The following is a 144179-nucleotide window of genomic DNA, read 5'->3' as shown; positions in this document are numbered from 1 at the left end:
AGAGTGAATAAGAGGGACACCAAGATACTTGCCTAAATCAGCTGTTATACCAATTCCCAGAGAGTAACTCATCTTAACAGCCCTATTAAAGTGAACATTCTTGGAAAAGAATGCTTTAGACTTTGATAAATTGATTTTATGCCCTGAAGCAAAACAAAATCTTTTTATAACTTCCCGCATGACCTTTATTTGAGTTTGAGAGGCTTCCCTAAATAAAATGAGATCGTTCATAGAGAAAAGATATGAGATTGACAGACCATTAACATGAAAATACAATGGTTTCCAGTTCTTTAATTCACATTCTTTCTGGATAACTTGCCCAAGTCTTTTCATGCACAAGACAAATAGATAAGGACTAAGGGGATCCCCTTGTCCAACTCCACGAGAGGGCTTGAATTCTTGGCTATGCTCTCCAATCCAAAGAACTTTCATGGTGGCTATAGTCACGCAAGACATAATAACATTAATGAAATGATCTTTTAAGCCAATATCTAAGAGAGTTTACTTCAAAAAAGTCCACTCTAAATGATCATATGCTTTCTCTATATCTACCTTCACCGTAACAAAACCATTCAAGCCTTTCTTTACTCTCATAGTGTGAATAGCTTCCTGTGCTATAATAATGTTATCATAGCTAGATCTCCCCTAAATGAAACTACATTGTACAAAGATTGGTCTCAAATCTTTGAGGGAGGAAGGATTCTCAATCTTTGGTATTAGCACAATATTTGTGTGGTTCACCTCTTTGATGATACTTGGATTACTGAAGGCTTGTTTCACAAAGTCATGCACTTTGGGACCAACAATATCCCATTAGCTTTGGAAGAAGTGTGCCTGTAACCTATTAAGACTTGAGGATTTGAAAGTGCCCATAGCAAAGGCTATATTTTTTATCTCTATATCAGTTACTATACGATGAATCCATACTAGTTCTGACTCGAGTAAAGAGGGGAACATGTTCGGCCACTGCCGTGTTGATATAACTGAGAGGTCTCTAGTATAGAGGTCTTGAAAGAAATTACACGTCATTTGCTTTAACACTAAAGGATCAGAAATCCAAGACCCACTATCATCTTTAAGGGAGTTCAGCCTTTGTTGTCTTTTTTTGATAGAAGCCGAGGCATGTAAATATCTTGTATTTGTATCCCCCCATTTAAGCCAGTTACACCTAAACTTCTGGAACCATAATAATTCTTTTTGGGAAGCCAGTTTGGAGTAATCCTGCCAAAGCTTCTTCTCCAATACGAAGAGACCACTTCTTGTAAATCCCCCTGTTTTAGCACGTTTCCATTCAATCCCTTCAATTTTATGAATGAGCTCCTTTTTCTGTTTAGGAATACTTCCCACAACCTCTTCATTCCCTTATAAGTTTAGGGTTCCACAGTAGGCATTTCATCCTCCTCCATATATGCAAGGGTTGAAAAGTGAGAATTTGATGTAAAAGAGACAGCTTTATGTTCAGCTTTTCCACCTCTTTGGTAAGCTCTCTACTAGAACTACTCTTCTCTTTTTGATACTCGAGCAAGGTTTGACCTTGGAGAAAGCATCCAAGTGCCAAAAATATTACCTTTTGGAGGTATCTTCTTCTCCAATGAGATTATCACAGGTGTTGGAGTTACTGTATTAATGCCACCGTCTCCCTTACTAGAACTTGAACAGCTTCTCCAGGGGCAATGCTCACGCTTATGTCCATACCAGCCACATTCGAAACAGATAATGTTTAACCTCGTGCTCCACATTAAACAAACTGCTGGCTGCAATGATCTGAGGAACCAATTTTTTTTTGCAAGTCCAACTCCACACATACTCGAGCATATCTACCTCTCTCCACTTTAGTTTCTCTAACCATAAAGTTAGCTAGCGTTCTCATATCCACTTTTAAAGTTCTTCCAATCCGGTCTCCCAACCTCGATATGAAACTGCTATTATAACAATGCATAGGTACATTAAGAATACGCACCCATGAAGCGATTCGACCTAGGGGAGTCAAGAAGGGATCAAAGTAAGGCGTCCATTTTTGAACCAAGAGATAATGCTATCTTATCATCCATGGCCCCTCATATAAAACCTTTTTATAATGTAGCTTTCAGTTATTTGCATCGGTAAATTGCACTGCAAAATAATTATTAGGCAAATCCACAATCTCAAAGCTGCTCAATCCCCATAAACGAGTTAAGCAGTCTTTAAGCGAGTAGATGTTGAAACGCATGCCCAAAACAGTAACTACCAAAGCATAGTTCCAAGGTTTGCACCACTTGTTAAACTCCTCCTGTGAAATAGGAACCTCATGATATTCATATCTCAAGTTTTGAATCTCCTCCGTTATTTTTGGGAGCTTCCAAACTATTTCTTCATCTTCCATCAGTATGTCGTTATCTTCCTTAAAGAAATAGCTACTGTTGGCTACCCCATTAAGCCCCATTAAAGAGTCTTTGTATGAGAGGGTCTTCAGGCCATCATTATTCTCTGAGTTGTCAGCTTGTTGTGCATCTACTATGTCTTCATGTTGATGTTTCTCATCTGTGCAGTCATTCATAATTTCTTGGGGGACTTCTTCTATCTTCGTCTTCTTGTTTCGCCCATCCTCCCCGATATCTGAAGGATGATCAGGCGATGTTTTACGTTAGCCTATGTCGACCAGAATGGCAGAGTGAGTGACATAGTTCCCAATAGAGAGAAAGTCTAAACCCGCACAGAGCATACAAGTCTGTTGTGCCCAAAGTCTATCACATTCGGTCTGATTTTAAAAATTTTGATTCAACTCGTGAGACGGGTTGAAAAACATTCTAATCCGCCTTAAAATAGGCCCTTTTCAACCTGCACCTGTCAACTCACAGCCGGGTCACGGGTCACCATGTTTGACATTTCCAGCCTTGCTTCCGGAATGCAAAACAAAAAAAGTAAAAACTTCAAACCTATTTTTTTTAAAAAAATAAACATTAAAAAAATACATTTTTGGCAAATTGGAGTTCCAGGATGTCGACTAATTTTCCATACAGCACAGTGAGCTCAAACATGCCGTCCGGTGCACACAGTCATTGCAGTTCTTATATGCATACTGCCTCATCAAAAGTTTGAAGCTAATCTTCACTGCGCAGTTGGATCGCAACTACGACCCGACGTTACTGTTGATGGCAATCCTTCTCAAGTGCTTTGGCGGCTCTGCTTCTTCTTCTACGAACCAACCTCGCACAACTGTGGAAGATCTATGCCATCGCTTTTCTCTTGCCCAACTTCAAAATCGACGGACGACTTTGACAAGAGCCGAAAAATCGGCGGAGGGGACTTCGGTGAAGCGTACAGGGGTTCCATCTCTATCAATGGCGAGCCCAAATATATTGCGGTGAAGCGGCTCCGACTAGAATCACCCCATTCCTTGTATGGGCTCTCTCTGTACGAGAACGAAATCCTCTTCATGTGCCAGCTACACCACCCGAATCTAGTGTCTCTTGTAGGTTTTTGCGATGACAAAAAAGAAATGATTTTGGTGTATGAGTACCTCCCAAACAGAACCCTCTATTATCAACTTTACGAACAGGATAGCAAGTCATCACCAGTTGAGCCATGGAAGAAAAGGCTAGAAATCAGTATCGGGGTAGCGCGTGCGTTACACTATCTTCACTCGGGAACCAAACGCACCGTCATTCATCGCAGTGTAGAACCGGGTAACATTCTTTTGGACGAGAATTTTGTTCCCAAAAACGGGCATTTTTGGGGCTTTCTTTGAAAGGACCAAAGTTTTCAGCAAAGGATGCAAAGCCCATACGATTAGATGCCGTTGAAGGTGTGTGGGGATACATAGCTCCTGAGTGCTGGGCGCTTACTAATGTCACATATAAATGTCACGTCTATTCCTTTGGAGTGATTTTGTTGGAACTGATATGCGGAAAGACTTTGTTCCAAATTTGTGAGTACGAGGGGCGTTTTAGTAAGAGTGAAGGTGCTACTTTATTTGCATGTAGTGTGCTCAAGAAAGTACGAAATTCAGGGCGAATGGGAATAATGAGGAGGGAATTATTGATCCGAGATTGGAGGGAGAAATAGCGCCACAATGTTGGAGACTGTATGTGGACATCATAGAGAGTTGCTTGATCGCAGATCCGAACGAGAGGCCAGACATGGGCCAAGTTGAAGTCGACCTTGAACGCATATTGCAACTGCAACAAGAAGCAGATCATTCAAACCCTGGTTTTCATGCTTTACTCATTTAATTTTCTCTCGTCTTATCTTTCAGAGTCGGATATTTGCACGGTCAGCTTCATAACACGAGATTCCAGTACTATCTGTTTGACTGTAATATAATATTTATGAAGCAATCATGCAAAAGATAGACGTCTTAGTGCCTCCTGAATGTTGGTGTCCTAGATGGTGAAGTCATATGAACAACAAGTAACTTAAGCTTTCTTAAAGCTTTTGAAATTGGTCTTGTTTCCAATTGAAATTGAAGATTAGCAGATACATAGCCCGAGTGCTGGGGACGTACTAATATCACATATAAATGTGAAGGAGTTGATAATGGGGACCATGTCACGTACGCATAGTGTGCCTAAGTACGAAATTTGGCAGAAAATGGGAGTGCTCTAGGAATTATTGATTCCAGTTTGGTGGGAGAAATAGCACCAAAGTGTTGGAAGTTGTGTATGGACATTAATCGCAGTTGTTTGAGTGAAGATCCCAATCAAGGGCCAGATATGGGTGAAGTTGAAGTCCAACTAGAACGCAGATGCCAACCATAGTTTCATGCTTTCTTCATTTAGTTTTCTTTCCGGCTTCCAAAATTCCATCTTGCGCTATGACTAGACAAGATGATTGTCTATGTATATTAAATAAAAAATTGTTTACAGCTGTTTAATATTTTTTTCACAAAAAACTACCATGGTTGAGGAATAACATATCAAATTACAGTGGAAAGAGAGTACAAGTAGATTTTCCTTTACCATACTCTATTTCCACCTATAACACACTTGGGGCAAGTTAAATTTCTGCTGAAAGACCTTCCTAGCTTCTTCCTTCCCAGAAATAGTGATATATAGCATCAGGCATCAGACCTTACTCTGTTTTTCACCATTACAAACACTTCCTCCTTCATCCTACACAGTTTGGACTCAAGATTTCTCCCCTTTCCGTATCTCAAGATATCAGCTAATTCTCCTCCATATATGTATCCTGGCAGAAGGAACAGGATTAGTCACGCAACTCAATACTTTTAAGATAATGGGAAAATGTAAATCAACATGACTGATACTGAAAAATAAATAATTCCTCAAGTTTTCACTACTATAAAATTCTTGTTATAAGATACAATTAAAAATTATGGTTGCAAGAAACTTTGTCATTAATAATTACGAGTGTTGAAAAAGATTTTTATTTGAAATGAAAACAAAAACACCATGGATCACAATGGAATCACATGAAGCAGATTTTATTTTAGCTCGCTCTAGTTACTTCTGCAATACACGAGGCAAAATCCTCTGAAAGACCTTCCTCATTCCTTTACAGAAACAGTGCTCTAACATCAGGCATCAAATCTCTATTATACGCTATTCCTCCTTGATCCTACACAACTTGGTCTCTACATACCTCCTCTTCCCTGTATGAGTGTGTATGCGTAGATTAATCCTCTTTCTATTCATATACTACCAGAAATAACAAGATTTGTGCAATTTAAGACTTATGAGATAATGAGAACATGTAAATCAACATGACTGGTACCGAACAACTATGAGCTATTGCACAAGCCAATCTGTCACCCAGGTACAGAGGCATCCGCATATTTGATATACAAGACACTACATCGTTCACAGTAACAACTGATAACCTTTAATTCATAATTCATGCAAAAATTGTTAGTGACACCCACAATTCTTCAGGTGAAACACCAGCATTGCTTAAGAAAAGCAGCAGCGCGTGGTATCAGTTTTAGATGATATCATAATGGTAGGTTTCAGCTGCTGCAGAAACAGAAATTTACTTGGGAGCATACCAGCGTGATGTTTAACCATACTTCATGGAAGGACTGGTAGCGAATCTGCCCCAACAAAAATACATAGCTTGTTAAGTTGTTAAAACATCAGATCACAGCTTTTACTGCATATAGAATAAATATTTTCTACTCTTTAATTAATACAAGTTATTTGCTGGTCACAGAAAGGAGTTCCCCTCTCTAGGTTGTCGTACAGCAAAAATTGAAAGATTATCGATAATAGAAGACAACCTAACATGCAATCTGGGATAACATCCCAACATCAACAAACTATCTATTTATATTGCAGGTTTTTACGTGACTGTGAACTGCTATTGCCAAGTCTAACTACAATTAGAAATCATACAGCCTTAAAGTTCAAGCAATAGTTAGAGTAAAATGGCCCAATGGCTATGAAAAATATATTAACTAGAAATTATGGAAGAAATTTTTGATAAATTTGGAATGTAGCCCATTTACAATTTGGGGTGCGATTTTCCCTTTTTATCCCCAAAACAAATAAAAAAAACTTGTGTAATAAAATAATAAACTTCCTATAACTGAATTATTATATTTGTGGCCCATTTGCAACCATATATTACTTCAATATTTGAACACTTTTGAATACTCCACCATTATCTGACAAAGTGAGGACTGATTAAAGAGAAGTCCAATAAAGTTAGGGTTTCTTCATAAGGTCTACGCAGTGCGTTTAGATTTTTTTTTTTTTAAAAAGAAAGAAACAGGCTTGGAGGGCCTCTTAACCCAAGCTCATTTTTTCAAGGCTTATCAGAGCTGGGCTCTGAAGCCCAATGTTTCTAAAAGTTGTCAATTTTTTAAATCCAAACTTATAAAGTAAAAGGCTTAAACAGGAGGTCCTCCAAACCTAACTTTTATTTCTAACTCTAAACTTGAATGCTTTCCTCATTTAATTTTTCTCCTTTTTTCATTCTTCTACTTTATCTTTCAGTTCGCCAAATTTGGCTCTACCACTACAAATCCTAAAATATGTAGTCATGTGAAATAAATTTGTGAAAGATATCATCAAAATATCCTTAGTTGAGGTTGCTGTAGGATGGTAAAACTGTTAGATGACTTTTAATATTTTAACAAGTGTCGCACCCGTATCATGGGAGAAAGGAAAATTAATAAATTTAAGAGTTGCCACCAAAATTTTAAAAGGATAATTTTTAAAATATTTTAAAAAATAAAATGGTTTATAATAATTAGAATAGGATTTGAGAGTTGATTATGCATGAGAAAGGTATTAGGCATCCCATATTATCTATTGGATTTAATTTCCCTTAATTAATAAAAAATAAAAAGAAAATGAGAAGAAAATTATAATAAAAAATTATTTATTTACAAGTTGGACTTGCCTTTCCTAAAGCATGCGTACCTTTTAGAAGAATTAAAATCCACATAGTTTAAGGGTAAAAATGCAAGATAATTTGTTAGTAACTTTTAGAAGAAATATTTTTTTTAAAAAGGTTTTTTAATTGGATTTATATCTTTTAATTTATCAAAAAAAGACTTATTCTCTTATTTGAGAAAGGATTTTTTTTTTGAAAAAAATTAGATTGGAATTTCTGCAGAGATTTCAAAAAATCTCACACAAAAATTAATTTATTTTATACCTACTAAAATCTGAAAATCTCACACAGAAATTATTTTTCAACTTATTTATTTATAAAAAAATCTTTTTTAAAAAAAATTTAAACAAATCAATTAAGCACCATGATTAATGTGTCTGTAATAGCCTGTTGCCACATATGAATGACATACCAATTGATGACATACTTGTAAAGATTTTAAAAATCTCACACGATAAAAGTAGAAGGAGGAGGAGGAGGAGGAAAGCTATGTCTAAAAAAAAAACACGCACATGAAATGAAAAGGGTGGGATGAATTAGATGGGTATCATGTAATCTTGAAAAAGTAACAAACCATGATAAGGCAAACATTTGGCAAAGAACTTGATGGGATGACTATAAACACTCTCAGGAAAAATAAAAATAATAAAAGCATCTAAACACCTGATGGACAACCCAATGGATGCCCCAACCAAATTTTTTATTTCCTTTTCTATCTTACATCCTCTTCATTTTCGTGTATTCCTCTCACCTTTTCTCTCTCCTTCCCGCCTCTTCCTCCCTTTTCTTTTACAGATGAAATTAGTGCTTGTATTTTTAATGGTTGAAACTCCGCCTATGTTTATAGCCGGTCCCAAGCCTGGGTAAAGGAGGAGGGTTGTGTTAGGCCATCAACAGCCAATGTAAAACTTTGTTGAATCTATCATGAACATGGACAATAGACGTTATAATGTTAATGCTAAGTCGTTGCCCGTAAGTAATGCGCTGCATGGCTCGAGTACAGTGATAAGTGAGTTAGAGCCGCTGCATCGGCACCCGGATGTAGTGTTAAATGAGCAAGGGCTACTGCGTCATTCTGGACGCACGCGGCTAAAGAAGTTAGTCCATGAGAGCAAAATTAGATTTGGTACTTAGAATGTTGAGACATTGAATTGTAAATCTGTAGAGGTTGTAGGGGTTATGATTCAAAGGAAAATCAATATCTTTTGCCTACAAGAAACAAAATGGCATGGAGAAGAAGCTAAGGATATTCAAGGTTTCAAACTTTGGTATACAGGAAAAGTAAGTGCACGCAATGGAGTAGGCATCATTATAGATAAGGAATGGAAGAAGAACGTTGTAGAAGTTAGCAGAATTGAAGACAGAATTATTTCCTTAAAAATGATAATTGGACGTGAGACTGTTAATATTGTTAGCACTTATGTGCCGCAAGCCGGGACAGAAGCCAGTCTTATGGAATTATTTTGGGAGGATCTGGAGGGGTTGATTCGAACACATACCACAGAGTGAAAAGATTTTTATTGGAGGAGACTTTAATGGGCATGTCGGGAGGGAAGCTGGTCGGTATGCGAGGATGCATGGTGGTTTTAGTTTTGGAGAGCTAAACAATAAAGGACAAACTCTTTTTGATTTCTCATTGGCGTATGATTTTAAGATTGCCAACACTTGTTTCAAGAAGAGAGATGAGCATCTCATCACTTACAAAAGTGGAGCCTTAAGGTCACAGATTGATTTTCTTTTGGTTAGGAACACAGATAGAAGACTTTGTAAAAATTACAAGGAGATCCCCGGAGATGCTGTAACGACACAACTTAGGGTCCTAGTCCTTGATGTGTGTATTATGAGTAAAATCTAAAAACGTCGACAAGTAGTAGCACTAAGGATTAGGTGGTGGCAATTAAAAGCTGAGAAGCAAGATATTTTCAAGCAAAATCTTTTGGATAAAGGAATTTGAGAATCTCAGGGAAATGCTAACATCATGTGGGAGGATATGGCTAAAAAAGATACGGGAGGTTGCAAAAGTAGTTTTGGAAGAATCAAAAGGTTCTGGTCCGAGAGATAAAGAGTCTTGGTGGTGGAATAATAGTATACAGGACAAAATCAAGTATAAGAAGAACTGTTTTAAAGCCATACATTTGTGTAACAATGAGAAAAACTGGGAGAGGTACCGTATGGTTAAGAAGGAAACTAAGAGAGCTGTGGGTGAAGCTCGTTCTAAAGCTTTTGAAGAATTTTATAAGAGCCTTAAGACGAAGGAAGGAGAGCGAAATATTTATAAGATTGCCAAGAGTAGGGAAAGAAAATTAAGAGATCTATAACAGGTCAGGTGTATTAAGGATGAAAAAGGAAGAACTTTAGTTACAGATGATAAAATTAAAAATAGATGGGAGACTTACTTTTCTAAACTTTTCAATGATGGAGAGGGTTCATCTAGTAACTTGGAGAATTTAGTAACTGGTGAAGGAGAACAAAATTTGTCATTCTATCGAATAATACGTGATAAGGAGGTAAAGGAAGCTCTTAAGAAAATGGCAAATGGTAGAGCCAACGGACCTCATTGTATATCTATCGAAGCGTGGAAATGTTTAGGTGAAGAAGGGGTGAGATAGTTAACTAAGTTATTTAATGTGATTTTACAGTCCAAGAAAATGCCTGATGAGTGGAGGAGAAGTACATTAATTTCTATTTATAAAAATAAAGGAGATATTCAGAATTGTATTAACTATAAAGGGATTAAACTCATGAGCCACATAATGAAATTGTGGGAGAAAGTAATTGAGCATAGGTTAAGATTGGAGACAAGTATTTCTGAGAATCAATTTGGTTTTATGCCAGGTAGATCAACTACAGAGGCGATTTATCTACTAAGGGGATTAATGGAAAAGTATCGTTGTAAAGATAAAAATCTACAAATAGTTTTTATTGATTTGAAAAAAGCTTATGACCGTATACCAAGAGAAGTGTTTTGAAAAGCGTTAGAAAAAAAAGGAGTACGGATTGCTTATATTAAAGCCATACAAGATATGTATGAGGGGGTAAAAACTAGTATAAGAACGCCTAGTGGTCAAACAAAGGATTTTCCTATAAAGATTGGACTACATCAGGGATCATCTCTGAGTCCTTATTTGTTCAACTTGATTTTAAATGTTTTGACGAAACATATTCAAGAGAAAATCCTGAAATTTATGCTCTTCGCGGATGATATAGTTCTTATAGCAGAGACAAGAAAAGAGATTAATTGCAAACTTAAGTTATGGAAGAGGACATTGGAGTCGAAAGGTTTTCGTTTGAGTAGAAGTAAGACGAAATATTTATATTGTAAATTTGGTAAAGGACTATTCGATAATAATTTGGAAGTGAAATCGGGAGATCAAATTATATCTCAAGTGGAAAAGTTTAGATATTTGGGAGCCATTATTCAAAATGATGGCAAAATAGTGGAGATATTTCACATAGAATTCAAGCTGGGTGTTTAATTGGAGAAAAGTTAAAGGAGTTATTTGCGACCGTAAGGTGCCTAATAAACTTAAAGGAAAGTTTTATCGCACTGCTATCAGACCGGCAATGTTTATATAGTAGTGAATGCTGGGCTCTAACAAGACAACAAGAGCATAAATTTGGAGTAGCAGAGATGAGAATGTTACGATGGATGTGCGGACATACACGTAAAGATAAAATTTGAAATGAGCACGTACGCGAAAAAGTGAGGGTGGCACCTATTGAGGAAAAAATGGTAGAAAATCAGTTGAGATGGTTTGGGCATGTACAAAGAAGACCAAGAGAGGCACCAGTGAGATGAGTGGAACATATAACTTTGAGTCCGATTAAGAGAGGTAGAGGAAGGCCTAAGAGAACACTCTTGGAAGTTATTGAACGCGATCTCTTAATTAATAATATTCCTAAAAGCTTGATAAATGATAGAGTACAATGACGTCTTGCAATCCATGTAGCCGACTCCACCTAGTGGGATAAAGGCTTGTTGTTGTTGTTGTTGTTGTTGTTGTATTTTTAATGGTTGAATCTCATCAAATTATAATTTAATTTTATTTAACTTTTATCATTTCTAATTAAGGCACAAATTTAATTTAGGAATTGAATTTTTATTTAATTTTAAAGCACAAATTAAAGATTTTATCGTTCAAGTTTTATTTATTAATTTCATTTTTATTATTTTAGTAAAAAAGACTTTTCAACTTTTTATTTATTCATTTATTTTTTTTGTGGGGCCCCGGATAAAATGGATGTTCACACCAAGGACGTTGGTTATTTTGGCACTCGGTTGGGAGCAAAAAACTAGGGATTGCCTTCTGACTCAAGCAACGAACGTGTACATCTGTGGTTGAATTTGTCGGCAGTGATTGGTGTTGACTCAGAGGAGGCCTTAAAGTTAATGTTGGAGCCTACAAAGCGCGTGATTAGTCAAAATGGATGAAACAGTAGCGTTGACATCAAGAAGCTAAGCTGCCTATATGTATCTGCCTGTTACTCTGTTTCTCCCTCACCATACACAGCACCTTCATTTCAATCCCTAAACTATGTAGTTTAGTTTGCATCTACAACACTGCCACTACAATGGATTTTCTTACCAAGTGCCTTGGGGGATCTGCTTCTGCTAAACAACCTTCCGCGACCATACAAGAGTTTTGCCAACGCTTCTCTCTTTCCCAACTTCGGCAAGCAACCGACAACTTCCACGAGAGCCAAATGATAGGTCAAGGAAGTTTGGTATGGTATACAGAGGTGTCATCTCTGTTGATGGTAAACCAAAAGAAATTGCAGTGAAGCGTAAATCTCACCTTATTTGGGCTCTCTGAAAGCTGGTGTCCCTCGTTGGGTTCTGCGACCAAAAAAATGAAATGATTATGGTCTATGAGTACATGCCTAACGCATCCCTCTACGATAAACTTCATAGAAGGGATAGCAACTCACCGTCACTCTCGTGGAAGAAAAGGCTAGAAATCAGCATAGGAGTGGCGCGTGTATTGCACTACCTCCATGTAGGAACCAAGCGCACCGTTATCCATCTTGCTATAAAATCAAGTAACATTCTTTTAGATGAGAATTGGATTCCCAAACTCACCGATTTCAGGCTCTCTTTAAAAGGACCAAAATATTCATCAAATGAAAAAGCCAAGGAGGTGAATATAATCAAAAGCACCTGTGGATACATAGCTCTTGAAGTATGCCTTGCAGGGTATGGTGTCAGATAAATGCGACGTCTATAATTTTGGAGTGATTTTGTTAGAACTAATATGCGGAAAAGGACAAAACTATATGATGGAGATTATTCATCTAGCGAAAAGCACGGATGAGGGAAGTGAGGACCAAAAGGGTGGGAATAAGGATGAGGATGAACCTTACTGGTCCTTGGAAAAAGCAGTAAGGAGATTGGTGGAAAAGGGAAGTCTAGAAAAGATTATTGACGCAAATATAGGAGGAGAAATAGCAACAGAGTGTTGCAAATTGTACATGGAAATTGTACTCAGTTGCATGAGTGAAGATCCTGACGAAAGGCCACACATGGGCCAAGTGGAGGTGGAACTGAGCTAGAACTACAGCATGAAGCAGATGCCAATCCCCACTTTCATTCTTTCTTCTATCTGTAACCTCCCTTTTGGTTGTCATTATTGCATTTCTTAAGAAAATAGCTTCTTTAATTTCTTAACCATGTATATTTGATACTTACCTTGTTAAAATTAATGAATCACCTTGGCAGATAAAGGCCTCAGAGAATATCTTCTTTATTAGCTTAACCATCGAGAATTCTTTCTTTGATAACAAACTTATCATTCTTCTGTTGTGAAGTATTGATATGCGTCCCAGAAATTGTTTTCGCATTCAAGGAATTAGATTTATATAAAAACATTCACATGGAAGAGAAAAACTATTTAATTATTTCGTGAGGCATAGCTTCTGTACTTTGAGGCCTGCATTAGGATTGAGAAAATTAACCTTCTAAAAAGAGTGTGTGTGGAAACAAGAGGAAAAGAGAGGTATAAGTTTGTCGTAGTGGCTCTAGTCTCAACCTTTTTAATTTGCATCATATCTGCTAATCTGCTTCTTAATAAAGATTCTTGGCTGGACAAGATTAACCCATCATCTTGGGCATAACGTGTATACATGAAGTCAAGGAAAATGGCCCAAGGACTGCAATTATGCTGGAAACCAAAAGAACAGAGTCCATCATGTGATATCCCTGGTGAGCTACAATCAATCAATAGTTGCCTGTGTAATTCACTCCTTGGATATTTAGAAAAACAAAAATGGTTTGAATTTGACATATAATTTTTATGGTCGTGGTAACGGTGCAAGAGGTAAAGAAATATGATTATCAGATACTACAAATCAAATTACCTCAGTGACGCTGTTAACGCAGGCTAAAATAATACAGTAATATTGACTTCGATAGACAAAAATCGGAACACTTACTTGTGCCAATACATCCAAATTCTTTTGCTCTATACTTGGGAACAGAAGAGTGATAAGTTTGTTGATAAAGAAAGAATTCTCGATGGTGAAGAAAGAAGATATATTTCTGAGGCCTTTTAATTTCATTAGTTATTGGTTAAGAAAGAAAATATTTTCTTAATATATGACATTGGAACTAACAACCGGAAATTATTCACAAATATCAGCGCAATAGTGATAATCAAAAGGAAAATTGCAGCTAGAAGAAAGCATGAAATCTGGGACTGGCACTTGCTTCATGCTGCAGTTCTAGCACACGCTCTAGTTCCACCTCCGGCCGCTTGGCCCCTATGTGGCCTCTTATTAGGATATTCACTGATGCAACTGAATGCAATGTCCATGTACAATTTCCAACACTTTGTAGCTATATTTGGATCTATAATCTTTTCTGCATTTCCCTTTTACACCCAAATCCTTACTTCTTCTGCCATGATTAACTACAATCTACAATAGGCGGGTTGAATAGTAATAGTGGGAGATTGGAGCTTCCTATAACCTGGGGATTGATGACCTCTATTCCTCAGCTCGGGGAGTAACACCCTAGATTAATATTTTAGAATACTTAATTAGATTAATTGTAATCATTTTAAATTCATTAGAGTCTCATGATCATGGAGTAGGGATTATAGGAGAATTTTTCGTGGAATTTAATTTCACTTGCTCCCAACTCATAAGACTAGTGTAATGTTTGAATAGCAGCAAAGAGTTCACGCTCTTTTTACACACACACACACCACACACACATATGTTAGCACAAAAAAGGACAGGAAAAGAAAAAGGATGTTACACGTTTGAATAACTGTAAACAAGTAAAACTTAATATTTGAAGAAGACAATTATTATATAGTGGGAGAGAATGATAGAGTTGGGATTGCAGAGAGATGAAAACAAAAGAAAATTAAATGTAGAAGAAAGCATGGAAACTATGATCCATCAGCATCTGCTTCCTGCTGCAGTTGCAATGCACGTTCAAGTTGGACTTCAACTTCACCCATATCTGACCTCTCATCAGGATCACCACTCAAGTCTGCAATATCCATGTACAATCTCCAAAACACTCTGTTCTATCTCTCCTGTCAAACTGGGGTCAAATATAATTTTCCCAATATTTCCCTTTTCCTCGAGATTCCTTACTCCTTTAGCTATATTTATGAGAGATGGCGAAGCATAGTCCTCAGAAATTATATTGTGAATAAGGATCGGCCGTACATTGCATATTAGTTCTAACAAAAGCATTCCAAAACCATAGACGTTGGAATTACTTGAGATCCTACATGTAATAAGTAACTCGGGGGCTGTGTGGTAAAGGTTGCGGCGGATTTGATGCACCTTCTTGGGTTTCTCCTTTGATGAATATTTTGGTCCTTTTAAAGAAAACTTAAAATTGGTGAGTTTGGGAATCCAATTCTAATCCAGCAGAATGCTACTTGAATTTAAATCATGATGGGTGATGCGTACGCCGGGCAACACTCATGCCATATCTGTGCATTGCTTCATCCATCCATTGAATTGCGTGTTTTCTAGACTCCTTCTAACACTTAAATTTACTTCATCACAGTCTTCATCATCATGAAGCTGCTCCTTCATCTTTGCATAACATCCAGATTATTTAAATTTACTTTAAATAGTTTAAATTTAAAATTTTATATTTATAAGTTTTTGAAATTGTTTTTTTAATTCTGTATCTATTAAAATAATTTTTTAAAAAAATAGAAAAACAGTAAAATATATATATATATATATATGTCTACTGTTGATTCATTAAAAATGTCCATTTCTAGTTATGTGTTTCATTTAAAAAAAAAAAAATTGAATACTTCCATCTCATGAAGGGAGAACATTTCTATAACTTTTGTGCTCTGAACGGGCATGGTGTGAGCATTTTTGATAGCAATGCTTGGCCTTATTTCTGCCTCATGGTAACTCAATCACAATGACGGATATGGGTGTTTGACACAATAGATCCACTAAAACTTCCTTGAAAGAGAAAGAGAGGAGGGAGAGAAGGAGAAGAGAGAGCACTCTTGTTCTCTCAACGTCAGTTTTCATAGAGGGTAAAAACTGAATGTAAGTGTAGTCATGCTCCATATCACGCATTGACAATGGGTAGTACTCCCTCCGGTAACCACCCGTACTATAATAAAAATAATTATTAATATAAATTAATTATTTAACTCAATTTGGGCTCCCTACTCACTTGACCCAATTTATCAAGGGTGCAGCCCAACAATTAGGATTCACAAAATTTATGAAAAACGTGACTTGATCATGTTGAAAACATGCATTTAAAATATTTTTTTTTTTTTTTTAACTTTTATTTTGTTTTGAATTAATATAATCCAACAAACTTTTCCTTTCTTCCATTTTAAAAACAAAATACAACTATTGATTCCTATGCTTTTAGGTGTTTTGGTACTAGACTTATAATTTTATTTTATTATTCCAAGTCCTTTAAATTTCATATGTTTGTAATGTTAATCCTTATAATCATAACCAAAGTTAAATCTGCTAATGCATATATAAATGTATTCAGTTTTGTTGGTGGGTTGGTAAAATTATGATGAGTTGAATATTATGTAAATAAAATGGCTATTAATCTTCCCGTCTATCTATCTTAGTTTTTTTTTTTTTTGTCTTTCTTTCTGAACCTTCATCCATTGGATGTTTATGGAATCTAATTTAATGTCTCGCTTGTTTTTTTTTCTTTCTGATGACTAATTTTACATACGGTACAGTGAGATCAAACATGCCGTCCCGTGCACATTGTCATTGCAATTCTTATATACATACTGGCTCATCAGAAGTATGAAGCTAATCTTCACTGTGCAGTTGGATCGCAACTACGACCCGACGTTACTGTTGATGGCAATCCTTCTCAAGTGCTTTGGCGGCTCTGCTTCTTCTTCTACGAACCAACCTCGCACAACTGTGGAAGATCTATGCCATCGCTTTTCTCTTGCCCAACTTCGAAAATCGACGGACGACTTTGACAAGAGCCGAAAAATCGGCGGAGGGGACTTCGGTGAAGCGTACAGGGGTTCCATCTCTATCAATGGCGAGCCCAAATATTGCGGTGAAGCGGCTCCGACTAGAATCACCCCATTCCTCGTATGGGCTCTCTCTGTACAAGAACGAAATCCTCTTCATGTGCCAGCTACACCACCCGAATCTAATGTCTCTTGTAGGTTTTTGCGATGACAAAAAAGAAATGATTTTGGTGTATGAGTACCTCCCAAACAGAACCCTCTATTATCAACTTTACGAACAGGATAGCACGTCATCACCAGTTGAGCCATGGAAGAAAAGGCTAGAAATCAGTATCGGGGTAGCGCGTGCGTTACACTATCTTCACTCGGGAACCAAACGCACCGTCATTCATCGCAGTGTAGAACCGGTAACATTCTTTTGGACGAGAATTTTGTTCCCAAAAATGGGCATTTTTGGGGCTTTCTTTGAAAGGACCAAAGTTTTCAGCAAAGGATGCAAAGCCCATACGGTTAGATGCCGTTGAAGGTGTGTGGGGATACATAGCTCCTGAGTGCTGGGCGCTTACTAATGTCACATATAAATGTGACGTCTATTCCTTTGGAGTGATTTTGTTGGAACTGATATGCGGAAAGACGTTGTGCCAAATTTGTGAGTATGAGGGCGTTTGAGTAAGAGTGAAGGTGCTACTTTATTTGCATGTAGTGTGCTCAAGAAAGTACGAAATTCAGGGGAGAATGGGAATAATGAGGAGGGAATTATTGATCCGAGATTTGAGGGAGAAATAGCGCCAGTGTTGGAGAGACTGTATATGGACATCATAGAGAGTTGCTTGAGCGCAGATCCGAACGAGATGCCAGACATGGGCCAAGTTGAAGTCGACCTTGAACGCATATTGCAACTGCAACAAGAAGCAGATCATGCAAACCCTGGTTTTCATGGTTTACTCATTTAATTTTCTTTTGTCATTGCAAAAATAGTTTTGGGAGAATTGAAAGGTTCTGGTCCGAGAGATAAGGAACTTGGTGGTGGAATAATAGTGTACAAGACAAAATCAAGTATAAGAAGAACTGTTTTAAAGCCATACTTTTGTATAACAATGAGGAAAATTGAGAAAAGTACCGTATAGCTAAGAAGGAAACTAAGAGAGCTGTGGGTGAAGTTCGTTCTAAAACTTTTGAAGAATTTTATAAGAACCTTGAGACGAAGGAAGGAGAGCAAAATATTTATAAGATTGCCAAGAGTAGGGAAAGAAAATCCAGAGATCTAGAACAGGTAAGGTGTATTAAGGATGAAGAGGGAAGAATTTTAGTTACAGATATGAAATTAAAAATAGATGGGAGACTTACTTTTCTAAACTTTTCAATGATGGAGAGGATTCATCTAGTAACTTTGGAGGATTTAGTAACTGGTGAAGGAGAACAAAATTTGTCATTCTATCGAATAATACGTGATAAGGAGTAAAGTAAGCTCTTAAGAAAATGGCAAATGGTAAAGCCAACGAACCTGATTGTATATCTATCAAAGCGTGGAAATGTTTAGGTGAAGAAGGGGTGAGATGGTTAACTAAGTTATTTAATGTGATTTTACGGTCCAAGAAAATGCCTGATGAGTGGAGGAGAAGTACATTAATTCCTATTTATAAAAATAAAGAGATATTCAGAATTGTACTAACTATAGAGGGATTAAACTCATGAGCCACACAATAAAATTGTGGGAGAAAGTAATTGAGCACAGGTTGAGATTGGAGACAAGTATTTCTGAGAATCAATTTGGTTTTATGCCAGGTAGATCAACTACAGAGACGATTTATCTACTAAGGGGATTAATGGAAAAGTATCATTGTAAAGATAAAGATCTACACATGGTTTTTATTGATTTGGAAAAAGCTTATGACCGTATACCAAGAGAAGTGCTTTGAAAAGCGTTGGAAAAAAAAGGGAGTACGGATTGCTTATATTAAAGCCATACAAGATATGTATGAGGGGGTAAAAACTAGTATAAGAACGCCTAGTGGTCAAACAAAGGATTTTTCTATAAAGATTGGACTACATCAGGGATCATCTCTGAGTCCTTATTTGTTCAACTTGATTTTAAATGTTTTGACGGAACATATTCAAGAGGAAATCCCGAAATTTATGCTCTTCCCGGATGATATAGTTCTTATAGCAGAGACAAGAGAAGATGTTAATTGCAAACTTAAGTTATGGAGGAGGACATTGGAGTCAAAAGGTTTTCGTCTGAGTAGAAGTAAGACGGAATATTTATATTGTAAATTTGGTAAAGGACTATTCGATAATAATTTGGAAGTGAAATCGGAGATCAAATTATACCTCAAGTGAAAAGTTTAGATATTTGGGAGCCATTATTCAAAATGATGGCGAAATCAGTGGAGATATTTCACATAGAATTCAAGCTGGGTGGTTTAATTGGAGAAAAGTTAAAGGAGTTATTTGCGACCGTAAGGTGCCTAATAAACTTAAAGGAAAGTTTTATCGCACTGCTATCAGACCGGCAATGTTATATAGTAGTGAATGCTGGGCTCTAACGGGACAGCAAGAACATAAAGTTGGAAATGTTACAATGGATGTGCGGACATACACATAAAGATAAAATTCGAAATGAGCACGTACGCAAAAAGTGAGGGTGGCACCTATTGAGGAAAAAATGGTAGAAAATCGGTTGAGATGGTTTGGACATGTACAAAGAAGATCAAAGGGAGGCACCAGTGAGAAGAGTGGAACATATAACTTTGAGTCCGATTAAGAGAGGTAGAGGAAGGCCTAAGAGAACACTCTTGGAAGTTGTTGAGCGCGATCTCTTAATTAATAATATTCCTAAAAACTTGATAAATGATAGAGCACAATGACATCTTGCAATCCATGTAGCCGACCCCACCTAGTGGGATAAAGGCTTGTTGTTGTTGTTGTTGTTGTTTATCTTTCGGAGTCTGATATTGGCACGGTCAGCTTCATAACATGAGATTCCAGTATTATCTGTTTGACTGGAATCTAATATTATGAAGCAATCATGCAAAAGATAGACGTCTTAGTGCCTCGTGAATGTTGGTGTCCTAGATAGTGAAGTCATATGAGCAACAAGTAATTTAAACTTTCTTAAAGCTTTTGAAATTGGTATTGTTTCCAATTGAAATTGAAGATTGGCAGATACATAGCCCGAGTGCTGGGGACGTACTAATATCACATATAAATGTGAAGGGGTTAATAATGAGAACCCTGTCATGTACGCATAGCGTGCCTAAGAAAGTACGAAATTTGGCAGAAAATGGGAGTGCTCTAGGAATTATTGATTCCAGTTTAGCGGGAGAAGTAGCACCTAAGCGTTGGCAGTTGTATATGGACATTACTCGCAGTTGTTTGAGTGAAGATCCCAATCAAGGGCCAGATATGGGTGAAGTTGAAGTCCAACTAGAACGCGCACTAAAACTGTAGGAGTATGCGGATGCCAACCATAGTTTTCATGCTTTCTTCTTCATTTAATTTTCTTTCTGGTTTCCAAAATTCCATCTTACGCTATGACTAGACAAGATGATTGTCTATCTATATTAAATAAAAAATTGCTTACAGCAGTTTAATATTTTTTTCACAAAAAACTACCATGGTTGAGCAATAACATATCAAATTACAGTGGAAACAGAGTGCAAGTAGATTTTCTTGTACCATACTCGATTTCCTCCTATAACACACTTGGGGCAAATTAAATTTCTGCTGAAAGACCTTCCTAGCTTCTTCCTTCCCAGAAATAGTGATATATAGCATCAGGCATCAGACCTTACTCTGTTTTTCACCATTATAAACACTTCCTCCTTCATCCTGCACAGTTTGGATTCAACATTTCTCCCCCTTCCATATCTTAGGATATCAGCTAATTCTACTCCATATACGTATCCTAGCAGAAGGAACAGGATTAATCACGCAACTCAATACTTTTAAGATAATGAGAAAATGCAAATCAACATTAGTGATACTGACAAATAATAATTCCTCAAGTTTTCACTACTACAAAATTCTCGTTATAAGATACCATTAAAAATTATGGTTGCAAGAAACTTTGTCATTAATAATTACGAGTGTTGAAAAAGATTTTTATTTGAAACGAAAACAAAAACACCATGGATCACAATGGAATCAAATGCAAGCAGACTTTATTTTAGCTCGCTCTATTTACTTCTGCAATACATGAGGCCAAATCCTCTGAAAGACCTTCCTCATTCCTTCACAGAAACAGTGCTCTAACATCAGGCATCAAATCTCTATTATACGCTATTCCTCCTTGATCCTACACAACTTGGTCTATACATACCTCCTCTTCCCTGTATGAGTGTGTATGCATAGACTAATCCTCTTTCTATTCATATACTACCAGAAATAACAAGATTTGTGCAATTTAAGACTTATGAGATAATGAGAACATGTAAATCAACATGACTGGTACCGAACAACTATGAGCTATTACACAAGCCAATCTGTCACCCAGGTACAGAGGCATCCGCATATTTGATATACAAGACACTACATCGTTCACAGTAACAACTGATAACCTTTAATTCATAATTCATGCAAAAATTGTTAGTGACACCCACAATTCTTCAGGTGAAACACCAGCATTGCTTAAGAAAAGCAGCAGCGCGTGGTATCAGTTTTAGATGATATCATAATGGTAGGTTTCAGCTGCTGCAGAAACAGAAATTTACTTGGGAGCATACCAGCGTGATGTTTAACCATACTTCATGGAAGGACTGGTAGCGAATCTGCCCCAAGAAAAATTCATAGTTTGTTAAGTTGTTAAACTTCAGATCACAGCTTTTACTGCATATAGAATAAATATTTTCTACTCTTTAATTAATACAAGTTATTTGCTGGTCACAGAAAGCAGTTCCCTTCTCTAGGTTGTCGTGCAGCAAAAAATGAAAGATTATCAATAATAGAAGACGACCTAACATGCAATCTGGGATAACATCCCAACATCAACAAACTATCTATTTATACTGCAGGTTTTTACGAGACTGTGAACTGCTATTGCCAAGTCTAACTACAATTAGAAATTGAACAGCCTTAAAGTTCAAGCAATAGTTAGAGTAAAATGGCCCAATGTCCATGAAAAATATATTAACCAGAAATTATGGAAGAAATTTTTGATAAATTTGGAATGTAGCCCATTTACAATCAGTTGGGGTGCGATTTTCTCTTTTTATCCCTAAAACAAATAAAAATAAAAAACTTTTGTAATAGAATAGCAAACTTCTTGTAACTGAACGATCATAATTGTGGCCCATTTACAACCATATATCACTTCAATATTTAAACACTTTTGAATACTTCACCATTAGCTTAGAGGGCATAATATATTTCAAATTTGAGAAGGGGTTTTTTTGTTATTTCAATTTACTCCCTCCATCAAAAAATGTAAGGCATTTTTTAAAAAATTGAATGTTCAAAAATATAAGGCATTTTTTGTCTTTCAAGATGTAATTATTGCCTTTTTTTTCAAAAATGACCCAATTGATAATGGCTTTATATTTATTGTAGGATGTCTAATAGGGGTAAATATGAAAAGATAGGATTAGTTTGAAAGTAGGTAACTACTTTATTGAGGGGTGAGATATGGTTAAAAATGCTTTACATTTTTTAATGGAGAGAATAAATATTAATTCAACCACATTGCAAAATATTTAAAATGTTAGGCCATTATCTTTGTTTGATCTTATCAAAGGGACTATATGTGCAAAAGTCCCCAATAGTTATGAAATGCCTACATCTTGAAACTAGAGGTATATGTTTTGAAAAATGAAAAAACAAAAAAGTCTCTACTATGAAGATTAGTAATGTAGAATTTGATGTTGTCTTGGTTGAGAAACTTATGGATTATTTAAAGTAAGTCTAATAGGTTACATGGTTAGGATTTTTACAATTTTCTAGGAGTCTGTTATTTATCTTTTATCATCATCAGCCACCAGCCACTACATGAGTCTGCACGCATGTCTTCTCATTCATTACATCCAGTTTTAACCCTTAATTTCAGCAATATTAAGTCAATAGTTCATGCTAGTGCCAATATCTAATATCAAGATTTTCATTACAAACTTAACACGTTTCATCCATAACCACAGCACCCAGTGGATGAATAGCTAATATAGTTCACAAAACTAATAACTTATCCGATACACACAGAATACAAAAAGTCCTGACAGTAAAAAGGCTTGAAAGCAGACAAATCATTTTTCATCTTTCCTGAATAGACATGTAAGTTTTGTATTTATTCAAATTATTTAGATCCTCCATCTTCTTTGCCATAAATTGCCAAAACATAATCTTGATTTCATAGTATATAAAATACCCCAAGCATATAGTACCTAATCTTCTATGAATCAGAACTTGAACACAGTAACAATAGCCGCACAAATCATAATAATTCAGATCTAAATGTTCAGAATTGCAGGCTTTAGATGTGAAAATAATACATCCAAACTCAAGGTCAAGTTTTGAAAGATTCAATTATTGGCATAAATAACTTATGGGCATCAATAAACAAAAAGACCCAATACAGGATATATCTATATTTTCCACTTAAGTCACTCCGACTAAGTGAAATTAGAGTCCTCCTACAGTCCAACCATGAACCGCACAACGCTGTTGGGAAGACTCAGCCATGATGATGACAATTGGCAAACCATTTAATGTTGTGGCCGAATTCCCAACTAACTACCAGGATACAGAAAAGAGATCTTTTCAGGGCTGTTTGAATCAGCTTATGTCAAAAAGATCTGTACTTTTTGCAGACGTCTCAGATGAGAGATCATATAAAAAATAAAAAGAGTTGCTGAAGATATAGAAGACTTTATGTCCTAGTGGCTTTTTATGCTGAGAAACATTCCACTTAAGTAAGCACTGTACATTGAGCATGACTCTGAAAAATGTTCAATAAAAGAAGGGAAGAAAACTTGTACATTTCTCTAAGAGAACTGCCAACTAAAAACAATAGCAAACACTTTATGCCCTTAATTTTTCATTTCTTTTAAAAGAAATTAGAAGAGAAAAATGAAAAACAGGCCAAAACTCATGGTATTTTTGGCTACAGGCTAGTACCTGAGAATCAAGCAGATATTACTCCAACTCAGACGTCTCTTCCGAATCAGACAATGGCAAGAGGGTGCAGATACCAAGCACGTGTCCATTAAGACACACATAATACTCAATGCAATCTTCATAGGCACCCAACCTGCAGCTAGCACTTTGAGGAATCATCTTGGCCTGCAGCATGCTCCACAACTTTGCCTTACAATAAGGGCAAACTTCTGTTGGATGGAGCTTGGCACCTTTTTTTATAAGCATCTTCCTGACCTTTGAAGTAGAGAATGACTTAAAAATTCCGCGGAAGAATCCTATATCCCCATCTTCACCTTGGTCAAGATGCTCACAAGGATCAGATACATATAAAACATCAGTTCTGCATTGTGGCAAAAGAAAGCTCTTGCCTGATGTTCTAGAAAATCGAGTCCGATAAACAAAGTGACCAGGGATATGAATGCTATTGAACAAACCACCTTTGTTGCATCCTGAACAGTAGATTAGCAGCTTCCCTAGAGCCCTCCAGTTTCCATCAACACTGTGGCTTCCACTAGATTGTAGATCAAGCATCATCTTTGGTGCTCTGGTTCGGCAAAACTCCTTCCATAATAATCGCTTAGCAAGATCATCAAACCACTTGCATACACATGACAGAGCGGCAATTAACTTGGGATTCCAATTTAGTTGTTGGAATACCAAGAATATCACATCTTCACTTAAATGCCCCTTGGTGCATTGACAGCTAGCGGAGTGTACGCAACGGTATTGCTTTGTAAGAATCATTTTAGTCACCTGGTAAAACCGTGTGGAACAAAATCATTAATCGTTTCCATACCTTTGAATGCCAGTATATAGCATTAGATTGTCCATATTAGTCAGGAAACAACGAGAAGACCAGGTGACAGAAATACTATTTCATCCAAATAATAGCTTATAATGGAGGTGATGATTCAATTTCATGGATTCTATTAAACCAGCAAGACACGTGTGAAGTTAATACAACATAATTCAAGATGAAGAAATAGAAATATTTCTAATTTCTTCTTTTCCGAAATTCTGGATATGCGTTGAATTTCTGTTTATTGTTGCTTCAGTTACTCAATAGTCTTTTTTATTTAGATCACAATAGCCAACTAGTTCTAATGTCTGACAATCTATTAAGTACCACATCTCTTTTCATATTCAAAAGGCTTCAATCTTATGTAGATGCTAGTATCAAACTTTTAGCAGGAATTAAAAAAAAGATGGAGAGATGCAGATGCATTTAAACATAATATATGTAACCAAGGCTAAATTTAATTGCTTCAAATTTCACGCATCTACGAATTCTGATTACCCCAAAATCCCCTGCTCAACCGTAAAGTGGTAACCTTTGAATCCACTAACAGCTTTAATATAAAGGACATTTTTACATATATTAAAGAAAGCACGTCAATCAAACCAATTGCAAATAACAAGGTTTACTTCCTCTACCACATTCTCTTAATGCATGTTGACCACTTCCAAAAGTCCAGGTGTACAAGTTCCTCTAGGTAAAATTATGAGACATTCCCATGAATTGCCCGGTAAGTTAGCGCCATTCGTCAATACAGAGTGTATCCGAATTGGCCTTTCTAGATTTCACAGAATCGGGAGCTAAAACGAAGAATTTACGAGAACCCTCGACACAGACGAAGAAATTCAAAGAAAACAGAAGCAACGCGAAACTGAAAGTAGACTGGATCACGGAGGAAGCCAAATCAGAAAACCCGATTGTACCTCAACTCAGCTTACGGAACCCAGTTTCGGCATAGCCTCCAAACTCTAGAAAACCCGATTCTGCATGTAATTGAAAATCACCGTTAAGGATTGGCCAAACAAAAGAGAAGGCCAGATTAATAAAACAGAAAATATAAAAATCGATGAAGACAGAGAAAAAAGCAACTTGCTCACAAGCACCCATCTGTAATTTCAACTATCTAGAGGAGCAATTCGATCCAGAACAGCAAACAATGCACTCGGAACAGCACCGGCAGGGAATGCAGAAGGAGAAGAGGACAGTGCGAGAGAGAGAGATGGTAGGCTAGGCTCGGGGTTCCATCAATCCATCGCAGAAGCAAGGGAAAGTATTTTAGACAAATAACATAACGACACGTATGATGTAAGCTGACGTTGGTCTAGCTGGCAGAGCTGAGGACGCTCAGTGGGCCCGCATTTTCAGACGTGGCATTCGAAGAACGGAAGGTCATTTTGGTAAATTGAGTGATTACAAGCAGCCTCTCAAATAATATCCTGTTTGGACCCCAAAGGAGGATCATCAGGGGGCCTGTACTTTGCTCCAAGTGATTCTTTTCGCCCCTTGGAGTGCCACGTGTCAGGCTGACAAATTTTGTGGTGTCATTTTCATGGCTCTTTTTTGGTGAAATTCTTCGGCTTCAAAAATCGTTTTTATTTGTGTCCACGACTCTCCTATTCCGCAACTTGCTGCCTTCTTCTCTACAGCTTGTTTGATCGTTGAACCAAATTGTTGCTTTATTTGTTGTCCATTCTTCTTGACTTATTCGGGCCAGTCAAGTTACTAATTGAAAGAATCACTTTTAAGAGCTAATAATATTTAGATATCTGATAAATTTTTTAAGAAATACTATAAATTATAAATATTAATTTAAATAATTATAAATTTAAAAGATATAATTACAAATAAGATATTTAGATTATACTCTCTCTCTGTTCAATAGTATAAGGAATTTTTAACACAATTGTACTCTCAATAAATTAATTAATGGTCTTAAAAATTATATTTTCTTTTCATATTTATCCCTTCTAAATAGAGTATCTCAATTAAATAATCTTATTAATTACATCATATTAAATATATTCTTAAAAAAATTTCATTAATTATACTTTAAAATGTCTAAATATTTTATATTTTTTAATATCATTCCTCAAAAAAATTTCCCTTTTTTTTAATGAAGGAGTAAATGTAACTTTCAGTTTACAATTGAGATATCTCCCAGCAACTATTTCAATCAATATTAATATTTATAATTTATTTTTAAAAATTTTTATTAAAGACTCAATTGTCATTAATTCTCTCTTTAAGTTTTTTTCATCATTATCCATTATTAATTTGATTTTAGCTTTAATCAAATGGCTTATCGGATAAGATATAACTTTCTGAAAAAAAAATTGTAAAAGTTGCTAACCCATGTTAAAAATGTTCAAATCTTACCCAAGAGGGAAAACTAATTTTAATTATATTTGTTTATATTTATTTTTATCTTTTCACTCTTATTAAATATTAAAAAAATTAAAAATAATTCTTTTTTAATTATTAGAGGTAGGGTAAAAATATAATAAACTTTAAAATAGAATTAATAAAATTTAAAGTTTTAAAATTCTGATAAAATATATTGAAAGTAATTTATAAATAAAATTAATGGGATAATCCAAAAGAGAAATTTTTACTTTTACACGACAGTACCTGATTTCAACTTACATGAGTTGGAGCGTGAAAAATTATTTTTAAGCGAAACATTAAATTCAAAAAATTAAATAAAATATTAAAATGAGATAATTAATTCATGATACCATTGATTAACAGGACTTGATGAATGAACAAGGTGATGTCACATTGTCACCATAATAATATATCAATTTTTTGAAGTTTCTATAGCAATACCTTACTTTTTTTACGTGCAGAAAAATTATATTTCCTTCGATTAAAAATATAAAATATTTTTTAAAGAGTTAATTATTTAAAAATGTAAGATATTTTTAACCTTTTAAAATATAATTATTATCTTTTTTTAAAAAATATCCCCATTAATAATGACTTTATATTTATTGTAAGATATTTAATAAGGGTAAATATAAAAAAATAGGATTAATTAAAAAGTAGGTAACTACTTTATTAAGGAGTAAAATTTAATTAAAAATACCTTATATTTTTTAACGGAGAGAGTATAATTTAAGAGAAACAAGAGCTAGCTTGGATAGAACCACAAAAGTATCTCCATCAACAATATATGATAGGTTAAAAGATAATTTTATCTTTAAATTGTAAGTAATGTTTGAAATTTTAAATTTATTTTTTATATAATATTTTCTTTTAATTTTTAAAAATTTTTAATATCGCATTTATCATTAAAAAAATTAACTTTAACTATTAATTGATTAAAAATTTATAAAAAATAATTTCAAAAATTAAAAAAGTCCAAAAAATAAAAAAAATAATCCAAAAATGACAGAAAACAATTCCAAAAAATACAGAAAATGATTAAGAAAATTTTCTTAGTCATTTTTTATAATTTTTTGTCAACCAATGATTATAATTATTTTTCATTAACTGTAAGGGCAATGTTACATCATTTTAAAATGATAAAGGAGAACATTACAGTTAAGTCGAATTTAGGATCCTAACCTTCCTGAATTCATAATTCGCATGTCAATTTGCCATCTAACCCAATATTATCTTATATATTTTATTTCGAGTCGAGGACTGTGAATAAAAACAACGACATGCTTTGTCGGACTGCATAGAATAACAAAATCGGAATTCAGGTAGAGGTACGAAGAAAATATCCTTCTCTTTGGGGACAATGTTACAAGACATCGAATGCAAATCATAAGAGAAGAAACTAGAAACCTCCACGTCAAAGATTTTAGGATAAGTAGATTTTATACCTGATCCACGAGAATATTAATTTATATTGTTTAAGAGAAATGAAAGAGAAGAGTGAAAGTTAAATTTTATTAATTTTTTTAAAAATACATAAAAAAACAACTATCGTTTTTATTTCTTGAATAACTTCTATTAATTATATTTTTTATTCCCAGTATAATATTTAAATTTTTCTATTTATTAGAATATATAAATATAAATAATAATTTGTTTTATTTTCCGATAATATAACAAAAAATATTAGTAACATTTTCTTTTAAAAATATAAAATATTTTTAATTAAATCTTACCCCGTAATAAAGTAATTAATTATCTTTAAATTAATGCTATATTTTCATATTTATCTTTATTTAATAAAATATTTTTATTTTAAAATAAATATAAAATAATTTATTTATTATAAATATTTTAAAAAATATATATATTAGTTACACCTCGAAATAATAAAAAAGTTTTACATTTTTTAAACATTCAACTTTTAATCCCTTAAAAAATATTTTATATTTTTAAATAGAGGTGTATAATTTAAATTTTAAAAAGCTAAAACATAAAATTTAATTTTAATTTTAATTTATGTTACTAAAAATTATTTTTTAAAAAAATTTAATTTTAAAAATAAAAAACACATTTGCATCGGAACTACAGTGCCAATCCAACGCAAGTTGAGGGAGACACTATAATTCTATGCTTCTTTTTAATTCAAGGCCCGAAAAATCGTGCAGGAAAAAAAAGCAGGAAAATCTTTTTAAAATATACAAATAACAATGAAGTTTCATGAAATATCATGATTTTTCTTAAATTTTAAAAGACTTTTTTAACATTAATAATTCTTGATGACCGACTAAAATATCCTTAATTTAAACTAAATTAGTAATTTCTTATTTTGTTTTAGTCATTATTAAAAAAAAGTATTTATTGCTTAGACTAAATAATCAAGAATTTTCACAATACTTGAATTTTAATAAATAAAAAACTTGCACCAAAGAAGTTGTAATTGGTTTTTCTGTTTTAGTAATTGTCAAAAAAAAAGTACTTATTATTTAAATTAAAGTGATCACAGATATTTATAATACTTAAACTTTTACAAATAAAAATTTTACACAAGGAAAATTATAATTTCTTATTTTATTTTAGTTATTACCAAAAAAATAGTCTTGACTTAAATTAAAGCTAGCAGTGAGGAATATTTATAACACTTGAATTTTAGTGAATAAAAAATTTACACAAGGAAAATTATAATTGCTTATTCAATTCTAATCATTATCAAAAAAAAAAGTTGTCATTATTTAAATTAAAAAATCACTGATGTTTACTTTTTTTAGGCTAAAGTTGTTACTTTTATTTTAAATTGAAGGTATTTTAGTTACTTTATCAAAAATCATTAATGTTATAAAAGTCTTCAGAGATTTTAAAAGAATTGTGACATTTGACAAGATATCATTATCATTTGTATATTTTAAAAAAAATTCTTTAATTTTTCCAAAACAGTTGGTCTATGTCAAAAAAAAAAAATGAAGTTCCTACATCTTAAGGATAGATATACAAAATTCATAGTGTCTAAATTGTCATTTAATGTATGGTAAAAAAAGAAAAACTGTCATGTAATGTATGGTGAGCAAGTAAATTCACGCATATATTCACTCCTCTAAAAATATGATTGGAAGTTGCAATCTAGCTCTCATAACTAAATCCTTGATCTTATTTATAGTATTTGAGATAAGATTGTTTTAACTGTAGTCATGTTGAATCAATATAAAAATTTCAATTAGGTTAGAGTAAATGTTGATTTTAGAAACTGTCATTCTAATAAAAGTTAAGGTCTTCTAAGATACTCACGAGTTATGGAGTAATGCTAAAATAGTAACAAAGTGTCTACAAAAATTGTTAATCCAATTTTTCTTATCATCAAGAACAAAACCTCTGTCACTATAAGTGACAGTTGTTGATATCACTGGAGCTATCGATGCTAGTGGACACCACTTTACTTGAAAAAATGTAATTATTTTCTATTTCATTTTTAATTAGTATCTCAATCAAAGTAATCATTCCCCAACATATAAAAGTCTTAAAGCAAATATATAATATCATCAAAAATTAAAATGTCTGACAATTTTCATAAGACTAAATAATAATTATCATATTTTATACTGCTTAATTATCATTCACATATTGTAAGGATATTATTATCATTTTTTTAAATTAAAATTTAAAAATTAAATTGATAATTAAGACAAATTTAAAATATTTAAAATTTCATTATTTTTGATTTAAAATAAAGAGAAAAGGAAAGAGCTACTATGGTTTCATAAAGAAAAGATGATAACTCTTGTAGCTGTAGACTCGACTGTCCTCAAGGGTTTTTTTTAACAAAAAAAAATTCCCAGACAACGTATGGATGGATTTTGAAAATAGAATCACTCTTTCATTCCCAAAAAAAAAAAAAAACGGAAAAACGAAAATCGCATTATGTGTGGATTTTAAAAACGAAGTATATGACGTTTTCATGTTTCAAAACGAACACAACGTGACTGTCAGCTCTATCCAAAGCTCCTAAGAAAAACTCAAGGCAATCATTTTTCTATCCACAAGCTTAGATTTATTTTTCTACCAGTTCTTTACAAAAACAAATGCAGAAAAACCAGAAATGGGATCCCCAGATGATCAAATGCCAGTGCTTGCAGAAAGCTTTTTCTCTTGGAGAGAGATGACGGTTTCAAAGGCACCCACCAATGCCTTGACCTTGCTCTTCCTAGTTTCAGCCAATTTACTTGCTGTTTCTTCAATCACATTATTAAACAATCCTTGCTCATCTTTCTTTCCCTGCACATCTTGGTGTCTCAAAACCACCTTCCCAGAACCAGTTGTAGCATCATTGCTTTCACCAACATCTCCATCTCTTCTTTTATAACATTTTCTTTGGGCGTCACCTTTCCTATTTTCAGTCTCCCCCAACACTCTTCCTCTCCTAAATTTAAGCCTGCTCGGACTTGATCTCTCGGATTTAATTTCCACCCATTTTCCCTTTATACACTTCAATTTCGTTATCTGAGAGCCGTCTTTGTATTCAAGATTTACAGCCCCTTCTTTATCGGGCTTGCCGTTCTGATCCACTTCCAAATCATCTACATTTTCTATGTGCTCCTTTTCATCCTTTACTGAAACTGAATCCTCCTCAACTTCACTAGTCGTATATTCAGACTCCTCGTGGTCATCTTGGGATGAGGATTGAGAAGATGACGAGCGTGAAAACTTGGGCGATGACACCAACTGAGGGAGGGATGATTCAGCATCATGACTTGCATTTTGATTAGATTGCCAAATTTTTTCTTCTCCAGCCATCTTGATGACATTCAGACTCTTCTCCTCAACCTCAACATCACAATGTTGCTCAGGTCTGTCTTTTCTGGTCTTCTCCTCAACTTCAATATCACTATGTTGCTCGGGTCTGTCTTTTCTGGTCTTCTCCTCAGCCTCAACATCACTGTGTTGCTTGGTGTTGTTTTTTCTAGTCTTCTGCTCAACCTCGACATCACTGTGTTGCTTGGGGTTGTTTTTTCTAGTCTTCTGCTCAACCTCAACGTAAATGTGCTGATTAGGGTTGTCTTTTCCTTTTTCAGAATGATCCTTAAGATGAGGCACAATTTTCAGGCTCTTGTGCTTTCTTGTATTAATACTTGCAACTCTATGAAAAGAAGCTTTGAGGGACAACGAAGTTCTTGAAGGTGTAATCGATTTTCTTGTAGCTACTTTGGAGGCGGCTACTCTCTTTTCCATCCTGGGCTCACTATTTCTTTGGCCACTGAAACCTTCAGAGGGATTCTTAGAAAGCATTGTCTTCCCTGTAACAGAGTTTGGCTTCAAAGACAACTTCATTTCCTTAGCTTTGAGAGCATTAGTTGATTTTGGTGAAGTTTCCACTTTCTTTGACGCTGATGACATTTCTTTTGTCCTGGTTTTGGAAAGATCAGATGTATGAGATTTCGGACTGCTTAATGGTTTGACCTTGACCAATGCTGCCTTCTTGTTTCCTGAAACTTCAGTCTCTACTCGTTTTGAGTTTTCAATAGATTTTGTTAGCATTTCGTGCTTGTGCTCGTGGATGCCAAGTGTCTCACAAATTTGGAGTGCAGAGTCAACAGATGCTGTGAGCTTGACTGAAGATATCTTCTTTGTTGACTTGGAACTAGTTGATGCTCTGAGCTCATCCACTAATATCTTCGTCCCACCTACCCTCTTTTCTGATCGTTGATGAACTGGTTTTCTTGCAACTCTCTCCAGTAGAGATCGATTTTCATTAGCTTCAAATGCATGCTTCCCCCCATATTTGCAAAAATCATGACATGAACCAGTAGAAGCTCTGAGATAACGAGGAAGAACATTTTCTTCATTATTTTCAGAACTTGCTTTTCCAGTGGAGTGCCTTCTCAATTCAATCCCACTTGTCTTAGTTATTTCTGGGGTCATCGGTGAAGATTCACTGTTGTCAGCCATAAAATGAGAGATGAGATATGCAGAGCAGGACTCTGGACAAATAGACAATCCTGAAATAAGAAGAGAGCAATAATTTTAAATGAAGCAAAAATACAAAGTCTCATTTAAACTTACAGTAGTATTAGACAGGTTAGAGCAAAACAATTAATCTTCTCAATGTTGGGATGGAAATAAATGCAAATATGAGACATTCACACATACTTTTTTATTAGAACCCTGGCCCTGGCAATAATGACGATGACAATTCACAATCTTTAGAAGCAGAACGTGGCAAGAAAAATGTTTAATGAACTTCTCTCAATCAGGGAAAGAAATTTTAAAAAACATTAAAAATGATTTCATGCTCTCTTCTGATGTGAATCTCAGAGTTGATGTCTTCAACTGGAAATTTTAAAGCATCTTGACTGCAATGCCAAGGCAACAACTATAAGAAAGGCCTAGGCCATCAATCATACAAAATAAGAAAGCATCAAATCTGCCTGCCTGTTCTTACTTGTTTTGCACATTCTTTTTTCCCCTTATAACTGTTTTACATATCATTCTTTTCCAATCAATCAAAATTGATAAAATCTCTTGGTTGTTACGAAAAATAAGATACCTGAAAGATTGCAAAGTAACTTTAGTGAAAGAGGAACTAGTCGTAAAGCCTTAAGGAAAGAAAAAGACGTAAATCAAAGGACAAAGCATGCATCCTGATTAAGAGAAATCTCTAGTTTCCCAAACATTCTCAGTAAACAGCATTCTAATGTCTTGCGAACCATGAATCACCTACTATTATATGCACCATAATCGCCCTCAGACATTTCCAATCTTTAAATGTCCCTAATACATAAAGGTAATTATCAAATACAACAACCAGGTAACCTATCAGAGGCGAAGAAAAGTGACAAATTAGATTTGGAATATGGGAAGAAAAAGCAGGACTCTTTGGTTATTGCAAACTAAATTCATGGTTTTATCCGAATGAAACCGAGATGTACAAAACCTTCGTTCTTCGTTATAGTAGAGTCACCGAAGAAAACTCATACGACAAAAGGATGAACTGAAAATTACCAGTTATCGATCATTCAGCAAAAGGCCACATCACAAACCCCTCGCAAGCGTAATGGTTAAGCTACCTTCACCGACCACTGTATACAATCATGTTGGAAGACATTTCGATATATGAACCAAAAGCAAACAAACCCAATTAAAACCAAACTAACACAAGAGAAATAGAACTCGGAGAGAGTCCTGAAAACCAATCTCAATTGCTAAAATCATAATTTTCCGCAAACCCATTTGGGCAGGGGAAAAAGAAATGGAACACAGATAAAGATCTCAGTAAAAGCAAGAAAGAAGAAAAAGCTTTTGGGATTTCATCTTGCTGGGCAACACGTACAAATAGCATACCTTTACTTACATACGATTCCGAGCTCTGGAAAAAGCTGCTTAGCCAGAAAGCGAAGAAAAAGCAACGGAATCACACGCCGGCTCGATGAGACTTGCAGAGAGAGAGACCACTCTGTTTTACTCTTTATATATCTGAAAGAGATTTGCCGCTAGAGAACGTGCAAGCAATTCCGGTGTGCTTGGCTCTTCGCGTTGGTTTCAGAATCCAAAGTGAGAGATGATGGAGGGGGCGCAAATGCGTAAAGCGTGAGGCTTGAGCATTCAGTTCCGGGTCCCACTGAAAAACTGACCAAGGAATTCTGAATTTATATTTGAATGAAAAACAAAAAAAAAAAAAAAGCCCAAAAGGTAAAATTGAGTAACTTTCTAATGTAGATTGAGACAAATATCAATACAATTAGTTATGATTGAAACAGAATATTTAGGTATTTGGATTAGTTAGTCAAAAATATGAATTACTTTCCAAATTTGTTCCAGGAAATAATTTGTATGCTATGAACCTAGTTTTAATGTTTGAAGGATTGTGTCATATTAAATAAATTATATATTTTAAATTTTTCATTATTTTCATACTTAATTACTAGATATATTTTTTATATTAGCTGCTATTAAATTCTTTGATAAATTATAAACCTAACATTTTTAGTGACATTATTGTTTATTTTAATGAATTTGTTTGACACAAAGAATTCAAGGAATTTTATCCTTAAGCCAAAAAAAAAAAGTGACTTTTTATGGATAAAGGCCTGGGTTTAAAATATTCTACCAAGTGGTTTTAAAACTAAACAAAGGTTTTGAAAAAGAGTGGTGAGATTAATGTCAATAGTAATTACTACTTAAAATATTCACTTCAACAATAATATTTTTGAAAAAATCATTGTAAGGTTTCGTGTAAATAATCTAACTATTCAAAAGTTTTACTAAATGTATAAAAAATTGTGAAGTCTACTAGAGGGCTTATTTGTAAATAAGTTTTTTATTTAATTTACTGAAGTGCCTATAATTAAAAAAAAAGAAAGAAAGTCACTTAAAAACATTATTTCTTCTTCTTTTTTTCTTTCCCTTTTTTTCTTTGAATCCTTCTTCTCGCTTTTTTCATTCTCAATATAGACGAAATCAAGACACACAATTTCTTTTTTTCACAATTTTTGCACAATCTTCTACCCTTACTGCCACCACCACTTGTATCGTCCTCATCCTTATCCTTCACCATAATGCATCTAGCCACTATCATGCGCCAACACCCATCTTAAAATATGCCGTCGTCATTGTCGTTGTCGATGTCTGCATCGACAACGGCATGTGTAGGGTTGTCCTTGACTTGGGTTGGTACTTGTTCAAGGTTTGTGTAGAGGGTAATGCTAGGGGCTTCATTGGTCTATGTCAAATCTTGCTATGTTTGGTTTTCAACAAGTTGATACCTGCTTGTGAATCCTTCAAGAAGAAGAAAGAAGATGCGAAGAAAGAGGGAGTGAGGGAGAAATGAAAAGAGAGAGAAGTGTTTAAGAGTTTTTTATTTTTTATCTTCAATCATGGACATTTTAATCAATTGACAAAAAAAATTATTTATACTCAAGTCCCATAAGACCTTACAAATTATTTGTGTATTTGAGGGGACTTTTGAAAAATTAAAATTCTTGCATGGAACTTCATAGTAACTTTCTCTATATTTTAAATTGATTATGATTGGAAACACAACCTCCTTATGACAGCGAACTTGATAATAAAACGGATAAACCATTGTTTTTAAATTCAACCATTCTTAATAATTACTTGATCATGATTGGAATTTGGAAGTTCATAGATTCCTAACATCGTAAATTTTTTCCTTACATCCTGTTGATACAGATTTTCAAATTCATTATCACTTGTTTTGAATATAACAACAAAATTACGAAATAAATAGCATGTTCATATGGTAGTTAATTTGCAATTTAGTATTAGAAGATATTTTAATATATAATTAATGAATTAGCAGAGATTAGAAGATAGGTGTTGAAAATTCAAAAAGAATGGTAAGGTGTTTGATTTCGTTGGAAAAATGGAATCATTATTATGAGACAATTCAATTTCAGATTCGTTTTCTCAAAACGTTGAACACATTTTTTTTTTAATAAAGGTTTTCATTATTTCCCAATCAATGCATTGAAAGTAAATCACTTATGGTTTGCACATTCAAATGAATCTTCACGCCATACCAAAATCCTCAAAAGCACATCTCTTAATTCCACATAATAATTCATCAAGGCATTCTCCATTCTTAAGATTATCACCTTATAATTGAAAGTTTGATCTCTCTTGATAACTTTATAGTTTATTGGGAAAATATAACCAAGGAAAAAATTATGTCACGTGATATTGATCATTTCCATGAATATTATAAAAAAAATTTACTCCCATTGCTTTTACTTAAAAGTCATTCCAAACATATTTCGTTAGAAACAAGTAAATTTTTAATTTTATTTCTATTAAATTACATACACTTCATCCAGACTATAATATAGCGCATTTTTAAAAAACCTCGCTTAGCGTAAAATATAGGTCATTTGATAGGTTTTATTTATTTATTACAATTACACCCTTATTTCATTATATTCCACTCCAGTAATTAATGAAGATGTTTTAAATGAGTTAAATATTATATTTATTTCATTCAAAGGTAAGATTGGAAATATATAAAAAAATTTAGACAATTAAGATCTTAACAAATTGTTTTAAAAATCATAAGTCTGTTAACAATGACTTATATTATGATTCATATGAGGGTGAAAAGAAAAAATTGTAATAAAAAATTAATGTGGCTTATAAATATTATAAAAAAAAAAATCTCTCCCTACCTATAAATCATACCCGGGGAGTATATATAAAGTTTTTTTAATAAAAGCATATTATAGACGAATTATTCAGTGTTAAGTGTATTTACTAGATATACATTTTATGGCCAGGGTCGTTTCAACATTTAAAACAATTAAAATATATGATTTTTGATTTGGTTGAATACTTGAATGGTTTGCATGTATAATGAAAGTTTAGTTTAATTGGTTAAGTACCGAAAATGAGGTTGTAAAATTTGCCTACCACAATTGAAAAACGAAACAAAAAAAGAAGTACAATATAATTATTAATTATATGTGCATGCATGTTGACGTTGAGGTCGTATTATATTGTTTATTAGCTAATTAATAAACAAATTATTGGTAAGTAATCATTAAATTAAAATTGTGTGGGTCACATGGGTTTGCCATTCTTTCTTAATCGATTACGGTTAATGAATGTACATGTTTCTTGTCATCAATCATAATTGTCTTCAATATCAAGGCTATCTTTTAACCCCTCCAGACAAAACTCAGCATATGCTATGTATTGTTTTTCCTCTTTTGACATCATTTAATTTTGTAATTCTATTTCGACTAATGTAGATCGAGTCAAATTAGATCACATGAATATGAAATTTCTTTCTTAACATTTTTTTCTATGTACAAAATTTAAACCCAAGACCTTATTTAAAGAAAACCAGTGCCAATCCACTTGAACTTACTGGTGTGGGCTGTGCACAATATTTTGTGAAAAAGAAAACAAAAATTTTCATATTTCACAAAATTTATATTTTTTATTTTTAAATCAAACAAGAAAAAGAACCAGGTCATAGAAAACAATAGAAAAGAACATGATAAAAATGAAGCTTGTGGTGGTATACTTTAGAATGTTTCTTTTTGAAAGAAGTCAGTTAATTAAATTAGAAATTGTGACAAAATGTCTAGCTAGCAAATCTCTTGAATTTATTTTATGTGTATATATATATATATATATATGAATAGAAAGACTTTAAAGCTATTTAATTAATATCTTCTTTAATAGAAATGCGTGCTCACCACTCAAAGTATGAGTAACATTGGAGAAATTAATAGGATTTTATTTTGCAAAAGTCAGCTCCTTTCAGTTTTTGTCATTTATTTATTATTTGAAAATGATAAACATATTCTAAGGCTTGCTTTGCAGAGTTTTATCTATTTCCCATCTTTTACTGAAAGAGTACAACTGTGTACCCATGAAATCAAGTAAGCTGTGCAATATTCACATGCCTATTTTTAGAGCCTTTAAATGTGAGCTTATAAACAAGTATTTTCAAAGCTTTTAAATGTGACATTACTCTCCTTCAAAGTAATGAAATTATATCTTTTCACAAATCTATTGCCTAAACTTTGAACTTTGAAGTTCTACTCTTTTCCAATAAAAAAAAAAAACAATGATGAACTCAAGTAGTAGTGTCAAGTGGCAACATTGTTGAAGCCATATACAAAGCCTGAGTAAAAAAGTTTGTGTTCAAAGAGACAAGGTTTAATTAAAATTTAGCAAATAAGAAGAGACAATTTAAAAATTAATGAACAAGGTAAAGCTAAGGTCAAATTAAATTAGAATACTTCTTTTGGCCCTAAGTAACTTCTTTCATTGGAACTAAGAAAAATTTTAAAAATAAAAAACTGTATCTAAAAATTCACTAACCAAAATAATGTATTCTCAAAGTTAGATTTTCTCCCCTACAAAGGAGAGAAAAGAAGAAATCAGTATAAATCTGGATTGTTAAATTAAATTTGAATATTTTTAAAAAGACAAATTTAATTTAAACAGTTCAGACTTATAGTTAAGAGACAATGGAGAAAGAAAGTAGAGAAAAGAAATTCACCTCCTAATTTTTCATACCCACATTTAAAGAGAACAAAAGAAAAAATTTATTATAAACATTTAATAACATGATTTATATAAAAAAATTAAAAAAAATTTATCTTATAAATAAAACCTGAGGGTGTATAGTGTAAAATAGAAAGTAGAAAAAAGGAGGAGGAGGAGAAAAAGGAAACGACAGAATTGCAAAAGCTAGCTGTGACAAGTGTAGAGAGAGGGGGCCATTTGAATGAAAGCATTCAATGTAAGAGGGAAAGCACGGAGTCACGGAGATGGTTCCATCTCAACCATTTACATCCCCCACCAAAAAGTGACCCTTATTTTATATGTCAAACTTGTGGCCACAGAGGAAGGGGAAAAAGAAGTTGAATGCATCAATACAGGGAAGCATGCATGCACGTCTTTAAGCATTGGCAAAGCTGTGGTTCACACAACAGATTCACACATAGCCAACAGAAGGACAGGCCTTAAAAATGAAAAGGAAAAGAAGACGACATAATCCAATAATTCATCAAGTCTCCTTGGATTCTGGTCTCAATTTAGCATGATGAATGAGTTTTATGTACAAATAAGATTACAAAGGGCAGCCTCTCTCTCTCTCTCTCTCTTTTCTAGATTCCATACTTGCTAGTTAAGATAATTACTAGTAGTGATAATTACCATTGTAGAACATGGCATATAGAGTGGTTTTAATCATGAATGAGACATGTGAATACAAGTAGGTCGCAGAACTTAGTCAAGTAAGGTGACCTTCCAACGAGGAAGCTTCCAGTTTATCTCCTCCTCAACAAAACCATCACTCCAGGTCCTTCTCTTTTTGGTGTTGAAAAGGTCAAATTGGGTGTGCAAAATAGGATGAATTTCAGTTAGGTTGAGCATATTCGAGAACAGAAATTTTAACCAAATAAGTTCGATCAAAATCAATCGGTTTGATGGATATAATGAGATTTGATTGAATTCATTTTCTAGTAAGAATTTTTTGCCACATTATTGGATGAATTCACTTATTCAAGATAACCAAACCAAATGAATCTAATCCGTTGCTGACTCTTAACTACCAACTCAGTAGCTTCATTATTAGATAATACAAAAGAAGAAGAATCATTGGTGTGAAGCAGAACAAAGCAATAAGCGTAAAAGCCAACCTGTCTATGCCAAAGCAGGCAAACTCCCAACGATCTTATCCCAAATTCTACAGGTGGGAGCCAGTCAGTTGAGAATTAAGTTAAAACCACTTCTACCAGAGATTTTTGTTTACCAAAAAAAAAAAAAAGAAAGGAAAGAAAGAAAGAAAGAAAGAAAAAAAGAAGAAGAACACTTAAAGAAACTTCAAGCTTAAGTTTTGTCCTTTTTGAAGCTCACATATCATACAGATATTGGAATCATTTTTTCCCGGATTTCACAACATTTTCCTATGTAAGGCATCAAAATCTTGCTGAGAAAGCTCTTACTATTACAAATATGTACATACTTTAAAGTGTGAGCAGGACAAGTTGTTAAATTCTGGCCTCACTGCTTCCTGCCTGAGACAGTTTTCTTTACAGCTCCGACTGAAACCAAGAACTGGTCTAGAGATGATAATGTCCTCATGTCATCGGGAGGAAAATAGCTTGCAGCTTTTCCCATGATTGATGAAAATACAAGAGAGAGTGAAAGCTGACTAACATATCGCTCGCCCAGAAGCTCATCCAGAAATGCGAATGCTGCCCGGAAATCAGAACTACTCGCATTTATTGGAGCAGCAAAATGAGCAGGGATTATTCTCTTGAATCTCCAATCCCGAGAAATGCTATAAACCCATTCTCTCACCTGGATGGTAAATTCATATTTCATAAGAAGACCAACAAGATGAGATTCAAGAAAATGATTACTATCACTCTAGTTTCACCGACACATGCAACCTTCCAGTTATTTATTATCTGGATTTGTGAACATCTCAGTAGCAATGTCAAAACAGCCCACATGCCTGTAAGCCAGCTTGTTTAATCAGTCCATTGGTGGGCATCTTTTAGGCCCATTTATCTGGTCCAGTCAGCTAATGCGTTAACTTGTTTAGGTTTAACAGTTGGATGATCCCAGAGCTTCCCTTGAAGGATACTTCTCTCTCTCTCTCTCTCTCTCTCTCTCTCTGTTTCTTCTGGATGGAGTTCCTTCTCTCTCTCTCTCTCTCTCTCTCTCTCTCTCTCTCTCTGTGTTTCCTTTAGGATGGGGTCTAAACATTTTGCGCATACACAACCACGACCAGTGTAAATATAAGAGTAAAGCAATAATACAAATAAGAATAGCTGCTCCATGATTAAATAACAATCAGCATCTCAGTCAAAATCTCAGAACATAACAGAAATTATGCAAAAGAAAAAGGATTACCTTTTCAGGAACTTTACTGAAGACCAGTGTCTTCACAATAGGTGAAACAATCAACTTCTGTGACATCTGTTCAAAGCTAGCATTTGGTTCCAAGAGATTTGATGGGCCAAGAAACAAGATTTGTAGAACCATCCTTTCCCATCCTACACAACATTGTATAGAACAATCAGGCTAAATTTGACCACAAATGAAAAGCAATATGATTTGTGACTAAACTTCAGAAATAGAAAATAAACCTTTTTGGCGGTTCCTTTTGTTGTCAACAACTGGTTCGTCAGGAACTTCCTTTCCTTTACTAAGAATTTTTACTGCCAAACCATTTTTTGCAGATGCTAACAGTGATTCTTTGCTGATACACTCTGGTGGCTGTCTGGGGACAAAAATAACAGCATCTGTCACCAATAGTGTTCTTGAACGCTTATGGTAGAAAGCTACCTCCACATATGGCCCAATCCCTGAGACAATTTACACGCAAATGAGATCTTACCATGTAGAATCCTGAAGATGAAGTATAATGCTATACTGTAATTTTTTTCCTTTCGGTGACAGGATATGCTGCAATTATTACCAACTTCTGGGGAGCTTAGAATTTTGTGCTCAATTTCATCAGCCCAGGGGGTAGATGAATCATCATCTTTCAATGTTTTAGATCGGAAAATCCCAAAAAATTCTAGTGGTAAGTTCAATGGCCAACTCCATTGCCTTGGTGCCACCCATACTTGAGCACGTGGAAACTTTCTAGAAAATGGACCAACGAATATTTTATGCTCATAAGCAAAAGTAGGAAGAACAATATATTCCACTGGAGCTCCCAACTCTTTGACAAGCTGCCAGAAATAAGGCATTCAAATGTTATAAGTTAGTCAATTTTTGTCAACAAGGTCATTCAGATTACAGATCTCTCCATGCAATAAAAGTTCTTAATCAGCTCATTAAAGGTCATTCCAATTACACTTATTCTACCATGTGTTTTGCACTCTGAAAAAGATCAGCAATAAGTTAAATATAAATATAAGAGAGAATAAGGACCAATGCCTGAAGCCCATCATACCAAGTTAGTTCCAATTCCCCAAAAAAAAAAAGTACAAAACAATACTCCAAAGTCCACAAAAAGGTGGACTTCAATATATAGGGGGGCATTTTCCACTTTACAGCAAAATGACGAGAAGACTTTGGCATGTACTTGCATTAATGCTGCCACAAAAGCTATTATACGTTCTCATATCCAAAGTAAGGAGACTTGGTGAAGAAAATTAAACCTTCATGCATTCATCAGTTGGAGCAATGGGTGCATGTACCCATAGGCCTCCAGATTTGAGTTTGATAACAGTCATCCTAATGTTTGTTGAAACACTGCTGAAACCTAAGGCTTGCTCTTGCTCAAACAGCCATATACATCCCTTCACGGCCTAAAACAAGATAGAATAAAAGGAAGTATAAGTAGTTTTAAAAAAAGAATTTCTAGCTAATAAATTTACAGCAAAATGTTGTGTGAATGAACTAATATTATTATTGGCATTACTATGCACATACAATGCCAGACATAACAAATGTCATCGTCCTGAAATCAAGATGTCATTAAAATATGCCCTCCGTTCATTTCAAATGGATTCCGGACGAATACATGCATTTCTAGTTCAATATTCAGAACCCGGAAATTTAAAATAAAAAAACAGAGTTGTTATTTCTTTCTAGTCAAGGAGAACATAAGATTGAAGAGTGAGCTCCAGTAAAGTTGGGTTTCCATAGATTGCCTGAAAAGTGCTAGATAAAAATCACTTAGGTTTCATTCATTCACTGAATAGTCGTTGATATAAAATGTTAAAAAAGCTATTATGAAGATTACTTCCCCCATAAAATGATCTTCTAAGATGTAAGCTGCACTTCAACGAGTAAGGTGCAGAATGAATAAGAATAATCATGTGTACATAAATAATCTTATTCAACATACAAAAATCCCAGATAATAAATATGAAGAGATCATAAATTCACCAGTACAATTTAGAATAGGTTACCTCCGTCCTGATAGTACGCCTATTGAGGAAAGGACCCAAAGGGAAAGGAAACCCAGTGAAATTGAAGTAAAATCTGCCACTTGGATTGCCGCTATCTTGTGTTGTGACGGTGGTGCTGGTACCGGCTGAAGCCACAACCAAATTTGTGGAATTTCTTCGTTGTTGTGTTGGTTTTAGATGTAAACAAAGGCCCTTCAAAGAACCACCAAGAAAATTCGAACTTGATTCGTTGAAATAGATGGGGTTCTGTAAAATTGAAGATTTTGGCGAAGCAATGGCAATAGCTGCCATTACTAGAGGCCTACAATTTCGTCGCCAGAAACAATGGCGTACTGCGCTACTGTGCAGAGACGAAGGACCCTGATGGGAGCCATTACAGGTTATACTTGTGACACGTGGACCTCATTTTGGACTTGGATTGTCCTACATGGATCTTCTGGCAGCCTTAGATTAATTGTGGAAGCTGCTAAGTTAAAAAATAATTTGAAGATAGGGAGAAAAAAACGCAGAAGACGCCAAAGAGTAGAGAATGAGGGAAATTTCTAGAACAACGCCTCCCAAAAGGTGAGAAGTCTCTTCATTTTACTTTACGTTCTTTCGATAGAAACTAAAATCTATGGATTAACTTTCAGCCAAAAATAAAATTATGGATTAACTCTCATGAAAAAAATCTATGGATTAATTAAGAAAATAAATGGGATATAAACGAGCCTATGCCTCAGGCTCATTCCCTTCTTGCCATATTCTAGTGACTCAAATTTAGTGGTCAAGGGGAAAGAAGTTCTGAATTTCGCTTAAAGTAATAAAATTAAGTTAAGCTTAGCTTGCAGTCGCATAAGATCGTATCTATAATAAATATTTTATAAACTTAAATAATTAAATGATTTTTTTCTGATATATTTTAAAAAATTATTTATATTATTTATATATAAACTCATTTATATGATTCAAAATAAAATGAACTTTTATCCTAGTCATTTCTGACAAAACAAAAAAACCACTTATAAAGTTTTATAACTCCCAAAATTTGTTTCCAGTTAATCAATTTGGACATGTCACTAACAATATGGTTGAAAGAAACTTGCCAAAAAAAAAAAGTGTTAAAATTCTTGCTCCATTTCCCACCAAAAAATAATTAAAAAGGTTGAGCTGTGGATCGGTGGGTGAAATTGAGAAAGATATTCCATTTAAACCTGATCAAGCAACGGTTCCAGTATCCAAGCGGACAGCTCAATCAATCGTAATACAAATGCAATTTACAAAATTACAACACATCACAACGGCAATACATGCTCATTCGTGTCCATGGAATAACATACGAGGTTCTAAAATCATTCCAAGGGATAACTATATCAAGATTCCCACTCCATCAAGTGAACCTTCTGCAAACAGGAAAAGGTTACAACATTATTCATTACAGAATTCCCCCCAAGACCTTGGTTGAAAAGAACTTCATCAACACTAGACGCTGACATTACAATCTTCATCCACCATCCAAGCAAAGAAAAAGCTAAAATCAAAACTCAAAAATCTCGAATAGAACCAGGGCTGTACAAGGGCAGACAAATGATGAATGAAGCCGTAAAAGTGGAAGTCGGCTAATTACAATGCAGAAGCAGCTGGATAGGACCACTTAAGTGAAGCACATACACAGTACACTGTCTCTTGATCTCAGTTGGTAATTTCCCTGACAAGCCAATCCAGACTAGGATACGCGAAGTACAAAATGAGAAATGATGGGAAAGCAAACAGAATGGTGACAAGCATGTACAAAGCCAAAACGGCTGCACTTGCTGGGATTGCATACGAGATAATGAGAAGAAATATGAGGACATGTGGGAACTTAGCTGTCAAGTGGACAACAAAAATCAGTGACTTCAGAACAGAACCATGCAGTCTTTCCATACTGAGGTGATTATCAGCGTAATCATTATATTGATTGGAAACCGATGGCTCTGGATGGGATTGAGGAACACGTTGTCCCCTTTGTATGTTGCCATGGCGTGCTTGACTTCCCATTGTTAGATTGTCCTTGATTGGCCAGAGCGGTTGCTGATGAAGATGACGATCCCTAGAAAGAGTTGATCGGTTCTTCACTCTATCACCATTTATGCTCTCAACCATCCATAGAAGAAAGTAGTTCTTGCGAGGGAATTTGACATTTCCATTGTAAACCAAACGGAAAGATAGAAGATTGCACCAGGGACAAGAGATGAAAAGTGGAAGCTGAATAGGCAACGTTGGAACTTTGACAACAGCCCATTGCAGCCCCAGGATGCAACTTTTACAAAGGGTATGGCCACACCATAAGACATAAGGCACATTTTCAACCATGTTGAAAGATTCCCAACATATCGGGCACTCAAGTCCTTCCCCTCTGCCCACAACAGAAGACATCTCATCGTCAGAGCATTCAGAAGCTGTGTGAGTTGGCTTTACACTTGCACAACCATTCTTCTGCCTCCCACTTCCAGCAAAGCAACTTGATGCAAAATTCCACATTCTGCATCACATTGACATAACCAGGCAAAAGAGCATCATCTGGTCCTGAATGTGATTATCATTTGATCCAAAGCTTCAAGTCTGCAGCATTTTCATTAAGGACAGAAGCATAGTAAGGTCAAACCAGAAACCAAAAAGGGTCAGAAGCTTCAGATGATAATAAACATTTATCCCATGAGGTCACATCGTATGCAATCATGTCAATCGCAAGCATGCATTTGATACCCTTTCTTTAAGAAAATACTTGTTATCTTCAGACGAAGGGATCATGACATATTGATTTGTCAAACTATATTACATCCGCTGAATAAAATAACTACATCAGAATCAGCACAAACAAACTACCGAGAATAGTCTGCTTGTGAGACTCTGGTAGTATCAAAACAGTTTGATTAATCTTTTCTACGGGTTTAAATAGATAAGATCAGTTGGAATGCCATAAACTTGTCCAACAATTTAAAGGTAGAAAAGTGCACCGATGGATCTGGATTTGATGCACTTCTTCAGAAAAATGAACCATGTGTACATATCTTATTTTATTATTAATGAACACGCCGTATGTATATGTTTTCACATTTCTACATCTCCTTTTTATAAATAAAAAAGGAAAAGAAATACGCACGGCACCCTTCTCTAAAGATGTACACCAGATCCATTTCCCTATGCCAACCACACATTAAAAATATTAATGCCAGAAAGCCCTATTGCATTCTCAGATTCTGTTCTTATTATATCATTAAGGCAATCATTTTGGAGTCAGGGAGTAAGAGAAATTTATCTAACTTTACATCATAACGTGCTTCATGAGTAGCCACAAGAATATATTCTGACTAAACTATCGGAACCGGAGAGATATAGTGGCATCTCAGTAAACCCACAACATGATATAGAGAGATGCTGGTTTATACTTACACACATATCAGTCACCAACAACACGATATCTGATGAAAGATTTGACTAAAAAAGTACAGAAATATCAAATGACCTGGGACAAGATGAATGTTTGATGTTTACTGGTACAAGGTCCAACCATTCGCCAGATTTTTTCAAACTTAGTTTCTTCAACAAACCTAACGTCTAAGAATTATACCATCTGACACGATTCGAATTGAAATATGCATATACAAGATTTGAAGGAGCACAAAATGATAGATAATCCAATAGAAATCCGGGGAGGGGGTGGAATTCAGTCTATTTGTCGGCAGAATCAAAACTCGATCCTGAGAATTAAATAAGGAAAGTTGCGGAAGTAAGGATAAATGATGGGAAGAAGATCATTCATACCAATTGCTGATGCGGAAGGTTTAACTCTGAGAGAGTCCAATAGAGAGTTGATCAAACCTCTCTAGCCTTTCCCTCTCTCAGACTCGGTCTCTAAGCAAGAACACCTGCAGCTATCGTTGTATGCATCAATTCAAGTTTCTTGTGTCCCCTGTTTCGCTCTATACAGAGATTGGTGGCCTACTATTATTATTGCCGCTATATTATTATTATTATTATTATTATTATTATTATATTTATTCTATTTTTTAGCCAATTTTTGTTTGGGCTTGATGTTTGCGTTTTGCCCTAAGGACACGCGTCTCTTCACTTAAGTTCTCTCCTTTTCTCTTTATTTTTTAATTATGATTATTCATTAAATTTATAATTAAAATAAGTTTATTTAATAAAATAAAATCAATAATCATGATTAAAAATAATTAAAAAATGGAGAGAAAAAAAAAATGGAGAGACTTCCTCTTTCTCCCACGACTCCATTCTAGATTGCAATTTTATTTTGGTATGATGATTTTTATGCACCCTCCAGACACATTATTTAAAGTTAAGTATCTTAAATTTTTTAAATTGCCATAGTCCTTTATTAAAATTAAAGTTTGTCTTAGTTAAGTTCTGGAAAAATGACAAATAAATATGATCCAAACAGGCAAGCGGTCAAAAGATCACAAATGGGGTAATTATTTTAAAGTTCCTAAAAATTTATTTGACATAGAATTTTTTTTTTTTTACAAAATGAAAAGGTAAATGATAATTTTCGAGAAACAAGTTTCAGTCTATAGAAGTTTATTGACATGAGAAAAAGCTTGAGTATATTCTTTATAGGAGAATGACATTTAAAGTCAATGATTCTAAAGCCATAATCTTTAATTGAAATTAAAAATTTTCTCAAATTAATTTTTGAGAAAATGACAAATAAATATTCCTCGGATAGGAAAATGGTGCAAAGGGATTGCAAAATGGGTTGATTTTTTTAATCTAGAAACCTATCAAACATTAATTTTTTTCAATAAATTACAATAATGCTCTTAAAGATAAATAACAATTTCATAAAAGCAAATGAATACTTTCATTAAGCAGATGACTAAAATAATGTAAAAAATAACTACTTCAATTTCTCAACAAATGAAATAATAATTTCCTGCACGATTTTAGTCACTCACTTAATAAAACTAGTCATTTGCTATTCTGAAATTATGATTTACTTTCATAATTCAACACTTATGAAATAAGATTGAAAAATAAAAGTAGTCATTGTCTTTATTATTTTAATTACTCGCTTAATAAAAGTATTCATTTGCTATTGTCATTTACCTTTGGGACTTTATGATCGCTGATTTCGTGAAAAATAATTTAATGTCAGAAAAGTGTTTAGACACTTCAAAATAATTACACTATTTTATGATCCTCGTTTTTCATTTGTCTACTTATGCGAGATTTATTTGATATTCTCCTTTAATTTTTTTAGTACGCCTATTCCATATATTTTATGCTCATTTTACATATTTTCTATACTCATCTATGGCATTTTCAGTCCTCAATTTATTTGAAGAAATATGATAGGGTCTTGAGACAGACAAATTGTATGAAATGTGTGAACTATGAAATGTGGGTGTGTATTGGTGGCAAAAGTCAGCAGCAGCGTGGAGCCACCACACAATTGTCAGGTGACTGAGAGAGTGCTGCACCTAAATACCGCCCCTGATGACGACGTCGTGTCGGCAACACTTTTTTTTCCATATTGTCTAACATACATTTCTTTTCCATTTTTATTTTAATTGAAATTGGAACTAGCTAGGCCCATTAGCTTCACCAGGATATTGGGCTATCAATGAAGCCCAGCAAGAACAAAGCGGGCCTTGTAGGAGAGGGAAAGAAAAGGAGAGATGATGGCATTTATGTCCCGACACCTTTTTTTAAAAAAAAATGAAATTGTAAATATTTATTTTATTTTAATTTAAAAATAAAAAGTATTTATTTTGTTTTATTTTATAAATCTCATCATATTTTTACCATTTTATTAGATGTTAGAAATGTTATTAAATGTTGAAGTATTTTATTTTTAAAGTATGTATATTTAATAATAAGAATAATAAAAACTTATTTAATTTTTAGATAGAGTTAATAAAATTTAAAATTAACCTTGACTATGATAAAAATGCTAAAAATAACTTTTAAATAAAATAATAGTGAGTATCAATTTAGACAGTTATAAACAAGAATCCTCATTTACAAGTTATATTTTTTTAATTTAATGTAATATTTTAGAATTTAACTGTTAATGTAATTCAATGTTTTGACTTTTGAGACCTAATTAATTATATTTTTCTAAAGAGAAGCCATCTCACGGGGTTACTTTATCCGCTTGCGTGACCGTGTTCAATGAGCAAGTTAAAATTATCTCTGTAGCAACGCAACGTAATGCTCTTGAACGTAACACTGATGAGAACATAATTCTATCAATTTGGAATCATCTTCCTGGAAGCAACTGTGTGGCCAGGAAGAAGAAAGTCACACATGCGTAAAAAAAGGTAGAATGAAAAGAGTAATTAAAGGTTCCAGTCATCATTTTGGGTTGCCAACAAATATTCCAAATCATGTTTAAAGGCGAGAAAGGGGCCGAGCCAACATGGATGAATGAATGAAAAAGAGAAGCAAATAATTGACAATGGAATGAGTGAAAGAGATCGTTTGATGGGGATGTATATAGAATAATAATGATAATGATAATGGTGTAACTAAGAAGGAAGCTCCAAGATGTTGGGTTGTTTTTCAATCAATTTTAAAGGCAATGTAGGCCTCAACCCTACTTTCTATCCTCTCCATCTTTTGTCTTTTACCCTAACTTCCAAATTCTATGGGGTTAACCTGCCCTGAGATTAATCACATCCTACCCCAAAAGAGCGAAGCATTAGTCATATCCTAATATCAACCATTCACGTACGTACTCTCAACCAATAATTCTGAGTTTGATTCTTAGATATGTGTAACCGTGTTAAGTTTTATTTCTCTCATGCTCCTACTTGCTTGAGTTTAACTTGGATGTGGCTAGAGTTTAATATGTGACTTCTTAATGGTAAATGGTTTGGTACCAAAAATTATTAATCACATTCTAATTCTCTCATAAATTATTAATCAAATCATATGACTACGGTTCATTATATTCAACATGCATTGTAAAAGAGATAATTACTTTCAAATCCAACGAAGAGTGTATAAATTCAAAGTCCCGACTCCCACAAATTTCATAAATATCTCACAACTCAAGTCCCTCATGTGTAAATAAGTTCTTAATTATATTCAATTACCAAAGTAATAACATGAATTATTCTTGTAAAAAAGCAACTTCATTCTTTAAAAAAAAAAAACAACAACAACAACTTCGATTTATACATAGAAATAACAACTTTGCTTAATGTAAATGATAACTTGACTTGAGGTGGTCAATAAATAACGATTTAAGTATCTATGAAAAACAATTAAATTACATATAAGTAACACTTTAAAAAAAGCTTAATTTTCTATAAATGATAATTTGGATTTATGAAAATAACAAATTACTTTTATATAGATGACAACTGCAACATTAACTACAGAAATAACCAATCCCAACTCAATTATAACGTCCACCAATAGTGTAAAGTCATCATTACTAATTCAATACTCAACAAATACACCACTGATAATCATTTAAGTTAACCTCAAAAGGATTACCCAATCCTAATTAACCATTTAAAAGTATTTTAAAATCCAAAGGTTTTTCTTTTAATAATTGGGATCATAAACTTTAAACTTTATAAAACAAATCAAATATGACTTTAACAAGTCAAAAACAAGATATGAATAAGTATGGAAGTATATAATACCATTTGATAATAAGAAAGTTTCAAAACTAGTTAAAAAACATCAAGTAATAAAGAAAACAAAGTAATGCATTATAACATGTGCGCATGTGCCACGGTTTGTTCCTCTCTATACCTCGTCTTATTTCTCTATTCGATGTTTGATTAAGGTAATCTAGCTATTTACAAAAAACTCTTTTCAAAATCTAACTAATAGCATAGGTTCTACTTTCAAATAATTTCACATATAAAAGTTTGGACACCTAAACATATTTTTTACACTTCTCACATCACAAGAAAATCACTTTTCACGCTTGTCTACACTTTTAGACACAAAACCCAACACTTATGCTAAAAACTGCCACTAATACCTAAATCAAACTCTATAAACCTAGAATAACCTATGTAATACACCACATGCACATAATAACAACAATATCTCATTGTTAACTCTCTACCCTTTAGTAACAAAATAGAAAGGAGATCTAGCATTGCATTAAAATCATAATATTATATTTATGTACCATTTACACATATATCTGTACTTACACTAGTATTTTAACTTTATAACAATTCTCATGCATATACAACAACCCAAGACCCAAAATATACAAATTCAACATTCAAATAACTTAGTACAAATATAACAAAAGAATACAACCTTATTTAGCAAGTATCATCATAAATTACATATAAATTTAAATAGACAAGCTATATAATAGGAATGTCAAATTCTCAAACCTTTATAGCTTTCCCTTTTTCCACACCCAAGTTAGAGCCTGTGAAGTTTTAAGAAAGAGAGATGAGTACAATCACTCAATAACTAAAGTACATTTATCCTCTACAATTGCATATCAATAGATGTTCAAAATCATCATACGTTTTACAATCATATCATAATGTTCATTGCTATAATACTAACAACCCAAGTAGTAATGACAATTCAAAATTTACTACTCATTACAAATTTAACAACTATATGAAACATCGGATAACATGCATGATCAATTGCTTTTTAAATCCTTCTTATACCTTCCAATTGAAACTATGGGTTACAAATCAAATAGGGCTTTGTCCATGTAAATGAACTGCACAAGCTTACCAATTGTGAGGAGTGATCTGACCAAAGATCATCACACTCATTCTCGAACCATGGCTTCCCCCATTATCAAATTCCTAGGATGTTGTAAACCTTAAGCCTATCTCTTCAACAATTAAGTAAAGATAATTAGGTTCGAGTTCCTCAAAAAATAATGGAATAATTCCTCGACAAAACAATGGGACAAAGCTATTCCTCAATTCTAATGATTAACAGCCATTACCATGTGAATTTTATCTACTCCTCTTCTTAGATGAATTTCTACCAAAACGATCATGCAATAAATTATGCTCACTATTTTCTCAAATTCACATATACAGATACAAGCTCATTGAATTCATATAATAAGTTATCATATGTGAGCATCACAATTATCTTCACTTATCACACATAACTTCTTCTCAATCTCATATACTCATTTACATTTGTATATTCTTCACTTCACTCATACATTGCATTTATAATTATCATATCAACACAATCATCTCATAAATTTATCAACATCTCATTTCAAAACTTAATTGTAATGTCTTAAAAATTTTAAATTCAAATATTACATTTATAATCAAATAGGTTAATCAAAAAAAACACATGTTTTATACACATTTACAATCATATAATTCAATCATTCATGTCAAACAATTCATTTTTGAAATCATAAATCAATTAATAAATAGCTACACAGAAAAAGCTTCTCTTAATTACCTTAAACCTTTAAATGATCAAAGATTTACCCCACTACCAATGCTTTCAAAGCTTGATCTCAAGATCAAAGGCACAAAAAGGGTTCCTTCACATTTTTTAGCCAATTGCATGGCAGCACATGACGCATGTGCCACAGCATCAACCATAAAGTCACTCTTCCTTATTTTTCTCTCTTTTTGAGGTCCAGGTGACCCGTATCCACTTCAAACTTGAATATAAGGATGAAACCACAACCTAAAAAATTCATTAGCCCTCTTTGACCACACAACACAATAATTTACTTAAGTACTCTTAATTATTCTGATTAACAAAAGATAATTTTTTTAAGATGTTACAAATAGCTATTATAGGATTGGAATTCAAACATGCACAAAGATTCAATAGAAAATAAGAATTAGAAAGGGAAATATAGAGATAGTCTGTCGTTACAAATAGTTATTATAGGATTGGAATTCAAACATGCACAAAGATTCAATAGAAAATAAGAACTAGAAAGGGAAATACAAAGATAGTCTGTCCAGAGAGAGAGGAGAATCAACAAGAGAGAGAAATTATAATTCATTCCATACCCCTCATAACTAACTTTGGCATTATTATATCCCACCCTTGTCTTCCAGCTCACACACATTCCAGCTCGTCTTTCTAATTTATTAGCTTCAACATACTTAGGTTCTATCCAAGTCACCATTCAAGTTGCCATCTGGGCCTTACATGTAACAGCCCTCCTCGGGATCTCACCGTCACCCGAGGCGCTGGACACTCTACCCCCAGGCCCCACACCAGGGCGACCCCACCCCTTACGATAAGCATCAGGAGACAAAGGCTTCCCCGCAGTAGTGTGCGGATTATTCCCCTTGCGGAGAGCCTCCCCAGGTTCGATCCTCCAACCTCTCCTACATAACAAAGTTGAGGCTGAACCTGGTACCATTGAACCACGTGGTTCAATGGTACCAGGTTCAGCCTCAACTTTGTTATGTAGGAGAGGTTGGAGGATCGAACCTGGGGAGGCTCTCCGCAAGGGGAATAATCCGCACACTACTGCGGGGAAGCCTTTGTCTCCTGATGCTCACCGTAAGGGGTGGGGTCGCCCTGTTGTGGGGCCTGGGGGGAGAGTGTCCAGCGCCGCAAAAGACCTCGTAGGCGGGGTGAGCGGAGGGCTGTTACATTACATCATATAATTTAGGTTAAAATCTTGGACCGAAGCTATTAGGCCTATAATAAAAACCCCTCTATTTGAATGGACCTCATTTGCAAGGTCCAATGTTAGATACGTTTGCTTTTGTAAACTTCAGGTTAAACGAGTAAGATTACCTTTATTAATCCTTCCCAATCTCCAAAACATCAATGTAATTATCAAATTTTGACAAATTATACGAATAGGATCCCAAGTTTCATAATTTAAAATACTTTCATACACTTTCAACCTTCACAAATTAAAGTTTAAAATATGTGTGGAAGCATGGGAATCAAAGAAAGATTCTAAACATTTAAAAATAAACTTCAAAACAGTGAACTGTATAAAAAGCAGCACATGCACCATGGCTTAACACTCCTACGTCGTGGCATGTAGCCTCTGTTCCATACACTGCGGCTTGAGGCTTCATATGCCACAGCGCATTACATGATTTTGACAGCAAAGTTTGCTGTCAAATAACAGCACCAGGGACGAACTTTTGACACATCCTATTTCTTCATTCGACGTCTAATTGAGGTGATCTAGGTGTCTACGGAGAGATTTCTCCCAACTCTATCTAATGGTATAAGTTTCACAATCAAATTATATCTCCATTAAAAGTTGAACACTTAAAACCAATTTCACTCCTTTTTCACAAAAATTCACAATTAAGGTGTCCAAACTCCAACACATATACTAATAGCCTATACTAACTCTTAGACCACACTCAATAGACCATTTAAAACTCGTGTAATACACCATAAATATTTGAATACACACATATCATAAATTCACCTCTCAACTCCTTGATTCACAAAAACAAAAAGGGAGAGATAATTTTGCATAAAATCATTAATATTCATCCAAAACAACCAAAATACACTTTATCTTACTTGCACTAATATTTTGGCCCTATACAAGCTTTACAACTACATTACCACTAGCTCAAGGTACAAAATACACAAAACATTTTCAGTTATAATGCAAGTAGACAAAATAATGGGATGAAATTCTAGTTGACAAATTAACCATTAAAATACACATATAAGTAAAAACTAGAGGCCTACTAGTATAATTTTCACTCAGTCCTAAGCCTTCAATCATTTTCCCGAATCCTAATTCGATGAACTAGGCTTTGATGATTAAAAAATGAGGAGTAAGTACAACCATTGAGTAACCAAGGTCAACTTAACCTATACAATCGCATATTAATTAAATGGATGCCAATAGCAATAAACTCAAATATCATACACATATAGCAACTATAGCATTGGCCACATCAATAACAACCAAGTTATCGAGCATGCAATCATTGAATATATCATAATCATACACATATTGGGGTCCCAAAAATAACAACCATGCACCCCTAAAACATATCGAACCACAATAATAACAACTCTATGGCCAAAACTATAAATGCATGATCAATACTAGCCTTATATCCTTCTGTTACCTCTGACATGAAACCGATGGGTATCAGTGGCTACGTCCGTAAGTCGAACTAACTCAACCTTCTACTTGTAAGGAGCTACTAAGTTAAGGTTAACTTACTCACTTGTGCACTACGGTTTCTCCCAATACTAATAATCATAGAGTGTCATACCCCTAATCTAACCTCCTTATGAATTGGTAGAGACTAATTAGGTTTGAATCTCTCAAAAAACAAGTGGGATAGTCTTAAATCAATCATGAGATAATGGCTACCTCTTGATTCTAACGGTAAGCCACCACTATCGTGTAGGTTTACCAATCTACTCCTCTCCCTAGGCGAACTCTCAGAAATGATCATGCTATGCACATATTACACATTATGTAATTTAACCGACAATCATATCATATCTCATCCACAACCATATTCTTTTCCCTATTGACAAGTGACATATTGTTAGACATAATCCCAAGTGTCCTATCACATTCTTGGCTAATAAAAGAGGCAAGCTATTTAGTAACAAGTTATTAACGACCATATGAGCCTTCCAAGTATAGAAGAGTGAAACTCAAATAGGATCTTCTGAATAAGTGATGGTTGATAATGAGGAATAACTAGTCAACCTCTGTAAAGGAAATCACCATGGTGCATCGAGTATCCTAATTTGGCAGTAGGATATGCCTCTAATTGACTTTTGAGCATCATATTTGAAGATCAAACTTGCCCATACATAGAATAGATGAGAGAGTGCATCCACGGCCTGATTATCCTGCTAGTTTATATTCAATACTGAAATGGTAACCTAGTAGCTTGGGTAAAGAAGCTTCTTGCTCTGATGTCTAAACTTGTTAATCAGCCAGGTACCTCAAGTTGGCATGGCCAGTCTGAATAATGAAAAATTGGCTGAATAGATAATGTCAAACTTTGGAAGCAACTTCTGTAATCATGTATAACTCACATGAATATATTGACTGGGACTGCAATTAGGGTAAAAGCTTCTTAGAAAAAAACATGATGGGATGACTATTTTGATTGAGAATAGCGCCTATATCTTTCCAGAAGTATCAATCTCTAGAATGAGGGGTTTGTCAAAGTTGGGCAAAATCAACACAGGAGCATTACCAAGGGTTGGTTTCAAGGCCTCGAAAGCATTCTAGGACTCCTTACTTCATTAGAAAGCACCCTCAGCCTATTGATTAGTAAGATGTGGCACAGATTTTGATCTCTGTCATCTTCTTTTTCTTCCAACCTCATTAGAGGTCATGTGGTGGTGATGTTGCCATAGTATACATAGAAATGTAAACTATATGGTCATAGTGGTGATGCTACTACAATTTCAGCGAGAAGTATAAATTATATGGTCATAGTGGTGATGTGCGCACACGCACGCAGAGAGAGAGAGAAAGAGAGAGAGAGTGGTGAGGGTAAAAGAGAAGGTGAGGGGCCTACATTTAATATGTTATTATAAAAATATAAAAGGTGGGACCCACAGACTAAAGCAAACGAAAATCAAGAAAGTTAATGTTGGGGTATTGAGTTAGTAAATTTCATAAGTTGAGGGATATAAGTGATTCAAAGTTAAGTTTAGAGTATCCAGTAATCTTTTAATAAAATTGAGGAAAAAAAAACCATTAACCCAATAATTAAATAACAAGTTGAGTTATATGTAAATAAGAACTTACATATATAAGAATAATAAGTTAGGTTTATGTATATAAACAATTCCAGTTAATGGAGATAACAACTTGACTTCAAATAATTAAATTATTAAGTTGATATTTAAATACCAAGTCATATTATCATTGATCGATTAATGTTTTGGTTCTACCCACCAAGATCACCCCTTCCCAAAATCAACCTGCTACGGGTAATTCTCTATGTTCTGGAAACAATCAGCCGTGACTTCAACCATGCATGTACATGCGACTATTCTTTATTCATTTGTCATGCGCTAAAACGCTTTCACAAAATGGTCGTAAATTATGTGCGCAACTTTTTTTTGGTCTGTAGTAACAGTCTGACAGATACAGTAACATAAAGGTGGGATTCATTACTCAAGAAAGGTTCATATCAGACTCGTGACCACCAATAATCGTCCCCTGATGGAATCGAGTAACACGTTTCACTTTTGGCAAAATTGAAATCCAAAAAACAAGACAACATGTTCTAACATTTTGCCTTCTGAGTGCTTTCGTAGATGATGCTCCAGATTCCTTTTTCCTCCTTTATTTTCCAAACAAAAATTTTCATCTCTTCTTCCCCTTTCAGATTCCGAAAGGACCACTGATGTTACGTTCACTTCCCAAAACACGGATTCATATAAGCACACCGTCCACTGTCCCACTGTGTCCTCTTACGTGTATTTGGCGTCTTCCGAGAGTGTTTTCTAAGAAATTGTGCACGCACCAGAGCTTTTTCAGATATTGAGAGACAAGTAGACAAGCAGTTTATAGACATGCGGGCCCCATTAATGCAAGTTTTTTCAAAAATAATTTTTATATAATTTAAAGATTTTACAAAAAAACCACTTTATAAAGATTGTATAAAAACAAACATTATTTTATATTTAATTAAAATAATAAAGAAGTGATTTAATCATTTTAAAATTTTATGATATTTTTTTATTTTTATTTTATAAAAATAATTTATTATTTAATTATTTTAAAATTTTATCATATTTCAGTGTATCTCACCTTTATAAAAAAAAATTTTCTTATCTAATAGAATTATTTTTAGAAGGGTAGCTTCTTAAAATAATTAAAATTTTACATTTTTGAAATGTTAATTATTTTTAAAAATTTAAAAAAATGTCAGTAAAACTTATAATTTTCAAAAAATGGATTTTTTTTTATAAAATAAGCTAAAACAAACAAGTATCATACTTTCTTCATTTAAAAATGTAAGGTATTTTTTGAGAAATTAGATGTTAAAAAATATAAGACATTTTTAATCTGTTGGGATGCAATCATTATTTTTTTTAAAGTGCCCTTATTAATAAATGACTTTATATTTATTGTAAGGTGTTTAATAGGGTAAATATGAAAAGATAAGATTAGTTTGAAAATAGGTAACTATTTTATTACATGTGAGATTCTGTTAAAAATACCTCATATTTTTTAATAGAGGGGATAGATAATAACTAAATACGTATGATATTTATAGTAATATTATATATGTATAAATCTTGGGACCAAGATAAAATTATAAATAGGGAAAAATCAAGGGATCAAAAGTTTATATTTAATAGTATCGTTAATAATCACTATAAAATATTTTTAATTGAAAATTATTAAGTTCACAAAAATATTTTTTAAAATTTAAAATCAACAATAAAATATTGTGCTAGATATTTTGATTAATTTAATAACATCAAAACAACTATAAGTTAAATTTAAAGCATAACAAATATTTATTGAAAGTGATATAATAAACTACGGTTATTAAGACTTCGAATCAAAATTTTGAAAAATGATAGCGTAACAATCACAATGTTGAGAATCAATTATTAGTCATTTTTCATAATGAAGATAAGAATTTTGTTAAAATCATTCAATATATTTTATTTATTTTTATAAAATTCACTCTGGTGATTAATGTATGAAGATTTTTTGGGCCAGAAAAGAAGGGATCATTATATCTATAAAACATATGCTTGATAAAAATTTCAAGGGGGCGGTCGAAAAAATTAAAAAAAAATAATATTACGTGCATTATGATTTAAGAAGTTAAAAATAGTTAAAAAATTTATTTTAACTTATTTATGAAAAAAATTACCTATTTTTTCAAAATGATATATTTTGTTAGCTTTTGTTATATTTATTTAATAAAAAATCGTTTATTTTTTTGAAAATAACATATTTTGGGATAAATTGATTAACTGGCTGAAAAAAAGTTTTAGGATTGTTTCTTTAAGATTAAAAAATAAGCAATTTTTAAATAATTTAAAAATTTTATAAAAAGGGATTTATATTTTGTAAATATTTTATAAAAAACAAACATTATTTTATATTTAGTTACAATAATAAAAAATAATTACTAACATATTTTGTCAGGTTTTGTTATATTTATTTTTAAATTTTATTATATCTTTCTTGATTTTTTTTATAAAAATAATTTTTTAGTATATTATTTTAAAATTTTATGATATTTTTTCATATCCCGTCTCTTTAAAACACATTCTCTCTCTTATACTGCATTAAAATATTTTTAAAATTTATTCAAAGTAACTTCCTAAAATAATCAAAAATATGCTTTCTTTGGATTTTGATTATTTTTAAAAATTTAAACAAATATAATAAAAAATCACAAAATAATTTTTTTAAAAAATTAATTTTTTATGAAATAAGCTAAAATAAGTGGGCCTCTCATGGCTAGAAAATATGGACCACATTGATATATGAGAAATTTATTATTAAAATTTATAAACAATTTATTATTGATATAATAAATGAGTTACTATATCTAAAAAAGCCCCTATATTTTACTAGTTTTTATCATGTTTATTTAAATTTTTAAAAATAATTAAAATAAACAATATATTTATGATTATTTTAAAAAATTATTTTGAGTAGTTTTTGAAAATAATTTAATATGATTAATGAGTAAGAATGTTTTGAAAAATTAAGATACATGAAGATATAAAAATATATAAAAAAATTATTTTTACGAGACAGAAATTAAGAAAGATATAATAAAATAAAAAAATAAGTAATAATAATTTTTTTATTATTATAACTAAATTAAAATAATATCCTTGCTTTATAAAATCTCTACCAAATAAATTTATTTATGTAAAATTTTTAAATTATTTAAAAATTATTTATTTTTTTATTTTAAACAAGCAAGTCCAAAACATGCTATGTTGCATAAGAAAAAATTTATTCATAAAATATTAAACATATAAATGATAATGAGATAATGCAGTATTATTTTCATACTAAATTATAAAATAAGTTGATAAAAATAATATTTTATTAAAAAATAATTTTCAATATTTTAATTTAAAAAAAGATAAAATTGAAATGATTGTGATATAACAATTAAGTTTATATGATAGGTATTTTGAAAATTTATGTTATTGTTTTGAAAAAAAGTAAATTTATAGTGTTATTGAACTTTTTTATACTTAATTTTATCTTAAATTTTGATATGAGAGGAGTATTATTCAAAGATAATTATTTATAATACTCAATTTTGAAATGGTAAGTATTTTTTTTAATTTTATTTATAAATTATATTTTAGAAAGTCTATTTAATTCTGTTTATGAATCACAGCACAACTTTTTGAATAATATTTAAAAGATATTTTTAAAATTATTCTTTATGAAAGAGAAAAAAATAACATAATATCACTTTTTAAATTTATTATATAATAATATATTTAAAATTTTACTTCCTTAGTTTAAAAATATAAAGTATTTTTAATCAAATCTCACCCTTTGATAAAGTAATTACCTACTTTCAAACTAACATTATCTTTTAATATTTACTCATATTAAATATTCTATAATAAATAAAAAGTTATTATCAACAGGCTCACTTTAAAAAAAGATAATAATTATATCTTAAAAAATTAAAAATACTTTATATTTTTAAATATTCAATTTTTTAAAAAATATTTTATATTTTTAAATAAAAAATATATTTTTATTTTTTATATTTTTTTATATTAATGTTGATGAGATTGATAGAAGTTGCTTGCGTAAAAAGAGAGTAATATATGTTATGAAAGAAACGTGTTTAATGAGTAGCAAAAAGAAACAAAGGCAATATTATATATATTAAGTATAGAGGGAAGTACAGTAGGATACGTAGAGTGAAAAACTGTGAAAGGCAAGGGAATGGATCCGACTGTACGGTGACAACGCATAAGCATTAATTGCGAACCTTCCTCCCTTCTCTCCGAAGCTCCCTCAAGTCCACGTCATCTCTTCCGCCCTCCCGCTCCTTGGATTTTCGATAACCCCAAAGTCCAACCTCCCTCTCTGTTCTAAACGACGCTATCTCCATGGCTCTGGTTACTTTCATTCTCATCTATACATACCATCACATCATTTCATATTTTCATTCTTTAATGTTGCGTTTGAATGCAATGTGATTTGAATTTGGTTTAAATCTCTATTATTAACTAGTTTAGGAATATTAAAAAAGGCTAATTCTCGCCCACCAAAGGTTCGAATCTCTATTGAGACAGTGTCAATAATTAATATTCAAATAAAAAAATATATGTGAACAATAAAAAATATATGGGTTTGGATCCAAATTTATATTTTATTATAATTTTTTAGTAATTTTAAATATCCTATACACTCTAATTATTTGATATGTCAATCACACTAATCTTCTTTTCTTCTAAGTTTTATTTTCATCTTTCTCTTTTCATTATTTTTGCATTTGAAATTTTTTATATTATGTAAATAAAATGTGGGATTTAAAATTTAAAATCTAAATTTTAAGTGCATCATTGCAAACGTTGCATAAATTCTTTAAGCAATAATCATTTTTATCAGCTCTTATTTTTAAAATTGTTAATCATTACACGTTATTCATCTTCAACACCCGCTCATGACGCTAACTCTTCTAATAATAATAATCATAATTTTGAATTCCCTCCTAAAATTGGGATCCACAATTCAATCAATGATTGAATTTTTGTTCTAGGTCCATTCAATGATTCATTGTCGATTCCATTTTGAGATATAGAAATGAATTCGATTTTGTGATTTGTTGTTGCCGGGGAGAATTTGTCAGTTAGATGATAGAGCTCATAAAAGAAAAATTGTTCAACCAGCTGCATCAAAATTATTCCTTTATTTTAAATTAACAAAAGCGTTATAAGCGGCATCGAAAATGAATGCCACGTCATCCAGGTGACAAAATGAAATGGCTCCTTATCCTTGTTGTGGAGTGACGCAGCGTAGGAAGTGAAAAAAAAAAAAAAAGAAAAGAGCAGTTTTCTCTTTCTTTCTTTTTTTTTGGAATTGAAGTACATACATAAGCTAGCCATCACTTATACCTATGTAAAATTGGGAAAAAGCTTGAGAAGAAAGAGTAACCAGGATATGAGAGCATAGTTATGCATGTTTTTACGGTAAAAATGTAACTTAATTATTAGGTTAATTTGGGTCATTTCCTTCGCATTCCTTTTATTTATAAGATTAACGTAAATACGGGAAGTCGTATATAGAACGTTGAATGCATGGGGCCTGAGGGTGGTCCCTACCGTCGGGGCCTGGCCTGGCAGGAGAAGAACGTCCAGGGAGACACAGACACATGCAGGCCACAATGAGCTGGCTTGCCTCTATGCATCCATTCACATACACCACAACCCATGGATGGATCCATCTCTGTTTCCCCCCATGGATATATTGAATCACAAAATCTATGTGTATCATCCACATATTATCTAGCCAATTTTCATTTTACCCCACATTCATCCTGTTTCATTTGCTATCATATATAATTTTATATACTCTCTCCAATTCTATTTATTAGATATAAAGAAAAGAATTTTTAATCTCTATTTACGAGACATATTATTAATTTTTATCACAAATTTACTCCTTTTATTTTTTATTAAATGTTTGTAAGAGAAATTATATTATTGAAGTTTTTAAATAAAATTAATATTTTTAATATTTTTAAATAAAATTTATTAAAAATAACTTTAAAATAAATCTAATACTTTATTACTTCAAAATATTTAGTAGTTGTAGTAGTAGTGGTGTCTATCTATGCTGTTGAACGTGCAAGTCCTAGAAGATGCTATTCTGTTGTTCTAAAAAGAATAATGGTAAAATTATTAATATTTATATTTACCATTCATTCTCCAATTAATATTTAAATAATTTATCATAAAACATAATGTCTACTTGTGGCACTAATGAGTGATGCAGCATGCATATAGCTGGAGTACAGTCGTATTAGTACTCATAGTCCTGCTTCTCTCGTTTTAAAGTGTAACTGAATCCGTGCGTTACTTACCAGCACAATGTCTGTGCGCACGAATTGAACCTCACCACCCTCCACCTCTTCTTCAACCGTACTACAGCTTCTTCTATTCTTTTTATCAGTCATGTGATATCCTTCCCTCTCCTCGAAGCTTAAACGACAATCATACACACACAGATACCGTCACTCTTCATTTCTTCCCCATTTTGATCTTCTCTCCCATGGTTACTCTGCATCTGCAATGCCCGCCTTCTTCTTCTATCTCCTCCGGTACATTCTCTCTCTTCTACCCATTACTTTGACTTCTCATACTGTAATGAGCGCAACTTCATCAATTCCCTTGCTTACAGCTACATTTATTCATTCATATATACATTACTTCCTAATAACATTCTCTTATCTGATTTTCTGATTCTTCGACTATAGGTGGATTGGTCAACACCCCCTGGGAAACGATTCTCAGAGCAGCAATGGCCACGCCGTAGACAACAACTTCATCGAGTGCTACGCTTGCACTCAGGTCGGCGTTCCTGTCTTCCACTCCACCAGCTGCGACGGTTATAACCAGCTCCAATGGGAGGCCTCTGCCGGTTCTTCCTTGATCCCCATCCAGAACCGGACCACCCGCAGCGACCAGACGAAGGCCAGGCCCAAATCGGGTCCGTTCGGGCGAGTTATCGACCCGCGAAGCAAGCGCGTGCAGTCCTGGAACAGAGCATTGCTGTTATCGCGTGGGATGGCGTTGGCCATCGATCCGTTGTTCTTCTACGCGCTGTCCATTGGAAGGGAAGGCAGGCCGTGCCTGCACATGGACGAGCGATTGGCGATGATGGTTACGGTGCTTCGCACGTGCGTGGACGCGATGCACTTGTTCCACGTATGGCTGCAGTTGCGGATGGCTTACGTGTCAAAGGAGTCGCTGGTGCTCGGGTGCGGGAAGCTCGTGTGGGATGCACGTGCCATAGCAGCGCATTACCTGGGTTCCTCGAAGCGGTTCTGGTTCGACGCCTTCGTCATCCTCCCCATTCCTCAGGTGATACCACGTCGTTCTCATTCACCGCTGCTCTGTGACGTTTTATGTAAAAAGCGAAAATGAAAAGACCGGATGCTTTTTGGGAAAAAATTAAAAGAAAAAGAATTTCATACCTCCTATGAAAACTGACCTGTCAATTTATTAGGATTTTGCAGAATCTCATAATACGTGACTTCAAGCTTAACTCTTAATTCTTTCGAAATATCACTTGAAATGAAAATAAACATATAGTGTAACACAATTATTATATGATGCCATAAGCTTCATCATTTTTCTTGGAATTGTTACGTGATATTAACTGACAACTACACAACTTTAGAATATTAATGATATAAATTTGATTTGATAATCTGCGCTTTGCTGTTTCTTTCTCTTAATGCTCAATACGCAGCTTAATTAGATTAATCATTTTACTATATATATAGATATATATATATATATATTATATGACTTCGACGATTGTTCAAAAGATTTCTGCAGTCTCTGCTCATTTTAAGTTAGACATTTCTTGCTGTTTGAAATAATTAATACTGACAGTGATGATAAATCATATAACTTTTTTTTATAAATAAAAAAATCAGCCGGTAATGTGTTTGTACAGTAGGTATAAATTTTAAAACGCACACACCCGTTTGGCCAAAAAATCAAGGTTTTAAAAACCAAATCGATTATTAAACCGAACGAGGTACTGGTTCATGGTTCATTGATCGAACCGTGGTCGAACCGGGGTCGAACCGATTGATATTAAATTAATATATTTTTAATTTATGTATCATAATTAAATAAAAAAATACATTTAAATATGCATTTTTTTAAAAATATATTATAGATGCTTGATAATATAATTTTTTATTGATAAATACATAATTAATATTAATTATAATTGAAGCTTTTCATTTAAATATAAAGAAAGATGTAATTTAATTTTAATTTTAATTTATTTTTTTTATTTTTTTAAATTTTTTCTGGTTTTTTCATAAGAACCGGTCCGGTTTTGATTCGGTTTTATCAGTTTTTGATCGGTTTAATCGGTTGTTGACCGGTTCTCTATTAATCGGTTTTTAGGGGTCAACCGAACCGGATCAGGAGCCGATTCCCAATTCAACCAGTTGAACCAACCAGTTCGGTCCAGTTTTTAAAACCTGGCAAAAAACACACTCATACAGACACACAGACATTGTGTGTGAGAGAGTATATGCAGATGCAATGATGATTGGTGTTTTTAGCAAGACAATACTGTAGAGTCTATTAAATTTCATTGGCCCAATCATGCATGCATGCCACGAGGCAAAAAAGAAAAAGTAATGTAAATTCAAAATCATGTAAATAAAATCCGATCCAATATCATTCTCCTTCAGTTCTCTTGAATTTTTCTCACTCTGAGGCAACCTCTTGTTCTAGTGTCGTGTCCAAGTGTTACAAGTCTTACATAAGTGGGGTTTATAAGGAGCTTTTTTATGTAATAAGTTATTTTTTTGGGACAAACTTTCCTTTTAAGCTTATATTCCTGATATTGAGAATACAACATCAAAGAAATGACTACTTACAAAGTCTTTTGATCAATAGAAGGCCAAGTGGCGCCACCAAGAATGTAGACTCTCAATGGAGTTACATTGTAATGAACTCACATTGAAAAATTTTACAAGTGGAACAAGAATTATAAGTTTGAGGGGCACCTTTATCCAATAAGTTAATCTTTTAGAATGAACCCTCTTTTGAGCTTCATTAATAGGTTAAAAGTCTCACAAGTAGAGTGAAATTTACAAATGTGAAGGGCTCTTTTAATTAATAGGCTAGTTTTTTAAAATAAATCTCCTTTTAAACTTATGTTCGTAACATTGGTGTTTTTTTTTTTTTGAGAGGCTAGTAATACTAAAAGGACAACACATAGAGGGTTCTAACAGGTAAGAGTCTCAACAAAATGCTTTGGAGTGGAGCAACTAGAGATGTCAGCTCTCGAGTGGGATGACATTGTTATGAATTACACATTGGAGAGCCTTATAATTAGTGAAGTAGGTTTTATAAATTCAACTAACATGTTAGTATTCTAGGATGAGCTCTCTTCTTGAACTTGTACTCATGATAATTAGTGATACAAAATATTGAAAATGAAAATTTATAAGCAAACTACAAAGAGTATCATTACATTGTAATTAAGTTATTATTTCCGCTAATTTGGTTTTGTATGAGTAGGAAAGAAAGCACTTTAGGTTTCTCCTTGCATACAAGTTTACTGATTTGTAACTGCCTGATTATATTGGTGAATAATTTAACTTAGCATTTATAATAAAAAACTTGTACACATACTTTTGCCCTTTATTAATTTCTTTTCCTTTACAGCGGAATTCAGTTTTGCGCTGACTCTACGTTTCCTTTCTATTTGCAGGCCGTGTTTTGGTTAGTACTGCCCAAATTAGTAAGAGAGGAGCAAATTGAACTCATAGTGACAATACTGCTATTAATCTTCTTGTTCCAGTTTCTCCCCAAAGTCTACCACAGTATCATCTTGATGAGAAGAATGAAAAAAGTCACTGGCTACATCTTTGGTACCATTTGGTGGGGATTTGGCCTCAATCTCATAGCTTACTTGATTGCTTCTCATGTAAAGTACACTTTAACTGAGTTTCAAGCTTGAGTTCGCGTATTATGATGCATCTTGAATGGGATTTTCTTTTCCATTTTTTCATCCTTTTGTTAATAATCTGTAGGTTACTGGAGGGTGCTGGTATGTCCTGGCAATTCAACGTGTTGCATCATGCCTCCAGAAGCAGTGTGAAAGTAGTCCTAGTTGTAATCTGTCTCTTTCATGCTCAGAGGAGGTTTGTTACCAATATCTGTTGCAGAAAAGCACACTCGAAAGTCCATGTGGTGCAAACTCCACAGTAGTGGTGAGAAAGACTTCATGCTTAGATTTTGAAGGACCTTTCAATTACGGGATCTACCAGTGGGCTCTTCCAGTCATATCCAGCAATTCCTTGGCTGTCAAGATTCTATATCCCATATTTTGGGGTTTGATGACTCTCAGGTAAATTGTAAAACAGACTAGTTAATTCTCGATTGTCTCATTTCTTTCGTAAGAAATCATTGATTTTCTGGTTGGTGATCGAAACTTCAACTTAAATCGTGGCCCTCCTACGCTATATATGCACACGGTGGATCAACACGATTGGTACAACTGTAGATAACATCTTTTCATCGCATTGGAAAAACCTGTTCAAGTGCTGGTAGTTTGGTGGACACAACACACTTTGAAAAGAAGTTAGCTACTCTCTTGTTATTGCTGCTGGAACTTTCTCTTCAGATGCTGCGAATATGCTGAAATCATTTTGCTTTTCATGTCAACTTCTATCTCTTCGCTTGCTGTTGTAGATTTATAATTTCAGGAATTCCATTGGTTATATAAAACCAGGTATTAGACTGTGCATAGAAATGAGCCGCGTTGATTTCATGTTACAAATAGTTTGTTATATGGATTTGATATTTTACATTGACCTCAATGTTTCAAATTTGTGTAGGAATTAGCTTGATAGAACAAATGCAATTTTTTTCATGTAAAATTATATTTCATTCAATTGAGGAAAAAATGACATGCAAGATCAAGCACATTCACTGGCACAGAGATATTCCTAGAGATATTCCTAGAAATTATTCTGGGTGAAATTTGCTTAAGCACGTTTGATCAAGGGTAAAATGTCTCTGCTCAATTCCTCCTTGTTCTTGCAGCACCTTTGGCAATGTTCTTGAACCCACAAGTCACTGGCTAGAAGTAATTTTCAGCATATGCATTGTGCTCAGTGGATTACTGCTTTTCACTTTGTTGATTGGGAACATCCAGGTATATAGATTGAAGAGGGAGTGGTTATATTTCAAAAGCATATGCTAGAATTTCTCTCACTTAGAACAACTGTGGCATATTGAAACATCAAAGTTTGCACATTGAGAATTGATCTTTGCTGTTATGAAGGTATCCCTACTTGCAGTAATGGCAGAGAAGAGAAAGATGCAGCTGAGATGTCGTGACATGGAGTGGTGGATGAGGAGGAGGCAGCTTCCGTCACACTTAAGACAAAGAGTTCGCCATTTTGAGCGTCACAGATGGACCATGGGAGGAGAGGACGAAATGGAATTGATAAAGGACTTACCAGAAGGTCTGAGGAGGGACATCAAGCGCTATCTATGCTTAGACCTCATCAAAAAGGTAACAAAGCTGAGAAATATTGATATCACTGTTGTAGCATTGAAAAGATGAGAAATACTGTCATTCATATTTTTGATAAATACTCAATTACTAGTTAAAATTCAAGACCCATTTCAACCATGATTCTTAACTGCATGACATATTTTGACCATAAAAAAAAAAGGAAAAATATATAAATAGCAGTACTACTGGCACCTACTTCTATGGAAAAAAATAAACTCAACCAAACCAAGATGCAATAGACTGATTTCCTGGAAAAGAAGATGCCTTGATTTGTGTTTCGGAACCAATTTGAAAAATGCAGAATAGAGAAGCAGGTTTACGGCGGCTTTGACCCAAACACGAGTTTAGAGAAACCAAACAAATAAGGTCATGATTGTTTTAGCTCTAATGTCGGTTTAGATATTGCAAATGGAAGACTAAACGTAGCCTTAACAATTTCAAAGGTGATAAAGTTCAAAGAAGCAAATGTAAGAGTTACTGGTGGCAGAGCAATTGACCCCATTACATTGATGACCAGTCTCTCGGGATTCTTCTTTTTGACAGGCACCTCTGTTTCACAACTTGGATGATCTTATTCTTGATAACATCTGTGACAGGGTTAAACCCTTAATCTTCTCTAAAGATGAGAAGGTACAAATCAAATTGAAACCCCGTTTTCTATTAAACATTTGTTGAAATCTCTACAGTTCTGTTTAGCTAGTGAATGCTACTGTCACGTGAAACAGATAGTCAGAGAAGGAGACCCAGTGGCAAGGATGGTGTTCATTGTTCGTGGACGAATAAAACGCATCCAAAACCTAAGCAAAGGTGTGATAGCCACGAGTAACCTCGAAGCAGGAGGGTTTCTGGGTGATGAGCTGCTCTCATGGTGCCTTCGCCGGCCGTTTATAGACCGGCTTCCGGCGTCCTCAGCAACATTCGTATGTGTTGAATCGACTGAAGCGTTTGGCCTGAGTGCTGAACACCTCAAGTACATCACTGATCACTTCCGCTACAAATTTGCTAATGAAAGACTCAAGAGAACAGCCAGGTATTACTCATCCAATTGGCGAACCTGGGCTGCTGTCATTATCCAACTTGCTTGGCAAAATTACAGGAAAAGGAGTAGAGGTTCAATGGTTTCTGTAATTGAAAATATAGCCACTGAACGCAGGCTCTTGCAATATGCTGCAATGTTCATGTCAATAAGGCCACATGACCATCTTGAATAAGTGGCTTTATGTTTGACGTTTGTTTCCTCCTTTTTTAACTGAATAAATTATGTTAAAATTTCACATAAAAAAATTAATTATTATAAAATTTATTATTAATTGAGTTCAAAATTATTTTGTCAATAACCTTAATTCAATTATTAATCAATATTGTAGTAACTAATTTTTCTATGTAGGATCTATATGTAATTTTCTCTTTTTAATTTAGCTTTTCAAAAGAATTTTTCTATATGTTTGGACTAGGCTAATTTGAGTTTAAATAAATGAAGTTAGTGTAAACATTTATTTTCCCTGAGTCCAACGGTAGTTTTGAACTGGCAATAGATGTCTGGTCAAAGAAAGATAAAGATCACAAATTGAGCATCTGCCACTGTAAATTAGTTCTATTATTTGAATCGTTTTACACAACTTGCCAAAGAGAGAGTGATTTTGACTTATAAGAAAAATCAGCATACTCATGCAAAGTTTTTGAACAAAGTATGAACATAAGGTGATCGTGATCAAGTACATTGTGATCCACATGTTGAAAATCAAGTTTAATACTTAATTTTTTGTCTTTTCATCATCAAAGAGATTCAGCACACAGTGGCTGATATTTCAAAAATCAATTTATTTTTAAGCATTTTGTATGTCGAAATTTAAGATGAAAATCATATTTTAAAATAATTGATCTTTTTAAAAAATTGTATATTTGTTGTTATTTGCTAGAATCCTTTTTATGTACCGAGAAAGCAATCACAAAACCTATTCGTAAAAATATACTACACACTTCTTCTTCTTTTTTTTCAACATGACATAATTTTTATTATAAAATATTTTCATTGAAACATGATATAACATTCAAAATAATTTTATAATATAGAAAATTAGCATGAAAATTTAAGGAGGGGATCAATTGGCCCACCAACTTAAAAAAAATCTTGTACCCAAAAAATATGAACTAAATTTTTGAAACATTTGAGAATATGTCTGGTTCATATTGATATATAAAGGTTTTTCATTAGGAATTTAAAAATTTAAAAGTGATTTATCATTGATATATAATGGTATGTCATTGATAAATATAATAATTTAGCCACAATACAAAATATTCTCTCTGATCTTATTTATAAGTCACTTTTAACATGTTTTATCAAAATTAAAGAAATCTTAAACATCATTAATTTTGTCTTAAAATTTAATAAATTTTTACCTTTATATCTAATAAAATATTATTAAATTTTATTATTGATATTTTTATTCAAAGCATTTAATAAAGGCAAAAATATAAAAAGGAGAGTTGAAAATTGACAAGTGCTCTATAAATATGACTAAATTTTTTTCTCTCTTTACCTTATAAATAAGACTAAATAATTATAATAAATATTAAATTATTTGCTTGATTTAATCCTAAAATATGGGCTATATATGCAAAAAGCCTATTTAAGAAGTATGACTTATCATTTAAAATATTAATTAACAAATTAATTTATAAAATTTTTAATTACCTTTTTTTATAGAATAAAACTCATTCTGTTTTGCTATGCATGGAATCGGACAGTTGTCCAAATTTTAAGATTTTAAGTAAAGTCAAGAATATGAATTAAGTTATATGAGTTAGCTAAAATAACAATCATATAGGTTGACTTGGGTTAAAAAAATTAAATCAAATAAAAATGAGTTTTTCTTGGCTTGAGTTAGATAACTCATGAACTATGTGAGCTAAACCTAATGGGTTAGGGTTGGCCCATCTGACCTATATTATTTTTTAAAAACTAAAAAAAATGAAGAAATATTGTAGATTCATGACTTTTGATAAAATAGATGGCATGACTTAGCTGACTCAATTCATATATTTTATACAAATATTATGAATTAATATTATGGTGTATCTAGAATAAATCATGACATTGGGGAATATTATATTGGAACTTGTCATCATTTTCATTTAGGTGTATTTTTAAAAATTTATAACAATAAATTGAAAAAATAAAATAAAATAAGTTAGAGGGTTATTTTATTTAACTCACCAATCTTTAAGGGTCAGGTTGAATTGAAATTTTTTTCAACCATAGACAAATTAGTTGAATCCAACCCAATTTATATTTTTCCTAGGGAAAATCACAATAAAAGACTTTTGGAGTATTTTATTTATAAAAAATGACCAATGATTTTGAATATGCTCTGCAAGATCAAGGGATCAAATTATAATTAAGTTTCAGTGTGAAAAGACAAAAATATTTCTCTTTTTTTTTAAAAAAAAACTCTTATTATCATTGACTGCAAGAGCTCCGACACCAATCACCGAATTGACGAGAGAGACAAATTAATGTTTTTTAAGGTGGCCAACAAGGATTTGAACTTATATCCCCTTGGTCATGAATAAAAAAATAGTTAACCACCAAGCTAACAATTACTTTCAAATATATGATGCAAATCTTTATATATATTTTTAACTTTGTTTTCACTTTCTATGCCAATACTTATTAGGAGTTTAATAGTTACTTATCATTTTATAAATGGCTAATTGTTAAATTATGAATGGTACTTGTCCAAAAAGTTAATATGCATTAGTTTCAATAAATATTGATTTATTTTTATTATCAAGAATGACAAGTCTTCACTTACAAAATGATAAGTCCCACCACTAGTTTTGAAAGCTTCTCTTACTAATTTGACAAACAAATTTTAGTAAAATAGCAAGTTCATATAAGATTTTAATATGTATATTTTTTATAATAAAAATAAGTAAACATTTGTAAAAATCAGTCCATATTAAATTTTTTTAACAAATCTCCATTGTTAATTTAATAAGTGACCGTTTGTGACATGATAAGTTTCATTAATAACTTTAAAAATTTCTCTTGATAATTTGATAAGTAAATTTTAATAAAATAAAAAATTCACATAAATTTTTGACATGTAAGTTTTTGATAATAAAAACAGGTAAATATTTATAAAAATTAGTGCATATTAAATTTTTTAACAAGTTTTATTAGTAATTTAACAAGTAGCTATTTGTAGAATGATAACTAATTATTAAACTCCTAACAAATATTGGTATGGAAGGTGAGAGCAAAGTAAAATATACATAAAAATTTGCATTATTCATTTAACAAGTTTATATTGGTATGTTAAAAGCTTATATGAACTTATTATTTTATTAAAATTTTTTTGTTAAATTATTAAGGGAAAATTTTAAAGTTAGTAACGAGATTTGTCATTTTACAAATGGTTACTTGTAAATTAATAATGGGCACTTATTCGAGAAATTTTATATGGAGTAGTTTTTATAAATGTTTATTTATTTTTATTATCAAAAGTCTACATGTCAAAAGTTTATACGAATTTGTTCTTTTACTAAAATTTATTTGTCAAATTATTAAAAGAAATTTTTAAAATTAGTAACGAATCTTATCATTTCACAAATAGTTATTTGATAAATTATTAATGGATATTTGTTTGTCAAATTATTGAGAGAAATTTTTAAAGTTAATAATGAGACTTATTATTTTATAAATAATTACTTGTTAAATTAGTAATGAAAACTTATCATTCTTGATAATAAAAACAAATAAATATTTATAAAAACTTTTTTATATTAGATTTTTTAACAAGTCTCATTTGTAATTTAATAAGTAGACATAAATGACAAGTAACTATTAAACTCTTAATAAGTATTGGCAAAGAAAATGAAAATTAAGTTAAAAATATATATAGAGATTTGTGTCATACAATTGAAAGAAATTGTTAACACAGTGGCTAACTCTTAATAAGGGAGTTTGAACAAACATTTCCTTGGCCACCTTAAAAAAAAAATTTAATTTGTCTCCTTTGGACTAGCGTTGGAGCTTTGATGGGCAATCCAACCAATAAGGCTGGAGCTATGATGGCGATAGGTAATAGTAAAGAGTTTTTTTAAAGGAAGGGGTAATTTTATCTTTTTAAATTAAAATTTAATTATAAGTTAGTCCCTTAATTTTATCAAGTAGATTTACAATTATTTTTTTTTTCTATAAATAAAATGCTCCAAAGGTTCGTCATTGTGATTTTCCCTTTTTCCTAACCTATATATAGGCCAACATTTTCCCAACTTTATTTTAAGAATAGATAAAGTCATAAAACGGAATGTTAAAATAGTTTTGAAAAAAAGGAATGTTAAAATAGTTAAGAAGTTAGGTTAATTAAAAAAAGGAAAAATTGATCTATAAACTCCCATAGGTTTCTTCGATTTTGAATTAAACCCCTATAATTTATCTTATTTTAATTAAATTCTCATAGTGTAATTGATTAAATATGTTATCTTTTGGTTATTAAAATCCTTTATTTTTTTCAAATAAAATTAAGGACTTTTGCATGTTTATCAAAAGATTATATAATTTTAGAATTAATTACATATTTTTTATAATTTAAAATTGAATAAATAAGTAAATTAACTCTTGAACTTTATGTTACAGACATAACTCATGAATGCATTTATTGTGTAAATTATTCTCTTAATTTTTAAAAATAGTATAATTAATTTTTATCATTAATAAAAGTTAATTTTAATCATTAGTTGACTTGAAAATGATAAAAAATAATATAAAAATTACAAAAAATGATCAAAAAATTATAATAAAAGATACAAAAATTTTATATAAGGACTCAAATAATTACAGAAAAGGATCAAAAAATTTTTGACCTTTTTTTAATTTTTAAAATCATTTTCTATCTTTTTTTTGGTCAACTACGGTTAAAGTAAATTTTTATTAACGATAAGAGCTATATTGCACAACTGTCAAAAGTTGATGGAATGATTCATACAATAAATAAGTTTAGAATTTATAATGCTATTAGATCTAAAGTTCAAAAAATAATTTACTCATTTATCCTTCAAAATTTGTATAATTAGGTTATCTAAATAACTTTTATACATATAGAATTTTCATAAAAATATTATAAAAATTATATTAAATATTTTTTTGCTTAAAATATTAAACCAAATTTTCTATAAAATTTCAAAATATTTTTTATTTTAAAAATTTAATTATTTATTAATAATTCTAATTTTAGTTTTTAGCACTAACATATTTAATCAATTAAATTATAAGAACTTGATTAAGATAAAATATACCATAAAAATTTAATTTAAAAATTGAAGAAAAATAATGGTGCCAAATTAATTTTTAGGAGAATCATATTTAAGGATCACACGAATAAATTATTTATAAATAAAAATCACATTCTTATTTAAAAAAATACAATATTTATATTTATCTTTATTTACGAATAATTTTTTTAATAGCACCTGAATTTAATGCCCCTTAATTTTCCCTTGAAAAAAGCCCGCGAAGGAAGGCAGTGTGCTTTCGCGGCGTTGGAAAAATGGTTTTAACAAACGGAACTTCGAACCACCGATCCATGTCCGATGTTGTAGGGTTGCATTCGATCCTAAATATGGATTTCTGGAATGGAAGTGAGGCTAAAAATCCTCCTGAAGTTGTCGAAAGATTACTGCCAATCCCATTCCCAATTTTCTCTCTTCCTTCTCCACTCTTTTCTCACCACTCAAACACCACAATGAAGCTCATCATCATCGCCTTCCACACTGCACCCCCTCCACGAACCTCCAATTTACTCATTTCTCTAGCTTTTCTAGGGTTTCCCCGTTCCTTACTTCTCATGGAAATTCATTTGGAACCCTAGATTGATTCTGCTAGTCTTTTGCTCCTCTATTGATGACGGTTACCGGATCTGGAGCTACTACATGTTCAGTTCAGGTACCTTATTTCAGCTCCCCTTCTCTCTCTCTCTCTTCCTTCTTTGCCCAATTTCCTTGGAGAAGGAAATGTTGCTTTTTGATGAACTTTGTCCAACCAATTGGTTCATAAATCTAGTGTGTTTGAACCTATGATGGGTGCAATCGCTTATGGATCTCACCCTCCTTTTAGAGCCTTTGCTTTCCATACATGGTGCTGCTGTCAAAAGGCCAAGAAAAGTTGCCTTTAAATGACTGAAGTCACTAGCATTTTTGTTAGAATCAAACTCAAAGCCAATTTTAACCAAAAAATTGGCAAATCTAATGGTCAGCTGTGATTAGAAGTTATTCAAAATTGTGTTCAATCCCATTTACCAAAAAGATAAAAAGAACACACCCCCCCCCCAAAAAAAATATTCCAACAAAAAGATTCAACTATTATTATTATCATTTTGTTCTGGCTGGTTGTTGGTAGCACTTTGTCACTTCCTTATCTTGGAATTTATGCATTTTTTTAGTTCAGTGTTTTGCATGTCTCAATCATTTTTTTTTTCAATAGGTATCTCGTCATCAGTGAGGATTGTAACTTATCAACCTAATGGGGTTGAAACCTACAAAGGAGGGGCCACCCAAAATTGAAAACCTGAGTTTACATCATCACTTGATCAATTACCTCACAAAAAATCTATATATTCGTAATTTGGTATCCAAGAAACGGCGGAGAATGCTCATTGCTGGATATGATCTTGACATGTCATATATCACAGATCGATTACTAGCAATGTCATTTCCTGCAGAACGTATGCGAGCAATGTATAGAAATCCTCTCTGGCAGGTCAAGTCTGTACTGGATATGAGACATCATGAGCACTATAAGGTGCACCTCTTTAACTCTTGATCATATGTAATGTAAAATGTTATGACATTATTCCCCTTTATAGTTTTTCTTCAGGGACGTCCATTAAAATTGGAACAATACCCTTCAAACTTCATTTTATATTTACTCCTTTATCTGCTGGATCATTTTGTACTGTGCTTTCAAAGTGAATTAATGAACTGATACCTGGTTTATTTTTAAAAGGGGCTACATTCACCTTGGTATTCATGCTAATTGCTACATAGGTGAGCTTATTTCAATAGCGTATTTCTTTTATATTTCAGATATATAATCTTTGTATAGAAGAAAATTATGATCCAGCACACTTTTATGGTCGTGTGGAAGCATATCCCTTTGATGACAACCATGTACCACCTCTTGAAATGATCAAGAACTTCTGTGAAAGTGTGCATTCATGGTTATCAAGTGACTCAAAAAATATTGCTGTCATTCATTGCATGGTATGAGATTTCAGCCTTACTAATACAATCTTGAGATTTTTTTTAACGTATTAGCTTTTACCTCTTCTTATATTGGTTCTTCAATTTAAAATTTTTTATCTCATTCCCAGACAAATATATAACTAAGATTATTGGCAATCAAGCTATCTTAGTAGAATCCAGAGATTTATTTTTATTTGTCTGAATCCAGTACAAATATAGGAGTTAGTTAACAGCTTAAGAAATTGATGTTCTCTCTTGAATGATGCTTCAACATGTTCTTTATAGTCAACTTTTCCCTGCTGTCACTGATTGCCTTAAAGTCTTGTGGTGGTGTACTTTTGATGATGAAGCTCAAATTTTAAAAAGATCTACAGTTCAACTATTTTAATGCATATCTAAAACTGGATCCAGAGCATGAATTTGTGCAATCTTACCAGTGAACTGTGGCAAAATACGTTTGAGAATCATTCCTTTACTTGAATTATCAAATGCTCACAATGTGTACAAAACAGGTTCTCAACAAGTTTATTTATTTTTGCTGTACTAGCCATATCTTATCTTTATCTAAATGACTTAAATTATGCAGGCAGGGAAGGGCAGAACTGGCTTGATGGTATCTTCATACCTAGTTTATAGCGGTATGTTGACAGATGAGGCTCTTCAATTGTATGCCGATAGGCGGACAACCAATAATGAAGGAGTAAGTCATGTTAGGTATAATCCCAACAATTTGAAAGGTTCACTTGTCAAAGTTTTCAGCAACCCACAAGTTTGATTAGTATCACTTCGCATAATTTTTTTTTTTAAAACAATGACAGGTTGATGAATGGTAAACTAATAAGGCTGTGATATGTGATGATATTTAAATTCCATGTTTGTTGACCTTAATTGGTGAAAATGCAGTACTCACTTATGGCCTGTTTGGTTGTTGGAAAGGATATGAATGTAATAGAATGGGGTGATAGAGAATAAAATGGATGAAAATGATGATGATCATAGATAGATTTTTGTGAGAGTAGGGCAATGGAGTAATAAAGAGGTGTGAATAAGGATTGATATGTGTAAGATCATGAATCTAGTTTCCCAATTTTTAAGGAATGATGATTACCATGGGAGAGACTTTCCATGGTTAATGTCAACCAAACATGATTGTGTTGGAATAAAATCATAGACAAGTGCTTATATTGGAATGTGATGAATGATGATTACTATGGGAAAGGATATTCCTAAAAATCCTAGGAGTTGAAGCAAATGAGACCTTAGAGACTAATTAGAGTTTGCAGGGAATGAACATATTGTTAATCAACCATTTCATTAATCATATTTGGGCCAAAAAAAGGTTTTATTTATAATAACCAGGCATTTGGATGTAATTCCAAGGTACAAGGGTTCTTCTCTTGATGTTCCCCTAACCCCCTGTCTGGTTGGAGGGGAGGAGAGGCCCTCCAAAACCTCCCCTCCAAATTGGGAGGATTGGGAGGGATTCCTCCCCCACCTCTTCCCTTCCCTCCATTAAAACCTCTCCTCTCTCCTCTCCTCCAACCAAGTATAGCGTAAAAGAAGTAGAATATCCATTCTCTTCCTCATTTTAACCTACAGACGTGCTATTATAATGTGTTAGTATTTCCTTTAGCATATTGGTTTTGTATTTTAGAAGATATGGTTTCATACATTTTCTCAGTGCATAAGCAGCCTGTCTTTATTATTTGTGTTTCTTTACCATGTGAGGGTGTTGTGTTTCCCATTTCCTCCTCTTTGTTCTTTTTCTCATTTTTTCTATTCAACTTCTATTTTTCTATCTCAAGGAGAAGAAATTGAAATTTACAAGAACAAACTAACCACATTGTTGTGGTGTTAGAACAGGTATCGATACCAAGCCAACGTCGTTATGTAGGGTACTGGGAAAGTATGCTATCTGTTCCTAGAGGCACTGGTAATGAGCCAATAAATGTGAGCTTGCCTCAAACATGTAGCAGAGAATTGCGGCGAATCCGGCTTTATGATACGCTTAATGTTGAAGCGATCTTCTTTGTGATCTCAGAGATGCAGAAGGTCTGTTCATTTCAATTTTAGAGGCCAGGATTTGAATTAGAAGACTTACTAGAGTTCAATGTTTCTGTCTATTAAAAGAACCATTGATATATGCTTGCAAGGAAATGCAGATACTTAATTAATCAAAACTTAAGCAGAATGAAGAGTAACATATATCTTTTGTTGGCCAGCACAAGGTTGTTTAAATTTCATAACCAAATTGCATGAAGTTAATTACAGACCGAGCTTCTAAGGTAGTTTGAAGAAACTTTTAGTCCCGTATGCGGGGATGACTATGAAATCAGAATTCCCATGTTGATTGGTTTATGTATTTTGAATTCCCCTTGCTGATTTGGTATTTAAAATACAAGCGAATGAGATATCGTTTGATAAGAAGTAAGTGATATTTCTCTACTTATATTCCTATTTGTTTGTAGGTTCCTAATCAAGTCTACTGTCCATCAGTGGAGATTATTAGGAGCAGCTGCAGACAAATTAAGAAAGGATATCAGCAAAACTACAGTCCTTGCTATTATCTCTCTTATGTCGAAGGTGATGAAGATGGAAAAGAATTAAGATCAGAGGAACCTCGTGTTGTAGTCCAAATGGACACTGAGGATCCGGCAATCTACCAAAAATCTTGTCTGGACCATTATTTTGACAAACCAGTCCAAGTAAGTAATGATTGACCTGTTCTCTTTTGTGTGCATATATGTCTAATATTTAATATTATTTGGTGTAGATGGTGATAAAACTAATCCTTGTTATTAATCACATTCCATCTGATCAACTTGCTTCTCTTAAAATTTGTTCTTAGAAATTTGGAAATTCTTCCCAACTACTTTCGGCCACTTAATTGTTTAGGGAACTGCACTGTAACAAAATGTAATTAAAGAAAAGTTTCTTAATTCCTAGATTTTCTTAAAATGAACAAGAAAGCAACTTAAACTGACTTGAGTAGGATAAAAAAAGTAGAAATTGCTACGAAGAAAATTACTCATAGATATGGCTGCTAGTTAGTTGAAAATGACAGACTATTCATGTTAAAGAACTCTGTTGCTTGTGTATACATTATTTATTTACCTGTTAGCATACATAAGAAACTTACGTGGATAACGAGGGGTTTATCTAATTATATTCTATTAGTCGACATGCATGCATGCATGCATGCATGTATGTTCATTTTCAATTCTCATTGCCAACAGCTTACTGGAGATGTCCGTGTCATATTCTACCAAAAATTGATGGGAAGCCGACTTTTCTACTGCTGTTTTAACACAGCTTTTGTTAGGAATGGCTTGCTACAGGTAATCTCGTTCTTCTTTCAAAGACTGCTATCTCCTCTTTAATATATGAAAAGTATGGATGCTTTAATTATATGAAAATACCAATGCTTGGTCTTGGTATAAAACTCGTTCTTCTTTCAAAGTACTAATCCCTCCTTTTTGTTATATGAAAACGTGAATGATTTGTTGTATGAAACTACGATGCTACTCTTAGTATAAAACTACACCAACAAGCACAAGTAATTTGTCACCTGCTAGGAAAGTTCTTCTTAGGGGCATGTTTCGGTTGGTGATATAGAGAAGGGAAGGAAGGAAATGTTTGATTAAGTCATAGGGAAGATCTAAATGAAACACTCTACTCTATTCTCCTCTATCCAAACATAGCCTAACTGCAGCTTTACAAGACAAAACTTCATTCCAGTGAGTCAAGGAAAAATTTTCTGGTAGTCGATCTTGGAAGTATATAGGACTAAGGATTTGGAAGCATCTGCAATCTTAGTTGAATTGCACAACGTAGTTACTACGTTGCACACTCAAGCTTTGACTATGTTTACTGTTTGTAATCATTGTAGCTGAAGATGAAAGACTTGGACAAAGTAGGGAATAAAGGAAGATCAATCTGTGGGCCATCCTTTTGCTTAGAACTTCTGTTTGGCCCTGCCAATATGAAACACTCGGCAACTCCATCTACTGATGAGGATTCTGGGGATGAATATCCTTAAAACCATTGCACAGGTCCATGCAAAAATGACGTTGCCAAGTTCCAGTTTTGCTCCTTAAATACAATAATTGTCCTTTTTCCCTGCAAAACGATGTCAGCTATAGTCGCTTGCTAAGTTGCCATGTTATGAATTACCAGGGCACTGATTCATTTAGCTGTCTTATCGTCAAAGTTTTAAGTGGCGTAAGGCATGATGTAAACAATAAAAAAAAAAAGAAAAAGAAAAAGCAATTTTGGTGTTGTTTTAGTGTATCAGTAGCCTTTTGATAATGCACGGAAGATGATGTTGAGAAAATCTTAATGCATGCATTTTTTTTAGTTTTCTCATTATCACTCTTTAGTCTGTCTAAATTTAATTACAAACTTTTGTCTAGAAACTCTGACACTGGTAAGGACTTTGAAGTATCAAGCATCAGGATGAGAATTGAATTGATGGAGATACTAGTGGAGTTCTGGAAATATTTTCCTGGTTTAAGGTCTTCAAAATGATGAAGTGCATGTATCTGATCCCATGACATCAATACAATAGATCTTTATTCATGTTAAAAAGGGCAAAGATGATAGTGTTTTCTAGATAGTAGATAATAATATATCACAATGCTAAAAGATGATGGCCCAACTTTCAAGAGCACAAAGTTTACACTGCAAAAGAGGTGAAGCAAGTAGAGTCTCATTCTACATGAATCTTTTCTGAATGCAAACTGAAATATTGCATTCGCTGAGGAAGGGGAAACGAACTAAAAGAGGAAACCAAATAAAAAACAGGTGATTCATCTCATCATTTGCCTCTTATAGCCAAAGGGGTGGGAAATGGTCAAAAATGTGAAAATCACATTTAAGTTCTATGGGAGTCTTTCATACTGCAAAATTCATCATTTTGAAGAGTTTAAACTAGGATTAAAACTACAAAAACTACAGGATTAAAAGTAAAATTTGATGAAATTATAAAAATCAAAGATTATGTTTTCCCATATATAAATCAAATATATATTGGATATTTGATTCATGAGGTTTGTGTATAGAGCAAATTAGCAAATCTAGTTGGAAGTGATTTACCTTTTGCCCCTCACATCACGGAGAAATTGTCACGTACTCAAGATAGCCAATAGAAAATAACAACGACAGAGAAAAATGTTAGCTCGAGACATTATTGAATTGAAAAGAAATTCAGAGAGGAGGAGTTACAGAAAAGAAACAACCAGAGAGGAAGAAGACCACACAATCACAAATTCCACGCCCTCCCTCGGGTCTCGCCCCTCATTACATAATCATTCCCATAACTAACCGACTATACGTGGTTCGTTCCCTCTCTCCCTCTCTCAACTTCCATGTAACTCGTCTCGTGCGATTGCTTTTGCGAACAACCTTAGTGTCTCCACGTCAGTGTGCCTATGCTGAAGTGTAACAGAAATTAATCCTTCTGACCAGTGATACTTCAAGTGCCTCAAAACAAAACCCAAAAAAGAAAGGAAAGGAAACGGAATAATATTCACCCTCCTAAGTAATCTAACGGGACAAGTAGAATCTCCTTCCAAAATCACCTCCTAATAATCAATCTCTTGTGATCGGAGCATTTCTTAAGGCAAAAACTTCTCCCTGTTCTTTGAAATGTATACATCAAGCATTGGTTTTATTTTATTCAAAGCAACAATGGATCACCTGAAATTAAGATTCCATAAATTTCATGAAGTTTGTCTTTTATATATATATAAAAAAAAAAGATAGAGGATTTTTATCTTCTAATTTAGTCGTGGGTGTTAATAAAATTTCATTGATCCCATTCTTGTGTTCGTCCATTTAATTATTGATTTTGTTTAACAGGATAAGATTGTTACATTAAAATAAATATATTATTTATTTAATGATTATCATAAAAAAGAATTATGGTTTTATTTTCAAAAGTTTTGAAGTGATGACAATGAATAATAATTAGAAATCTTACACCGTTAAATCAAATGAATATAACTAAATGGACAGACGAATGAGATTAAGTATGAAAAGAGATATTAAGAAAGAAGATGATTCTAAATCCCGCATGACCATGTTAAATTTAGAGAAGTTCCATTTTTGCTTGATATAAATTTCATCAACTATTAGTCTTCAGATTATAGTAATAATATCTCTTAAAGATATTTCTTTAGGAGATGTTTGTATCCTTAACCTTTAATATTTATAATATTGAGGGGAAATGCTTATTGATAAGTGCATATTTTATAGTTAAATAGGTATATATTTTGGTTTATATTTGATTAGATTTATTAATATTTCATATTTATTTAATTAATATTTATTTTTTTTGATCACTTAATTATAAGATAACAAAATTTTGATATAAAATCTACTCATATTTTTATTTTCTATATTGTGCAGAAAAATTATAAAAAAAGAAAAAGAAAGAATGAGATCGAAGTTGATAAAAATATGGGTCAATATGTAGATATATACATTTATATCCATAGATGAGGAAAGAGACATGCAATTGCAAGGGGAGTTGAAGAAAAAAAAAAGAAAAAAAAAAGATAATACCTAAAAGGAAGGGATCAAATCTCACATATAGACCCGAAAGACCTTGAGAATCCGACATGATTTAAGCTACTGGATGTTATTTTTTCAAAGAAGGAAAAATGATACAACAAGGGATAAAATATTATTTATATATATATATATATATATATTGAAGTTTTACCTTGATAAAGAATAAAAAAAAAGAGCCTACTATCACTTTAACTATACAAACCTTCTCCGTCAAGAGAGAATGCATAGAATCACTTATCTAAATATTTTAAGAATTTTTTTTAAAATATTTGAAGCTCCTAAAAGCATTTTAAAGGTTGAAAGTAAGATCGTTGAAAAGTTGTATATATCATAATTATTATTTCTTCTTTTTAATTTTCTCTGTGATTATTTTTTATAATTGAGAATTTTAAAATGATGTTATTTGAGTTTATTATGTGTTTTTAAATTACTCCGAGTAGAGATGTAACCCAACTAAAAAGCTAGTTTTCTATTTTTTTTATTTTTATTTTTTTGTATTTATATTTATGAATATTTTTTCTTTTTTTAATTATATTTATTTTTCATATTCTTCATGTTGATTTTATAATTTGCCACCATTTAATCAAACATATGGGTAATCTTAATGAACTGAAAGATGAAGAGAGAACCTAAATTTAGAGGAATAAATATAAATAATTAAACTAGGGATAGTTTTAAAAATTTGTAGTGACTTAAATTATAACTTCACAATTTAATTAGTTGATTGTATATTGTGAGAATGAATTCAACACTAATTAAAAAAGAAACTAATAATTTGAGAAAATATTATGACATTTTAGAAATAGTTGTTATTATAATTGATTAAAGAATTAACTCAAATAGTAGAAATTATTAATCTATAAGGTGAATTCTTATCCCAACACTTTAAGTGATTGCGTTTTCCTCATCATTATTTATTTATTTATTTTTATTACTTATATTTTTATCAAATAATTCATTTTATCTATTTTTTAAATTATTAATTATTTAAATTAGTAAAAGTGTAACTTACTTATAGGTTCGACACCTGAAATACTCTAATAAGAGTAATTTATTATTGTAATCCTGTATACTTATAAAAGCGATCACTTATCAAAATGTCACAAAATTTATAGCAATTTATAATATTTAGAGACGTTTCTATTTTTTAGGTTATAATATTTATAACAATTAAATTAGGGGAAATGCCTATCAAAATGTCACAAAATTTAAGGTTATATTCCTTGTTTAATGACAAAAAGAAAAATGCATCTAGTGCACAAACTAACATCAAACCCTGTACATGCATTTAGATTGCCACTCAGATAATGAAAGAAAAAGAAAAACAGTTCTCTACATTAGAGTTGGTTCTTAAAGAATCAGAATCTAAATAGACTAGCTCTATTAAGCTTGAATATGCTTTAGGGCTTCATTTTGGTCAGTCCAGTGCTGGCCTTTAGGATCTCACCCTTACATATATATTTTTATTTTTTAATTTAAAAATTTAAAAAAACATACTTAAAATTTCAAAAAAGTTATGCATTAAGTCTTAAAAAAATTAAGTCAATACAAACAACGATAAATTTAAGTCTAATAAAAAACAACAACATCATAGAATCAATATCGATGACAATCAAACTTTGCTGACATCATCAGCTAAATTTTAAAAGTTTTCATTGTCATCAACATCAATTTTATTTTTTTCCTTGTGGAGTCTCATCAATGACAAAGATATCAAACTTTTTTATATATTCCTTCTTTGTCCTCATGAAATGAAGCTAGGGTTTTAACATTAGCATAGTATTTAATTTTTTTTTCATATTAAAATTTAAAAAAATTATAAAAAGGCTTAAATGGTCGGCCTAGCCCTAAAGGGTTGGCCTTTTTATTTTAGGGCTTAAAATAACTAGCTCAAATTATCATTTTACATTTTAAAGTAGCAGCTCAGTCATAAACTTTTTCAAGCTTGTTGGACCAGCCATAATTGACAGCTTTATCCACATATTAAATTGAATAAAATAAGTAGAAATTGAAAAAAAAAGAAGGAGAAGAAGAAGGGTAAACAAGTAAATTATTCTCTAAACTTTATATCCAAAGTATTATAGATGTTAAACTCATTTATTGTGTAAAATATTTTTTTAATTTTTAAAAATGATACAATTTGACCCTTGTATTAATAAAAGTTACCTTTGATAGTTAGTTCACTAGAAAATGACAAAAATGGACCTCAAAAATTATAAAAAATAGCCAAAAATATTTTAGTTCTTTTCTGCAATTTTTTAGGTCATTGTTTATAATTTTTTTAATTATTTATTATAATTTTTAAGGTCTTTTTATGTTATTTTATGGTTAATTAACAATCAAAATTAATTTTTATTAATGAGATGGATTAAATTTCTTATTAACGATAATAGATTTCTAAGTTATGGTTTATGATAAATTTTACAATAAAAAAATTACATATTTAACCTTATACTTCCTTAGTTAAAAAATGTAAGGTATTTTTAATTAAGTTTCACCTTTAATAAATTAGCTACTTGTCTTTAAACTAACCTCATTTTTTATATTTACTTTTATTTAATAAGGTATTTCACCGTAAAAAAATATAAAGTGACATATTCAATAGAAGCACTTTAAAAAATAATAATGATTATATCTTAAAAAATTAAAATTGTATTATATTTTTGAATATCCAACCCCTCCAAAAGTACTTTATATTTTTAAATAAAGGGAGTATGTTTAATGTGTTTGTTTTTAATTAAATGAAGATATGTATATCTTTTATAAATTATTTATTTTATAAAAAATTCTTATTATTAATGTTATTAACATATTTAAATTCACGTATTTTGATTTGATTAGATAAAAAACATATTAAGTATATAATACTAAATATATAAGTATTCTCCTAAATCTTATCCATTTTATTAAAATGAACTGTTTTCATATCATATATACATAAATGGTTATAATAAAAATATAATATCACTAAAAAAAAAATACATTTCTTACACTTTAATGGCCCATTTTTTTTAAGACTGAAACAAAAGAGTTGGGTTTAGATATTTTATAAAAATTTATATTTAATTTATAAAGATTTATTAAAGACATACATTATTTTATATTTGATTACAATAAAAATAAAATGATTATTAATTAATTATTTTTAAATTTTATAGTATCTTCATTAATTTAGAAATTAATGAAGAATGATTTATTATTTAATTATTTTAAAATTTTATAATATCTTCATGTATCTCTGAATTTTTGTAATATTTTCTCCCATATACTAAATCAGATTATTTCAAAAGCTATTCAAAATAATTAAAAATGTACTTTTCTAATTTTTGATTGTTTTTAAAGATTTAAACAAATATAAAAAATAAAATATATTTTTTTTCAAAAAATAAGTTATTTTTTATAAAAAATTAAAACAAACAGGCCCTTAATTTCACTTTGTTTTGCCAAATAAGCATATTTAGTTTTAATTTTTTAGCAAATTTATCATTTTACTAATAAAAAGTAAAATAATCCAAAAACTTTTCTAAGGCAAACCGATAATCTAATCTAATAAAAAATCTTAGGAAAAAAATATTTACACAACTTAATAATTCTTTTTTTTTCCCTGTCTATGCTAAAATATTTCTGTGACTTTGGTTTTTTTTTTTTTTGGTTTCTTTGTGTTTTTTCGTGAGTTGTGTGTGATTAATGGTGTTTATGCCAGTTTTGTTCATGGTTTTTTTTTTTTTTTTTATGTTTCGTTGATGTGGAAGTAAAGGAAGAGATTTCTAACGAAGGGGGAAATCCATCCAAGTTCTCCCAATTCAGAAGGGAGAGAGAATCTATTCCACTTCTTATGTTTTTACCAAATAAGGTTTGGGAAAATGCTATCCCTCCCTCTCCTCCCATCAAATGAAATGACCTGGTAACGAGATACCATACTCTGTATACTGGAGCGTGTATATATGTATTTTAATTTCTCTACACTCAACTTTGATTTATTCTTGTATATCTTGATTAAATCATTTAAAGTGGATATCCGTGAATTTTATAACATTTTTATGTTTTTATTTTATTATTTTTTACGGATTCTCAGCCCATGATCCATCCATTTCCTGTGTAAATATATATATGTGCCATAGTAAAAACAAGAAAAAGGAGTCTGATGGAGCAAACATTCTTTGTTAATCTTGGAGGAAGTCTTGCCCTGCTCCTTGTCCTCTTCTCCATCTACTAAGTTAAGGTTCTGCTGTTCCCCTCCTTCCACCGAAGTTCAATTCGTCTCCTTAGTCCTTACTCTGAATCTTATTTAACACCGGGATTTTGTATCGTTTTCTGTTTATTTGTTGAGATATTTTCGTTGAAAATCAGTTCTTTTTATTGTCAGCCTTTTCATTTCTTGTTTATTGATTGAGAACGGGTGAAGAAATTGTAGAAACAGAAAACGATTCCTTTTGATCGCGATATGGCGGCCGCAAAACCCCAGAGGACTCCTCAAGAAGTTGAGGATATAATCTCAGGAAAATTTTTCTCGTTTCCCTCACTGATGCCACGGGAAACGATCCAAGAGTCGTTTACTTGGAATTGACAGCAGCTGAGATTCTCAGCGAAGGCAGCGATTTGAGGCTTTCACGGGACTTGATGGAACGGGTTCTGATTGATCGGCTTTGTGGGAGTTTCTCTTCAGCTGAATCGCATTTTCAGTACTTAATCAGTAGCTATCAACGAGCACACGATGAGGGGAAGAAAATTGCGAACATGAAAGATAAAAGTTTGAGGGGTGAGATGGAATCCGTGGTGAAACAAGCAAAGAAGCTGTGTGTATCATATTGCAGAATTCATCTAGCGAATCCTGACATGTTTCAAAATGGAAATTCTAGTGCAAGTAAACACCAGAACTCACCATTGTTACCCCTTATCCTCTCTGAGGTCGGTGGCACCATCAATGGCTTCGGTGGGAGTGGCAGTGCTGGAGGAGTTAAAAGCCCGCCTGGGTTTCTGGAGGAATTTTTCAGGGACTCAGACTTTGATAATTTGGATCCAATATTGAAAGGTTTGTACGAGGAGTTGAGGGGTAGTGTGATGAAAGTTTCGGCTCTTGGGAATTTCCAAGACTTTTTGAGGGCATTGCTGTTTCTGGTTAGATTTCCTATTGGTGCAAAGTCTCTCGTGAGCCACAGGTGGTGGATTCCTAAAGGAGTTTACATGAATGGACGTGCAATTGAAATGACTAGCATTTTAGGCACTTTCTTTCATATTAGCGCTCTTCCTGATCAAGACTTATTCAGGAGCCAGCCTGACGTTGGGTGAGTGAATTTTTGGCTTCGACGGGTTTAAAAGTAAATATTTTTTGGTGCATTAATATCTAATCGAAATTGTCGATGTCTTCTTTTCCTATTGCCTGCGATTGGTAATGAAGGATAACATTACTGAAAGGAAAACTGGAAACTTACCTTTTTGTTTTAGTATCACTTTCATTCTACATTTGTAGTTCAGCTATCTGAATCAGATAAGCAAATATAAAAGCTTTATCAATGAGCGGATGTTATTATGTGTATTATTTCTATTCTTTGGGGTCTTGGGAACAAATCTGTAGTCAGTATGATGGTCTTTCAACAAATGATTATTTAATTGGAATGTTGTCAAGCTCAAGAGTCCTTTCCATGTAGCCTGAGAAGTATCAATTATACAGTTTCTTTTGTCTTGTCGCTTTCTCAATTTCGAAGTACACTGAGATCTGATTATTTATTAAAGTGAGGAATTAGAAAACTTTCTTTCCTTGTGATCGTTTTCAATGTTTCAAGTTCATGTTTAGTGGGGACTTGATTGATTGTAAACAACAGACAGAGTTGTCATCCAAAATGTGCTGCATTTATTTATGAATGTCCCTCCCATTCTTCGTTGCTGAAAAAAGTGAAAAAGGGAAAAAGCCCAGTACCTTAATGTGATGTAAATATAGACAATAAAAATATTTTTATTATTATTACCATACCTTGCTGCCCTAGTTGAATTATCTTACATTTAGCTGCTTGCTTTGTTGAATCAGTGACTGAATCTCATCTAGTCACCTTTCCTTCATCAATCATAGCTTTGAAGCATTATGCATGCCTCAATCAATAAGAGAAGAAACCGTTGGTTTTGGTATTTTAGGGAATTCATACCAGTGCTTGTTGGGAAACCTTCGACACGATATTATTGCTTTCATTTTGTCAGCCTCTTTTATGCTAAGTGGATAGATCACTTGTAGCTTGCTCCTTCCATCATTTATTACACACTTATGGTCATTCTTCCCTTTTTATTTGCCCTTTTGTTTTACTTACTGTGCCATATGTAGTATCTCTACCATTTCTTTACTGGCTTTTACACATAAGTTACTCTGAACTAGCTAATTCCTGTTGAAGTCTATGTTGTTAACCATGCACCTTAGGTTGGATGTTTGGAATGGTTATTTTCTACTTGGTTTTGTATTTGACTTGAGTTTATTAACAAATTGACTCCTTCCTTTTCTTTTTTTATTAAAAAAACAGACAGCAGTGCTTTTCAGATGCTTCTACTCGCCGTCCATCTGATTTGCTATCTTCATTCACCACAATTAAAACCGTTATGAATAACTTATATGATGGCCTGAGTGAGGTTCTCCTCATTCTTCTGAAAAGTACAGATACTCGTGAAAATGTACTTGAGTATCTTGCTGAGGTAATCAATAAGAATGCATTCAGGGCTCATATGCAGGTAATTTTCATCTGCAAACTGCATTATAATTTGAAGTATGATGAAAATAAGATAAAACACGTAAGAATATAGAACTTTCCAATCGATTGTCTTCTATTTTCTTATACAATTAAATGCACACATATAGTGATATATCTATGGCTATATTTGCATTTGTTTCATGTTTAGGTTTAAATTGATCTTTTTAACTTCTATCTGTTCTATCTCTAATGATAAGACATTAATAACTTTCGGGTGGTGTCTCCTATTTGACTTATGGCTTTTCCCCCCTTTTGAGCAGGTTGATCTGATGACCTGTGCAAGTTCAGGCATGTTTGTAAATCTCAGTGCTGTTATGCTTCGCCTCTGTGAGCCATTTTTAGATGCAAATTTAACAAAAAGGGATAAAATTGATGCAAAATATGTCTACTATTCAGAGCGTCTGGATTTAAGGTGAAGGCTTTTAAAAATGAACATTAAATGCTTCTTATATCTCTCTATCTAAATTTGGGTCGTGAATCTGTTTTTTAGAGGGTTGACTGCCCTTCATGCATCTTCCGAGGAAGTTGCTGAATGGATAAAGAGTAATGATGGTGAGAAACGCTTGCAACAATCTCAGGAAGCTACCAGTTCTGGTAGTAACAATGCTGGTGATCCTTCAAATGCAATACCTGCATCACATGCTGAAAAGACAAAATACCCATTTATTTGCGAATGCTTCTTTATGACTGCAAGAGTGCTCAACTTAGGCCTCTTGAAAGCATTTTCTGACTTCAAACACGTAGTTCAGGTAATCAGATGTCTTGTGTGTGAGCAGATATTTATGTCTTTGTATTGTATTATGCTCGTGGTTCCTTATCTGTTTTCTTCTATGAATTTTAATTCGTTTAAGTCTATCTTTTACTTTGATTTCCGTCTCTTGGGAAATATAAATTTTGGAGTGGAATTTTACGCAGGATCTTTCTAGGTGTGAAGATTCTCTGTCAACACTCAAAGACATGCAGCCACAGTCATCGTCTCCTCAGTTGGAGTTAGATATAGCTCGACTTGAGAAAGAAATTGAGCTTTACTCACAGGAAAAGCTTTGTTATGAAGCTCAGATATTGCGGGTAGGTCTTCCTTTTGCTCTTTAGAAGTTTTCTTGTTATTTCTGCAAATACTTGATGTTGCATGCATGCCATTGAAACAAAGATAATTTTGTGCTCCTAGTTTTTATGTTCAGTGATGGAACTAAGAAAATATTAAGTTTAGATTCCTTTATGCCCTCTTAGCAATGGTTATCATTTCTCAATTTTCTTATGTGGTGTTTGGTACAAAAGTAACTTAAAAGATTCTCTACTAGTCTACTTGTGAAATATGACTTATTAGCATGAACTTTTGAAACAAGTGCACCATTATATAACTCGAGATAATATATCTTCCATCTAATGGATGAAAGTTTCTGAATTTCACTCCCTGTTTTGCAAATTATATGGCGTAGTTTATGCTATAACTTTCTATTTCTTAAATTTTCAATATTCTAATTGTGACTTGTTTTCTTCTTGTTTTCCTTAGGATAACACATTTATTCAAAATGCTCTTTCCTTCTACCGCCTGATGATTGTTTGGTTGGTTGGCTTGGTTGGGGGATTTAAGATGCCTCTACCATCAACTTGCCCAATGGAATTTGCTTCGATGCCTGAGCATTTTGTAGAAGATGCAATGGAATTGCTCATATTTGCTTCTCGGATTCCAAAAGCCTTAGATGGGGTTGTTCTGGTAGATTCCACCTCCAGGAGCTTCATTTGGTATTTTTTCCTTTAGCATGCAATTTTTTCTGCTTGTGCATTAATCATCATGCTGCATTTATATTGTTCTGCAGGATGAATTCATGAACTTTGTAATAATGTTCATGGCCAGTCCTAAATTTATCAAAAACCCATATTTGAGAGCAAAGATGGTTGAAGTCTTGAATTGCTGGATGCCCCGTAGGAGGTGATTTGATTTCTTTCTTCTATATGACGCTGTTAACTTCTGTTACAATTATTTCTAAATCTTACTTGAAATGTCCAAGTTTATAATTGGTTCTCTTGTGTTCCCCTTGTTACCCCCTTGATTCAGTGGATCATCTGCTACAGCCACTCTATTTGAAGGGCACCAGCTGTCTCTTGAGTATCTTGTGGGCAATCTTTTGAAGCTTTACGTTGACATTGAGTTTACTGGTTCTCACACTCAGGTTTGCTACATTTCAAGGCTATCTTGGTGACACACACCTGATTAGGAACTTATCTACATGGTTCTTAAATCACCCTTTTTCTTGATAATTGTATTGAATCTCAAACTTGGGTATTAACAAACTGGTCAATTTGAGTCCTGTTTGAGGTCTTGACTCTTGTTCATTTAGTAAAATTATATGGAATTAAATAAAACTTGTTTTATTATAACAAAAAGCTTATGCCTAATTAACATTGTTAGGGGTATTGTAGAAGTGGATTTCTAATCTTTCCTTCATTTATATGTCACACACACACACACATTTTCCTCTAAATGTGGTTTCCTAAATGCAAAGTTCAATCTACATATACATTTTTCAAGGGTGACGGTCTTGCAGTAATTGATACCATTCATCTGAGTTCAAGATTAACTGGCTGATTGTTTTAATTATCATTTTTGCATTCCAGTTTTATGACAAGTTTAACATCCGCCATAATATTGCCGAACTGCTAGAATACCTCTGGCAGGTCCCTAGTCATCGTAATGCTTGGAGACAGGTTCTGTATAAAATATACTTGAGATTGTAATTTCACACCACAGCCATATGTGTTTCTAACATTTGCTAAACTTATTTTTTTGCCAGATTGCTAAAGAAGAGGAAAAGGGTGTCTATCTAAATTTCTTAAACTTCCTGATCAATGATAGTATTTATCTTCTAGATGAAAGTTTGAACAAAATTCTTGAGCTAAAAGAATTGGAAGCTGAGATGTCGAATACCACTGAATGGGAGCGACGATCAGCTCAAGAAAGGCAGGAGAGGACACGGCTATTCCACTCGCAAGAAAATGTTTGTCTGATTTGTATATCCAATAATATCTGCTTTTGTTTTTGAATTTTAGACACTGAAAAAAGCATGTTACTGGATAATTTTGTAGATTATTCGAATAGATATGAAGTTGGCAAATGAAGATGTTAGTATGCTTGCATTTACTTCAGAGCAGATTACTGCTCCATTCCTCCTTCCTGAGATGGTAAGTTCTTTATATATCTCCAACATTTTCTATCTTAAGGAAGCTTTTTTAGTGGATAATCTCAAATATTTTCCTAAAATTTTGTCATTCTCCTTTTGCACTTGTTAATATAATTATGCTTTCATTTTTTTCAAGGTTGAAAGAGTGGCCAGCATGCTCAATTACTTTCTTCTGCAACTGGTGGGTCCCCAAAGAAAATCACTTAGTCTGAAAGATCCTGAAAAGTATGAATTCCGTCCCAAGCATTTGCTTAAGCAGGTTGGCATTGATTATAATTGAAGCCTTATTTTTTGTTTATTTCCCTCTTTTTCATGGTGAAGACTTGACAGGATTTGGGAGAGACGATGTGCATTGCTTGGTGGTCTGAACGTATTTATAATAAATAAATTGAATTCATGTTTCTTTTTGTGGATTATGCAAACTAAATTGGGCATAATATTAATCTTGACAAAATCTCACCTTAACATGGTCTAGTTACTCGTGCAGAGCAGTAAAATTCCTTGTGTATTTGGGTGGTAGATTTAAATGAATACATGATCTGAAGTGAATTAATGCTTTTACAATTTATCATAGATTAACTGAGGTCAAAATAAGAGAAAGGGAATTGATAAATTAAGTCGCAAGGTTATTGTTATTTAATTGTAATTATAACTTTTTGATGTATTTTTTGTTTGTTTCATCACTCTTTTAAGCTGCACTGAGCACTAAATCTTGATATCATGATATTTGTAAATTTACTCTTGTATTTTCAATTTCATTTCATTCTAGTCTTCCAAATTGAACCAAGTTGGTGTACATATTCAATGGTTTATTATGAAGATGCTCATTTACCATGTATATGGGTCAAAATGTCACAAATTCTATAGGACTGTATATTTTGTTAGTGATGTAAATATACTTGTTCAAGTACAGAATTTTTTTTTTTTTAATATCACATTTTAGGTGTTTCATTATGAAATCAACTGTTTTTTGAGTTAAAGGGTAAAAATGCCCTGAAACTTTTCCGCGAAAGGCACCTTGTATTGTAAACATTTGTTTGGAATAATATTGTCCCAGAACTTTCAAAAAGGGTGTAATGTTGCCCCACTGTTATATCTGGAAACTGTTGACCATTAAAATGAAGTTTGACTAAGGTTATTTTACTATTTTAACCCTCCTTCCTTCTACGTTTTTGGGTCTCCAGCTGCCTTTTCTTATCTCTTCCTTCTTCTCCACCTCCCACCTCTCATCTCCATGTCCCACCTCCTCACGCTTTGGATTTTGCAGCTATAAGTGTTGAATTTTTTTTCTTGTCTGAGAAAAGGCTAATCTGAGCCTTCCTATTCAACATGGGGGGCAACTGCGATGATGAAGATGATCTGAGCCTTCCTATACACCAGAAACTTGATCCCTCTGCTGTCCATGGCATCACAAAATTCTTCAATCTTACTCCCTCGAAATTTTGCTGGCAGTTCCTCAGCCTTAAGCTGCTTTGTCTTCTGGCCAATGCTCAAAAGGCTCCAATCCTCCCTGCAAACAATCTTCCTGCTGCCCTCGGTTGGCGAGATCATGAGCATCGAGGACCAAGCATGTATATGTATCGACCCTTTGATTTTCTCCTAAACTTTAGTCTCGTTTTGTTTTTCTTTCTTTGTTCTTTTTTTACCTTTTAAACCTTACAAAATCTGGCATGGTTAATTTTTGGAGTGAATTGATTAGGGAGCATGTGGATTGTGTTGGTTGTTTAGCACCACAGGGGCATTGGAAGGAGCTCATTTTCCTTTCTTTTCTGCAAAATGAACTGTTCCTGGGTACTTGATTTAGGGAATCAATTTCACATGCAAATCCAAAGAAACGGTTTAACAGATTTGGGCTTAATTTGTTAACTCATCCCTCTAACCATAGTAATGGCGATGCAATGGTTCTATCTCCTAGCAGCATGAGGAGGAAAGACTTCTTCCCTCATGCAAATGATGATGACTGTCACTTTGCTATTAATCCTTCTTCAGATCAGTTTGGTAGTTGAGATGAAGAATTGTGTTGAATGGAGACCAAAGATGCAAAAGGAAGCTAAGGAGGGCAAAACGAGAATACCCTTGGTGAAACTTGTTTTCTAGAATTAATGATGGGGTGATATTGCACCATTTTTTAAAGTTCCAAGGCGATATTGTTCCAAACAAAAGTTTAGGATACAAGATGCCCCTTGTGGTAAAGTTCCAGGACATTTTTGCCCTCTAACCTTCGTGTTTTTTATAAATATAAGATACCACAGAATTCAACATTTTGTTATGGTCATGTTCAAATGTATGGGTTTTTGTGCCAAGAAAACCTATATTAGGAGAATTTGCATAATTCTTGCTAGCCCTACGACCCCAAACCCAGTTAATAAATTTCCATCTAGATTGGATAACAAGCCTAAGGGTTTTTGATAGTGATGATATTGATGATGTTGACAATATTGATACAAAGATGAAGCTTCCAACTATGATGAATGTGAAAAAGACAAGATTTATATCTATGACACCCTTCAAGAAATATCTTATTGCTTAATATGGATACAAAAAATTCATGATCTAGATGTGATTGAGTCAAATTTCTCTTCCCTAGGTCTATTAGTGAACTATCTGTCCGTGGAGTATGAAAGACTGAAATATTCCCCAGAAAGTATATCCCGCTCAAATAGCTTTGAATAAATTAAATACATGCATTAAGATATGAGGGCTTCTTATCCAGAACAATGAAAGCACCTTTCCACTTTTTTAAATACTAGGGGATTTCACTTGGAAAAGAAAATGTTCCATACTAATGGAATCGGGGCCATAAACATGGGTTCCAATGTACAAGATCTTGTGATCCAGTGAGATCAGTTCAGGATCATCGGATCCCTCCTACTTGAAGCTCTCCTAATGCTGTGGGAAACCGTAAAAGATGGAGAGCACTGCCACACTTGTTGGGCTTTCAATTTGGTTCAGTTTTTCTAGATAATTTGTTGTTTTCTCACTTCTCATGTGGCAAATCATTTTTTTTTTAATTTTAATCTTTACATTAGTGTTGATGCTTGGGTCCTTTTTTTGAGAGAAACTTTTTGAGTTCCAATCCAATATTTGAGGTGCCGTGTTAATGTTTGTGTTACATCATGGTTGGAAAGATAATTACTGATTCCGAGATTCCCCCCCCCCCAATTTGAAGATTGTGCACATTTATGTTCATCTAGCCAGAGGTGATACCAACAACATCTTCCCGTCTGCCATCTCTAAGGATGGTCGATCATACAATGATCAGGTTATTGTCATTTGACTTATAATATACTGGAAATTATTCCCCTGCTCTGAATTTCTATAATCAAATGCAATTTGACACTTGGAGTTTTGTTGCAGCTGTTTAGTGCTGCAGCAGATGTCCTTAGAAGAATAGGCGAGGATGGAAGAGTTATACATGAATTTGTTGAACTCGGTGCTAAAGCAAAAGTCGCTGCTTCTGAGGCCATGGATACTGAAGCTACTTTAGGGGAAATACCTGATGAATTCCTCGATCCAATTCAGGTATATTTCAGGCTTCTTTGTGTGACTCTGCTACAAGAGTAACCCGTGACTAAGTTATTTGATCTATATTATGCTCAAGTTGCTTTGGGAATGGGTTGATGTAGTGTAGAAGGGGGTAACTCTTATTTGTTCTTGATTGGCTATAAAACATTTTCCAGAAATCTCAATGTTAACTTGGAAATCTTGACCTTTCTGTTGCAGTACACTTTGATGAAAGATCCAGTTATCTTACCTTCTTCAAGGATCACAGTTGATCGTCCTGTCATTCAGAGGCATCTTCTTAGTGATAATGTACCCCTTTAATCTTTTCTTCTTCATTAATCATTTATTCAGTGAGGGAATTTATTTTTCTAATCTTTGCCGATATGGTTTTTTATACAGACCGACCCATTCAACCGTTCTCATCTTACCGCCGATATGCTGATTTCTAATGATGAACTCAAGGCAAGAATTGAGGAGTTTGTGAGGTCCCGGGAGCTGAAGAAACATGATAAAGGCCAAGGTATTCAGAGTAGCAAGGGCACAATTCAGGCCACGAATGGGGAAATGTTGATTGATTAGGGAATTTTTCGGAGTTTCATAGCTTTTGGCACGAATAATTTGGTTCTTGCGGTCTGCATAATAATGTCAAATGTGGATCTTAGTTTCGTTTATTTTGTATAATGTAATCTGGTCGTTAGAAGTTGAAAGCTGTAAAGATCTTCAGGTGAGCTAAGTAAAGCACTTGTGATTTTAAATTTTAGCTACGAATTAAAATTTTATTCTTCACAATGGCTTCAACTTGGGGTTCTAAATGTTTAATGCACTTGTCCGTGCTACAAAGTTGCATCTAGCCTAAATGTTATAAAGTTTAAATACTGTATTTTATAAAATAAAACATATATGATCCGTTCAAATATTTGAATGGAGAAAGGTTAGATGATTTATTTGCAATCCAAAAGTACTCAAGTTTAAAGGAAAATTTTATTGATATGTGATAATACCAGATGACTGAATATCAGTTAAGCTTTTTAAAGAATATCAAGGACATAAAATTGAAGTTACAAACAGAAAAATATTAAGGTATTCGTGTGAGCTTGCAAGAAAAGATGAGATTTGAAATTAAAGAAAAAAAGTGAGTGATATTTATTGAGGAGAAAATGATTAATAAATTATTCAAAACAATTTGGATACACACAAAGAAAGTGAGAGGCTTCGGTGAGAAAAACGTAATAAATAATATTAAATTCTATGAAGAGGGGAATAAAATGGCAAGATTAAATGAAGTCGTTGAACTCAACTATGGTTAATGATATATCTAAAAGTTTGGTCATTGATAAAACACAACGTATTAATGTATCATGCAATCCATGTAATTTGACTTTGTTGCTTAAATATTTGAATGATATTGAAGAGAGCTTGAGCTTCCACTTGTGCATTAACTTTGGATGTCTCAGGATACAAAGCAAGCAGAAAATGCCTGGCTGCCAAAAGTCTTGCAAGCTTGTCGATTTCAATTGTCAGGCCAAAAAGAAAAAAAACAGTCGTTTGCACTCTTTCATTATGCTTAAGATGAAGGGCAATCACAGTTTAACAAGGTCATGTTTTGTTGGGAAAGGACACGCAAAATGTCCCTTACAACTCGCTTTCTGGTCATCGACTTTGTAAATTAACTTGGTAATAATGATGGCGGTGATTAAACATAAGACAGTTAGCGGTGAAAAAGATAGCATCATGATATAGGTAATGGGATAGTTACAACTTATGAGTAATTTTAAAATAACATTTTTACCTTTTTCATTGATACATTAAAAAAAAAAAAACAGATACATAACACAATGTGGTGGAAAGAACAAGACTACCAATAGTCGTCATTCAAAATAGGTGCTTGTAATTCTATGGTACGGACCTTATCGTCCTTCCAAAATCCTGCTACAAGCTAATGCAGTGATGTGTATGCCGTGCCACTTTGCAGGAATTAGTCAACTTCCTGTTAGAGTTCTCAGGTCAAGAGAGTTGCCTTGCGCTTTGCATACTCATGGACAATACTAATGGCACTCCTGCTATGGCGCAATGAGAACTCTGCAAGTAGGGTTTGGCTTTCTTCCGATGTCAGATCACCATGACAACCCTGCAACATATCAAGGTAACTTCAGACTGCACAATCCTGATGATGATCTAAAAACGGCTCATGTATCTTCACCACATAATTAAGAAAAGTCAAAGGAAACGGAGTGGTCGTGAATTTAGTTAAATTTACCACCACAAAACCGTGTTTAAATCCTTTATTTTGATACGAGCATGCCAGCTCTTTGATTCAGATGGAGGTGCAACAGACTGACCAAAAAGGTCCACCATGTATAAAACACACAAGTACAACCATTACCATCCGTGATATTCGGTCGCAAACAGCATGGTGCATGAGGATTCCTGCAGCAACTGAAACATTGAAAGAGTCCACCATCCCTTTCATGGGAATACTGCAGTGCAAATCAGACAACTCCAGAGCCTCATCACTAATTCCCCTGCAACAAGACCTTAAATTGTGTTGACCAAACACAAAGAAAAACTCAATACAAAAATGAACTCCATCCTGTAAGAGATATGACATTTAGTAGAGTGTCAAGGCTGTCTGATATCTTCTGACTACTAATTGCTGATGAATCAATCAGTAAAGAACAAAAGGCATTTAAATAGATCAAATTTGCAGATGCAGACCAGCAGAGATGATAACTTCGAAGTATTACATGGATAATTTCTGCGTGCAATGACAGAATAACTTAATCAGAAATTCAAAATGAGCATTTAGAGCCTAAAAACTCAAACAAACCAGCTTCTTCAAGTCTTTTACAAATTACCATTTCTGTAAGCTTTTACACAAGTGAGATGATGGCCATTAGTCAAATTACCTACTCTCGTTCCCACTATGATTGCAGTAGGGCATGACCAGTCCAAGTCATAAATGGAAACCTATATATTAGAAGGAAAATGTATACTGTGAAATTCATTTACATATGCATAAAATACACATATACATACAAACTAGTGGTATAAACTAAAACAAGCTGCTCAAACAATACCGTATCCATTCCTAAATGAGTTGTCGCAATTCGATAACCGCGTGATTTCAATACTTTAAAGCACTCCTTTGTAGAATCCCACAGTTCAATGTCCAACCATTTCTCAGCACCCATGCTCACATGGCGATTTTCTCTGTACCTGCAACAGCAAGATGGATTAAACCAGTGTAAACTTAATATGTTGATGGTTGATACAGGTGAAATTTGAATCAAGCATCTTCTCATAATTCTCATGGCGAGCATCTGTTTTATATCATTATAACAAATAACATGGCACTGTTTTGGACATCTAATAGGTACAGAGATTGGGTGCAGCACTTCACAAGAAATATGGTATCAGTCTGCGAGGGCAAAGCATGCCACTTTACTAAATATTTGGAACAGGGACGATTCTGCTTCATGAAATATTTGGTACATGGAGAGAGTAAAGCATTTTGCTGAATATCTGGTATGGAGGAGTAGGAGGGTAGGCTTCATTGGCACACTATCCGAGGTCATGATACACTTCAACATTTTATTATTTTAAGTTGTAGAATGTAGGCGCAACATGCGCAAAATGGAAAAGAATGATACATTTCAAAGCAGAAGGAAAACAGAAAAGTGATATTTAAACTACAATACAATTGGGAACTATATAAAACAAAATTGCAAATTAGAACATAATGCATTTGACATAATTAGAGAAACAAAACATCAGCTCTACAGTTGTGAAAAATGATATTTCCACAAATATTAAAGTCGACATTCAAATGTTGAATGATCTAGAAAAGCTCTATGATAGCGATCTAAATACACACAAACTTGAAGTTCTCACAAGGTTAATAAATGAATGCTGATCACAATGTTCCTTTCTCAGGACAAAAGACTGGGAACGAATGAATAGAAAACGAAAATCATCAAAGCAAGCAGTACCAACAAATCCAAAGCCAAGTAAGTCACACATCCAACAATCAGAACAAGGTTTTTTCACCTCAATTGTCTGTACACCTTTTGGAGCTGTCACAAGAGACCACATGAACGGACTGGAACCCAAGTGCATCAGCAGAGCGAAATGCAGCAGAGACATTCCCAAAGTCACTGAGCCCTTCGACAACCAAACACACAGAATAGCTCCGGTTGCGGACCACATTCCTGAACCTCTCCTTCCTGACATCGGAGATGCACGGACCTACCGCCTCTAAAATCTCACCACTCGTGACAAAAGTGTTGTGGCATTTGAACCTGTCAATATATGGGAACCACCGAGACGCATCATCGTGAACGGTCTTGCGCTCCATCTTCATCAACCTAGCCACGTCATCGGCGTGCGTGAGGAGGTGCTCGACGGTGTCATTGGGTTGGTCTTCAGGGGGTTCAATGATGGGATTTGGGGATAAGGGTTGGTCATTTATGTGAATGGGTTCGATTGACGCAGCTTCTTGAGCTGAAGCGTAACATCTGGAAGCAACCCTTAATCCTGAAGTGAGGAAAAAGGCGGGTGGAAGCACAGTAAGAGTGGGTTGAGTGGAGCAAAGGCTGCATTTGAAAGAAGAGAGCGATGTGCGAAGAAGAGTTGAGCAAGTGTTCATTTGGAGTTAGCAGATTGTTAAATCGATCGCACCAAGTTCAGCTACGGCAGCTTCGATTATTCTTCAACTTGTGCTCGAGGATAGCTATTTGGCTTTGATTTTCTGCACCAGGAAATGATGCCGTTTAAAGCATAAAAGCGACGAAACATCGGAAAAATAATCATGGGCGTGCAATGGGGTTGAGTTTGCTTTGGTTGGTACTAGGCTACTAGGTAGATTTTCGGCTTTCCTTATCTAAATCATAAGACGGGTGTCTAAGAACACAGCCTAAGACAGGTTAGGTTTGAACCAGGGTGTCACGGATGATATCTCCATGATCGTATAAAGATTAAATAATGAACGATCCGCTGGTTAGCCTCGCACAATATGGATAAAGGGGGCGACATTGACATTGAGGGTGTTCTGCCTCAGTCTTTGGACTGAGTGCACAACTGGTCGGGGGCTGGTGCTTAAGGCTTGTCCTGAGGATTATGGGGTCCTCCAGGACGCCGCACAGGCACCGTGTGCTGCGCCAGACTCTCAGCCCGTGACAGAGTGGTATCAGAGCAGGACGTACTTTACTGCCGTGTGCCTGTGGGGTCCCACATTAGGACTAGTCGACCTCGGCACCGCTCCAGAAAGGCCTCCGAGCAGGTGGGTCCAAAAGTGGGGACTTGGGCGGGAAGGCTGGCCGTTGTCGACTCTACTCCTGTTGGCTCGCGGGTGCGAGTGGGTCCGAAGAGTACAGGACTCGGGTGGCCACTCAGCAGTAAGCTGATGTGTTTGTGGCAGTACTGTACGTACAATCCTTAGGCAGAGTCGTTCTCCCCTAGCATGAGGGCGTGCTAGATTGGGTGTGGGAGAATGTCATGGATGATATCTCCGTGACTGTGTAAAGACCAAGATAATGAACGATCCGCTGGTTAGCCTCGCACAATATGGGTAAAGGGGGCGACATTAGCATTGGGGGTGTTCTGCCTCAGTTTCGGACTGAGTGCACAACCGGTCGGGGGCTGGTGCCGCCTCCCTGATGAACCTATGGCAGGGCAAAACTAGTGTGATCCGTATGTGTAAGGCTTGTCCTGAGAATTATGGGGTCCTCCAGGACGTCGCACGGGCGCCGTGTGCTGCGCCAGACTCTTAGCCCGTGACAAGGGGCTCTCCAATTTTTTTTTTTTCCATTCTTTTTCCTCCACTATCTCAACCCTTGTGCTTCATTAATTTTATAATTAAAAAATATTTAATAAAATGATATGAAGAGTAAGGATTGGAAAACTAGAATAAAAATGAGGGGGAAAATGGAAAGGCCCAAAACAAAAACTGAATAATAAAAATTATAAAACATTAAAAATAAAAAATATTTTATTTATCAACAAAAATATAATCGTTCATTTAAAATATATATTTTTAATAAAAATAACATTGGGACAAAATCAAAATGTTTTACAATTAAGAGCAATCATCAATTGTTGACCCAAAGAAGCCATCAAGTAAATATTATTTTAAGTTAGAAGATTAAACTCATATAGAAAATTCATAATAATCATTAAATAAATTGTTACGAGATATGGCACAAAAATAATCCTGCAAATTCAATGTTCTTAAAAATAACAGCAGTTGAAACTTCGACTATAACTTGAGAAGAAGTTATTAAACATAAGCGGGATGCATGGTGAAGAGCCTCAATCATTATTGCAACATATAAAACAAACAAGTACACATTAAAATTAAATATGTAATGCACAATGTTTAATAGTGCAACTGCCCGTGGTGATAAATGTTTTCTCTGACTTAATGAAGGTACTAAATCTCATTGGAAGTGAATACTTTCAAATTCACCCACTTTTCAACACCATCACAAGGATTTGAGATCACATTATGAAAGATTAAATTGTTATTTTGGATCATGTTTACTAAAAGTCTAATAATTATGTTGTCTAGCTTGGTCACCAAGAACATAAAGATAAACTAGACGTTAGAAATTTAAATGAAACATTCCTTGGATGACAATGACATCATGTCTAATGATCTTACATGGTCCTCTTTAATTTGCATGGCTTTGTCGTGGTTTTGTAATTCAAAAAAAAAAAAGAGAGAGAGAGAGAGACTTCCGTGAAAAAAGTTTGTTGATTGCAACTTGATAATGATAAGAATTTGTTTGTCTTAAATCATATTTAGTAATAGAAACAACGTTTGCCTATTGATTTTATGTTTCATACGAACCACGCAAAGTAGTCTTTCCTAGGAAAACAAGTAACAATGTTAGCTAAAGACAAATGGCAAATTAGCTTAAATGCTTAATGACTGAAATCTTTGACCTAGTTAATAGATATTTTAAATACTTGATATTCATTGACAATACATTGCCCTCACACCATCCTGATGCCTGACTTAATTTTTGCTGCGTTTTACGTGTTCTATTCCCTTCCTCGGAGCTGTTTGAATTGACATAGCTCTTTTACAGAATATGATGTTTCACAATATATACAACGATCTTTTATGTTAAACCACCAATTGTATAGAACTGAAAATATATTGTAACTCACATCATAAGCGTCACCCTAGTCTTTAGATATAAGCAACTTGCATTCACCATTGGCTATTCCTCCGCGACTGGAGCACATCCAACCAATTTAAGGTCCCGTACCAATCTGTCAATCATCTTATATATGTCATCTGATTTGGGGTGAGATCGATCAAGAACAGTAAATTCATGCACCTTTTCTTCCAACTCAATGGAACTAGCCCCAGATGGCTTTTGGCCTCCAGTGTTCTTCATTTGTACCCTCACATCAGCAACACTACTCCAATCTCCCGCTTGAGCATAAATATTTGACAAAAGGGAGTAATTCCCAACATCAGATGGTTCTAATTTGAGCAGACGATCACTCACAGCTCTCGCAAGGTCTGCAGCGTTATGCATTCGACAAGCCCCCAAAAGAGTTCCCAATATTTTGCCATTTGGTTCCATTGGCATACTGTGAAGAAGTGCAAAAGCTTCCTTTAGATGCCCTCCACGGCCTAAAAGGTCCATCATGCAACCATAGTGCTCAATTTGAGGAACAATCCCATACACTTTCTCCATTGAATAGAAGTGCTTTCTGCCTTTCTCAACAAGGCCTGAATGGCTGCAAGCACATAAAAGGCCAATGAATGTATACTTATCAGGCTCAAATCCTTCACGTATCATCCTAGAGAAGAGTTTAAGTGCTTTCTTGCCATGTCCATGCACAGCTAATCCTTGGAGCATGGCATTCCAAGACACGACATCTTTCTTTCTCATTTCGTTAAACACATCAAATGCAGCTTCCAGACAACCACACTTTGCATACATATCAATCAGTGCATTGGACACTTTAATGCTGCATCTATATCTAGACCTGTTAATGGAGGCATGAATTTTCTTTCCCAAGCACAAAATTCCAGACTCTGCACATGCTGCCAATATACTTATCACAGTCCCATCATCAGGTTTCAATCTCGTTTCCTCCATTCGGTCATACAAGGTGCTTGCCTCTCTAACAAGCCCTTTCTCAGCATACCCGGATATTATAGTAGTCCAAAGGATCATGTTTTTTGCAGGACTCTTATCAAACAACATCCTGGCCATATCAATATCCCCAGCCTTACAGTAACCCCAAACCATTGTTGACCAAGAGATAATATTCCTCTCAGGCATTTTCTCAAACAGTTTGAATGCTTTATCCATGTCTCCTTTCTTTGCATGTCCATCTAACATTGTATTCCAACTTACCGTATCTCTCTCAGGCATTTCATCGAACAATTTGCAAGCTTCTTCTAATTTACCTGCTTTTGCCAACCCACCAACAATAGAATTCCAAGTAACAATATCTTTTTCCTTCATTGACATAAACAAGTTCAACGCAGCAGTAAGGCCAGAAGGTCCACACTTTGAGTAGGAGTCAAGGAGTGCATTGGGCACAAATATATCTGAATAAAGTCCAGTTTTCTCTATATGTGAATGAATCATTTGAATTACGGGTAACCAAGAATGGCCAATGCACGCTTTTAACAGATATGGGTAAGTGAAATTATCAGGACACACCTCAAATCTTTGCATTTCAAAGAAAACTGCGAAGGCATGTGAAGGCTGAGAATTTTGAGCGTGAGCTCTAATCAACGAGTTATACATATGAACATTGGGTTCCGGAACTTGATTGAAGACATTCACGGCTGACACAATCTGACGGCTGAGAGAGAGAGCTGCAATGAGTTTGGGTGCGACATAGAGGTCTTGGTGGAGGTCAGCTTTGAGAATTTGGGCATGAATTTGCTTTATGTGGTCCAAGTTAGTGCATTTATGGATATCAGAAAGCTTCTCCTCGAGCAGCCTTCGTCTAGAAAACCAAGTTGGGGTTCGCAATGGTAGAGAAATTTGCATCATGATTCATGGAATAATGGTTTGAGCTTGACAAAAAGGAAATAAAACGACAATAACTACAACCATTTGAAGATTTTAGCTAGAATGGACAACCGAGTAAGCCCAAGAGAGGGAAAATCCATTTCCATTGTTAATTCAGGGATTAAAAAGGGGAGAATGACAAATAGGTTAAGAGGATTAATTAATTTAAATTAAATTTTAAGTATTAAATTTTAATAATTTTTAAGTTTATCTATTAATTTTGCAATTTTGTTATAATAAATTTATAATTTATTTTTTAAATTTTAACATGATTGTAGAGTAAATAAATTTATTTTTTCATTAAAATTTAAAATACAAGTTATAAATTAATCACAATGAAATTATAAAATTAAAAATTAAACTTGTAAATCCTTAGAGTTTGACATTTGAAACCTAATTTAAATTAAACGATCCTCTTAATATTTTTCTGTCATTCTCCCGATTAAAAAGTGAAAGAAAGAGAGAAAAAATACTCTTTCGTTTGAGTTAGCAGAAGAAATTAGGTCACATTTGTCATAAAAAAATAGATGGATCTATAAAAATAGAAATAAAAGTGAAAGTGAAATTGAAAATGGAGGTGACAATAGGGTATAAAAGTATATTTAATATTGTGAATACTATATTTTATTTTGACTTCCAAATACAAACTAGAAATAAAAGCCCAATAAAATTAAGTAAGCTAAAAACAGAAAAATAGGGTTTTATAAAAAAAAATAATATCTTCATAATTTAAAAAATATATTTTTTTATTGACTCTCAAATCCCCTCATTTTTGTTGTTATCAAATTGATTGCCTTTAATTTAAATTTGAAATCTGAAATTATGTGAAAAAGTCAAAATAAAAAATTACTTTATTTTGCTTGATTCTGTTATTAAGTGAGAAAATCTTAATTAGTACTTATAAAAGAGATAAAAAAAGGGAAAGGAGGGGACCAAAAAATTGAGAAGAAGAAATTGGTGGAGAGGCCAAAAGAGTGCCAGAAAAAAGTGAGGACAATTATATATTTCTCATGCCCAGCAAATTATGAGACTATGAATTACTTTTTAAATCTAATAGTTAGAATGGAGCCTTTTTTTTGTTTTGTTGGTATTTGTAATGTCACATATTTAAATTAATCTTTTCTTTCATTTTATTTTAATTTTTCTTCTTCGCTTTCTTTTATCTTTGTCGTTTCTAGCAAAATTGACAGGCACCATTTGTATTAATTTTTTTTTGTCTTCTTTTTGTTCTTTTTTTTCATCTCTTTATCCTTTATGTTTGTTTCTCCTTTCTCTTGATCAATAGTACCTATACAATCATTCTCTACGAATCTATTTTATGGCCATATAAGTTAAGATAATTAGTGTGAATAGATGGAATTAGCGTGTTTCCATAATCAAACCAGTTTCTGGAAAAACAAAAGGTTTCATAAATTTTGGTATTAATCTGTAAAAAGAAAATAGATTAAATTCTATAAGCTCTCATAAAGTATAATCTTTTTTATTTTTTATGAGTGATATTAAATCATCGTGAGTGACACTAAGTCATCATAGGTATTAAAATTTACATTTTTCAAAGTTAAATTATTTTTTCATTTTGAAAACTCTTTTAGGGTTTGCCATAAGTGATAGGAAATCACTATGTACACTTAAAGTGTCAAATGATGGACTGTGAGTGATACTAAATCACCACAGAATCCAATACTGTTTAATTTTTCCTTCCCTTGTGTATTATTAAAAATAATGAAAATAATAAAACTCTTAGCATATGCTAAGTTATGCCATGAGTGATATTAAATCGCTTTGAATCCCTAAAATATCAAAAGAAGATACCATAAATGATATTAAATCATCATAGGTATTAAATTTCATTTCAAAATTTAATAAGTAAACTATTTCTATGAAATTTTTACTTACAAATTTCTTGTAGGGTTTGTCACAAGTGATATTAAATCACCATGTACACTTAGAGTGTCAATTAGTGGACTGTGAGTGATATTAAATTGCCACAAGTTTATTATTTTTCTTTTACCCAAAGATACTTCCATGTGACATTTTTTTATTAAAAAAATTATATAACACAAAAAAACATTCTCTTCATAAAATAAATTAATAAAAAATATAAAAGAAAACCTAAATAATAATATTTCAAACTATGTAGAATTTGATCCCAATCACAAGATATGTAAGCCCTAAGCTTTGATCCTAGGTCAAGCCCTCTCATGTAAATAAATAATTTTTTTTTATCTTTATTTTTCATGTGGAATAAAGGGTAACTAAGATATTATTAAAAGATCAATTAATTTTACACAATTAATTTAGGATAACCGTTCTTATGAACGGATATCATGGGGTGCCTAATACTTTCCTCACGCACAACCAACTCTCGAACCCTATTCTGGTTATTATAAATCATTTTATTTTTTTAAAAGGTTTTTAAAATTATTCTTTTAAATTTTGGTGACGACACTTATATTTATTAATTTTTCTTTTCGAGGAGATCACGCAGATGGAAAGGGGATAAAAAAATTTGTTTAATATTGTATTTAAATTTTAAAAAGTCCAAAATACCCCTAAAAACCCACTAAACCACCTATACATAATCAAATCAATGCCATTGGAAAAAAAATAAATAAACACTGCATCTGAGAACAAAAAAAAAACCATCAGAACAAATTTCATTAAAAAAACAGGTTTGATTTGATAAGATCATAACAAAAAGAAAATCATCAGCACATGAATTGAATCGATGCCATGAGAAAACCGCCATTGGAGGATAAAAAAAAACGGCAGCAAATATCAAATTTCATAAAATAAATCATCAACAAAGCATATCTGATTACAATACTCCATCAACATTATATTCGAACACATTTTTTTCCATATCTGCTCTCGACAAGTTTGCCTTTTTCTAGACCTATTAAAATTGAAGAAATAATTAGAACAATAAGAGGAAGGAGATGAAGCATCGAACGTGGACGAAGAAAGGATGCTCGTCGTTGGCGGTTACAGGAAGGGAGAAGCTAAGATCGAAGAAGCTCGAGCAAATTGAAAGACCATCTAGTAGGATGCTTCGCTGCCGCTTGTGAAGCCAGAGATCTCGCTGCCGATTGATGCTCCGCTGCACCATCATGCCCTCCATGGGGTTGCCATCAGTGACAAACGATGAACACCTACATGTGTCTCAGTCAAACTCAAACATCACAAGAAAAAGGTTAGGGGCAAAGATGGAAAATGAGGAAGGAAGTGCTGGAGGAACCGAGTTTCACCATTTTTTGATGTAACTGACTTCCCCAAAAAAGTGCACTTCAAAATCCCAAACATACAATTTTTAGAGTTTTTACTTTCCACTTCTTTCATTCCAGTTCCACCCTACCAAACAAGCCATGATTAAGGAAAATAAACAATGGTTAGCACCATACTTCTAGCACAAAATACCATGAATAAATACTATCATATAGCCTAATACGTACTCGTGGTCACCCAAAGTCTATATTAGTTCTTGCTCGAACAAAACAACATAATATAATCTCCAGCGCCAGCGAAACATGCATCATGTATGCCATTCTTAGATATTTTATAAACTTCTCCATTAATTATTCAGACTTTTGTAATAGCCTTCACTATATCCAACCCGTACGTCAATGTATCATCTGAATCGTTTACTGTTCCACTAACCTTTTAACTAGACAGATGAAAACAAGTTTTGATCTAAATAGAGTTTCCACGAGGGATATAGTTGTCGCGACAATAGTCCTGAATATCTGATGTTGGATTTCGGTAACGACCCTTAATTGAAGACAGATATTATATTAAATCAATTACTATTTAACTTAATATTTTAAATTAAATTAGTTTTGATCTAATCAAGAATTAATCGGTGATTTATTCTTGACCAAATCTATAATATCTCAATTGTTAGGATATTATAATTAATGGGATATATTATATCTCAGTCATCTTCTCATAATGAGATATGATTCATGATATGATTTCTTAATTCAAGTCAATTACTCACACAATATAAAATAGAGGAGGCTGATTGAAGAGACAATATTCAGAGTTAAACACCTCTTCTCCGTTCACTGTTCTGTCCCCGTGCATAGAAAAGATTCTAGTGGTTTTTCTCCCCATTCTGGATTCAATATGTCTCCCTCCAAAATTCATTTAATTTATGAGTATTTATTTTTTTTATTTCCAATGTAATCTAACCTCATTTAATCTAAGCATGAATTCTAGTACCTCATATTAGACGGTTTCTATCATTTAATTGTATAATAGAAATTTTACAATATATGATGTTCTCATGTTAGACAGTTCTGTTTAATATAAGTTAAAATAATCATTCAATTTTTTTTTTTGGCTATAGTAGTAGTGAGACCACTCTTAAATATATTTTATAAACTCTTCCATTAATTATAGATCATGATTTTCCCTAGAAAATCCTCAACCTGTTTTCATTCTTAAACAAGTGGTGAATGAAGAATTTTGTAATGGCCTCACTATATCCAACCTGTACTTCGAATTATCTTTCCTAAAAATATAAAATAAAATTACTCTATGCTATACAGGAAATTTAGATACAAAAAATTCTATCAAATAATAAAATTAATCTAAAATCATATATCATCTATTAAAGATATCAAATTGTAATTAAAGTTATCCTGGATAATTGTTAGTGAAGTTATTCAGTTAACAACTTAATATTAATAATTATGCAATAATAATTAATAACTGCCATAGATCACATAGATTTTTAGAATAATTTTATAATTTTATGAAACTTTTCTGCATTTAAAACAATTTTGTCAATTACCCGTGCTGTGGCAATCTTAGTCGTGAATATCTAACCTAACCTCATCTAATCTATCCAATCTAAATTATAGGAGAAAAATCCGAAACAATTCACCCGTATTTAGCTCAATAATACGTCGAGGTTCATATTTGCAACAGAATCTTTTTGTGCACGCAACCGATTTGCTTCGTCGTCATCCCTCTCCTCCCATGTACATGTACATGCACAACACCCCCCCCTTCTTCTGAATTTCCCGTTCTTTATCATAATTAAGAAATTATCCTATCTTCGAGTTCCTTTCAGAGAGCGACAATAATGATCGAACAAGAAACTGATGCAGTCTCGTCTTCCAAGAAGCACTTGGTCTTCGCCTACTATGTTACCGGCCATGGTTTTGGCCACGCCACTCGTGTTGCCGAGGTGGTGCGGCATCTCATTCTCGCCGGTCATGATGTCCACGTGGTCACCGTTGCTCCTGACTTTGTGTTCACCTCCGATGTTCAATCTCCTCGCCTATTCATTCGCAAGGTGCTTTTGGATTGTGGAGCTGTTCAGTCAGATGCATTGACTTCGCAAGGTGCTTTTGGATTGTGGAGCTGTTCAGTCAGATGCATTGACCGTTGATCGCCTCGCGTCGTTGGAGGAGTACTCTGAAACAGCCGTCAAGCCCCGTGCTACTATCTTGGAAAAGGAAACAGGGTGGCTAAACTCCATCAAAGCTGACTTAGTGGGCTCTGATGTAGTTCCAGTCGCGTGTCGTGCAGCAGCAGATGCTGGAATTCGTTCTGTCTGTGTGACCAATTTCAGCTGGGACTTCATGTATGCCGAATATGCCATTGCTGCTGGGTATCATCATCGTTCAATTGTTTGGCAGATAGCGGAGGACTATTCTCATTGCGAATTCCTGATACGCCTTCCAGGATATTGCCCAATGCCAGCTTTTCGTGATGTTATTGATGTGCCTCTGGTTGTGAGGAGGCTGAACAAATCTCGAAAAGAGGTGAGGAAGGAACTCGGTATAGCAGAAGATGTGAAGGTAGGCGTTCTCAACTTTGGTGGCCATCCATCAGGATGGAAGTTGAAGGAGGAGTTCTTACCTTCTGGCTGGTCGTGCCTGGTTTTTGGTGCTTCTGACAGCCAGGACCTTCCGTCAAATTTCAAAAAATCTTGCCAAGAATGCATATACACCTGATATTACTGCAGCATCAGATTGTATGCTTGGAAAAATTGGATATGGCACTGCTAGTGAAGCTCTGGCATTCAAGTGTCCTTTTGTCTTTGTGAGGAGAGACCATTTTAATGAAGAACCTTTTCTGAGAAATATGCTTGAGCATCATCAAAGTGACGTTGAAATGATTCGGAGGGATTTACTCACTGGTCATTGGAAGCCTTAATCTTGAACGTGCAATGACTTTGAAACCTTGCTATGAAGGTGACATAAATGGTGGAGAAGTGGCAGCCCATATCCTACAGGAAACAGCTTTTGGGAAAAATTATGCATCAGACAAGCTTAGTGGTGCAAGAAGATTGCGTGATGCCATAGTTCTCGGGTATCAACTACAGAGGTCCACTGGACGAGATATTGCAATCCCAGATTGGTATGCAAATGCCGAGAATCAAATTGGACACTCACCATCCCCTTCATTAGTGGATGATGGAGGCTCCATATCCAGCTTGCACAATGAGCATTTTGAGATTCTTCATGGAGATGCTCAAGATCTTCCAGATACTGAGGCTTTCTTAAAGACCTTATCTGAACTGAATGAGAAACACGCAACACGTGAGCTGAAGGCCGCTGCTGGCCTCTTCAACTTGGATGAAGAAATTTTTGTGACGAGGGCTCCGGGAAGGTTAGATGTAATGGGTGGGATTGCTGACTACTCCGGAAGCCTTGTCTTGCAAATGCCAATAAGAGAAGCCTGCCATGCTGCTCTGCAAAGATTCCATCCAAGTAAGCATAGGTTGTGGAAGCATGCTCAAGCACGACAGAATGCCAGGGGGGATAAACCAACTGCTGTTTTGCAAATTGTATCATTTGGCTCAGAATTAAGCAACCGAGGCCCAACCTTTGACATGGATTTGTCTGATTTTATTGATGGAGAGAAGCCAATCTCGTACGAAAAAGCAAGGAAATTCTTTGCTCAAGATCCTTCCCAGAAGCGGGCAGCATATATTGCCGGAGCAATTGTGGTCTCGATGAATGAAATGGGCATACGCTTTGCTGTCCCAGAAGGAAAAGGTGTTTCATCTTCTGCATCTGTGGAGGTTGCTAGCATGCATGCTATAGCAGTTTCTCATGGATTGAATATTAGCCCAAGAGATCTAGCCCTGCTATGCCAAAAGGTGGAAAATCACATCGTGGGAGCCTTATGTGGTGTCATGGATCAAATGGCTTCAGCATGTGGTGAAGCCAACAAGCTTCTCGCAATGAATTGCCAGCCTGCAGAAATCGTTGGCCTAGTAGAAATTCCCAATCACACTCGATTTTGGGGAATCGATTCTGGAATAAAACAGTGTTGGAGGCGCAGACTATGGATCAGTCAGAATTGGTACCTTCATGGGTCGGAAAATGATAAAATCCAGAGCTTCTGAGATATTGGCTGAGACACTTCCAAATGGGTTGAACCATGATGATACAGAACTCATGAGCAAAGAAGCATCTTTAGATTACTTACGCAATTTGTCACCTCACAGATATGAGGCTCTTTATGCTAAGAACATTCCAGAGCACATAGTTGGCGGGACATTTTTGGAGAAATTTGCTGATCATGATGATCCTGTCACCAGTTTTGATGAAAAGCGTACTTATGCAGTGAGAGCTCCTACAATACACCCCATTTATGAAAACTTCCGAGTGAAGACATTTAAAGCACTGTTGAACTCAGCAACGTCGAGCGATGATCAACTCAAAGCCCTCGGAGAATTGTTATATCAGTGCCATTACAGCTACAGTGCTTGCGGACTGGGATCTGATGGAACAGATAGGCTTGTAAAGTTGGTTCAAGACTTGCAGCATAGTGCGACATCTACAGTTGAAGGCGGCACATTATGTGGAGCTAAGATCACTGGTGGAGGATCTGGTGGAACAGTTTGTGTAATTGGAAGGAATTGTTTGAAGAGCAATGAGCAAATTTTTGAGATTCAGAAGAGATCCAAGAAAGCTACTAGCTACTTGCCCTATATTTTTGAGGGTTCATCGCCAGGTGCCTGTAAGTCTGGGTTCTTGAAGATACGTCGTCCTCGTGCTCCTTCGACTCATTGCCGATCAAAGTTCGCCCCGGGGGGGGGGGGGGGGGGGGAATCCCCTCCTAATAGATTTATTTCTCTTATTCCATTTTACTACCATGAGCACTTACCAATTTGGCATCAGAGCCATAGTCACTACACATGCTGGTCAAGAGACCAACCCTACCGATAACCCATCCAACATCACCTCAGAAAATCCTAACTTGCTTGCACACGATATGGCTCTTATCTCCTCCAAATTAGAGAAACTCGACATATTACAAGAAAAGATAGAAGCCTTAGAAGCATCAGCAATACAAAGAAGTAGAAGGACTCCAGAAAACCGATATAGATGCCGTAACTGGGATGAGGAAAGTGAAGAAGAATTCGATTATTACAAGAGGGGTCACGTCCGCCTCAACCCAAAATTGATTTTCCCAAATTCACCTGGGTTGATCCTTGGGGATGGATTCTTAAAGCTGAAAAATATTTTCAGTATTATCATACCCAATAAGAATCAAAGGTGGATATAGCATCTATGTGGATTTATTCTCATGGTTAAATTCAGAGCGTACCTTACTATATTGGGATGAGTTAGTGAAGGCACTGCAGGAGAACTATAGACCACCTGAATACAAGAACCCGAATGAATATTTATGCAGAATTAGGCTTTGTACAAGAATATCGACAGGAATTTGCAAGACGCGTCGCCAGAGTAAAAAACTGGCCTGAACACTACCTTCTCGGTGTGTTTCTTAGTAGGCTAAAGGAAGAGCTCCGATCTGACGTTCGAATTCACAAGCCCAAGAGTATATATCGTGCGCTCAGCCTTGCTCTGGAATTTGAAGGGAAGATGACTTCAAACAGACCCAAACTAAATTTGGGTCAAAACCCGACCCGACCTTATTATGGGTCCTCAGCTACCGCACGCGACTCGAATCAACCACCAAGGAGGTCAGTTGGATTCTCACCAACGAACACAAGCCCGAATGTGTACAGGGCCCCGACGCATACTGCGTCACCATCAGCCTCCCTTGCCCCAACAAACACGCATCCTTCTAAGCTTTCTCCAGGCGAGATCGAACATCAGAGAAGGAGAGATAAAGGACTATGCTTTTGTTGTGGAGAGCAGTTCTGACCTGGGCATTGATGTAGGGGTTCCTTCTCTCTAATGGAGATCACCGAGGAAGGAGAGGAGATTTTTCCTCCTCTTGATGATGTCGTGCTTGAAGAAACAGGACCTAAGGGAGCCGAAATTTCACTAAATGCCATCCTGGGAAATAATTCTGGCTTAGTAATGAAATTAAGTGGCAGATTAGGCTTTAGACAGGTGTTATTATTGGTGGATAGTAGATCCACACATAATTTATTTCTGATGCATTAGTTCAGGAGCTTCATCTACCTACCCAATCTATTTCTACTTTTGGGGTCTAAATAGGCGATAGTAGTATTGTGTGGTGCAATCGAGTCTACAAAAATATTGAAGTAGAATTGACGGGGTTAACGATTAAAGAAGATTTTTTCCCCTTCACTATAGGGGGTGCTGATCTAGTTCTCGATATTAAGTGGCTAGCATCTCTCAATACAGTGCAAGCCAATTGGAATTAACTCTTCATGATTTTCTAGGTGAATGGAAAGAGGTATAAGTTATAAGGAGTTCCTAATGCTGCTAAAGGTGCTCAATTTAATTCAATGCAAGCTTTTGTTGACCTTAAACCTTCCCAATATTTCAACCCAAAACCTTTATTTGCCACATTTCTCGCCGTTTTTAAAGAACCCATAAATTTGCCACCATTCAAAAATCACTCCCATACCATTACCCTACAACCAGGAGCCAACTCGCCTAATTTACAACCTTATCCGTATCCTCATTATCAAAAAATTGAGATTGAGAAATAAGTCGAAGAATTACTACAAAAGGGATTTATCCGACCCAGTTCCAGTCCATTTGCTAGCCCTCTTACTGGTTACAAAGAAAGACGAGTCATAGCATTTCTGCGTAGATTACCGAAAATTGAATAGCATCACTATTCCAGACAAGTACCCAATCCCCAACATTGATGAGTTATTAGATGAGTTACATGGGGTAACTTATTTCTCCAAACTGGATCTACGATCGGGATAACACCAAATTCGAATGTCACCTGATAATATTTATAAAACAGCATTTCAAACTTACTCCAGGCACTATGAGTTCACAGTCATGCCTTTCGGCTTAACTAATGCACCAGCCACCTTTCAAGCAATCATGAACGATTTATTTTGTCCTTATTTATGAAAATTTATACTGGTCTTTCTTGATAACATCTTGATCTACAGTTCATCTCTTCAACAACACCAAGAGCATCTACACACCATATTCCAGACTCTACAAGAAAATGTATTCTGTGTAAATTAAAAAAAAAATGCTTCATTGGTTGACCAAGAGTTTCTTTTTTAGGGCACAACATTTCTACCCAAGGGTTAAAGTTGAGGCTGAAAAAGTAGAGGTAGTATGAGAATGGCCAGTCCCTAAGAATGTAAAGGAGTTACATAGATTCTTAGGCCTTACAGGATATTACAGACATTTTGTGAAGAATTTTAAGATTATTGCACGACCACTCACTGAGTTGATTAAGAAGGATGCCTTCTTATAGTCTGAACTAGCTCAGCAGGCTTTTAATCGCCTTAAACTTGCATTGATGACAGCACCGATCTTACAGTTACCGAATTTTGAGGAAGAATTTGTAGTTGAATGTGATGAGTCTATAAAAGTTCTTACAGTACAAAAATAGTGCCATTACCTCCTCGGGAGGCATTTTTTTGTCAGAACAAATCATGTTAGTCTACAATATTTGCTATAACAACACATTACCACCAACACCCAACAAAGGTTAATCATCAAGCTTTTACCATTTAATTTTACTATTATACATAAGACAGGAGCGAAAAATAAGGGGACTAATGCATTATCATAACGACCCCAGCATACAGATTTTTTTCAGTTGGCAGTCCCTTTCACTACAGAGCTTCATGACCTCACCTCTGAACTAGCATTAGATCCCTTCATTAAGGAAATAATGCAAGACTTACAGAAAGATCCATTGTCTTGACCTGGATTTCACTTGGTTGATCAAAAAATCTTTTATGACCACAAAGTAGTCATTCCCTACTCATCCCAACTACGACCGAAGTTACTAGCAAAAGCCCACTCGACTACAGTTGGGGGACACGGTGGTTTTCTTAAAACATTCAAGCGACTATCAGAGAACTTTTATTGGCCTACCATGAAGGCCGATGTAAAGACATATGTGAGGCATTGTGCAACTTGTCATCAAAATAAGTATCAAACTTTGGCACCAGCAGGACTTTTACAACCTTTACCCATACCCTCTCAGATTTAGGAGGATATCTCACTGGATTTTATCACTAGTCTCCCTAAGTCCGGAGGTTTTGAGGTCATCTTGGTATTAGTGGATCGTTTAAGTAAGTATGCCCATTTCCTTGCTCTTGCGCATCCATATACCGCCAAAAAAGTGGCCACCATCTTTTGTGAGGAAATTGTCAGGTTATATGGGGTGCCTCGCTCAATAGTATCTAATAGGGACCCTATCTTCATGAGCTCTTTTTGGCAAGAATTATTCAGATTAAGCCAGACTAAATTAAAAATGAGTACTTCCTAACATCCCTAAACTGATGGTCAGACAGAGGTCTGTCTTGAAGCCTATCTCCGATCTTTTGCACATGAGCAACTTAGGTCATGGCACAAGTTTCTTTGTTGGGCTGAATATTCCTATAACACAGGCCATCATACATCAACCAAACAGTCTCCCTTTAAGCTAGTATATGAAAGAGATCCTCTGCCCTTGTGTCCTTATGTCAGGGGTGAAACCACTGTAGCTGAATTGGAAGATCAACTAGAAACTAGAGATGCAATGCTCAAACTCTTAAAGGATGATTTACGCAAGGTTCAAGACCAGATGAAGGCTTATGCTAACAAACGTCGGAGAGAAGTTAAGTATGCCATGGGTGATGTAGTGTGGCTACGAGTACAGCCCTTTCACCAACAATCACTGACCAAGAGGAAGTTTGAAAAATTATCACCTCGCTTTTTTGGTTCTTACAAGATTATCCGAAGGATTGGAAAGGTGGCGTATGAGTTGGAACTTCCTGCAGATGCTCGTATTCATCCTATTTTTCATGTATCTCTCTTACGCCCAGTGTATGGGATGGAGGCGCCAACTACACCAGCTTCTTTACCACTATCAACTGATTTTGAGTTACATGTGAGGCCCCATCAAGTCTTAGATCATTGTTGGACACATTATCATTCGCTGGAGCTATTGGTGGAATAGCATAGGTGACCTATGGAGGAAGCAAGTTGGGAGGACTATGACCTCCTGCGTGTTCAATTCCCCTCTTTTCAACTTGAGGACAAGTTGAGTTTTCAAGGGCGAGGTAATGATAAGAATCCAGATAATGTGCCCATAAAGACTTATTCAAGAAGGAAGCATCAAAAGATAAAATAGGATAAATTAAGATAATTAAAATAGATTATTTGATTCAGTCTTTTATTTAGTATTTTATTTGGTATTCTCCTCTATTTAGTTTTTATTCAGATTTCGTTAGATTTTATTTAGTTATTTAGATTTGATTCAGCATTTTAGATATTTGGATTTTTTTAGTATTTTGGATCTTAGGAGAATCTATTTAGTTATCCTGTTATCTAGATTTTATTTAACATTTTATTGTATTTAGCTTTATAAATATGACTAGCAACTTAGAAGCTAGCATAGGAGAAATTAATAAAACAGTCTTTCAAACCCTTTGGAGATTCTCCTAAACGTGGCTATCAAGAGAAGTATAGAACGAGATTCTTATTTTATACCCTCTTAATAGATTTATTTCTCTTATTTCATTTTACTACCGTGAGCACCTACCAGTCACCAGTTTTGATAAAAAGCGTACTTATGTAGTGAGAGCTCTTACAATACACCCCATTTATGAAAACTTCAAAGTGAAGACATTTAAAGCACTGTTGAACTCAGCAACCTCGAGCGATGATCAACTCAAAGCCCACAAAGAATTGTTATATCAGTGCCATTACAGCTGCAGTGCTTGTGGACTGGGATCTGATGGAACAGATAGGCTTGTAAAGTTGGCTCAAGACTTGCAGCATAGTGCGACATCTATAGTTGAAGGCTGCACATTATGTGGAGCCAAGATCACTGGTGGAGGATCTGGTGGAACAATTTGTGTAATTGGAAGGAATTGTTTGAAGAGCAATGTGCAAATTTTTGAGATTCAGAAGAGATACAAGAAAGCTACTGGCTACTTGCCCTATATTTTGAGGGTTCATCACCAGGTGCCTGTAAGTTTTGGGTTCTTAAATATATGTCGTCCTCGTGCTCCTTCGACTCATTGCTGATCAAAGTTCTACCTAAGGGGAAAAATTATCCTTGTCATGAATGATGAATTAATGGAACTGTAAACATCGAGATCTGTATATATTTAACTAAAAAGATATGTATAATACGTAAAATAAAAATTTCTTTGCTGATAATGTAAAAAGAATGTAAAAATATTCATCAATGTAACTAGGGGTGATCACGGGGTGAGATAGGATCGAGACATTCTTGTCTCGTGTCTCGTCCTAAAAAAAAGATTGAGACTGAATTTTTGTTTCATATTTTGTCTTGATAAATCAGATAATGTTAGAGAAAGATTTAAATAATAACATTCATTAAAATTTTAAATCTTATAATTTATTAAGTTTAAAGTCAAAACAACACAAGTACATAACTCACAATAATTTAAAGTTAATTATTGAATTATATTAATTACAACTACACATTATAATAGCTGATTTTTATATTATAAGAGCAGTATTAACAAGTAAGTCAAATATAACACCAAATCATTATTTTTCTATTTTAGTTGAAATATATTAAGTTAATTACTCTTCTGAAAATACAGCAAGAAATATGATATATATATATATATATAAAATTTATTAAATAGATAGATATAAAAATAAATTATATTAATATAATTAATATATTATAAAGAAAGATATTGTCCTGTTTACTCTATATCATTAAAATTATCAATATAAAAAACTTTAATTTTAAATAAGAATTGCAAGTATTGAAATTATAATTGATATAATTAATATAAGTATAAATTATATTAATATAATTAATATATTTAATATATATTTTTTAAAATAAACAATAATATATATATATATATATAATATTCGAGATGGCATAGGACGCCTTGATGATAATTCTATATCCCGTCCTATTCCTAACTCCTTTCCTATCCTGTCTCAAAAAATCTTGTCCCTATTATTTTTGGGTCGGGATGAGATTGTGCCAATCGAGACAAGTATAAGCTAAATACTCCTAAATTTAATATTTTATTTTTTCCAAAAATATTATTTATAGTGACATGTATATATTTATCATAGAGCTTTGGGTTAACTATTTATTCTTAAATTATTCATAATTTTAGTTATAAAATATAGAAAAAATATAAATTTTTGTTTTTGGACTTCTTCTCAATTATGGATTCAATTTTTGAATTTTGATTTGAACAACTTAATCCAATATAATTTAGTCTTTATAATTTTTTAATTAAATAAACTATCAAAATTAAGTTATATTAAGTTAAAGTTCAAGAATTTATAAGTTAATAATTGGGAGACAATTTAGAAACAAAAAGTTATATTATTCTTATGAGGTAACGCAAAAATTAGAATCATAAGGGAGGGAGTTAATTATAATCTAATTACACAATTTACATAATTTTTTATGTTAGTCCTTTAATTTTGCACAACGTTTCATTTTTATCTCTTAATTTTATAAAATATTTTTTTAGTTTTTTAACTTTAACATTATTAGTTTTATTTTAATAAATTTTTATATTAAACTTTCAAATATTGATAAAATATTTTTAAATATTAACATATTAAGTTTAATTTTTTAAAAAAATAAAAATAATTAATATAAAAAATAGTCATTTGAAATTAACAATGATAACGTTAAAGGATTAAAAAAATATTTTATAAAATTAAAGGGTCAAATTAAAATTTTATATAAAGTCAGAAGACTAAAATATACTTTAGCTTTGCAAATAAATTCAAATATAATTTAAATTAGTACATTTATATGTTTAAACATAATTGTAAAAATGGGAAGAGTAGTTGAAGATTTTCTTGCAGTAGCCTGTTGAAAATTAGAAAAATTTTCTTACTTTTTTGGCCAAATTATAAAAATTTACTCAAGTCAAAAGATGTTGAAAATTTTGCAAGTTCCTTCACTCCATCATAGGCCATTCAAAAATGTTGGAGACCAATTGCAAAATTAAGAAACAGTAGTTTTTTGGCCAACAAAGTAAGAATACCACTCAAAGACTTTCTTTCGGAGGGAAGTTGAAAAAATTGCAAGCTTTTTTCAAATTATTGAACACCATTAAAATTGACAAAAAGACAAAAGAGAACACCATTAAAAAATAATATATAAAAAATGGATCACCAATTCCATAAATGGAAAAACTACTTGAAAGTTTTATGGCAAGCAGAAAGATTTACTAGTTTTTCCAACTTAATTTAATATTCCAAATTAAATTATATATATACATTTGATTAAAAATTATAATTTTATATCATTTTTAAAAATCATATATTAAATTTTTAATGTATACAACATTTAAAAATTTTAATTAATTTATTTTTATTTTATGAAATCACAAAATGGATAAAGTTTACCCAAAAAATAAAAAAGGCATGGAATAGAGAAGTGGCTGTCACGTCAAGCCATTTTCCTATTCAAGTTGATTCCTTTGAACTAACTTCACCCTTTTGGCCAAAAAAAAAAAAAAAAAACTAACTTCACCCTTGTTATAGTAGAATTTAGATGTTTCGAAAAAAAGAAGTTATAGTCATATTTAGGTCAATTTATAATTTAAAACATAATAATAATACTATATAAACTTACTTTTTTAAAATAAAAACTATAAACTTTTAAAAACATTTCCATACATTTAATTATTATGTTACAAAATTATTTTAATTTTTCATCTATTTAAAATATAATATTATAAAATATCATTAACAAACTTTTTTTTAAAAAATTATTTTATATTTTAAAATAAAAAAAATTCTTCCAACACTATTTTATAATTTAAAATGAAGGAAATATGATTAATAATTAATTGGGTTCACACCAGCAGTGTTCTAAAAACCGTACAGAACATCGGCTCTTGATTTTATTTGGTTGAGCCTTTAAAATTGGCTACAATAAAACTGGTCAATGATCAAAAAAACTAATCAAAAACAAAAAAAATCAGTTGAAAATCGGACTAGTTTCCTTAAAAACCAATATAAATTATTTAAAAACTTAAAAATTTTAATTTAAAATTTAATTAAAACAAATAATAATAAAAAATAATTAATATTAATTATATATTCATCAACAATATATCATTTTATCAAATATTTATTAATTTTTTTAAAAAATACAAATATTTATATATATTTTTTATTTATTTATAATACATAAACTAAAAATATATTAATTTAATATTAAGTAGTTTAACTATAATTCAATTACAATTGAATCAATAAACTATCAACTAATGGCTTGTCTAATTCAATAATCAGTCCTTTTTTAAAACTTTGCACCCAAGAAATTCTTCCAATGGGGCAACGGCAATGGGCGCCCCCCACCAAACCGGCTAACCGCTTCGAACACCTAACCTAACCCGCTGATGGCTCTCTCATCACCCACCTACCCCTCCCACTGTGGCGCCAAATTCCACGACCTCATCCTCATTAAATCCTTCACGTTAAGCATTCGTATTGATTTGATTGATTCGATTCTTCTTCTTCTTCTCAAGTATTCTCTTGTTGCAACTCATTCATCTTCCTCCTCTATCTTTCAAATGGAAGCCACTCTCTTGAGATATACCACTTCTGCTCCTTCTCTCTTCTCTAATTCTTCTAAACCCAATTATGATCTTGGCTTTTCAAGGCAGAGGACTTCCTTCCTCGTCAACCCCGCTTCCAGTCTTAGTGGAAAAAGCAATCTCTTTCTTCGGGCATTTGCGCCTTCAGTTGGGTAAGCACACTGCTTCTTGGGTACTTGCAAGTTTTCTTGCAACATTGTGCTGCATCCGATCTTGGGGTTTAAATCCCTCTTGCTTTGTTATTTTGCCTTTTCCATCCCATTTCTGCGTTTGTCCACCTGCTTGTACGATGTCATGTTTCTGATTTTCGTATAATTTGGTGTATTTATTGTAATCTGACTCATAGGGCATGTTTAGACTCTTATAATTTAGCATTAGCAGATTTTCTATCTTTTGCAATTGTGCCTGGTAGCACGAATGTTGTTTTGCTTTGTTCTTCCCTTTGAAAGAGATTGGTGAAGGGGAAGAAAGTGATTCTGGTGTTTAGCTTGATTTATTTGCTCAATCAGAAAGAATTATGGCGTTAGCCAAGTGTGGAAACTGCCCCTATTTTAGTTATGCCATTACTGAGTTTGCTTTTCCCGTGTGGTGGTTGCCACATGATAAATTTTGTAAGAGGAACATTCTTCTGTTTTGTTCTTTTATTCAGTTTACTTATATTGTCCAATTCTTGTTAATCAAGGTTTTGCAAATATTCAGATTTCATATCTCTGGCTCCGATAACAATTATTAGCATGTTTATGCTCGGCTTGTTGATTCTTAAATCTTAAAGAAGCGCACAGAAAACTTGTAAACGTTAATCATTTGTTTAACCATTTTTTACTATCAGTCTGTTTAAGTTTAAAATTAGCTTATTGCTTTTATGTAGATCTGTGCCAACAAAAAAAAGGATTGATGAAAGTGAAAACTTGACTCTTGATGGTATACGGCGTTCTTTAATCCGTCAAGAAGATAGCATAATATTTAGCCTTTTGGAGCGAGCGCAATATTGCTATAATGCCGATACATATGACCCTAATGCCTTCTCCGTGGATGGATTCCATGGATCTTTGGTGGAATACATATTGAAGGAAACTGAGAAGCTTCATTCTCAGGTATGAAATCTAAAGCTTGAAAATTGATAACTAATTTGAAAATTATGTACGTGCTTTTTATTTTTCCTGACTGGGTTTCCATTTTTACTGAAGGTGGGTAGATACAAGAGCCCTGATGAGCATCCATTCTTCCCTGATGGCTTACCTGAACCGATGTTACCACCTTTGGATTACCCTAAGGTGTTGATGAATATCCTTATATTGATTGGAAATCATATATCAATTTATTCAGTTAGAATTAGGGTATTACATTTAAGTTTTCATGTACGCTTGTATCATGGACATGTCTATTTTGTCAACTTCTATGCCACAATTCTTTCTTTCTATCTCCCCCCTGCCTTTCCCTCTATCCCTTCTTTGTTATCTGGTCCTACATCAAGTATGCACTCACAATAATTACAAAGAATTTGGTTTACCATTGAACCATTTTCTTCCTTGGACAGAATTATTATTTTTCTTTTAGGCAATAACAGGGCCTAAAAGCCCAATAAGCTCTCTCTTTTGTAGTATTCCTGAGTTTGCAACATGGGAGTTGTGGTTAATATTATTTGACCTTTGCAGTTTGCAACCCAAAACACATAAAAGTGAGAAAAACCAATTTACATAATAACGTTTCCACTACTACTGCTTAACTTTGGAAAATCCATTTCTGCCAGGTTTTGCTATGGCGCCCATAGTAAATATTTATAATATTATTTTACATATTTAATTAAATTAGTAAATGTCTACTGCAAAGATTATGAGTATTATGTCACTTTATAATAGGGCTTTTGCTAAATCTTTTATATGCTAACTGTTATAAAATCTTTCTTTGATTAATATGTAAATAGGTATTGCATCCTATTGCTGATACAATTAACATAAATGATAGAGTGTGGGAAGTATACTTTAGAGATCTCATTCCACGGCTAGTCACAGAAGGAGATGATGGTAATTGTGGATCTACTGCTGTTTGTGATACGATGTGCTTGCAGGTATGCTTTTTTATCAGTACATTTTCTTTTCCAGTTCTGTTGAAATACTGTAGACGTTATATATCATTTATATTTCCAACGTTTATTCATGTAGTATTATTTATCCAACTCTAATAGGTGTTCCTCATTTCTAGGTCCTTTCCCCTCATTGATGATTGATTTTATACACATACAATACAATGACCGATTGTTGCCTGATGCTAAAAGCCTAAATCAGTAACATGATAAACTTACCTCTGAAGAGGAATAAGTATAGGCTGCTTCCTCATTTGAACAAGATTTTGATGCTGAAGTCATGATTTATCAATTAGACTTAAAGCTTAATTTGAAAATCTCTACCATGCGAAGACCATGGTAAATTTAAGACTCTGATCACCCTATATAGTTCAATTGATAAACCAGCTGCAAATCTAATCTGGTGCTAATAATCAGTCTATTTGTAACACTGAACGTAAATAAGCATGTGAACCCGATGGTTGAACCACTAGATTAGGTACTTGAACTAATTGGATATTTTTTCTTTTTATGATAAAAAATTTTATATAATATTTCATGTTAATTATATTAATTAATTTCAAACTAAATCAAATTACAATTTTATGTTATAACTAAACCTAAAGTAAGTGCTATAATTAATTAAACAACATATAGAGAGAATTTTAAGTTGATTATGATTATGATAACTGTTCTCTATATAATATGAGTGGATATATGTACATGTGAAAATCACTTTTTTGAAAAATATATTATCTTAAATTGAAATGCGCGCACGCGCGTGTTTAACCATTTAGTTAAAAGTAACGGCTCCCTATTCTTGCAGGGTATTAATAATACAAGCATACGATATTCAAGATAGTTATTTCCAGTTATAAATCTGTTGAGCAATGCCAATAACATATACAAACTGTTGCAAGTTTGTGTAGTTAATATTTGGCATGCACTTCTTGGATAAATTTTGCCATTGTCATACCTTGACAAGTTTTGAGGCTACATTAGCAAATAGTGGTCAGTTCAATAGCTTGGCAAACTCTGGTTCTAAGGTCTCTGGAATTTTTGTTCTTTGTTGACTGCAGGCTCTATCAAAGAGAGTCCATTACGGAAAATTTGTGGCAGAGGCTAAGTTTCAAGCTTCTCCAGATGAATATAGGGAGGCCATTATACCACAGGTATGAATAATCGTGAGAGTGATCAAAGTTGTATGCATTCCTTCTTGTTGTTCATATTGAGTTAGTATAATTCTGTTGTTGGTGGTATTTCTGCTTGAAACTCTAATCATGTTCGTTAAAGTACTGCTCATTAACATCGTTCTCATACCATAACTTGTGAAATCATGTGAAGAAAAGTGATGCTTCTGTCTAAAACTTGCACGATTGAGTAGTATCAGAGCGTGAACTTATTGCTGTTGGTAGTTATGTTGCTAGGCTGATTCAATTGTAGTGCCAGAAGGGTAACTTATGTACTAACTTCTGGGGACTAATTTTAGGTGGGTTCAATAATTTAAACATCAACGTGGTGGATTGCTCTGGATTTTTTCTTTGGGGCTTGATTTGCATGCCTGTGGCTTTGTGCAAGCTGGGTTTTTAATGTAATCAACTTTGACTCTGCAGGACAAAGATAAGTTGATGGATATGTTGACATATCCTCAAGTTGAAGAGGCAATAAAAAGTAGAGTGGAAATGAAGGCCAAGCATTATGGGATGGAGGTAGTTATAAACAGCAAGGACCATGGAGCGGAACCAGTCTATAAGATCAAACCAAGCTTGGTTGCTGATCTTTACGGTGATTGGATCATGCCTCTGACAAAGGAAGTTCAGGTTGCCTACTTGTTGAGAAGATTGGACTGAACAATATTTCTGTGATGGGATGCAGAGCATATTTGCTGTTCCTCTTTGTAATGTTGGTGTAAATGCTGGTTTTAGTGGTCGGCAGGAACTCAAGTCAATATTGTTAAAGCTGGACCAATCATTCAACTAGTAAAAATATTTTGAGCATGTAAAAGTATCCATATACATATTTATATATATATATATATATATATTGGTAATACTGAGGTAACTTTGAAAAGGCAGCTACTTTGTGCCTTTGTAGTTTGCTGCTCTGTCTCAAACTCTAGAACACAGGTTCGAAAGCTAGCATTTTGGATGCTAGCTTTGAAAAAGTTATAAAGATGGTTGAGCATGAGATCCACTCTATTTTTTTTTTTAATGTTTGATCTTGTCTTTGTACTTATTTTTTATGAGTGTTGGATATTTTATACTTTAAGTGGGGTAATTTTACTCTTGAACTATTGTTTTGAGGAACAAAAAACCCCCCCTTTGATGAATTGTTTACTTTGTTGTTATATGTTAGTGTGGCATGTATATGAAACCCACGCACAATGACAGGTAATCATGTTCTTTAATGTTAATTTGCCCTTGAACATTTTTTTCAAGAGCGTTAGGCATCCTAAAGTTTTTTTTTTAAGAGCGTTGGAAATTCTGAACTCTTGTTAAAATAAAATTTAATAAATTTTTTTAAAATATTAAATATTTTAATATTTAATAATTTAAATATTATTATTTAACTATTACACCACCTAATTTAATAATTTAATATTTTTAATATTTTGTAATTTTGTATTAAAAATGAAGGGGGTGAATTTTCAAATTAACGAAAGGATTTTTTCTTTTAATCTCCATTTTTTTCTTGTTAAATAATTTCTTTTTGTAACACATTAATGGAATAAGTGGTATCTTTCAAATTAACATTTTGTTGTCATTTTGTTGGTCCTTATTGTTCTATTTCTGATTTTACTCCTAATATTGTCACGTATAAAGAGTATTAAATTTGATAGTGCAATATTTTAGAGGAAGATCATTAATTGACCAAAAAAATTAAGAAACCTAACCAATATTTAAAATATCAATAAATTTTGACAACCATAAAAAAACATAATGATTTGGGCACTGTCTCAGAAAAAAAATTAAAAATTGATATATAAAAAATAAGAAGTCATCTATAAAATGTTAGTTTGAGTTGTTAGTATTTAAAATATAATTTATAAATTTTGAATGAATATTTATAAATAATAATATTTAAATTATTACATATGAAAATATTTAATATTTTGGCAATATATGTTAAATTTTATTTTAATAAGACTTCAAGGTACCTAATACTCCTAGAAAAAGACTTTAGGATACTAAATGCTTCAGGAAAAAGAGTTCAAAAGCAAATTAATGCCAAAGGATATGGTAAAAGTCTTATTTGTCACTGTGTGTGCTCACACACATGTTACATCAGCATATAATGACAAAGTTAATGATTCATTAATAAGGTTTTTTGCTTCTCAAAATAATAGTTCAAAGGTAAAATTGTTACATTTAAAAGTATAAGGTGCTCGACACTCCTAAAAAATAAGAATAGGGATAAAATTGGACCTTAATTTTTTTTTTTAAGGAAAACAAAGGATTATACTCCTGAAAAAAAGATTGAAGTACAAGGTTAAAGTCAGCTAAAAATAAAAGAGATATTCATAAATTACAATTAACATTGAAATGCTGAAAAATAGCCAGAGTGAGATCCGTTCTCGTAATGTATGGCCTAAAACTAAATTGGAACCTCATCTAGAAAATGAGCAATTGGGCTTTGTGTATTCAATATTATCTCTGCAAGCACATCTTTGTTTTTTTTTTTTTGTAATGACCTCTACTTCACCATTTTTATAGATATTATAGATTACATATATATATATATATATATATTACTAATGCGTTTGCAATAGCTCATAATTTTAAAAATTGACTTTTTTTCCCAAAAAAGTCAAAAACTTAAAGCAAAAAGATTACCTTCATGAATGGAGTAAAACAGTTAATTTAATTTATATCAATATGAAATATATAATTTATATTAATTTTTCATTTTTATAGTAGTGTATAATTGTAAAACAAGCATTATATGCTTGAATTAACATGCACAAAATATGGATTGGATTTTTCTCCGCGGAGTTTCCTTCCCTTCTTTTTCATTGCAAATTTCAATCATTTAAATTAAAGTTTTATTGTTAAGATATGTTTGAGAGGATACAATGAAACGAAAAATGAATGATGATTAATAAAATGAAATAGAATGTAACATTTCATTGTTTAAGAATTTTATTAGAAGAATAAATAATTTTGTTAATAATTTTTTTAGAATAATTATAAAATTAATAGATTTGCATTAGATATAATTATAACTTTTAGTTTTAAGATGAGATAAAGTGAAAGAGTAAGAGAAGGTAAGAAGGATATGGTAATTTGAGAACTGAGAAATAATAAATATAAAATAGTCAAGAATGACTTATAAAGTCACCCCAAACCATCCAACTTCCTTTTAAAAATTCTCCCAAATAGGTATGTTACTTTTAACCATCATATCCCACTCCATTTGGTGTCAAAAAAAGAAAATAAAAAATCCCATACACTATCTTACAAATTATGGTAAATTATATATGACTTTTTTAAACTTTAAATCATATATAAATGACTCTTTTTACTTTTAAAACTTAACAATAAATTTTTTTAAATTTGAAATTTATACAAATAATTTCTAACAATTAATTATATATTTTTTAAATTTTATTTTGTGTGCATCTAAGCTTTTAAACTTTGATTGATATACGATAACATATCTAAATTTTAAATTATATATAAATAATTAATATAAAAAAATTAATCATATATAATTATATACGGAGATATAAAAGTTGATGGGTTTTATTATAAAATTTCAAAAGTTAAAGAGGTTGTGTATATATGATTCAAAATTTAAAAGTGTGATGTATAATTTAACTTAAAAATTATTAATTTATTTATTTATTTTTGCCAACAAATTTAATCTAACGATGCAAATTTGGACTGCCTCCTCCCTAAAGGAAAAAAAAAAAAAAAAGACGACTCCACAAAACGCACCCTCGACTGGTGGCAACTAGCAAATTCAATTTTTTGTTCGGCATTCCACTCTTGGTCGAGCTCGCCGTCGGGCGCCGTCTACATTTGTCATCCCTGCGTGGTTGTCCGGCAAGTTTTGAAGAAGGTATAAACTTTATCTTCTCCCAAAATCCGGTGATCATTGAATCTGATTTCCCATCTTGAACAGGGGACACGATGCCTTTGGGACTAATTCTTGGGATAGGAAGGGCATTTCGAAGGAAGCGAACTTCGTCCCTTGACATTCTATCGTCAAAACGTGCTCCCCGAGGTTACTACAAAGGGAAAAATTGCAAGCCTACTGGTTTCCACACGCGCAAAGGTTTGCTGACCTTCACAAAATAAATTGCAATGGCTATCGTTGCACAAAATGTGTAGGATGGATTATTGGAAAGGTTCTATAATCTGTTATCATATTTGAGTTTATTTTTCTTTTGGAGGAACAGTTTTGGATTAGATTTTAAAAGACAGAATAGAGATAGAGAACTATTGTTTAGCAACTTCCAGCAAACCAATACTAGGAAGGCACTTTCAGACTGTACTGTATTTTCATGTGCTGTATTTTCATTATACCCAAGAATGATTCAACTACGACAATTCTTACTTTGTTCTTTCAAACTTCTGTCAATAGATTACTAATAAAAACAGAGGTTGCAGCCTATGAAAGGGAAATAATGAACAAACAACCTAACTTCGTTTTAGAGCCATCTTCATATGAGCAACTTTGGATTATTGGCTGCAGAGCAATTTTGGGTTCTGAAATCTGAATCTCTAGTAAACACCTCTTTCTATGATTCCTTCATTAGTTTTAAAAAATTCGTTATTATCCTTCCTTGCTTCATCTCATCTATCACCCAACCATGCCTTCCTATTTTAGTCATCTCCCTCTTCCATCACACTCCGTTAAATGTTTCATGGTGCATTTCAGATACTTAATTAAAACAGGGAACGGAGAAATCTTCTCCAAGGAGAGAGCGACAGAGGTCTGCATCTCTGTCTAGGGCATGAATATTGTGAAATTTGTGGTCTCTAAAATTATTATTAAGCTGCCACCATGTCATCTATCATATTTTGTTCACTTAAATTTGATTGGTGCATCTTGTTAAGGATTTAATAGGATCAATTAAAGTATAGAGGTTTGTCTGCTTAAAAATTGGAGGTTGGGGCGGAGGTGCACTGCTAACTTTTTAAGATGAGGGGATTTCTGCACTTGATCCAAAATTTAAGAGAATTATGCGCAATTTAGCCTTTTACAATGATTGTTCAATGTTCAATCTTAGTACTACTCCTATATATAGCATGGTGGTTACCTTAGTTGGTTGTTGTTTTGCCTTTTCAATCTGCTTTTCCCAACATTTCAGCACATTGAGTGATCTACATAATCATACCAAATGCACGTAAACTTGTGGCCTTTTGGGATGTATTCTGTTGATCTTTTCTGGAGTTTATTCCTAGTGTATGTTATATGACTTTTAATAACTCCAACCATTCCTGGAGTTGTATCCTCGGAATCCAATCCTGCTTCTAAAAATTTTCTTACTTGAGATCCATGATATACATTTTAGGCATTGTAAAATACTATGTACAAAGATGCAAACATGAGGGCCATATTGTATTATTTTTCGTCTATAATGTATATTTGCATTTTGTTGCAGGTGGATATGTTGTATTGCAAGAAAACTGCCAAACTATGTAGTCCCTGATCTGACTGATTTCAAGGTCTGCATCTTTCTGTATATTTGCATTCTCTTTCTTCTTATCATGTTAGTTCTTGTTGCATCCCTGTGATCTTACCCTAAATTGTTAAAATGGTACTCCTCTGGTCATAAATGTAAGAGCTAGTTGAGGAGTTTGTTTTGGTGTTAAATGCACGACCCTTGTCTCTTTTGTGTCTCACATTTGTCATTTTTTCCCAAACTACCCTATTGATTGCGCACATAGTAGGGGTAGTTTTCAGTGAAAAAATACAAAGGAGGAGCATTTAAGGAAAACTATCTCAACTTTTTTACAAATAGCTAGCTAAATTAATTTCCTTATTTATATGAATTAGTTATCTAATTTCTGCATTTTTAGGACTTGATGCATTATATTCTAGGCTCATTGCTGATTTTTATTGTTATTCTTTTTTGCAGCTCAAACCTTATGTATCTCAGTGTCCTAGAGAAGTCAAGACCTCTGAGGCTTCTGGAGCGGCTAAATAACCAAGTAGTGGAGGCTGGGAATGGTTAACAGGGCTAGGCACTTTTTTTTTTTTTTTGCTTATTATCAGAATCTTTTGAGGGATGAAGTCTTGTGTTATTACGGAAGTATTATTCATAAAAAGGAGAACGATTTATCTCGTATTGTGTGGTGCAACTCAATTGTTTCTTGATTCAAATTTCTTTCGCAGCTTAAGTTTCCCTGGCCTGTATGACAGTGGTCGTGACAGCACATCAAATCTGGTCATGAGCGTGTATGTTAATGTTGCACCGACCCTGGGAACATAAACTGACAACCATTATACTTGATGTTATTTTTCTGAATGGAGAGGCAGGGTATAAGTTTGTAGCATCATTCTTTATTATGCAGTGTCCATCTTTGAAATAACCTATGCAATTATTTTATCTATAATAATCATATTAAACAGATTATTTTCCCATGGTGACAAAATTAATTTCATTATCTTCCGAGTTCCATCTATGGATTATTATTTATAGTTAATTTTTTTTTTGCTTTTTACTAAAAGAAGATTATTTTTGTTTTATATTTTATTTTATTCAAATTTAAATGCATCAATTTTTTTTATTAAAAAAACGTAAGTTATGATTCAAATAATCATTCATGATAAAGAAGACTAAATAACCAACAATATTATCCCACAATAAGTTGATTTCAACTATAATGGATTGTAGTCAATTAACTCCATTCATTCTACCAATCCTATGTATAAGTCGTTTTAAACTACTAACTCAATAATTAAGATTATCTGAAACAATAAACTTGTTTTAAAGTTAAATTACTTTCTATTTCTCCCCTCATAGACCGGAGGGTATTAAAGTTAAATTAATTAATTAATTAAGATTATTCATTAAATGCTATATAAAAAATGTGATTTGAATTCAGTGAATAAACCAAAATTAGTAAAAGATTTTGTTATATAATACTTCTAAAATATCAAATTTCAAATTTTTGATATGGATAACATATGTAAAGAGTATTTTAATTGTGAGATTTTTTTAATTTTTAATTTTAAATAAAAATATATCTGAATAATTTTTAACTATTGATAAAATTCAATGTGAAGAGTAAGTAAATTTAGAGTATTCTTAAAATTCAAAATCCAAAAAATTCAGATTACCCATTACCCAGTTTCTTCTAAATATTGTAGGAGGGAAAGAGAGTAATGAGTATTGGGATTTACAAAAACAGTTCTGAAAATTTAGGAAAATTCCTTATTGGTCGGCAGATTAGATAATGCGCGTTACCACTTACTCATTTTATATAGGGTCGACCTCCGCTCCTTCTTCCAAGCCATGGCTTCCATCCACTACTCGGTTTCGATCCCTTCGGCCCAAATTACCCAACTCCAACAATGTTCGAACCTTTTCGGTGAATCTATCAAATCCAAAACGTTCTTCGTGTTCCTTTCCCAGAATCCGAGCCTCGAGTTCGCCATCGTCCCCTTCATTGGAAGAGGCAGTAATGAGCATAGACAATCTTCACAGCTTCATCGAGCTTAATATGGGAAAATGGAACGGCTCTTTCTATGTAAGCATTGTAATGGAAAATTTCTTTGAGTAGCAGTTTTGTGTTTTTTGCCGTAGTAAGCCTTCCCTCTCCCCTTTTTCAGCAATTTGACGCTTCTGGGCATTTGTTGCAACAAATAAGTACGAAGCTTTCAGCAAGTTCTTATGGAGAAGATCATCTCATGAGTCTCATTCAGACGTAAGCTTCTCATGAATCTTTTTGTACTTAAAAGGAAAGGGATAGATCATCTTTTCATGGAGACACTCTGTGGATCTCACAATTCTATAGTATCTTGGAAACCGCGGTAATTAAGATTGTCATACTGGGCAATTTAACATAGAAACGATAAAACTGTCATGTCGTGAGAGTGAACAAGTTCAACAGGGTCATGTCATATCTTCGTGGTTTTTGAGGGCGACGAAGTACTACTACCTAAATGGTGTCATCCCATAAGACCATACCTTGGATGCCATTCGTTATCCATTTTATCGGTGTAATACAGATAGATATCTTGGATGTTGACTGACTTCATAGAAGTTAGCGTCAAAATGACAATATACGGTACACCTCCGGTGGATTAAATCCATTTGGTCATAGAGTTATTATGTTTTATCCAGTTCTTTAGAGCTAAATTGTCATTAATCATTGTATCTCTTACGCAACCGTTGCAAGTTACAAATCTTTGATTGATTTATTACATTGCTTCTCGCAGCCTATACATTAAGCAACCTTCATCAAGTACTTCAATTTCTGGCTATGATGAGCAACCAGAGTGGGCAGAGTACAAAATCAAAGAAACCAATATGTTTACTGTTGAAAAATATCAACAAGTGAGTTTTTCTCCTATTGCTTGGTGGTTCAGGATACACAGAATGCTCAATTTCTTTCTATGGAAAGAGTAACTTTGCCTTATATTTTGTAATCCCTTTGTCTTCTGTAAAATATCCACCATGGTTAGTCTGCAGATTGGGTTTTTTCCATCTGAAAGAGCCTTTTCCCTGAGATATCAGACAGCTGGCATGCTGGAATCTGTATTGAGGCAAGGGGTTCTTGGAGAAGATGACACTGGTGAAGAATCACCAAAGTAAGTGATTCTCTGAAAGGTCCCCTAGCACTATTTAATTAGTTTGTAATCAGGTTGAATGTTTAACTGTAATCGGTGCAGTTTCTAGAAATGAGTAGATTAAATTGAGACTGCAGCTGGCGTGGATAGTAACAAAAGTACACCTATTTTAAAGTGTTCCCATTAGGAACAATTCACCTATTAGGATCAGAAATGCAAATAATAAATTAATATCTGCGGTGATTATTCTAGTTAAGCCAAGTTTCAAATTAGTGCACTAATTTCAAAATAAATCTAAAATTCTAGTTCCCATAGGCCTACTATTTGACAACTCCTTGCCAATGTTGCCATGGGGTTGTCATGTCTAAAAGCACAACTACAAATATGGTCTGTTTTGGGCATTGATACTGAGAACCTTCTCATATATTTCTACTGCTTGCTTAGACTTTCTTTCCATTCCCTTTATGTGCAGAAATGTAAAGCTTCCCTCTCGTCGACCTTCTGTTGTATGTGAGAATTGCTTGTATTCTCTACAGGCAGAGATGCGAGCAAGAGCCTTTCACATTTTGGATCCAAAAGGAGTTGTAGATATGCTTATTGTTTTCCTAGAGGAAAAAAGTGATGGGTCTCCTCCTCTGCTTAGCAGTTCAATGGTACTTGGGATAAGTGCAGTTTTTAATTTTTATGCATGAAATAAATTCACCTCCCCACGAACACTGGCTTGTTTCTTTATTTGTTGGGAACTCTGCTGATTTCTAGAGTTGCTTGGTGACTGAGTTATTTTTCTGTTGGTGGTTTCTTTCATGTATGACACGTTTTCTTTGTTTGGATTCATGGCAGGACACAGAGAGCAGGATTTTACCATTTCTTGGCAAGTGGAAAGGCCACTCTGTTACAAAACGTAGTGGTGTGTACGGATCTACGATCGCTGAAGCTGATACAGTTGTGTCACTTGAAATGGATGGCCAAGGCCAGCTTAATCAGGCATGTCACGCTTGCGGCACAAGCCCAAGCAAATGAAAAGAAGTGTGACTGCTAAAAGAAAGTTAACCAAAACCGATATATTTTAGGAATAATATAACTTTTAATTCTTAAACTCTCTCTCAATTATCAATTTAATTTTTGAACTTTGATTCAATGTAATTTAGTCATTCTAATTTATTAAGGAATTATGAGGATTGAGTTCTATTGAGTCAACAAATTATAAGGACTGAATTATTTGAAGTCAAGAAACTATAAGAACCAAGTTGTTCTTATTCAAAATTTAAGTACTGTATTGATAATTGAAACAAAGTTTCAGAGGCTAAAAATAATACTTTCCCTGTATTCATGTAACTTAGAAAAGTTTCATATTTTATAAATTCCATAAGGAGTCCCTTTACTTTACCTTGATCTTGTAAAATGAACTGCTGTTGCTTCTGTGTCCCAGACTGTGGCTTCAACATCGAACAAGGAAAATGAAAAGGTGACTACAAATGTGGAGTGGAAGGGGACAATGTCAGAGAATTTGGTTACATTTGAGGGAGGATACCAGGTTACGCTATTGCCTGGAGGGATGTACATGGGGTGTCCTTGTGACGTGGCAAAAAGTGTTGCAGAATCAAAGTCTTTCCATTTGGAGTTCTGTTGGCTTGAGACACCTAGCCAGAGACAAAGATTGGTTCGCACTTACGATGTGCAAGGCTTAGCTGTTTCTTCCACTTATTTTTCTGAGACTAAATCGTGAAGTCTGAGTTCGCCTTGCTTATATCATCAACACATCAACACCTTACCTCTTTTCTTTTCTTTTCTTTTCTTTTTTGAGGGAATGTTGTGCGTAGTTAAATAAGGCTGAATGAGACACACCTTCCACTTTCATTCACTCGATCGCTCTTTTTCTGAAGAGATTTCCCTTTAGATATAAGCCATGTATAATTTAAATCTGTCTGGTTTTTGAGTACATTTCGATGTTTTTAGTGTGTGCTGTAACTTGCACTAATAAGTTGAACTATTTTATTGTTACGCATTCTTTTTTCACTTCCAAATACTCTTCTTCAAATATTCGAGTGAGTAGCTGACTTTTGGCTTTGCTTATTTTGTATTTGTATGTGTTGGTATGTGAATATAACGTATCTTGACTAATTCTCATTTGAGCATTCTTGGGCTCAAATGTGTCATAGACGCATGTTACAACCCATAGAGATTTTATGACATACAAAAACAATCAATATTAACATAAAATATAAAAAAATTAAAAGGCTGTATAATTCACAACAAGAGTTTGAGTTTCATGTAAAATTATGCGTTTCATGTAAAATTATGCATCCAATTACAGTTCTCAAAAGTATTATATCATTTAAAGTACATAACTATTTTCAATGTTTTCAGAAAAGCCCATCCTATCTTCTAAAGTATTTTTAAGCATAATTTTACCTCAATATTTTTGTTTTAGTACAATTTCACCTGGCCGTTAGGATTTGATTATGTTGACCATTAGTCAATAAGATTTAACTATTATATGCATGGCTGGCAGTATGACATCTTTTAAAATTTTAAAATAAAAAGAAACAATCCTCTACTGGCCATGTCATCATCTTCCCTCCTTACGCAGACCAATCTTCTTCATTGTTTTCCTCTGCAAAATTTAAAAAAAAAAAAATCCAAAGCATATTCATTCTTCATTCAAAATCAAGCACAAAAACGATCAAAGTAGGAACATAATTTTTATGACAGCCTTCTCTCTTATTCGACATAATTTTTCAAAAGTCATCCTCTAACGACTACCATCAAAAAAATAAAAAAGTTTATTATGAAAAACTAAACAATTATTTTTGACTATATTTTAGAGAGTCAAACAAATGTGCTGATTTGTTAGCACGAAAAACTTCGTATAACCACTACGGCCTTCCTATCTATAATGTTTCGCGTAAAAACGTCTTGATCTTAAACTCTAATGTATCTTGACTTTTGTAACCGACCTTGTCCGTGTCTTCTCATTCAAAAAAAAAAAAAAAACAAACTATCAAAGTAAAATAAACAAATCCAGCAATCAAACCCAGAACAATTGAAGGAAAATAAACAAATCAAGGTAAAATAAACATACCCAGATCCAGCAATCTTTGTCCCTCATCTTCATCCCATTGTATAGCAAAATAAACAAATCAAAGTAAAAAATTTTGTTTTCCTTTCAAACCCAGAACAATCGAAGTAAAATTTATATACAAGGCATCAGAACAATCAAAGAACGATTTTGAAATAGATAAAATCTAGAAACTTTGGAACCTAGAAATTTTTAAAACAATCAGCGTTTGGCGTCAGCGTCGCACTACTCCCTCACTTCCTTTGTCTCGATCTGTCTCCGTCGCACCACTACGTCACTTCCACAGTCTTGATCTGTCAACTACAATGCTCAATTATGTTTGGGTCTTTGGAATCGCTTCGAATTGAAATATGGGTTGCTAACTTTGAATCACGTTGAACCCCCCTAACCTCTCAATCCGTCTACTGATTTGGATCTCGTGTTTCCCTCTGACCATGGGTATCGTCGAGCCGGTGTGTGACCAAAGAACAACATACTCGATAGCTTTGAAATAGAGAGAGACGCTGGCAACAGCAGGCGTAGTTAAATGGCGGCCAATAGAACTCAAATTCTTCTCACCCAATCAAACCAAATCCTAAACGGTATGACCTCATAGAACTCATATTCCCTCCAATCAAAACTTAAAATCTAAGATTTGAAGCATATTTGAAGTAGAGATCGAGCGGGGATAGAGAAAAGATAGAGGGGGGGGGGGGGCGCAAAGAGAGGAAGTTGGAGATCGAAGAATGGGATGAAACAAAGGTTTGGAAATGGAAGGGTAGTGAAGAGAAAGTGACGTGGACTGTTATGCGGCACTCAAGCAGATAACAGTTTGACACTTTAATTTAACAGTCAAAATGAGTCAAACTTAATTGAATGATGAAATTGTACCAAATTAAAAAATATTGGGACGATATTACGTCAAAAAATTTTATAGGATGCACTTGAGTGAAAATATTAAAAATAGTTTTATACCTTAACTTTATTATTTATACTTTTATTGATGAGGAGATTTTAAATATTATTTTTTCCATGCATTTCTATTCTTGATGTATATGACTTTTTTTTTTATTTTTAAAAAATTAATATGTAATTTAAATCTTGAGTTATAAGTTTTTGGATGATTTGCACCTAATTATTCATAATTAATACATTTTAAACTTTCAATAATTAAACTTGAGGTAATTTCACCTGAATATTAAATTGAAGTATATGGATGTTAGTTTTAAGTGGTAGGCCTAACTCTCATCACTGAATAATCTCTCTCCTCCTCTCCTCCTCCACTCTCTCACTCAAACCTAGAGAGGTTTTGCTTCGAATTGAGAACTTTGAGAGCTCTTAGCTACCGTTCAAGAGTGTGGTTTTGCATGTTGCTCCCTCTTTGCTTTCTTCTCTCCCGCCTTTTTTTGTCAACGTCCTTGCTTTTCTCTCAATTTTGGGGACGGCATCATTATCAGCATGGAAGAATGCAGGAGATGCAATACCTTATGGTTAAACAAGGAACCTAAGGGAAACGGAAAAAAAAAAAAAAACCTTCTTACTCCGAGTTACAACAATGAAAATGCTTGAATCATACATTCTCATCATCATCTTTATTGTTTTCATGAATAGGATTTTTGTCCTGGCCAGTCCAAATGACTTCGTCAAGTGCACTTCCAACAAAAAAAAAAAACTAATCGCAGCCTTAGAGCAAGACCTTATATCTATGGTGGCCTCAACATCAAAGTCCAACATAAAAGTGAAAGCAACCACCACATATTCCTACAACGCCCCCAACCTTGCTTGCCTCGAAGGCCAACATGGTATCATAATAAGCGCCAACAAGCTCAATCATATAGTGAATGTTGATGGGGAGACCAGAAGGATGACGGTAGAGAATGGCATTCTTCTATCTAAGAGACTTGATCAATAAAGCAATAATGAATGGACTAGCTTTCTTGTGCACACCATACCAATGGGCAATCGCAGTAAGGGGATTGTTGGCGACGGTAGAAGTAGGGTATGCCAAAGTGAGGCGCCTTAGTGAGTCTGATGAGGAACGTAATTAAAAATATGATTGTCACGTTGGAGCTTGTTAAACGCATCCATAGAAACACCCATGTGAGATTATTCCTTAAAACTGTGTCCGTTCCTTCTTACAACAACTTCTCGATTTGCTCAATGCCAAAATGGTCGGCTCATCCTCACCTTTGTTAACCAAGAGTGTAAGGAGGAAGATTCTGTAGAAGTGATGGAAGAAGCAAAGGAAAATCAGATGGAGAATGAAATCGGAGGATGAGCTTGGGGATAAATTGAAGCTATAGGAGATCAAACGACCATGTTGTCAATTGGGATCAGAAGGTTAACTTGAATGATAAATAAGCCAATTGAATTTTAGCAGTTGAGAAGGCAACAATGTTGACATATGGAGATAGCAGCAAGAGATTAGGCGGAGAGAGGGGGAGGAGAGAACTAGCGTATGGAGAGAGAATGTGGGCAAAGAAAACATGGCCCCTAATAAGCTTAAAGTAACAGACGTTAGTGCCAAGTTAATATGGTGGGAGTGAAATTATTTCATATTTAATTATTTAAGGTTTAAAAGGTATTAATTGCAGGTATAAGGTTTAAATTATTTTTGGACCTGTAGTTTATAATTTAAATTGCGTATTAATCTTATTTTATATTCAAAATACTCTTATTAAATATAATTAAGTAAATTGCTTCTATAGACTGAATGCTTATGCCATTTGGAGATGTAACACTTCCAAGCTTTTATAACAATGGCTAGGTGTGAGTTTTAGGCCAAGCGAGCCCTTAAAACTTAGCGTTTATTTGGTTTTGTGTGATTTTCCACATTTAGGAAGTGTTTTCGTGCTTGCAAAAAGTGAAATATTGTTTGGATAAAATATCATCAAATCAGAATTATATTTGAAACACATTTGAAACATTCTTGAAAATTCATTTAGCCAACGTAACCCATGCTTGGCTTTAGTTTTGATCAAATGGACCTTTGGCTGAAAAACTAGGCATTTTTTGGGGGAAATTACCATTTTTTTAAAATGATTTATTTTTATCACAAAAATAATTTAATTCCATTATTTATCATTATTTTATTATAATTTTTCCCAATTTTTTAATTTTATATTATTTTATTCATTTTTTATTATATATGTTATTAAAAATAAAATTTTTATGTTATTTATACAATTTCATTTAAAATTTTTATCATATTTTTTAAACATTTATAATATATTACGTTTGTATAATAATGATTATAAATTATCATAAATCAATATTTTTTTATAATTATATATTTAAAAGTACATTTTATTTTATAAAATTTAAATAATTTTTAATTTACTAAATTTACTTTAAAAAAATATATTCAAACATAAATTTTATTACAATAATTAATTTTTATTAAACTAACTTTTGTCAAATAAATTTTTGACAAACTAACTTTTCACATGAAAAATCAAACATGTACTTAATTTATCTAACCTTTAATCTATTAAGAAAACTTACAAGACAAAAGACGTAACGTTTTATTAAGTGAGTGTAGCATAGATAATAGCAATTTAAACTCTTAAAATATTATTTTTTAGTTCAATTCTTAAAAATGTGTATGAAAGTATTGTTTTTATAAAAAAATAATTTCTTAAATGACGTTTAAATTTTTAAAAAAATTAGTTTTATAGTTAGAAAGCTAAGTTAGGAAAAAAAAGAAAAGCAATACTTTGTAAGGGGGAATTTAAAGTGATTCATATTTTATTCACATGGTAGTTTTTGATGAAGTTTTATTATATTAATTATTAATTATTATTGTTCTGACGAGACAGTCAACACCATGCGCCGTGGACTTACATGAGGGGGGTGATTGCCAAAAGGGGGAAAAAGGACTTGCAAGGGAGAGATTGTGCCCTTGGGAGACCGGCAAGCTCACCGAGATTCCACGGCCACTCACTCAGTATTCAATATCTTACAATTTACCAAAAACATTTTGGAACCCCTAGATTTTTTTGGCTGCTTGGAAGATTACTCTTATGTTAATATTTATTGTAATTTTTAAAAAAATTAACCTTATACGATTATAATCATCCTCTATTTGGCATCATTAAAAGGATAAATGATTTTCTTATATGCAATTGACAAGTGTCCATCGATGACCCTAAAAAAAAAAACTAATTAATATGTAGATTGACTTGCACATGAAGTAAAGAAAGATAATTTTAATGTTAAAATTTTAAATGATTCATATGTTAGATGTAAAAACTTTTCTTCACCTAAGATATTTCTTGATTTATTTATAATTGCACATCTATCAGGGCGCCTTGTTTATTTTTTTTTTTCAAATCTTGTAATTTACTATTTGACGTCTTCCTACCTAAAATACCATTTTTCGATATTAGTATTCATTCATTAATATTTTAAACCTCAATTCTGACATCTTATGCATTAAAATAAAACAAGTACTCCATCTATCTTAAATTATAAGATATTTTTAGGTAAGTTTTCATATATCAGTAAAGCTCATTAAATATACTTTATAACTTTCCTTTTTTAAGATAAAAATATACTTTTAAAAATTTCTTTCATTTAATACTTTATTGATGAAATAATATTGAATATAGAGAATATATAAGAAGTGTATATTAAAAAAGTATTATTAATAAAATTTTATTTTTATCAAAATATCTTATATTTTAAAATATTAATTTTTTTAAAAAATATATTATAATTTGAAACATAAAGAGTACCATATAACTGTATAAAACTATATATTTTATAATTATAAGTTGACCAAGTTATCTCAGTTATTACCTCTCCTTTTTAATAAAGATAAGCAATCGAAAAGTTAGTTTTTCTCACCTAATAAATAATACTTCATTTATTTAAAAATATAAGACATTTTTTAAAGAGTTAGATGTTAAAAAATGTAAGATATTTTTTATTTTTTAAGATATAATCATTGCTTTTTTTTTTTAAATGTTCCTATTGATAATAATTTTATATTTATTATAAGGTGTTTAATAGGAGTAAATATAAAAAGATAAGATTAATTAAAAAATAAATAATTATTTAATTGAGAATAAAATTTAATTAAAAATATTTTATATTTTTAAATAGATAGCGTAATTATTACATAATTTTACGGAGGAATTTCGTTCTTCCTCGATTGCCCCGCGACATGCCCCATCCATATCCATTGCCTGTTCCGTTACAGGAAGTTAATACTGTACTTTTTGCGTTCAGATTTTGTACAACTACGAGGAACAAATTTAATTTTCTTTTTCTTTTTCTTTTCTTTTGTTTTTTTTTTTAAAAGAAGACATCATTTTCATTGCGTCGTGGACCTTCCTCTGAATCTGCACTCTTGAAGATAGCACGAAACACCATCATTACTTGCACGATTACCAAACACAGCACTCAGTTGCAGTTGGCCAGATTCACTGCTCTTAGAGCTCTTGCTTCCTTCCTTGCCTTCCTCTTATCCATCAATGGCAGCCAAAAATGGTCAATCCCTCACGGCACCGCCGCCTCGTCCCACCATCACTCTCCCGCCGCGACCTCCCATGGAGGCCTTCTTCACCGGAGGACCCGGCCTGAGCCCCGGCCCCATGACTCTCGTCGCTAGCTTCTTCTCCGACGGTTACCCTGACTCCGATTGCCGCTCTTTCTCTCAGCTGCTCGCCGGAGCTATGGCTTCGCCGCTTGCTTTCGGCGCCAGGCCTGGCTTCCTTCCGGACAATACTTGTGAGGATGGAGCAACGAAGAATTTGGGGCTCAAGCAGAGTCGACCGATGAATTTGGTCGTTTCTCGTTCCCCATTGTTTACAATCCCGCCTGGGCTTAGCCCTTCTGGCTTGCTTAATTCTCCAGGCTTCTTTTCGCCGCAGGTAATTGAAGGAATTTAACTTTGTACTTGCCTTGCGCTTCTTTTCGCTTGCCTTGCTGCTTTTATGGGAATACCGGAAGTAGACTTGGCTAGCATGTCCACCTTGAATGTTAGTTCGTTCAAGTTTATGATTTAACATATATTGTAACGTCTTGAAATTTCTTTTCTGGATGGGTTTGTCTTGTTTTTGTCTTAAAGGTGGATGGTACGTGGTATTTTGTGCATTTAGTTACTACTCGTTACCCTTCGATGCATGCATTCAAGTAGTCGATCTCTGGCTCATTCAGTTGGTCTAGAGCCTTTGTGACCGGGTTCATTGATAATCTTCTCCGTTGTCTGGTGCATATTTGAGATCTAGAGAGAAACCAAGTGGAGAAGTCTTCGATACTACTGAAGGAATTGTATCCATGACATCATAGTTGATAACTGAAAAGTCAAGCATTTAATTTTTTCTTGGAACTCATCTTTATACCTTGAACTTGAATCACATGGTTCAGTTTAGAAA

At 33.4% G+C, this 144179-nt stretch overlaps 13 protein-coding genes and 2 pseudogenes across 25 annotated transcripts in view; 9 read left to right on the top strand and 6 right to left on the bottom strand.

The window, feature by feature from the left end:
* The first annotated feature begins 11907 nt into the window (after window positions 1-11907).
* On the top strand, window positions 11908-12885 carry LOC129318018 (receptor-like protein kinase ANXUR2). The gene is made up of 3 exons (XM_054962515.1): window positions 11908-12060; window positions 12153-12473; window positions 12529-12885. Exons 1-3 carry the CDS (start codon window positions 11908-11910, stop codon window positions 12883-12885), a joined length of 831 nt encoding a protein of 276 aa, XP_054818490.1.
* Window positions 12886-20328: 7443 nt separating this feature from the next.
* On the bottom strand, window positions 20329-25970 carry LOC129317090 (EID1-like F-box protein 2). 4 transcript variants are annotated; one of them, XR_008594926.1, is made up of 5 exons: window positions 25809-25970; window positions 25635-25694; window positions 23895-24668; window positions 21515-21559; window positions 20329-20697 (listed from the first exon to the last, which is right to left on the bottom strand). XR_008594926.1 is itself a non-coding variant. In XM_054961429.1 (4 exons), the coding sequence occupies exon 3, from the start codon at window positions 24657-24659 to the stop codon at window positions 23913-23915; it is 747 nt and encodes a 248-aa protein (XP_054817404.1). In that variant the 5' UTR covers window positions 24660-24668; window positions 25635-25694; window positions 25809-25970; the 3' UTR covers window positions 20329-20697; window positions 23895-23912. The 4 variants fall into 4 exon arrangements, 3 of the variants coding, with proteins under 3 accessions (XP_054817404.1, XP_054817425.1, XP_054817415.1); XM_054961429.1 differs by lacking the exon at window positions 21515-21559; XM_054961450.1 differs by lacking the exon at window positions 21515-21559 and having other exon boundaries at window positions 25801-25968.
* A 5044-nt stretch (window positions 25971-31014) lies between these two features.
* LOC129318137 (uncharacterized) lies at window positions 31015-34686 on the bottom strand. 3 transcript variants are annotated; one of them, XM_054962779.1, is made up of 3 exons: window positions 34423-34686; window positions 34084-34160; window positions 31015-33080 (listed from the first exon to the last, which is right to left on the bottom strand). In XM_054962779.1, the coding sequence occupies exon 3, from the start codon at window positions 33028-33030 to the stop codon at window positions 31201-31203; it is 1830 nt and encodes a 609-aa protein (XP_054818754.1). In that variant the 5' UTR covers window positions 33031-33080; window positions 34084-34160; window positions 34423-34686; the 3' UTR covers window positions 31015-31200. The 3 variants fall into 3 exon arrangements, with proteins under 3 accessions (XP_054818754.1, XP_054818824.1, XP_054818906.1); XM_054962849.1 differs by having other exon boundaries at window positions 34433-34686; XM_054962931.1 differs by lacking the exon at window positions 34084-34160.
* A 5737-nt stretch (window positions 34687-40423) lies between these two features.
* LOC129307493 (uncharacterized) lies at window positions 40424-43869 on the bottom strand. The gene is made up of 6 exons (XM_054948475.1): window positions 43488-43869; window positions 42732-42881; window positions 42041-42299; window positions 41709-41927; window positions 41473-41615; window positions 40424-40914 (listed from the first exon to the last, which is right to left on the bottom strand). Exons 1-6 carry the CDS (start codon window positions 43776-43778, stop codon window positions 40615-40617), a joined length of 1362 nt encoding a protein of 453 aa, XP_054804450.1. The 5' UTR covers window positions 43779-43869; the 3' UTR covers window positions 40424-40614.
* A 782-nt stretch (window positions 43870-44651) lies between these two features.
* Window positions 44652-47434, bottom strand: LOC129307248 (uncharacterized). Its single transcript, XM_054948153.1, has 2 exons — window positions 47274-47434; window positions 44652-46070 (listed from the first exon to the last, which is right to left on the bottom strand). The coding sequence occupies exon 2, from the start codon at window positions 45987-45989 to the stop codon at window positions 45159-45161; it is 831 nt and encodes a 276-aa protein (XP_054804128.1). The 5' UTR covers window positions 45990-46070; window positions 47274-47434; the 3' UTR covers window positions 44652-45158.
* Window positions 47435-63500: 16066 nt separating this feature from the next.
* LOC129288407 (cyclic nucleotide-gated ion channel 2-like) lies at window positions 63501-70003 on the top strand. Its single transcript, XM_054924954.1, has 8 exons — window positions 63501-63736; window positions 63893-64499; window positions 66886-67101; window positions 67208-67524; window positions 68223-68334; window positions 68464-68697; window positions 69244-69330; window positions 69426-70003. Exons 1-8 carry the CDS (start codon window positions 63708-63710, stop codon window positions 69909-69911), a joined length of 2088 nt encoding a protein of 695 aa, XP_054780929.1. The 5' UTR covers window positions 63501-63707; the 3' UTR covers window positions 69912-70003.
* Window positions 70004-75232: 5229 nt separating this feature from the next.
* Window positions 75233-81240, top strand: LOC129294358 (phosphatidylinositol 3,4,5-trisphosphate 3-phosphatase and protein-tyrosine-phosphatase PTEN1). 4 transcript variants are annotated; one of them, XR_008589376.1, is made up of 8 exons: window positions 75233-75652; window positions 76190-76507; window positions 76792-76968; window positions 77537-77650; window positions 78814-79002; window positions 79419-79655; window positions 80128-80288; window positions 80840-80979. XR_008589376.1 is itself a non-coding variant. In XM_054932663.1 (8 exons), exons 2-8 carry the CDS (start codon window positions 76229-76231, stop codon window positions 80987-80989), a joined length of 1248 nt encoding a protein of 415 aa, XP_054788638.1. In that variant the 5' UTR covers window positions 75233-75652; window positions 76190-76228; the 3' UTR covers window positions 80990-81240. The 4 variants fall into 4 exon arrangements, 3 of the variants coding, with proteins under 3 accessions (XP_054788638.1, XP_054788660.1, XP_054788647.1); XM_054932663.1 differs by having other exon boundaries at window positions 80187-80288; window positions 80840-81240; XM_054932685.1 differs by lacking the exon at window positions 76792-76968 and having other exon boundaries at window positions 80187-80288; window positions 80840-81240.
* A 6407-nt stretch (window positions 81241-87647) lies between these two features.
* On the top strand, window positions 87648-97700 carry LOC129311589 (probable ubiquitin conjugation factor E4). Its single transcript, XM_054953932.1, is given in 17 exon segments — window positions 87648-88013; window positions 88016-88808; window positions 90030-90234; window positions 90515-90666; window positions 90745-91003; window positions 91170-91322; window positions 91768-91971; window positions 92075-92187; window positions 92314-92428; window positions 92874-92963; window positions 93050-93253; window positions 93342-93437; window positions 93573-93695; window positions 96606-96698; window positions 96794-96958; window positions 97160-97249; window positions 97340-97700. Coding segments are annotated over 17 exon segments (3081 nt in total). The 5' UTR covers window positions 87648-87967; the 3' UTR covers window positions 97520-97700.
* Window positions 97701-98654: 954 nt separating this feature from the next.
* On the bottom strand, window positions 98655-101799 carry LOC129286898 (uncharacterized). The gene is made up of 5 exons (XM_054922995.1): window positions 101005-101799; window positions 100018-100156; window positions 99850-99907; window positions 99324-99466; window positions 98655-99068 (listed from the first exon to the last, which is right to left on the bottom strand). The coding sequence occupies exons 1-5, from the start codon at window positions 101583-101585 to the stop codon at window positions 98940-98942; spliced, it is 1050 nt and encodes a 349-aa protein (XP_054778970.1). The 5' UTR covers window positions 101586-101799; the 3' UTR covers window positions 98655-98939.
* LOC129286887 (pentatricopeptide repeat-containing protein At3g29230-like) lies at window positions 100022-106008 on the bottom strand. 2 transcript variants are annotated; one of them, XR_008587536.1, is made up of 2 exons: window positions 104111-106008; window positions 100022-100156 (listed from the first exon to the last, which is right to left on the bottom strand). XR_008587536.1 is itself a non-coding variant. In XM_054922979.1 (1 exon), exon 1 carries the CDS (start codon window positions 105967-105969, stop codon window positions 104164-104166), a length of 1806 nt encoding a protein of 601 aa, XP_054778954.1. In that variant the 5' UTR covers window positions 105970-106007; the 3' UTR covers window positions 103870-104163. The 2 variants fall into 2 exon arrangements, 1 of the variants encoding a protein (XP_054778954.1); XM_054922979.1 differs by lacking the exon at window positions 100022-100156 and having other exon boundaries at window positions 103870-106007.
* Window positions 106009-111076: 5068 nt separating this feature from the next.
* Window positions 111077-118320, top strand: LOC129317969 (L-arabinokinase-like; annotated as a pseudogene).
* A 4378-nt stretch (window positions 118321-122698) lies between these two features.
* On the top strand, window positions 122699-127190 carry LOC129309398 (chorismate mutase 1, chloroplastic-like). The gene is made up of 6 exons (XM_054950973.1): window positions 122699-123087; window positions 123804-124029; window positions 124123-124209; window positions 124860-125003; window positions 126077-126169; window positions 126611-127190. Exons 1-6 carry the CDS (start codon window positions 122738-122740, stop codon window positions 126845-126847), a joined length of 1137 nt encoding a protein of 378 aa, XP_054806948.1. The 5' UTR covers window positions 122699-122737; the 3' UTR covers window positions 126848-127190.
* A 2739-nt stretch (window positions 127191-129929) lies between these two features.
* Window positions 129930-132505, top strand: LOC129296046 (uncharacterized; annotated as a pseudogene).
* Window positions 132506-133491: 986 nt separating this feature from the next.
* On the top strand, window positions 133492-136742 carry LOC129321871 (uncharacterized). Of its 2 annotated transcripts, XM_054967806.1 has the most exons (7): window positions 133492-133699; window positions 133782-133876; window positions 134391-134508; window positions 134689-134762; window positions 135214-135394; window positions 135582-135725; window positions 136171-136742. In XM_054967806.1, exons 1-7 carry the CDS (start codon window positions 133634-133636, stop codon window positions 136465-136467), a joined length of 975 nt encoding a protein of 324 aa, XP_054823781.1. In that variant the 5' UTR covers window positions 133492-133633; the 3' UTR covers window positions 136468-136742. The 2 variants fall into 2 exon arrangements, with proteins under 2 accessions (XP_054823781.1, XP_054823789.1); XM_054967814.1 differs by lacking the exon at window positions 133492-133699 and having other exon boundaries at window positions 134637-134762.
* Window positions 136743-143145: 6403 nt separating this feature from the next.
* The window catches only part of LOC129321858 (probable WRKY transcription factor 4), a 4202-nt gene continuing 3168 nt past the window's right edge, over window positions 143146-144179 (top strand). For 2 of the 3 annotated variants that reach the window (XR_008596128.1, XR_008596122.1), the window contains exon 1: window positions 143146-143675. Coding sequence is in view for 1 of the 3 variants with exons in the window: in XM_054967792.1 (XP_054823767.1) it covers window positions 143277-143675 (399 nt within the window). In the remaining 2 variants the exon portion in view is untranslated. The remainder of the gene's footprint in view (window positions 143676-144179) is intronic. The other variant, XM_054967792.1, reaches the window with a different exon arrangement.

The sequence above is a fragment of the Prosopis cineraria genome, unplaced genomic scaffold, assembly GCF_029017545.1.
Source record: "Prosopis cineraria cultivar Desert tree isolate PC_DT_omini unplaced genomic scaffold, ASM2901754v1 PC1, whole genome shotgun sequence".
Taxonomy (NCBI): Eukaryota; Viridiplantae; Streptophyta; class Magnoliopsida; order Fabales; family Fabaceae; genus Prosopis; species Prosopis cineraria.
This window is presented reverse-complemented; position numbering and strand designations above follow the sequence as displayed.

Excerpts from the sequence above, each read along its gene's own strand:
- LOC129318018 (XM_054962515.1), top strand. The coding sequence starts at position 11,908 with ATGGATTTTCTTACCAAGTGCCTTGGGGGATCTGCTTCTGCTAAACAA. Across the intron at positions 12,061-12,152 it reads TGATAGGTCAAGGAAGTTTG|CTGGTGTCCCTCGTTGGGTT; the intron begins GTATGGTATACA and ends GCTCTCTGAAAG. Across the intron at positions 12,474-12,528 it reads CAAATGAAAAAGCCAAGGAG|GGTATGGTGTCAGATAAATG; the intron begins GTGAATATAATC and ends TATGCCTTGCAG.
- LOC129317090 (XM_054961429.1), bottom strand. The coding sequence starts at position 24,659 with ATGATTCTTACAAAGCAATACCGTTGCGTACACTCCGCTAGCTGTCAA.
- LOC129321871 (XM_054967806.1), top strand. The coding sequence starts at position 133,634 with ATGAGCATAGACAATCTTCACAGCTTCATCGAGCTTAATATGGGAAAA. Across the intron at positions 134,509-134,688 it reads CTGTTGAAAAATATCAACAA|ACAGCTGGCATGCTGGAATC; the intron begins GTGAGTTTTTCT and ends CTGAGATATCAG. Across the intron at positions 135,726-136,170 it reads GCCAAGGCCAGCTTAATCAG|ACTGTGGCTTCAACATCGAA; the intron begins GCATGTCACGCT and ends TCTGTGTCCCAG.
- LOC129309398 (XM_054950973.1), top strand. The coding sequence starts at position 122,738 with ATGGCTCTCTCATCACCCACCTACCCCTCCCACTGTGGCGCCAAATTC. Across the intron at positions 124,210-124,859 it reads CACCTTTGGATTACCCTAAG|GTATTGCATCCTATTGCTGA; the intron begins GTGTTGATGAAT and ends ATATGTAAATAG. Across the intron at positions 125,004-126,076 it reads GTGATACGATGTGCTTGCAG|GCTCTATCAAAGAGAGTCCA; the intron begins GTATGCTTTTTT and ends TGTTGACTGCAG.
- LOC129318137 (XM_054962779.1), bottom strand. The coding sequence starts at position 33,030 with ATGGCTGACAACAGTGAATCTTCACCGATGACCCCAGAAATAACTAAG.
- LOC129307248 (XM_054948153.1), bottom strand. The coding sequence starts at position 45,989 with ATGTGGAATTTTGCATCAAGTTGCTTTGCTGGAAGTGGGAGGCAGAAG.
- LOC129288407 (XM_054924954.1), top strand. The coding sequence starts at position 63,708 with ATGCCCGCCTTCTTCTTCTATCTCCTCCG. Across the intron at positions 64,500-66,885 it reads TCATCCTCCCCATTCCTCAG|GCCGTGTTTTGGTTAGTACT; the intron begins GTGATACCACGT and ends TTCTATTTGCAG. Across the intron at positions 67,102-67,207 it reads CTTACTTGATTGCTTCTCAT|GTTACTGGAGGGTGCTGGTA; the intron begins GTAAAGTACACT and ends AATAATCTGTAG.
- LOC129307493 (XM_054948475.1), bottom strand. The coding sequence starts at position 43,778 with ATGGCAGCTATTGCCATTGCTTCGCCAAAATCTTCAATTTTACAGAAC. Across the intron at positions 42,882-43,487 it reads GGCGTACTATCAGGACGGAG|GCCGTGAAGGGATGTATATG; the intron begins GTAACCTATTCT and ends ATCTTGTTTTAG. Across the intron at positions 41,928-42,040 it reads TCTAAGCTCCCCAGAAGTTG|GGATTGGGCCATATGTGGAG; the intron begins GTAATAATTGCA and ends AAATTGTCTCAG.
- LOC129294358 (XM_054932663.1), top strand. The coding sequence starts at position 76,229 with ATGGGGTTGAAACCTACAAAGGAGGGGCCACCCAAAATTGAAAACCTG. Across the intron at positions 76,969-77,536 it reads TTGCTGTCATTCATTGCATG|GCAGGGAAGGGCAGAACTGG; the intron begins GTATGAGATTTC and ends TAAATTATGCAG. Across the intron at positions 80,289-80,839 it reads TTAGGAATGGCTTGCTACAG|CTGAAGATGAAAGACTTGGA; the intron begins GTAATCTCGTTC and ends TAATCATTGTAG.
- LOC129286887 (XM_054922979.1), bottom strand. The coding sequence starts at position 105,969 with ATGATGCAAATTTCTCTACCATTGCGAACCCCAACTTGGTTTTCTAGA.
- LOC129286898 (XM_054922995.1), bottom strand. The coding sequence starts at position 101,585 with ATGAACACTTGCTCAACTCTTCTTCGCACATCGCTCTCTTCTTTCAAA. Across the intron at positions 99,908-100,017 it reads CTCATTTAGGAATGGATACG|GTTTCCATTTATGACTTGGA; the intron begins GTATTGTTTGAG and ends TCTAATATATAG. Across the intron at positions 99,467-99,849 it reads AATCATAGTGGGAACGAGAG|GCAGGGGAATTAGTGATGAG; the intron begins TAGGTAATTTGA and ends TAAGGTCTTGTT.